The 144,179-nt window shown below is 43.2% G+C and overlaps 4 protein-coding genes across 8 annotated transcripts; 2 read left to right on the forward strand and 2 right to left on the reverse strand.

Annotated features, from left to right (window-relative positions):
• Positions 1-10,037: 10,037 nt before the first annotated feature.
• On the forward strand, positions 10,038-21,665 carry LOC121553457 (polyribonucleotide nucleotidyltransferase 1, mitochondrial). Its single transcript, XM_041866578.2, has 28 exons — positions 10,038-10,263; positions 10,573-10,633; positions 10,727-10,801; positions 10,988-11,093; positions 11,209-11,258; positions 11,371-11,434; positions 11,524-11,571; positions 11,661-11,774; positions 11,899-12,085; positions 12,175-12,226; positions 12,316-12,373; positions 12,768-12,864; positions 12,948-13,050; positions 13,215-13,285; positions 13,399-13,435; positions 13,546-13,612; positions 13,976-14,065; positions 14,209-14,262; positions 14,361-14,470; positions 14,605-14,676; positions 14,769-14,832; positions 14,941-15,024; positions 15,109-15,192; positions 20,380-20,486; positions 20,647-20,702; positions 20,856-20,934; positions 21,158-21,205; positions 21,293-21,665. The coding sequence occupies exons 1-28, from the start codon at positions 10,145-10,147 to the stop codon at positions 21,446-21,448; spliced, it is 2,313 nt and encodes a 770-aa protein (XP_041722512.1). The 5' UTR covers positions 10,038-10,144; the 3' UTR covers positions 21,449-21,665.
• Positions 21,666-21,911: 246 nt separating this feature from the next.
• LOC121553682 (serine/threonine-protein phosphatase 4 regulatory subunit 3-A) lies at positions 21,912-33,115 on the forward strand. 2 transcript variants are annotated; one of them, XM_041866981.2, is made up of 17 exons: positions 21,912-22,001; positions 22,241-22,388; positions 23,329-23,384; positions 23,614-23,712; positions 24,188-24,811; positions 28,444-28,521; positions 28,627-28,743; positions 29,381-29,497; positions 29,752-29,883; positions 30,071-30,173; positions 30,529-30,570; positions 30,660-30,818; positions 31,078-31,247; positions 31,329-31,468; positions 31,739-31,883; positions 32,043-32,192; positions 32,326-33,115. In XM_041866981.2, the coding sequence occupies exons 2-17, from the start codon at positions 22,247-22,249 to the stop codon at positions 32,422-32,424; spliced, it is 2,373 nt and encodes a 790-aa protein (XP_041722915.1). In that variant the 5' UTR covers positions 21,912-22,001; positions 22,241-22,246; the 3' UTR covers positions 32,425-33,115. The 2 variants fall into 2 exon arrangements, with proteins under 2 accessions (XP_041722915.1, XP_041722916.1); XM_041866982.2 differs by having other exon boundaries at positions 21,928-22,388; positions 31,739-31,884; positions 32,045-32,154.
• Positions 33,116-34,464: 1,349 nt separating this feature from the next.
• On the reverse strand, positions 34,465-50,557 carry LOC121553683 (cilia- and flagella-associated protein 36). 3 transcript variants are annotated; one of them, XM_041866984.2, is made up of 12 exons: positions 50,419-50,557; positions 50,226-50,331; positions 46,124-46,188; positions 45,370-45,471; positions 43,146-43,260; positions 42,731-42,818; positions 39,329-39,476; positions 38,602-38,707; positions 35,961-36,118; positions 35,442-35,597; positions 35,045-35,149; positions 34,465-34,748 (listed from the first exon to the last, which is right to left on the reverse strand). In XM_041866984.2, the coding sequence occupies exons 2-12, from the start codon at positions 50,326-50,328 to the stop codon at positions 34,665-34,667; spliced, it is 1,230 nt and encodes a 409-aa protein (XP_041722918.1). In that variant the 5' UTR covers positions 50,329-50,331; positions 50,419-50,557; the 3' UTR covers positions 34,465-34,664. The 3 variants fall into 3 exon arrangements, with proteins under 3 accessions (XP_041722918.1, XP_041722917.1, XP_041722919.1); XM_041866983.2 differs by having other exon boundaries at positions 50,226-50,557; XM_041866985.2 differs by lacking the exon at positions 35,045-35,149 and having other exon boundaries at positions 50,226-50,556.
• Positions 50,558-58,099: 7,542 nt separating this feature from the next.
• LOC121553448 (inactive phospholipase D5-like) lies at positions 58,100-113,056 on the reverse strand. 2 transcript variants are annotated; one of them, XM_041866552.2, is made up of 11 exons: positions 112,665-113,056; positions 95,720-95,856; positions 70,975-71,167; positions 66,828-66,936; positions 66,114-66,238; positions 65,061-65,258; positions 62,003-62,139; positions 61,660-61,825; positions 59,641-59,731; positions 59,342-59,448; positions 58,100-58,869 (listed from the first exon to the last, which is right to left on the reverse strand). In XM_041866552.2, exons 1-11 carry the CDS (start codon positions 112,668-112,670, stop codon positions 58,768-58,770), a joined length of 1,371 nt encoding a protein of 456 aa, XP_041722486.1. In that variant the 5' UTR covers positions 112,671-113,056; the 3' UTR covers positions 58,100-58,767. The 2 variants fall into 2 exon arrangements, with proteins under 2 accessions (XP_041722486.1, XP_041722485.1); XM_041866551.2 differs by having other exon boundaries at positions 58,781-59,448.
• Positions 113,057-144,179: the final 31,123 nt, after the last annotated feature.

Genomic DNA, 144,179 nt, shown 5'->3' on the forward strand with positions numbered 1-144,179 from the left:
GAGGGACATTTTGGACCCAGGGCTGATAACAACATGGAGGCACCGAGGTGAACGGCTGGGGCCGTTTGTCGGGGGGCACTGTTAAAGGAGGGGGTCGCAGTTCCGGAGCAACCCACTAGGTATCATCCTCCGACAACCTTAGGCAGCTCCTCACTCACAGTCTGGACTAATTATTATCCTATTGGTGTCACCTGTGTCTACCTGTTCACCTGTGTATTTATGCCCTCAGTTCCCTGTGTTCCCTTGCTCTGTTTTCTCTGCTAGTTCTCGATGCCAAACAGTACTAATCAGTGTCTGATCGCGAGACGTATGTACAGGTACTTGAGAAGTGTTCTCCCTGTTTCATTGTTGTTTTCAGTCATAGTTAGTATTTCGTATGTTTGCTGTCAGCCTGTTTTTGGAGACCAATTTGCTCCTCCTTTATTTTGTATCCTGGTTTTGGGACCATCTCTGCCTACTGCCTACTGTCTATCCTGCACCGCACCTGGGTCACACCTCACACCAACCCTTACAGTGACTTCCTGTGAACATTATCTCATTCTCCTGGATGTAGGCCTATGTGTATGCTTAAAAAGAGGACGTTGGGTAGACATTCCGTGTGTTCTCTGGTTTGGGCAGGACTTTGGACTAAAATGGATGTTGTCATCCCATTTTTGTAGGAGGGGATTCCGATTCAAATACGCAGCAGGCCAACCCACAGGCCAGGCTGAACACATATATTCTGAAACACTTACAGCTAATTCATACTCATTAAGTCCTCATGACTCATGTAATGCACACCTACCACAATCTGAATACAATTAGGTTTTATGTGGAATTAGTCATGGAGGTTCTTAGTGGAGCTCCATCTTCGTTGTTTTTTTAGAGGGAGAGCAGTGTGTGTTTAGCATTGACCTTTGTTTTGAAAATGGGATCATTCTCATCTCTTTTATTCATCCATTATTCATCATGTTTACGTGGTGTGTCACAGAGCAGACTAATTCATTATTGTGTTGGTGCAGTCATAGAGCGACAGCAGCATTCCTTATGCAGCTTAAACACAGGGAGGGAAAACAACTCAACAAATTCTTTCAACTTAGCTGGCAACTTTCTTAAAAACCCAGAACGCCCCTTTGGCTAAGAAAACTTAAACTCTCCAACGCCAGTGTGCTAAAAAAGAGCTGCAGCAGAGGTGCATGGAAAAAATTTACATTTGAAATCGTGTTAATTTAGCCTAAAGCAAAGATTCCACTGACCAAGCAATGCCGCAATACCAAAGTGCCACGTTTTCTCTGAACACCATGGGCCTTTCAACAGCAGAGAGGGAGAGGCAATTATCCAGGACTCCCTGACCTTGTGTCTCCCTTGGGTCTCTCGCTCTTTTTCTCAGTTTTTCTCTCTTTCTCTCTCACTCTCACTCTCTCTCTCTCTCTTTCTCTCCAGAAGGAATGACTGTTGTTTCCTGTTAGGTTTGTGGTGAAGCATAAATAACTTTTAGAATCTTTAGCCAATATGGGAATGTGTACTGAAATACATCACTATAAACATTACACTATGATAGTCTCTCTAACACAACAAATGATTGACATATGCTTTTGGGATGACTGACCTATTTAGAGCATCCTGTGGGGCTGATATGGGAAATCAAACCAAATGCATCAAATCCCCCTTCCGGTGATATAAAGCCCCTGTGGCAAAAGTCAGCCTGATTACAACAAAAATACCAATACATTCCCTGCTGCTTTCTAACAAGACTACAGTATCAACAGCCCAATGTCAAAATAAATATGTCATGTTAGAGTTTCCTAAGAACTTTCAATGATACCTACAGCTCTGCTACACTGCCATGCACTTCAAGTCTCAGTAATCTAAACGACTGACCGTGCCCAAGAGCTGATGTCCTTTTGACAGGTGAGAAATTAGCAGGACCAAGGATAATCGCCACTACACGTTGCCTGGTAAACTGGGGCAGGGATGAAATGATGTAGAAAATGAAATATAATTCCATTATCGCTCAGCAAAATTGATATTGTACCTTTGCATCTCAAGCTATTGTAGACAGGCTATGGCCAATGTAAAAGCATTTGTTTTTATACGTCATATTGTATTCTATCACCCCATACTCTTTCTAAATATTTGTGTCTCAGACTTCCTGTTGTAAACATATTTACACTGTATTTTCACAGCATGGTCTAATGTGTAATCCCTAAAACACAGTGATGATTTCCTGCCAGACCCCCTTAAACCCACATTTTCAAGCTAATGGTGAAAATCTCATTGGAGTTGCCAAAAATGAATCCCTGTGGTACTTATACAGCCTGTGGTCAGTGTCTAGTTCCACCACAGTATGAGCACCAGCAATGGGTTCTCTCTTTTTAACTAGCGGAGTCCTGGAGTGACCTACCCCCACTCAGAGTTGGGGGAGTAGCCTATGCTACAGCAGAGCATTCTACAACACACAAATGCTTTCCCAATCCTTCAGCATGCATTTCCCAGCACAACTACGATTTGATTTCAGATATGAGGAAAGACACTTCCAGTCCCTATAGACTGGACATGGTGAGTTGTGATCCAAAACGTCACAGTGAAGAAGGTTAAATATCGAATAGATGTTAAATAGATTACCGGTCAATTAATACAATATTGATTTACTTGTATTCCGTTCAAAGCACACACATAATTAGAATTGCATTTCCAAGACTATCTTCTATAAGAAATAAACCATGAAACAATTATTATCTAAGTGCAATCTGACGGTAATGTTCAGTGATTGGTCCATAAGACACTGATGGTCCTTGCCTCTGGATATTGTAAGGACAGGAGCTCTCAACCTGTCCAAATCCATGGCAACTGGATAAACCTAATAGAATCTCTGGGGGAAAAAAACTGCTGACACTAATCTGTTGCCATACCAACCACAGCCTGCCACCCAATCCTCAGCATGGCTGCTCACACTAATCTCCTTTTATTATAGGCAGGATGCCCTCCTGAGGTACAGCAAGGGGATCTTTTTGACACATGAGGCATGGCGTGTAACAGTGAGAAATTTGACCCCCCCCTCAAAAAAATAAAAATAACCTACACCTAAATGTCCAGTAACAAGCAATAATAGCCTAGATAGAATATATCCATATCTACTGAATTAGTCCCCCAAAGAAGTGAATAATTCAATTATACACAGTATATCAATATATATATATATTTTTTGACAATCTGATTTTCTTCGCCAATTATTGATTCTACCGATGTATACAACATACCTATACATTTCTAAAGTGAAAGAAAAATCTGGGGCCCGTAGTTTTCCCTGATCTGGTAACCTAACCAGGTAAAACTCTTGACCTTATATGTTATTAAGCTGTTGTAAAAAGGTTGGCTATGATGGGACCAGAATTTGTCTTATCAGGTCACATGGTTTTTAAAAACTCCTGGATGAAAACCTTGTCAAACTGCAGCAACCTTGTAATTGTTCATATGAATTATATGTTAAAGAAGGACTAGGGGGGTCACCTATACACAGACACAGAGAAAGAAAAAGATTGGACAATAAAACTCACAGGGCGTTCTAAGAACGTTGTGTGCTGGTCCCAAGGGAACGTTCTCTGGGGGATCTTTGTCTAGTTCCCTGTAAGTTCCCTGGAACTCACTGAGGACCATATCAGGACGTTCTCTAGACTTTCATTTTACTAGACCTTAGGACATCGTGTGATGATCGCAAGGGAGCGTTCTCTGGGGGACCTTTTTATAGTTCCTGGTTTGTCCCGGGGACGTTATTAGGATGTTCTTGGGACGTTGTGTCATGGTCCCCTGAATGTTCTTTTTTTTGGTACTTTTACCCCTTTTTCTCCCCAATTTCTTGATATCCAATGGGGAGTAGTTACAGTCTTGTCCCGTCGCTGCAACTCCCGTACTGACTCGGGAGAGGCGAAGGTCGAGAGCCATGCGTCCTCCGAAACACGACCCTGCCAAGCTGCACTGCTTCTTGACACACTGCTCGCTTAACCCGGAAGCCAGCCGCACCGATGTGTCAGAGGAAACATTGTACAACTGGCGACCGAAGTCAGCTTGCAGGTGCCCGGCCCGCCACAAGGAGTCGCTAGAGCGCGATGGGACAAGGAAATCCCGGCCGGCCAAACCCTCCCCTAACCTGGACGGCGCTGGGCCAATTGTGCGCCGCCTCATGGGTCTCCCGGTCACGGTCGGCTGTGACACAGCCTGGGATCGAACCCAGGGCTGTAGTGACGCCTCAAGCATTGCGATGCAGTGCCTTAGACTGCTGCGCCACTCAGGAGGCTCCCTGAATGTTCTTGGGACGTTGTGTCATGGTCCCCTGGAGTTTTTTGTCACGTGATGGTCACAGGTGTCCAAAACCATTATAAGTAAAGTAATGAAATGGTATGGGGGTTTTAAGGTAAGCGGTACACTGTTCAGCTAAAATAGTGTACAAATCTTTAATCAATGACAATATGATTACTTTTGACATGATCACTTAGTACTGACTTTTCAATATGACCCCACCTGGGATTTAAACTTACGACCTCTGAATTTGGGGTATGTTGATCTTTCTGCTGCACCACAAAGTCTGAATTTCAGAAGTCCCCTATACATTCATTACCTATAATACATATTTGCACTTAGCGAAAGAGTGTTGCTATATTTAGTGAGTTTTCAGACCCCTCTAGCGACACATTTTCAAAAAAGCGACTAGTGACAAAGATAGCGACTTTTTCTGGTGCTATTGGAGACTTTTGGAGACTCTGACGTGAAAGCACGTATCGTTCTTACTCTTCTCAACGAGCAGCAGGTGCTGCCGTGGGCCCAACCCCCGTCCCAAAGCACTCACAGGCGGCACAGTCCTCGCGCAGCAGTCCCTCCCAGCTGCAGTCAGAGCAGGAGATGTTCACCCCTCCGCGTTCAGACTGCAAATGAATCGCGCATGCGGGAAGCCTGGCTGATCCCGCCCTGGCTTACATTCAGGGCGGGATGTAAATGTAGGGTGTTTTTTACTCACTTTTTGTCTCTCCCACGACATTATTCCTCTCTCCTACATCGTCCATTACAATTACATGCAAATTATGCAAATTAGGTGATGACGTCATTTAACGACTTCTAGCGACTTTGAGGACAGCCAATAGCTACTTTCCTTACTGAGGAGTTGTCAACACTGATCAGGGACTTGATGCCAAGGGGTGAAGCCTAATGAAACTAGGGGAGGAGAGGGACGTTTCTTTGCGACCATCAGGTGACGTCCCCGGTACAAACCGGGAACTAGACAAAAACCTCCTGGGGACCATGACACAACATCCCCGGAGGGGAACGAGGCAGTAGATGAACAGGCTAAACAAGCACTTAGTAGTGGGGATGTTGATGTTGAAGTGTCAATGAGCAAGGCAGAGGCAAAAAGACTGATACATACAGTGATGGTGCAGAGATGGCAGGAGCAGTGGAATATAAATAATAAGGGAAGGCATTTATTTCATGTACAGAGGAAAGTCGGGGAGGGGAGGACGGCAGGAAGGGACAGAAGAGAGGAGGCTATATTTACAAGATTAAGGGTAGGACACAGCCAGTTGAATAAGACACTAAGCGTGATAGGAAAGCATCCATCAGGAAAATGTGATTATTGTCAGGAAATAGAGACTGTGGAGCATGTATTGCTACAGTGTGGGCAGTATCAGAGGGAAAGAGAGAGGATGAGATTAAGTATGAGGGAGAAGGGGATACAGGAAATTAGTTTAAAGAGTATATTGAGTAGAACGTCATTAGATATAGTATCACATATTTTGTTGTCTTTTTTAAGAGAAACTGGGTTGGCAGGTAGGATTTAGTTTATCCCTGTCTCTGGCCCACACTCCAGTACGGTAGGTGGCGGTAATGCACCGTAACGTTGGATGCCAACCGCTGATAAACCCTGAAGAAGAAGAAGAAGAAGAAGAAGAAGAAGACACAACATCCCAAGAACGTTCAGGGGACCATCATACCGGAGGAAAGTGGAGAGCGTGCCTTCAGCTTTGTGCGTTGTGCCCGGGCCCGCGCCACCTGCTATTTCCGTTAATCGGATTGGTCAAGACATGCACAGAGCCTGCAGCAGCACTCCGATGTGTAGGACAGAGAAATTGTTTGCGAGTTGGCAAATTGTTTTTTTTAAAGATGCACTTTGCCCTTCTTTTTAACGCTCTTTGCATCAATGTATTATATTAAACTAAATCAAAAGTGGTGAGGCGGTGTCACACCAGATTGAAAAGTGCTGGGGCAAATGCACCTCACCACACGTTTTCTGCCGGCCCTTCCATAATTATGGTGGAAACCACAGGAGGTTGGTGGCACCTTAATTGGGGAGGACGGGCTCGTGTTAATGACTGGAGCGGAATTTGTGGAATGGTATCAAATACATCAAACACATGGTTTCTAGGTGTTTGATGCCATTATATTTGCTCTGTTCCGGCCATTATTATGAGCCATTCTCCTCTAAGCAGCCTCCTGTGGTGTAAGCAGCATTGGCAGTCATTACAGGTGTGAATAATTTTGAATAAGATGAGTACTGTGGTGGCAGCATCATGTTATGGGTATGTTTGTTACCGGCAGGGGCTGGGGAGTATGTTAGGATCAAAAGAAATATGAAAGGAGCAAAAACTGGTAAAAAGTTAGAGGGGAAACCTGTCATAGTCTTCTGAAAACCTAACTCTGCTATAGCTTTATTTTTCAGCGGAACAATTACACAAATTCTAATGCTAAAAACACATCAGAATGGCTTTCCAAGAGGTGTTGGGTGTTCCTGGATGGTCTAGTAGTCTCAGTCCTGACCTAAATCTGCTTGAAAATCTGTGACAAGCATTGAATATTGTTGTCCATCAATGATTCCCAACCAAATTTACTGAACTTGAATAATTTTGACCAAAAAAACATGGATATGTTGCCCTAAGAGTTGTGCAAAGTTAGTAGAATTGTATTTAAAATGATTCACAGCTGTAATGACCTCCATGCAGGTAATTATCATATATTTGTTTATATAAAAATGCTATTATTGATAGCAGAAATTCGAATTATTGATGGACCCTCACCACCATTCACCACTGAAAGTAAATCAATAATATTGATCTGTTGAATACTGCAAAACAGTGGTTGTCTAATTTTATTTTAAATCCAGGGAATTAAATAGGTTTTCAAAGTGTAAGAAAACAGAAGGGTCACTCTACATAACCTTAGAACAAGATAGGGTATAGCCTAAATGCCTGGGTAATACCAATAACTGACTATAAAGCAGGTAAATATACAGTGTAAGGGATGACCATTATTTCATGATGAGGAAGCTGATAGTACTGTGTTGACCAAAAAAGCATATTCTTATCTTACAAGTCCTTCAACATATCCTCACATTGTGATGTAGGCTGAAACAGTACAGTTACAGCATGGCTAGCAAGCCTCACATTGTACAACCACAGATTTCTGGTTTATCATACTTCATTATCCCTATGTGCTTCCCAATAATATCTAATTTCTTCTGCAGTGTGCACTCGTTAACTACTTCCCAAAAATGTAAAAGCATTGGATTGGTGGAGGCATGGGCTAGTGGGAGTTTCCACAATATTTCTTATACCAGTCATTTTCGTTCAAACCAGTGAAGGGGAGTGCACACTTTGGGAGGAAGAAGAGATCATTGGGACATGACCCGTGTGTATCATGTTAATTGTGAGGACAGAGCGCCCTCTTGTGTTCACATTTCTAAACAGCACTGTACCAGAGATTGTTTAAAGTAATGTAGGCAATGTACCACTCAACAATCCCAATGAAAAAGGTACTATCTATCTATCAATAGCTAGGTTTCCATCCAATTTGTGACGGATTTTCATGTGAATATGCTACAATCTGCATAAAACAATATGCGCATTTTCCCACCAGGATACTTTTTTTTTTTGCGGATAAAAGCGCTGTGCGTGATGACGCAGTGCACATACAAAATAATTGTACCGTTCAATTCCCATGTACCGAATTACATTTTTTTGTTAAATGGGTTTCTATCCCATTTTCAACTCTACTGATCGGTTTGTCACAAAAACTGTTGCGCAATATAGCCAATGAGCCCACTCTGAGCCCACACGCGCTATAGCCAACAGCTCGCAGATACAGTGCGTGTAGGATTAAGAGCGATATTATTTGTATTGGTCAAATGGCAGTCAATCATCGATCATCATGTCACCAGAATAACACCTTCGATATTTATTGGAAATGAGCATCAAGCTCATCACCTTGCACATTCACCAGCCTGTGAAATTCATTATGTTATTTAATCTGTAGCCTAATAAACTGCATGCTTTCCAGAGTCTTAGTGGGAGGACCACACAACATATCATCTCGTGACTCCAAGTTTCTTCGAAATTTTTGTATTTTATGTTATTTTATTTAACCTTTATTTAACTAGGCAAGTCAGCTAAGAACACATTCTTATTTACAATGACGGCCTGGGATTACAAATACAAATATAGGACAAAACACACATCACGACAAGAGAGACACCACAACACTTAGAGACCTAAGACAAACAACATCGTATTGCAGCAACATATGACAACACAGCATGGTAGCAACACCACATGACAACAACATGGCAGCAGCACAACATGATAGCAGCACAAAACATGGTACAAACATTATTGGGCACAGACAACAGCACAAAGGCAAGAAGGTAGAGACAACAATATATCACGCGAAGCAGCCACAACTGTCAGTAAGAGTGTCCATGATATGTTGGTTATTATATAAATATTTGCGCATAAGGGCGTTTCCACCCACCATTTCTCGCATAATTAATTTTACCGACACAAAAAGATCCCACCATGTCGAAAGAACAAATTATCTGTCGGCATTTATAAAATTGTACCGGCATTTCATGTTTCCATCAGCCCGGTCATGACTTTTTTCATGCGTCAGATAATAATTAATCAACATGAAATGGGTGGATGGAAACGTGGTTTATGCTAGATTAATTTACTTGATGTTGATGGTTATGGTCATTGTTTGGGATAGTCCCCTGTAGCTCAGTTGGTAGAGCATGGCGCTTGGAACGCCAGGGTTGTGGGTTCGTTTCCTACGGGGGGGCAGTATGAAAATGTATGCATTCACTAACTGTAAGTCGCTCTGGATAAGTCACATTAGGAAAGTAAGCAAAACTAAATTCAAACATCACCCTACCATCATAGTTTCTTGAGAAAAAAGACGTTTGGCATTTAGTAAATTTGACATATACTGTATGTAATTTCAACAGGAATTGTTCACACTGGCAATTTGATGTGACGCAAATCCTGTTCTTTTGCATATCCGATTTGAATATATTTTTCCTGCATTCTGAACAACCTTAAATCATGGAATCATATATTTCAAGCCATCTTCGTGGGTGGTTTTAAATCAGATACAAATCTGATTCCAGGCCATGGGACTTGTGTCTGAATGGCCAAATCTGATAATATTGCCCTCAAATGGTTTTTAGACTGTTATTTGGCATATCTTGTTGCTTGCTAGCTACTCTGTTGACAGTTTGACAAGAACATGTGGTAGCTAACTAGGTTGTTAAATGTTTAATTACAAACAAATGAGTGAATGTGCTAGCAAGCTAAAAAGTTACCTAGCTAGCTAGTTGACTGCTGTGGCAAGCCAAAAAGGTATCGAACCTTCAAAGCAACTGGGAGACTTCCATGGCAGGTATTGTGGTCACCTAAGCTTGCTACACAACAACTTCTGAGTGAGAAGCACTAGCACTAAACAGCCTACTGCACACACACATCCGACATTACCATGACAACTAGTGTAGCCATGTCAGCAAATTACTACATCTGAACACACACAAATCCGATTTGGTCACTTGTAACTTGCTGTTTGAACAGTCAGTATTCCTAAACGGATTTGATTATTAAGGCCTGCAGTGTGAACAAGGCTTAAATGGGTTGGAGCTGTAAAGTGCTGCGTTGGAACGCCTTGTTTTGGAGATGCACAAATAATATCCAATCACAGAAGGTGGAACCTTTTTGGTCCAATCACAGGCCACTATTTATTAATGACGTACTTCCGTGCATGTGATGAACTGTCATGGCAGCCCACATGCGCATCAAAATTGTGTAAAGGATACCTGTTCAATTAAAAATATATATCTAATGTTAGCTTGTACTTGAATATGATACATTTACTGAGGCTTGGGCCCTCGCTGGCCAGACTAAATGTGCGGTTGTGCCACCAAAGTGTCTGGAACAGCCATGGAACGACACGAAAAGTGGGTGTGAACTTGGGTGAGAAGTAAGTTGACGTCTGATTTAGCTAGCTAGCTAGCTAGTTAGCTAGTTTCATAGCTAGCTGATAACATAACGTTACACAGTGACAGCCAGTCAAGCCTGTGGGCGAAGGTTTCAAGTTCATTATTCAATGCAGGGGTGTGCTTGTTGATTTCATATTGTCATAGTTTGAGTCAAATATATTTATAAGAAGGAATATTCATAGAATATTTGTCCGAGTCCTCCTAAATCTGCGTTGCAGTGATTAATGGTTGATTGACTCCCATCAATTCACTCTAACCTCAAATGTGTTCTTATTTCCCCTCTTTTGAAGAAAACTTGAGATCTCAACAGGGAAACTTGCCAGATTTGCAGATGGGTCGGCTGTTGTGCAGGTATAAATCGTAATAATTTTTTGAGAGTTTGTAAGTGAATATGCACAAGATGCTCAGACCAGTTACTCGGATGCATTCCACCTCTTTTTCCAGCTTGGGGATACAACAGTGATGGTGACAGCTGTCAGCAAAACGAAACCGTCCCCCTCCCAATTTATGCCACTAGTGGTAAGTTAAAGTGGGGTCATATAATATTTTTCAATGCCCTTCAAACATATTTAAAAGCTGCTTTTAGTCTTCCATGTGGGACGGTTCATTATGTGTGATAATCTCTTTAGGCTGTTACATAGTGGTCTTAGGTCCCTTGGAGTGATTCAGGTCCTTTGGCTAGAACAGTGTGTTTTTGATTGACAGGTGGACTACAGACAGAAAGCAGCTGCTGCTGGTAGAATCCCCACTAACCACCTGCGGCGGGAGTTGGGCACCACTGAAAATGAGATTCTGACTAGTAGGCTAATAGGTGAGAAGATGATTCTAACTCCTATGCCATAACTCTTACTCCAGTCCTATATTAGATTTAGTGCAAATACCATTAGCAGACTTTTAACTATCTCTTTTTTGTTGTCTGACCTCAGACAGGGCAATCAGACCCCTTTTTCCTGCTGGTTATTTCTATGACACTCAGGTGAGTCAGTATTTGTAGTTAATGTTGTACTTATGTATGGTCATTACCGATATGTTTTACACTGTTATTACAACTGTGCTCTTGATTGTAGTCCTGCGGTGTATATTTTCAGGTCCTGTGTAACCTGTTGGCAGTTGATGGTGTTAATGATCCAGATGTACTGGCCATTAATGGAGGTGAGGAGAGATTGATTTCCTTGTAGAAACATTCACATGACCTTTGTTTGACATCGAGTGATAACGTGAACTATTTCTCTTCCCTACAGCCTCTGCTGCTCTTACCCTTTCTGACATTCCCTGGAATGGGCCCATTGGTTAGTATCTCATACAGACCTGTGTCCTTTTCTTTTTATTTGCCTGTATGTGGCTTTAACCATATGGTCTGTGTTTTGTGGATGTTTAGGTGCAGTGCGCATTGGCCTGGTGGATGGAGAGTTCTTGGTGAACCCAACACGAAAGGAAATGGCTTCCAGCACTATCAACCTGATAGTGGCTGGAGCACCTCTCAGCCAAGTGGGTTAGTACTGTAGTCCAGCTATATCACACATCCCTTTTTCTCTACCTCAATATCTATAGTAAAATGTTAGTGTGTGGCTATGCCATATTCAGTCTAGGTATAAACATATTTTGTTTTGTCTTAGTGATGATCGAGGCATCTGCTGAGAATGTGTTGCAGCAGGACTTCTGTCATGCAGTCAAGGTTGGCGTGAAGCACACACAGCAGATCATATTGGCTATTCAGCAGATGGCCAGAGAAGCAAAAGTGACCAAGCGCACCCCTCCCAAAATATTTTCTGCGCCCAAGGAAATGATTGAGCACACACGACAGTAAGACACATTTCTTTCTGACTTGATATTTCTCATATCTCTTAAGTTTTTTTTAATGGTTACATGACAGCACACTGTTTTGCTTTCAGGTTGGCCTCTGAAAAGGTCTATGCTGTTTTCACAGACTTCACTCATGACAAGGTAAGTATTTATGTCTGTGTGTTTTAGCTATTGTGTTTTGGTGGTACTTTTTCATTCAATAAAATCAGTAACTTATTGTGTTCTTTCAGATTTCCAGAGATGACGCCATTAACAAAGTGCGGCTAGAAACAGAGGAACAAATAAAAGGTATGTATCATTGCTATATACAGATGTAGGACCTTAATTTGAGCCTGTTTGCTACAGCAGGAAAATAATCCTGCAGCAACAGGAAATGTGAATTATGTGGAATTATAATTAATGGACATTTTTGTAGGGGTTGATAAATTTTTCGTAAGGGAAAATGAAGTCCGAATTTCAAAGTGGAAATTACAAACTTCAGAAGCATTTTTAAACCTCAAATACACTACATTTTACTTTTCCTGAATTGCAGGAAACTTCTCCTGCAACAGGGTGACATAATTAAGACCCTACATCTGTACCAAATAAATTTTATGCTATAAGATTTTTGCAACATTCAAGGTCTTGTGTGTGGTCATTTTACTGTCTAACCGCCTACATACAGTATGTCTGTATTCTGTAGAGAAATATCCTCAAGCAGAACCTTATGAGGTGATGGAGTCCTTCAACACGGTGTCCAAAGAGGTCTTCCGCAATCTGGTTTTGAATGAATATAGGAGGTAAAAAGAATGCATGTCTCAGTAGTATTTAGCAAATTGTCATTAATGTCATTAATCATTTCCTTGTTTACCTTGTTTTAAAGGTGTGATGGAAGAAACCTGACTTCATTGAGAAATATTTCCTGTGAGGCTGACATCTTTAAGCCCCTTCATGGGTCTGCACTTTTCCAGAGGGGACAGACACAGGTAGGGATCTGGCGTTATAAAGAAGGGCTCAGAGTAGGCGTGCTATTCATTTTGGGGACATTGGAAAGTTGAAGAGAGGAGAAATGTATTTGCGGAGTCTTGATTTGTTTTGGGTTGTTTTTCATTGTATCTTTAGCCTAGTTAATAAAGCCTTTTCTCTCTAGGTTCTGTGCTCTGTAACATTTGACTCCTTGGAGTCCAGTATTAAAACAGACATCATTACTACAGCATTAAGGTAAACTTATACATAATTAATTACAGTGCTCTTGAATGCAAGTTTCAAGCAAGTGTTAAATGTAATGTGTGCATATATAGGTTAGCTGAAACAAGTTGCTCTCCTTTTAACAGTGGAGTCAAAGACAAGAATTTCATGCTTCACTATGAGGTGAGTATGACATTATACAAATAAGCAGGATTCCAGTAGGATTTGCTTATTAGTTTGGTATTGCACAACAAAACATCTGCATGGGCTGAAATGATCTTTTTCTGTTTCAGTTTCCGCCTTACGCAACCAATGAGATTGGAAAGATGAGTGGAATGAACAGAAGAGAGCTTGGTCATGGTTAGTATGTTGGTATGGATTAAAAGAAGAACAGAAGAGAGCTTGGTCATGGTTAGTGTGTTGGTATGGATTAAAAGATGAACAGAAGAGAGCTTGGTCATGGTTAGTATGTTGGTATGGATTAAAAGATGAACAGAAGAGAGCTTGGTCATGGTTAGTATGTTGGTATGGATTAAAAGATGAACAGAAGAGAGCTTGGTCATGGTTAGTATGTTGGTATGGATTAAAAGACAAGAACAAAAGAGAGCTTGGTCATGGTTAGTATGTTGGTATGGATTAAAAGATGCCCATGGGTAGTGTGTGGGTGGCATGCCTAAGTTCATGTGACTATTTAAATAATATTATCTTTCTCTATGTTGACAGGGGCACTGGCAGAGAAGTCTTTGAGACCTGTCATCCCAAAAGACTTTCCCTTCACTATTAGAGTCACCTCAGAGGTTTTGGAGTCTAATGGTGAGTTCTGTGGATGACTTCCATTTTGCTTCTACATTTTAAGACCATTTCTTATTATAAGCTTAGTTGCCAAATCTTAGTCATTTCATTGACTGTATGATGAGCCTCGGCTCTTTCTTTCTCTCACACACTCGTTCTCTCAGGGTCCTCGTCGATGGCGTCAGCATGTGGAGGCAGTCTGGCTTTAATGGACGCTGGTACTTCATGCTTTTGAAGTGGAAAATAAACATGTAATTTTACATTTTTGTTGATGATCCTTCCATTTGCAGTGAAATGTAATACGTTTGTGTTCCAGGTGTGCCTATTACATCAGCTGTGGCAGGTGTTGCTATTGGACTCATATCCAAGGCAAACCCAGAGAAGCCATCAGAAATCCAGGACTACCGAATACTGACTGATATTCTGGTACCCAATATTACTAGTATTTCTCTCACCAATCCTAAAGCTAACTACATTTTCTATGGAATATCACATGTGTACTATAATCATGAGATCCCCTGTCTGTAGAACTGTTTTATTTGTGTTTTCTGTCACAACAGGGAATCGAGGATTACCTAGGAGACATGGACTTCAAACTGGCAGGAACAAATAAGGGTATCAATGCCTTACAGGTACTGTAGCTGAACATCCATTGGTTTCTCTCTGCTGTCGTATTTTGTTGACTGTAGTTATTTTTGCTATAATGTATGCCTCCTCCTTCTAGGCTGATGTGAAGATTCCAGGCTTACCTCTGAAACTTGTAATGGAGGCTATTCAGCAAGCCACAGGTGACATGAAAGACAAGCCCCATAAATAGCTATGTAGCTATCTATTCATTCTCTAGAGAGATAAATATCGAAGTCACCAATCCTCATGTCATTCTCATATCCTTACAGTTGCCAAGAGGGAGATTTTGGGCATCATGAACAATACTATTGCCAAGCCCAGGGCTAACAGAAAGGAGAATGGCCCGGTTGTCGGTAAGACTCTCTTGGTTGCTATTCCTTCTTGATTTCCATTATTTATGTATTTTGCTTTTAAGGAATGTTTCCTGTCTGTTGTAGAAAATGTCAGAGTCCCAGTCTCCAGACGAGCACGCTTTGTTGGGCCAGGGGGCTATAACCTCCGCAGACTACAAGCTCAAACAGGTAACATTTAATATTTAAAAAACATTATTACTTCATTTGTGTCTACCCCAACACATGATCTCTCTTCATCGGTGCATAGTGTATGGCAGGGTTGGGAGGAGGAATCTGTTCAGAAGTATTCCCACACAAGGGGTCTGAATACTTTCCATTTATACAGTTGAAGTCGGAAGTATACAGTGGGGAAAAAAAGTATTTAGTCAGCCACCAATTGTGCAAGTTCTCCCACTTAAAAAGATGAGAGAGGCCTGTCATTTTCATCATAGGTACACGTCAACTATGACAGACAAATTGAGATTTTTTTTTCCAGAAAATCACATTGTAGGATTTGTTATTAATTTATTTGCAAATTATGGTGGAAAATAAGTATTTGGTCACCTACAAACAAGCAAGATTTCTGGCTCTCACAGACCTGTAACTTCTTCTTTAAGAGGCTCCTCTGTCCTCCACTCGTTACCTGTATTAATGGCACCTGTTTGAACTTGTTATCAGTATAAAATACACCTGTCCACAGCTTCAAACAGTCACACTCCAAACTCCACTATGGCCAAGACCAAAGAGCTGTCAAAAGACACCAGAAACAAAATTGTAGACCTGCACCAGGCTGGGAAGACTGAATATGCAATAGGTAAGCAGCTTGGTTTGAAGAAATCAACTGTGGAGCAATTATTAGGGAAATGGAAGACATACAAGACCACTGATAATCTCCCTCGATCTGGGGCTCCACGCAAGATCTCACCCCGTGGGGTCAAAATGATCACAAGAACAGTGAGCAAAAATCCCAGAACCACACGGGGGACCTAGTAAATGACCTGCAGAGAGCTGGGACCAAAGTAACAAAGCCTACCATCAGTAACACACTACGCCGCCAGGGACTCAAATCCTGCAGTGACAGACGTGTCCCCTGCTTAAGCCAGTACATGTCCAGGCCCGTTTGAAGTTTGAGAGTGCATTTGGATGATCCAGAAGAGGATTGGGAGAATGTCATATGGTCAGATGAAACCAAAATATAACTTTTGGTAAAAACTCAACTCGTCGTGTTTGGAGGACAAAGAATGCTGAGTTGCATCCAAAGAACACCATACCTACTGTGAAGCATGGGGGTGGAAACATCATGCTTTGGGGCTGTTTTTCTGCAAAAGGGACCAGGACGACTGATCCGTGTAAAGGAAAGAATGAATGGGGCCATGTATCGTGAGATTTTGAGTGAAAAACCTCCATCCATCAGCAAGGGCATTGAAGATGAAACGTGGCTGGGTCTTTCAGCATGACAATGATCCCAAACACACCGCCCGGGCAACGAAGGAGTGGCTTCGTAAGAAGCATTTCAAGGTCCTGGAGTGGCCTAGCCAGTCTCCAGATCTCAACCCCATAGAAAATCTTTGGAGGGGAGTTGAAAATCCGTGTTGCCCAGCGACAGCCCCAATACATCACTGCTCTAGTGGAGATCTGCATGGAGGAATGGGCCAAAATACCAGCAACAGTGTGTGAAAACCTTGTGAAGACTTACAGAAAATGTTTGACCTGTGTCATTGCCAACAAAGGGTATATAACAAAGTATTGAGAAACTTTTGTTATTGGACAAATACTTATTTTCCACCATAATTTGCAAATAAATTCATTAAAAATCCTACAATGTGATTTTCTGGATTGTTTTTTCTCATTTTGTCGGTCATAGTTGACGTGTACCTATGGTGAAAATTACAGGCCTCTCTCATCTTTTTAAGTGGGAGAACTTGCACAATTGGTGGCTGACTAAATACATTTTTTCCCCACTGTACATACACCTTAGCCAAATACGTTTAAACTCAGTTTTTCACAATTCCTGACATTTCATCCTAGTAAGAATTCTCTGTCTTAGGTCAGTTAGGATCACCACTTTTATTTTAAGGAATGTGAAATGTCAGAATAATAGTAGAGAATGATTTATTTCAGCTTTTATTTTTTTAAATCACATTCCCAGTGGGTCAGAAGTTTACATACACTCAATTAGTATTTGGTAGCATTGCCTTTAAATTGTTTAACTTAGGTCAAACGTTTCGGGTAGCCTTCCACAAGCTTCCCACAATAAGTTGGGTGAATTTTGGCTCATTCCTCCTGACACAGCTGGTATAACTGAGTCAGGTTTGTAGGCCTCCTTGCTCGCACACGCTTTTTCAGTTCTGCCCACACATTTTCTATAGGATTGAGGTCCGGGCTTTGTGATGGCCACTCCAATACCTTGACTTTGTTGTCCTTAAGCCATTTTGCCACAACTTTGGAAGTATGCTTGGGGTCATTGTCCATTTGGAAGACCCATTTGCGACCAAGCTTTAACTTCCTGACTGAGGTCTTGAGATGTTGCTTCAATATATCCACATAAATGTCCTTCCTCAGGATGCCATCTATTTTGTGAAGTGCACCAGTCCCTCCTGCAGCAAAGCACCCCCACAGCATGATGCTGCCACCCCCGTGCTTCACGGTTGGGATGGTGTTCTTCGGCTTGCAAGCCGCCCCCTTTTTCCTCCAAACATAACGATGGTCATTATGGCCAAACAGTTCTATTTTTGTTTCATCAGACCAGAGGACATTTCTCCAAAAAGTATGATCTTTGTCCCCGTGTGCAGTTGCAAACCGTAGTCTGGCTTTTTTATGGCGGTTTTGGAGCAGTGGCTTCTTCCTTGCTGAGCGGCCTTTCAGGTTATGTCGGTATCAGACTCGTTTTACTGTGGATATAGATACTTTTGTACCGGTTTCCTCCAGCATCTTCACAAGGTCCTTTGCTGTTGTTCTGGGATTGATATGCACTTTTCGCACCAAAGTACGTTCATCTCTAGGAGACAGAATGCGTCTCCTTCCTGAGCGGTATGACGGCTGCGTGGTCCCATGGTGTTTATACTTGCATACTATTGTTTGTACAGATGAATGTGGTACCTTCAGTCGTTTGGAAATTGCTCCCAAGGATGAACCAGACTTGTGGAGGTCTACCATTTTTTTTCTGAGGTCTTGGCTGATTTCTTTTTGATTTTCCCATGATGTCAAGCAAAGAGGCACTGAGTTTGAAGGTAGGCCTTCAAATACATCCACATGTACTCCTCCAATTGACTCAAATGATGTCAATTAGCCTATCAGAAGCTTCTAAAGCCATGACATCATTTTCTGGAATGTTCCAAGCTGTTTAAAGGCACAGTCAACTTAATGTATGTAAACTTCTGACCCACTGGAATTGTGATACAGTTAATTATAAGTGAAATAATCTGTCTGTAAACAATTGTTGGAAAAATTACTTCTGTCATGCACAAAGTAGATGTCCTAACCGACTTGCCAAAACTATAGTTTGTTAACAAGAAATGTGTGGAGTGGTTGAAAAACAAGTTTTAATGACTCCAACCTAAGTGTATGTAAACTTCCGACTTCAACTGTATGTATGTGTGTGTGTGTGTGTGTGTATATGTATATGTGTGTGTGTGTGTGTGTGTATATGTATGTATATATATATATATATATATATATATATATACACACACAAAACACACACACACACTACCAGTTGAAAGTTTGGACACCTACTCATTCAAGGGTTTTTCTTTATGTTTTACATTGTAGAATAATAGTGAAGATATCAAAAAAATGAAATGACATATGGAATCATGTAGTAACCAAAAAAGTGTTAAACAAATCTAAATATATTTTATATTTGAGAATCTTCAAATAGTCACCCTTTGATGACAGCTTTGCACATTTGGCATTCTCTCAACCAGTTTCATGAGGTAGTCACTTGGAATGCATTTAAATTAACAGGTGTGCCTTCTTAAAAGTTAATTTGTGGAATTTCTTTCCTTAATGCGTTTGAGCCAATCAGTTGTGTTGTGACAAGGTAGGGTTGGTATACAGAAGATGGCCCTATTTGGTAAAAGACCAAGTCCATATTATGGCAAGAACAGCTCAAATAAGCAAAGCGAAACGACAGTCCATCATTACTTTAAGACATGAAGGTCAGTCAATACGGAAAATGTCAATAACTTTGAAAGTTTCTTCAAGTGCAGTCGCAAAAAACATCAAGCGCTATGATGAAACTGGCTCTCATGAGGACCGCCAGAGTTACCTCTGCTGCAGAGGATGTTCATTAGAGTTACCAGCCTCAGACATTGCAGCCCAAATAAATGCTTCAGACACAGACACATCTGAACATCAACTGTTCAGAGGGGACTGTGTGACTCAGGCCTTCATGGTCGAATTGCTGCAAAGAAACCACTACTAAAGGACACCAATAAGAAGAGACCTGCTTGGGCCAAGAAACACGAGCAATGGACATTAGAACAGTGGAAATGTGTCCTTTGGTCTGGAGTCCAAATTTGAGATTTTTGGTTACAACCGCCGTGTCTTTGTGAGACGCGGTGTGGGTGAATGGATTATCTCCGCATGTGTAGTTCCCACCGTAAAGCATGGAGGAGGAGGTGTTATGGTGTGGGGGTGCTTTGCTGGTGACACTGTCTGTGATTTATTTAGAATTCAAGGCACACTTAACCAGCATGGCTACCACAGCATTCTGCAGCGATACGCCATCCCATCTGTTTTGGGCTTAGTGGGACTATCATTTTGTTTTTCAACAGGACAATGACCCAACACACCTCCAGGCTGTGTAAGATCTATTTGACCAAGAAGGAGCGTGATGGAGTGCTGCATTAGATGACCTGGCCTTTCCAGGTGAAGCTGGTTGAGAGAATGCCAAGAGTGTGCAAAGCTGTCATCAAGGCCAAAGGGTGGCTATTTGAAGAATCTCAAATATAATATATATTTTGATTTGTTTAACACTTTTTTTATATGTGTTATTTCATAGTCTTGATGTCTTCACTATTATTCTACAATGTAGAAAATAGTAAAAATAAAGACAAATCCTTGAATGAGTAGGTGTGTCCAAACTTTTGACTGGTACTGTATATATAGCTCTCTCATTCGGAAAGTGTTTTATTTATGTATATATGCGATCGTATACAAATGTAAGCAAGGTTTGAAATTATTATGTTTTAGTCAAATGTTATGTCTGTTTGGAATTCTTGCGGTCAATTTACTAATTATTTGTAATTATGTTCCGGCCCCCTGACCATCCGCTCAAGAAAGAATCTGCCCGTGGCTGAATCTAGTTGATGATCCCTGGTGTATGGGGAAATTACAGGTTGTTGTGTGTGGTTGTTTTGTGTCATTGGATAGGTGTGACGATAAGCCAGGTGGACGAGGAGACCTTCTCTGTGTTTGCACCTACTCCTGGTGCCATGAATGAAGCACAGGAGTTCATCACAGAAATCTGCAAGGATGACGTGAGTCCAACCTAGTCTAATTCCACTGTATTGCCTAATTTCTTACAATTCCTCATTTTTATTTACTCATTAAACATCATTGTACTATATCCTCCAAAAAGGCAATTCTTACCCACATCAGTAATGATATGAATCTGAGGATGTCTGTTTTGCCTTGCAGCAAGAGCAGCAGCTGGAGTTTGGTGCTGTTTACACTGCCACCATCATGGAGATAAGGTACACACTGCTGCATTATTGGAGGCTGCTGTTTCATCTAATGTGATGCAGCTACAGTCTGGTTTTTAAACATTGTGTTCCATTGATTGAACATTGGATTGCTAAACGGGTAGCTTCATGACTTGCTGCACTTCTGTCTCCCTTCCTCCACAGGGACATTGGTGTCATGGTGAAGCTGTATCCCAACATGAGTGCTGTTCTGCTCCATAACTCTCAGCTGGACCACAAACGGGTAAGAGTCTAGTCCCAGAATACCATGCAGGGATTACAGGAACTTCAACATATATTATGTTTTACAGATGTTACCAGTTTGGAAAAGGCTGCATGTGTTGCCTTGTTTTCTGTTTATTTACATGAGAAGTTGTATGTGGGATAAAAAATAATCCATTAATAAACAATGTTTCAGCTAAAATTGTTGGCAGAGTGAAATAATTGTACACACTGAATTTGTCCAGATAAAACACCCAAGTGCTCTTGGATTAGAGGTTGGACAGCAGATTCAGGTATGTATTGCATTCTTCTGACCTTTAGTTCTTAATTCGCTTGACTTCTTGACTGATAGTCTTTCTCTGATGGAATGCTGCCAACAGGTTAAATACTTTGGGCGAGACCCAACAGATGGAAGAATGAGGCTTTCGAGGAAGGTGTTACAATCTCCAGCAGCAACAGTTGTTAAGACACTGAGTGAGAAACAGAGCATCACCATGGGCACAGGGAATGGCCAAGCAACCAACAACTCCTCTTGACTCCCACTACCAACCATTTGTCATTTACTCACCCAAATCCTTCAAGCACTGGTTACTGTACTCTCATTCTCTGCTGATTTCAGCAATGATATCAGCTTGGTGGCCATACCAGTTTGAGTTGTCAAATAACAAATTTGGCAGGCATTTTATTAGGTGAAGCATTTTTTGCTGTCAGTTTATCTATTTTATACAATGTGTAATAAATATGTAAACTAAACATTTCATTGTTTTACATTGACTTGAACTTGTGACCACTCATGCCATATTCCAATATTCTACATACTCATTGTTAGTGCTACAATATTTAGAGCTGTTTTAATTGAAATCAACAGCATTATTTTCCCTATATTGTAATAAAAGCACAGACTGTAACAGGTCTGTATCCCACCAATGCTGTAAACGTTTCGATATTAACGACATAACACTGGATTCCGTAGCCCCTAAGAGGAGACCCCGCGGTAACGTTTGATTGACGTAGTGGAAGAAAAATAACGGATTACAAGATGGCGGTCTGTGGACGATAGTGAAGGGGCCGTCGTAGTTGTTTTCAACGGTGAATTTTACAGTTCGCTAGATATCCTGCCTTCTGCGGGAAAAAATAATCAGCAGCATAATATGTTCATTAATTAGCGTAACGTTTTAGCACATTATTGTGTATCATACTCCGATGTATGTCTGGGACATGCGGGTAGAAACACGTTTGAAGCTCGGGGATAAGAACATAGCTAGGCAACTATTTTAAAGATAGGGTGAACTAGTGTTTGCTAGCTAACGCGTTAGCTTTTCCTCAAGGTAACCATGTCGGATACTCGGCGGCGTGTGAAAGTATACACGCTGAATGAAGACCGACAGTGGGACGACAGGGGCACAGGACATGTCTCGTCTACCTTTGTCGAACGACTGAAGGGAATATCATTATTAGTTCGGGCGGAATCCGACGGTGAGTTGCTAGCTAGCATATCTTATTAGTAGACGATGGCTCGTCACTTGCCTGTGTTTTGTTCGTAGTTAGGTAGCTAGTACAGGCCTCCAATTCAAAAACTCCACATCGCTAGCTAGCTTGCGAACGGTCACCCAACTAACAAACTAGTTAGCTAGTTGAGTTGGCTAATTATTAGCTCGCTAGCTACTAACACGTAACTGCTGATGTCGACGTGTATGAGTTAATCTAGCCAACTACTGTAGCTAGCTAAATCACTATATTGCTAATGCTAGCTGTCTAGTTAGGCAGCTAGATGGCTAATGTTTAACGTTTACTTGTAACGTTAGTGGTGATAGTGTTTTAAGATAACTGATTTGTTTATTTATCGATGTAACGCTAACATAACGTTAGCTAGCCAGTGCTTGGAAGATCAATGTGGTTGAACTGACTTCCTTTGTGAACCTCTTTTCGTTGAATACTTTTAACGTTATATAACACATTTAACTAGTTAGCTAGTTATCTTTTTAACGAACATTGGTACATTAAAAGTAGTGTATCCAACTAGCTAGATAACGAGCTAGCCAGCCAACTAGCAACCTGGTCAAATAACTGTTGCACAGCTTGCTATCTTAACGTTAACTAGGTACTAGTAAACTCACTTGGCTAAGTCGGTAGTAAATAAAGGGACAGTTGTTTGCCAGCCCATAACAAATTGTCAGCTAATTTATGATAAATTGTCTGTTTACATGAACAGTTTGTCAGTAAAAGTGTAGTGTTCAGGTTTCAGCAGTATTGTTAGTTACAACAGCCATCTTGTTGTTGATATTAAGGCTTTATATTTCACACCCATGTTCCTGAATTATGAAGTTGTTTATTATATAGTTGGGAACATTTAGGCAGCAAATAATTATTTCAGTATGGTAGTCGTTAGCTAACTGAATGCCCTCATGTCTTTTAGGCTCACTTCTTCTGGAGTCTAAAATCAGCCCAAATACTGCATATCAGAAACAGCAAGTGAGTATTCTGCCTCTATCGAGGTCTGCTGTGTATCTTCAGTGTACCTTCAGTGTTTTATTTGCTCTGGGGCAGGTCCATTTATAGAAGTAGCCTATGTATCTAAAGAATTGTGAATGTGTACAGTTGCGGTTTAATTTTACTCTGCAAATAATTGATAATTACAAACCTCGAGTTATGAAAAATAATTGTCTGAACTTGATCATGAGAACTGTCTTTCCCCGCTCAGGACACCCTGATCGTGTGGTCTGAAGCAGAGAACTATGATCTGGCTCTGAGTTTTCAGGAAAAAGCTGGCTGTGATGAAATCTGGGAAAAGATTTGTCAGGTATAGTACTGTGTTTACTCTATATGGTTGTGTAAGTCAGTGTAAGGTTTATGTGTATTACTGCTATTTATAGTCATTTTATGGCACCAGAAAGCACACTTTTTAACTGCAGGAACTACATGTATAGAACATGTCACAACTGTTGGTGACACATGTACACTCAAGTAAAAAAAAAAAAACATGCCCTTGCAGAAGAAAATTGTCTGGAAGCAATTGATTGTACCATATTTGCTTGTTATTTGAATCTCCAGCCCCCAAAACTATGAATAACCATGTATGTGCATTGTAGGTCACTGCTGCTTTTTTTAGGTGCTGGTAAACATACATTTTCTTTGTACGCCCTTATGAGACTAAGCCATTAGTATTTCATAATTTTTAAGTATAGAATATCATGTTATAGAAGTTCGTCCTTTGCAATGGGGGACTAGAGACCTTCTGTTGTTCTTACCAGTGGCCTGTCTAATTTCTGCCCCAGGTGCAGGGGAAAGACCCTGCGCTGGAGATCACCCAGGACCCCATCGATGAGTCCGAGGAGGAGCGCTTCGAGGAGATGCCAGAGACCAGCCACCTGGTGGAGCTGCCTCCCTGCGAGCTGGCCCGGCTGGAGGAGATCGCTGACCTGGTGACTTCTGTCCTGTCCTCGCCCATCCGCCGGGAGAAGTTGGCCCTGGCCCTTATGAGCGAAGGATACATGAAGAAGCTGCTGCAGCTCTTCCAGGTGTGCGAAGACCTGGACAACCGGGAGGGCCTACATCATCTGTATGAGATTGTGCGTGGCGTCCTCTTTCTCAACAAGGCGGCTCTATTCGAGGTCATGTTCTCGGATGACTGCATCATGGACGTGGTGGGCTGCCTGGAGTACGACCCGGCACTAGTGCAGCCCAAAAGGCACCGCGAGTTCCTCACCAAGACGGCCAAGTTTAAGGAGGTGATCCCCATCACGGACTCAGAGCTGCGGCAGAAGATCCACCAGACGTACCGTGTGCAGTACATCCAGGACATCATCCTGCCCACGCCTTCAGTCTTCGAGGAGAACTTCCTTTCCACCCTCACATCCTTCATTTTCTTCAACAAGGTGGAGATAGTCAGCATGCTGCAGGTGAGTCACTGCAAACCAACAGAGCCAAACAGCTTTTTTTTCCTTCTCCTCTTCGAGTTTGCCATTCTTGACTACAAATGGAGTGTAAGTCAATCTGTTTATATATTTATTTGACATTTTGCAGGATGAAATCTCTTGAGATACACATCTAGTTTTTGAGTGTCCAAAAAAAAAAACTTAGTAACAAGAATAATATGGCAACTGTCTAACAATAACAATGAAATAATAATACAAATATTTAAAAAGTACACTAACAGCATAAACATTGTTGTACAACTACTAATAGGCCTACAACTAATAAACTACTGCTACAACTACTAATACAATTAATAAACTACTGCTACAACTACTAATACAATTAATAAACTACTGCTACAACTACTAATACAATTAATAAACTACTGCTACAACTACTAATACAACTGCTACAACTACTGCTACAACCACTAATACAACTGCTACAACTACTGCTACAACCACTAATACAACTGCTACAACTACTAATACAACTGCTACAACTACTGCTACAACTAATAGATTACTGCTACAACTAATAATACTACTGCTACAACTACTAATACAACTAATAAACTACTGCTACAACTACTAATACTACTGCTACAACTACTAATACTACTGCTACAACTACTAATACAATTTAATAAACTGCTACAACTACTAATACAACTAATAAACTACTGCTACAACTACTAATACAACTGCTACAACTACTAATACTACTGCTACAACTAATAATACTACTGCTACAACTAATACAACTAGTAGATTACTGCTACAACTACTAAAAACTAATAAATTAAGTACCTATAATATATATATACAGTGGGGGGGAAAAAAGTATTTAGTCAGCCACCAATTGTGCAAGTTCTCCCACTTAAAAAGACGAGAGACGCCTGTCATTTTCATCATAGGTACACGTCAACTATGACAGACAAAATGAGGAAAGAAAATCCAGAAAATCACATTGTAGGATTTTTAATGAATGTATTTGCAAATTATGGTGGAAAATAAGTATTTGGTCAATAACAAAAGTTTCTCAATACTTTGTTATATACCCTTTGTTGGCAATGACACTGGTCAAACGTTTTTTGTAAGTCTTCACAAGGTTTTCACACACTGTTGCTGGTATTTTGGCCCATTCCTCCATGCAGATCTCCTCTAGAGCAGTGATGTTTTGGGGCTGTCGCTGGGCAACACGGACTTTCAACTCCCTCCAAAGATTTTCTATGGGGTTGAGATCTGGAGACTGGCAAGGCCACTCCAGGACCTTGAAATGCTTATTACGAAGCCATTCCTTCGTTGCCCGGGCGGTGTGTTTGGGATCATTGTCATGCTGAAAGACCCAGCCACGTTTCATCTTCAATGCCCTTGCTGATGGAAGGAGGTTTTCACTCAAAATCTCACGATACATGGCCCCATTCATTCTTTCCTTAACACGGATCAGTCATCCTGGTCCCTTTGCAGAAAAACAGCCCCAAAGCATGATGTTTCCACCCCCATGCTTCACAGTAGGTATGGTGTTCTTTGGATGCAACTCAGCATTCTTTGTCCTCCAAACACGATGAGTTGAGTTTTTACCAAAAAGTTATATTTTGGTTTCATCTGACCATATGACATTCTCCCAATCCTCTTCTGGATCATCCAAATGCACTCTAGCAAACTTCAGACGGGCCTGGACATGTACTGGCTTAAGCAGGGGGACACGTCTGGAACTGCAGGATTTGAGTCCCTGGTGGCGTAGTGTGTTACTGATGGTAGGCTTTGTTACTTTGGTCCCAGCTCTCTGCAGGTCATTCACTAGGTCCCCTCGTGTGGTTCTGGGATTTTTGCTCACCGTTCTTGTGATCATTTTCACCCCACGGGGTGAGATCTTGCGTGGAGCCCCAGATCGAGGGAGATTATCAGTGGTCTTGTATGTCTTCCATTTCCTAATAATTGCTCCCATAGTTGATTTCTTCAAACCAAGCTGCTTACCTATTGCAGATTCAGTCTTCCCAGCCTGGTGCAGGTCTACAATTTTGTTTCTGGTGTCCTTTGACAGCTCTTTGGTCTTGGCCATAGTGGAGTTTGGAGTGTGACTGTTTGAGGTTGTGGACAGGTGTCTTTTATACTGATAACAAGTTCAAACAGGTGCCATTAATACAGGTAACGAGTGGAGGAAGTTAAAGAAGAAGTTACAGGTCTGTGAGAGCCAGAAATCTTGCTTGTTTGTAGGTGACCAAATACTTATTTTCCACCATAATTTGCAAATAAATTCATAAAAAATCCTACAATGTGATTTTCTGGAAAAAAAATTCTCAATTTGTCTGTCATAGCTGACGTGTACATATGATGAAAATTACAGGCCTCTCATCTTTTTAAGTGGGAGAACTTGCACAATTGGTGGCTGACTAAATACTTTTTTCCCCCACTGTATGTAATATATATATATATATATATATATTTACAAATATCACATGGTGATGTTTCTATTAGTTAAAAACAGTTTGTTCTTAACATTTTGAAAAGGGTCTTTCTTAAATTCACTGTGATTAGAATGCCCTGTTTTCTATAGGTAAATTATTCCAATCAGTTGGGTCTTTGTATCTGAAAGATCTTACGCCAACCTCATGATGTACCCTTGTAATTGCTGCTGTCGCTGAAAGGAGTAGTGCGAGTCTTGTAAAGTTAGGTGTTCCTTAATACATACAGGGAAATTTAAGTTGATCCATTTAACAAGAAATTGGTACCTATGCAATGTTATCTTAACTAATGCCTCTCCAGCTCGGGTGTTCAGTTTTAACAGTTGTTGTGACATTTTAGTGTGTGAAGCAAAGGAAATAAAGCACTGAATTTAACTGGCTACATATAACACACACTTTCACACCATTGTCAATGTACATTTATATTTTAGTCATTTAGCAGACGCTCTTATCCAGAGCGACTTACAGTTAGTGAGTGCATACATTTTTCATACATAATGTTGTTGTAACTGAGTTTCTCTATTCATGCTTTTATTTTCCTGTGAAACAGTTTGCCCCATCTGAAGATAAATCGTAATCCGTACATGTATGTGATATTCTGCTGTTGTAAAAAACCTGGAATGGATTAACCTTATGAATGTATTTGAATGTATTTTATTTTACATAAATAGAATGTCATATGAAATGTGATAAAATACTCATGCCACTTTGTTGTCTTCAGTATTGTAAATCGATGCTTGTTACTTCTCTAAGGATTCGTTCTAGATCAAACTGTTTGTCTTTGGCTCTGATGTTAGTGAACAGGTTTGTAGTTGATGGGTCATCTTCAATTTAAGCAGGGAATCTAATGTGAAGCCAACCTACCAGTAGGCCCTGAAGTATGTCTTGGATCTCACGTTGGTAACAACGATAAGGTTGTGGCATGATTTGTTTTTTTAAACTTCCCTTGTTGGCACTTGGCAGTATAATTATACACGTTTAGAAGCTCAAGAGGGACTTGGCCCTGTCTATTGACCCCTGTAATAAATGTGTATTTGGGTTCAGTCCTAGTGCTTTTCAACATGACCTCTCACCTCACAAAACCTCTACAGACCACAGAACTGAGATGCAGTGAGAATGTTAACTTTATATCCCTGCCTTGCACTACAGGAGGATGAGAAGTTCCTAACTGAAGTCTTTGCACAGCTAACAGATGAAGCCACAGAGGACGGTAAAAGGAGGGAACTAGTAAGTTTAATGATGAACTCGTTTTATTAAAAGCATACAAATACTAAGCTTTTATCCCATGAATGTTTCAGTGATGTACTCTCCTGTTTTCCTTCCTCTTCACAGGTGAACTTCTTCAAAGAATTTTGTGCTTTTTCACAAACCTTGCAACCGCAAAATAGAGATGCTTTCTTCAAGACTCTGGCAAATCTAGGCATTCTTCCTGCTCTTGAAATAGTCATGGTATGAATGTGTACTATGTACATTTTAAATGCCTTGTTTTTGCATATTTATCCTAGACATTTTGTCATGTGTTTGGTGTGGCAACATTCTCTCGATCCCTTGAACGTGAAATCCCATCTCACCTTCAAGGGCTGCATCTTGTCAGCACATGTCAAAATAAGTATAATGTATGTCTCTTAAAGAGAACTTTATCTACTTACCATGTGTCAGATTAATTTGTGGATACCATTTGTCTCTTTCCATACAGTTTGACGGAAGTTGCTATATAGCGTTAGCGCAATTGCTAACTAGCGTTGGCAACTGCTAGCATGCTAGTAGATACCATAGACTTCCAGTCATTGCACTACAGCTAGTTAGCATTGGCTCGCAAAACCTAACTTCCTTCATACTGAATGCAAACCAAACAAATTGTATCCATGAGCATCTGATTGGGGATGTAGATGAAGGGCTTCATTGCCTAAATCCTGAAGTATCCCTTTAATCCTAAACTTGAAAAGGTCTAAAAAGTCAGTTAGTCCAGATTGCACTAAGGCTCCTGAGCCCCTAAAGAAACACGTGGATGGAGCTGAATGCACTATTCGTTTGAGCTCACTGTGTGTATCCAGTGTGTGACTAGTGTGTCTCACCGTCTCCACAGGGCATGGACGACCTGCAGGTGAGGGCTGCAGCCACAGACATATTCTCATACCTGGTGGAGTTCAGCCCCTCCATGGTCCGAGAGTTTGTTATGCAGGAGCCACAGCAGACTGATGATGTAAGTATGTTATATAGCTAGGCTTACATGAAATGTGATACTGGTGGGCCAATTTCTCTGCCAAATGGAGCTGTGATTATGTAAATGATTATTTAACCAGTGAAATGTTAATTTATAAAATGCACATTGAACTGTTTCTTATAGTAGGTGTTTACTGTTAGCCCAAGCATACCTTTTCTGAGCATTTAGATGTGTCTGAATTCTCTAGGATGTTCTAGGTTTCCTGTACGTGATGCTACTTACTTGTTCATTAGGACGTGCTGCTGATAAACGTGGTGATAAAGCAGATGATCTGTGACTCAGACCCTGAGTTGGGGGGTGCTGTGCAGCTGATGGGGCTCCTACGAACACTGATTGACCCAGAGAACATGCTGACCCCCACCAATGTAAGACCATGTCCAAACACACACACTCTTCTATCACAACACTGGGTGTAATGACTATTATACAAGAAAACAGAACAGCTAGCTATACCTCATGAGTTGTATGATACTTTCATTACATGAAAGATGAACTCTGCAATATGACAGCATTGCTGTCTACTAATCTATTTTTTACTTTGAATCCCGTTAGAAAACGGAGAAGACAGAGTTTCTCAGCTTCTTCTACAAGTACTGCATGCAGGTCCTCACAGCCCCTCTATTGGCCAACACTGTAGACGAGAAGAAGTCTAAAGGTGAGGAGGGGGAACCTTTTGTATTTAACTCATGTGATTATAGATCTAAATGGATGTATGCATGGTCTGTGCTATCCGGGATCCATGGGACGTCCGCTACCTCCCAGTGAAGTTGACATTTTAAATGGTTATGGCAAGGGTTATGGTTAGGGTTTAGGGAAGGGACGTCCCAAGGATCCCGGATAGCACTGATAATGTATGCATTGTGTGTATGGACTCTGGTCTTGTGTAGAATTTGGTGTGTTTAGGTCCAGCTCTGTGTTGATATGCATAGCTTTTTGGTGGGCAGGCCAAGAAGTCTTGGTTTGGATCTATTTACATGACTGATATTCATTGCTTTTATTATATCTCTCAGATCTGCAAGAGGGGTCCACCAAGATCAACCCAGTGTGCCCTGGTATTTAACCATACATTATCACAATCATAATTCTCATTTGACTAAGTGTGTCTCTCCCTATTGTAAATGCATGCCTCTATGTCTTCCAGATAATTTCCAGACAGCTCAACTCCTGGCTTTGATTCTGGAGCTGCTGACATTCTGTGTTGAGCACCACACATATCACATAAAGACCTACATCATGAACAAGGACCTGCTGCGACGAGTCCTGGTGCTAATGAACTCTAAACACACCTTCCTGGCTCTGTGTGAGTCACCGGGGAAACACTACAGAGGGACATGGGTTCTAGAATATGGGGAGCACCAAGTGTTGAATTTGTTTTTTCATGATTTGATTAATGAAGCACATCAAGCTAGAACCCAGACCTTTGGACCCTTGGCTCCTGGGTATAATCCATTGATAAATCCACAACCTAAATGTACTGCTTGTGGTGTAAGTAGTTGCTGTATGGAGTTTACTCAAAGCCTCTTTTCAAGGTGTTGATTGTACTGGTTGTCTTTTAACAGGTGCTCTGCGCTTCATGAGGAGGATAATCGGGCAGAAGGATGAGTACTACAACCGCTACATTATCAAAGGGAACCTGTTTGAGCCAGTCATCAACACCCTGCTGGACAACGGAACTAGATACAACCTCCTAAACTCAGCCATCATCGAACTCTTTGAGTTCATTAAAGTTGTAAGTTCATATTCACCCTTTTAACATGTCTGGTTACCATTTTACCACATGCACACATCCTAATGACATCTATCTCTACAGGAGGATATCAAGTCCCTCATAGCACACATCATAGACAACTACTTCACAGCTCTTGAATCCATTGAATACGTCCAGACGTTCAAGGGCCTGAAGGGCAGATATGAGCAGGAGAAGGATCGACAGACCCTGAGACTCAACAGGTCAGTGTTCCGTCATCTCCCTCACAGACATGGACAACTGGAATGGCGTTAAAGTGGAACATTTGATTAGTTGATTTGTTTGGTTCAGCCAAAGAGGATAACTTAGCATATCATTTAATAGTAGTTTGTTTGTGTTGAGCAAAGTAACTTAAGCAGTGTTTATTGCATGCAATGCTTTTAAAGCCAATGTTGCATTGTCAAGTGACATACATTTTTTAAATGTTATTTATATAAAGCCTGTTAAAAGTAGTCTTAACTGTATCCAAGCAGATATCGTAGGGATGCTCGAACACTGGACGGGGATGAGGAAATGTGGTTCAATGATGATGATTATGAAGAAGGAGAGGCTGTTGAGAAAAGCAGGCCAGAGGAAGAGTTCCCAGAGAGCTACGGAAAGTATATGGAAGCAAAAAAAGGTAAGTGCCGCCACTCTGCGAAGTGTATGTGTTGAACCCCACTGCTTGTGGATTGGTATGTTCACCCATCTCTTTGCAGTTAAAGAGAGTGACAACAAAGAGAACTTCCCAAAGCAGACCCCAACTGGCAGCTTTAAGTTGACCTTTTCTCATTCTGCAGGGGCTGCCAACGGTGCCAACGGCAAGCCAGCTGCCTCGCCCGCCGCCGCAGCCAGTCCCAACGGCTCTCCAGCCAAGTCGGCCGCGCCACCCGGCGCCCTGGTAGTCAAGGTGAGCTTTCCCTGTCAACTGCCATTCTAATTGCCAAGGTGAGCCATATCCTCTTTCTACCTGTCAATCTGTAGTAAAAAGCCCCATTTGCCTGCCACCCCAGTAGTAAAAATTATCAAACCCAGGGTTGAGTCACTTGAGTTCTAATGTGACCTATGTTCTCGTTGACAGACTGCGATGGTCGGCCTTGTAGACTACCCTGACGATGAAGACGAGGAGGAAGAAGACGAAGAGCAGTCGCCACGGAAACGGCCCCGTCTGGGCTCCTAAGCCAGTGAAGTCGTCTGGTCTTGGTCAGCTGTGCCACAGTCACAGTCCACTGGACAGAGACCACTCCCACCTTGCTACCCTCCCAGCCTGCCCCCCTGCTCCTACGTCCCCATACCTGGCCTGTGGACCAGAGAGGTTGAACAGTGCCAAGGTTTCCCTGTTGCTCCGGCAGGGACGCAGCACTTCACCCAAACCTCAGCCGCTCTACAGAAGGGGGAGCAGGGGCTAATGGGAGAGCCAGTCAGGCTAGCAGGACTAGCCGCTTAGTAATGGAAGCTTGATTGGCTGACCCTACAGAACTGTTCCTTTGGGTTGGGTGGAGGGAACTAGGCAAAAAGAGGGGGTAAGTAAAAATAAAAAAAAACGAACCTACAGAAAACAAAAGTTGCTTAGTTCTGAGGAGCAGGACTCAACCGTTGAAGCTGGGGCTGCATTGCCGAGGCTCACACACAACTAGCCAGGAATCCTGTATTCATGAGTTTAAAAGTACTGTATAGTTATTTTTAATGATTTGCCCCTTAAGTGATTTTAAAAGGGGAGAGCTATACCTGCCAGTGTTTTTTTTTTTGCTGCACAATTGGTGGGACCACTGTTCACCCTTTTAATTCAATTCATTGTAGAAAGCAAGAGTTGCAATGCTGGTTTTAAAATAACATGTATTAAACTGCAGTAAAGTCATTTTTGCAGCCCACTGAGAATGTCTGAAGTTTGTGTATTCAGTGGCTTTGACTCACTGTGGCTCCCTTTCAACGGAGGTACCAGAGGTTGTCTATTTTCCAGCAGGTATGTGTATCTTGTTTTAAGAGAACACAAACCCTTCTCAGTGGTGCATACTACTGGTGATCCAGTTCAGTACTCCTGATGGGTTGAGTTGATTTTGTTGCTAGCACAGTTCCTGTGGGTCAGAGCATATTTCAGTAGTGGTGGCTAGACCAGCTACTGCCATTTATATAGACCAGGGATGGGCAACTGCCCCCTCCCCCCATTTTTGTTGTTGAAGGAACAGTGTGGGTCTCAATTTACTGTGGCGTTAGAATACGCAATTTTGAAATTTGGTTGTGCATCAGCAGTTTCTCTTATGACAGTCATTCAATTAGCCCATGTTGGCAATTTTTTTTGGGGGGGATTGGTAAATTAGTCTAAGCCAGCTCTCTAAACTTGTGATCATGGTTGAATTACTGACCGGGGACCCCCATTGATCATCAGAAACTGCAAACATGTCTCCACCCTTTGGCAAAATGTTTGCAGGAAATTAGCTGTAACACTGCACATTTCTCTCCACCCCATGGCAAAATGAGTACAATTGCATGAAATTAAAGTAGCAGAATGTGTAGAATTGCAGGAAATTAACTTCTAATTTATCTTCGCTGTCAAGAGAGCTGCTAAATTGTTTTGCTCGCTGGGTGGGGGGCTCAGGTCTGCTCTGACAATCTGTGGGTCTGGATGTTTAAGCAGATCTGTGAGCCACTGCGGCCCCTCGTGAGTTTTGGGTGGCCCCTACCCCCCCATCAATTGCCTATCCCTAATAGACATTCCTATTGACAGATGTAGTTTGAGATGGAAAGCATTTGTTGGAGTAGCTGCGAATGCCCAAATGTCTATAGAGCTTAGGTTTGTTTTCTCCCTGAAAAATGTGTACAAAGTGCATTTACTACCACTATCTCCATTCTAAACTTTTGTATACAGTTGATACGTTTTCAGATTAAACGTGACCCTGGCATTAAAGTTGTGGATCTAGCTTTATTTTACTCTGGAGACTAATTGAACCTGCAATACAAATGTGACCAACCTGCTTATCTTTCTGAATTGCTACAACCATTACATTTGTCATATACAGTAAACTCATTTGGTTTGTGTGCTGATCATTTCCAAATGCCTATTCACTCTTATCCAGTACACATTGAGGTTTGCCTCAGAGGTACCCATGCTTATAGATTTAAAACAGGATGTATAAGTTAAATTGTATCTTTCCATGCTAATCATCTGTCGCAGACCAGTAGGTTTATCACACCACACGATCTCTGGCAGAAAGTACCGGTATATAAAATAATAGGATTTATTCAACAGCATACATGATATTACATAGTTAATATTAATGCACCCCTGATTCTATCAAGATCTACTTTAATACTGCATTCTTCCAATTCTAATGCACCTTTCACCCCTCTAAAGCGCAGTCCATCTCAGCTTCCAGGTTAATTTACAGTCCAGTTTGACTACGGGGGGTATTGCAGTTGCGTTTACTTCTTGATTACTTCCTCTTTCAGTTTTTCGGCCAGATGTTTTCTTTTCTGCAACTTCTTTTTATCTTCGACAGAGATCTCCTTTGAAGGGAAAACAGGAAAGTGTTTGTCAAATGTTGAACAGTAGCACCACTAAAGCTAAAGTGACATCTGCCACAGGAGCAGGGCTGTAGCTACAGCAAGGGCTCTATTCAATCCATATCGCCAAAATTCAGCACAATTTAAAATTTTGTCGGCTCAATCGGAAATTACCTCTTATATTGCGCAATATGTAATGGTCCAGCGATACAGATTGAATAGAGCCCTAAGAATAGAAGCACATGGGGGGCAGCAGCACTACAAAGTGGAGACCACGTCGTCACTCCAACCCAGATCACCTTGGGTTTATGTCCCCCAACAGGAAAGCTCGCAGGCTGGGAGGCATTGACCCTCTCTTCATGTACACTACTAGCACCACCCCTGTTCATTTTGGGACCATCGTCCTTTGATTGGCAAGGCAGCGAAGTAAAATGACAGGGGAATAAAGAACAGGAACAAATCAACACTTCAAAAAAAGGGAAGAATGTGAACAGACAAAACATCAGGGGAAACCAAGAGAAAAGATTGACACAGGCAGACCAGAGTTGACCCCAGGTTCTTTGCTAGCGTCATCAGCTGAGTTGTGGCGCATTATTATTATCTACCACTAATGAAAGCTGTAACCTGTGACAGTGTGTCTTATGGAGGAGTATTACCCATATGTTTACAGGAAGAGACATTATAGAAAGATGTTACCGGTGTGCTGGGAGTGGGTGCAGGGGGGGCTGGGGGTTCCTCTGGTGTGGCTGGTTTGAGTCTCTGCTCTCTTTTCATGGCCTGAAGCTTGTCCCTCTGCTGCCTCAGATACAGCGCCCTCTGCTGGAGTTGCTCCTGCTGCTCTGCTGGCAACTCCTGAACAGACAGAAACACAATCCATCAGTCCTCTGTCTCCAGGGAAACTGGTAATGTTGCCTTTTAGGGTTTCCTTTCTATGAGCTGTTGCCTGGTTGTTGTTTATTCAGAGTGCATGACAAGCAAGTCATAGGGCCTTGTGTTATGGTTAATCATGTCACATGACCTGAATCTTAACCTTTATTTAAAGCCTTTTTCTTTTTATGTAAGATGCTTCAGCACCATCCTCAGACAAATGTTTTAATTTTGTCTAATTCTAATTTCTGGAAAAGGCTTAAAAGAAACGTTCAAATCTAGGTCATGTGACATGATTAACCAAAACACAGAGCCCTATGTATGTCGTATGCAGTAGGAGAGACTCACTGTGAACGGCTTGGAGATGCCAGCCTCCTTGCGTGCCTCCTCTATCCAGCCCTCTGCTGCCTGGCTGCTGCCCTTCTCCCTGGAGACAGCCGGAGGCTCTGTACCCTTCACTGGAACCCTCACTGCAGGAAGGACCCTTGGCTCTGCACTGCCCCGCTCTGCATCAACACAACCATCCATTAGTCACACACCCTCTGAAGTACACCACATGACCAAAAGTATGTGGAAGCGCAATTCATCACTCCAGAGAATGCATTTCCACTGCTCCAGAGTCCAATGGCGGTGAGCTTTACACCACTCCAGCCGACACTTGGAATTGCGCATGGTGATCTTAGGCTTGTGTGCGGCTGCTCTGCTATGGAAACACATTTCATGAAGCTCCCGACGAGCAGTTCTTGTGCTGATGTTGCTTCCAGAAACAGTTTGGAACTCGGTAGTGAGTGTTGCAACCGAGGACAGACGATTTTTACGTGCTTCAGCACTCTGTGGGGTCCAGTTCTGTGAGCTTGTGTGGCCTACTAGTACCACTTCGTGGCTGAGCCGTTGTTGCTCCTAGACGTTTCCACTTCACAATAACAGCACTTACAGTTGACCGAGACAGCTCTAGCAGGGCAGAAATTTGACGAACTGACTTGTTGAAAGTCATTGAGCTCTTCAATACGGGCCATTCTACTGCCAATGTTTGTCTATGGAGATTGCATGGCTGTGTGCTCGATTTTATATACCTGTCAGCAACGGGTGTGGCTGAAATAGCCGAATCCACTAATTTGAAGGGTGTCTACATACTTTTGGACATGTAGTGTATATTAACCTTTTAACATTCATGTGTTAGATCTACACTACAGGAAAGGCTTCAAGGGGAACAGACTAGTGTAAACTATAAACTGAGGGCACAGAGTAAATCTAGTGTAGTAGGGAGGGCAGGAAAAGGGAGGGTACCGAGACAGACTAGTAATGGAGCACAGATATGCTGACATCAAAGTAAAGAAGGATGTTTCAAGCACCAAAGTACACTGCTCAAAAAAATAAAGGGAACACTTAAACAACACATTGTAACTCCAAGTCAATCACATTTCTGTGAAATCAAACTGTCCACTTAGGAAGCAACACTGATTGACAATACATTTCACATGCTGTTGTGCAAATGGAATAGACAACAGGTAGAAATTATAGGCAATTAGCAAGACACCCCCAATAAAGGACTGGTTTTGCAGGTGGTGACCACAGACCACTTCTCAGTTCCTATGCTTCCTGGCTGATGTTTTGGTCACTTTTGAATGCTGGCGGTGCTTTCACTCTAGCGGTAGCATGAGACGGAGTCTACAACCCACACAAGTGGCTCAGGTAGTGCAGCTCATCCAGGATGGCACATCAATGCGAGCTGTGGCAAGAAGGTTTGCTGTGTCTGTCAGCGTAGTGTCCAGAGCATGGAGGCGCTACCAGGAGACAGGCCAGTACATCAGGAGACGTGGAGGAGGCCGTAGGAGGGCAACAACCCAGCAGCAGGACTGCTACCTCCGCCTTTGTGCAAGGAGGAGCAGGAGGAGCACTGCCAGAGCCCTGCAAAATGACCTCCAGCAGGCCACAAATGTGCATGTGTCTGCTCAAACGGTCAGAAACAGACTCCATGAGGGTGGTATGAGGGCCCGACGTCCACAGGTGGGGGTTGTGCTTACAGCCCAACACCGTGCAGGACGTTTGGCATTTGCCAGAGAACACCAAGATTGGCAAATTCGCCACTGGCGCCCTGTGCTCTTCACAGATGAAAGCAGGTTCACACTGAGCACGTGACAGAGTCTGGAGACGCCGTGGAGAACGTTCTGCTGCCTGCAACATCCTCCAGCATGACCGGTTTGGCGGTGGGTCAGTCATGGTGTGGGGTGGCATTTCTTTGGGGGGCCGCACAGCCCTCCATGTGCTCGCCAGAGGTAGCCTGACTGCCATTAGGTACCGAGATGAGATCCTCAGACCCCTTGTGAGACCATATGCTGGTGCGGTTGGACCTGGGTTCATCCTAATTCAAGACAATGCTAGACCTCATGTGGCTGGAGTGTGTCAGCAGTTCCTGCAAGAGGAAGGCATTGATGCTTTGGACTGGCCCGCCCGTTCCCCAGACCTGAATCCAATTGAGCACATCTGGGACATCATGTCTTGCTCCATCCACCAACGCCACGTTGCACCACAGACTGTCCAGGAGTTGGCAGATGCTTTAGTCCAGGTCTGGGAGAAGATCCCTCAGGAGACCATCCGCCACCTCATCAGGAGCATGCCCAGGCGTTGTAGGGAGGTCATACAGGCACGTGGAGGCCACACACACTACTGAGCCTCATTTTGACTTGTTTTAAGGACATTACATCAAAGTTGGATCCGCCTGTAGTGTGGTTTTCCACTTTAATTTTGAGGGTGACTCCAAATCCAGACCTCCATGGGTTGATAAATTTGATTTCCATTGATATTTTTTGTGTGATTTTGTTGTCAGCACATTCAACTATGTAAAGAAAAAAGTATTTTATAAGATTATTTCATTCATTCAGATCTAGGATGTGTTATTTTAGTGTTCCCTTAATTTTTTTGAGCAGTGTATATGGAGGGGAAACAGTCAGCCAACAGTGTTGGAGACTAAATGTAACAGTATTATTACCTGATGCCAACTTAGAAGGGGCAGATGTGCTGGTCTTGGCTGGACTCATCTGCCCACCACCTCCAGCAGCCTTCATCTCCCCTCTCTTCGGAGATGTACTGTTCACCTACAGGGAAGGCACAGGGCAGCCATGCTATTGCACTACTAGGAGAGTTACCGTTGCGTTGCCATTGACCAGAGGGACAGAGGTCTGGTGGCTACCACTGTCCCCCACCTTCGCCTCAGCAACATAGTTGTTGTTGTCAGAGTTGTCACATAGCCCACTTTAGGTTAATATACAGGCTAAAAATGTCATATATTGTAACGATAATGCAGCAAAAAGTGTTACAAGTCAAAGCTTTAGTTAATAGGGCCATCAGCTATATTCTGCTTTCTGAGATGACTTTCAATCAAATAATAGAAAATCCAGAAATGGATTTATAGTAATGAGAGTCCATGTTCTAGAATAGGGCTGGATATCTGCCAGACCATGTACTGCTCTGCATTAGTAGATTGATTGAAGACTGTCTAGTAATGTGATATGTGTGCAAGGACTGACTGTAAGGAGCAGGCTGCTGCACTCATCACAACCCCTTCTTTTGTGTTGCTGCTAAACTACATAGCTATGGCTCTAAATACATGAAATGGAAACCATTTATCACAGTCTACAGACAGGCAGACAGAGTCATTGATGTTCAGTATTTTTGTATTACAACACTGATGGGTCAGTATTAGGTTCATAACTCACCTTGTTGGTCTGTTGAATGGAGGCGGGTCTCTGGATGCTGACTGCCTCTAGAACTGGCCTATCAGAGCAGCTTCTGGACGTGGAGCCAATCTCCTCCTCTGACTGCAGTCGCCGAGCCATCTCTAGGTCATAATCCTCCTTTGACCTCCTGTACAAACACCGTGGGGAGATATGTTTACTATCAGTAGATTCAGAAGATAGTCGTTTAACTCAGATAAGAGAGGTTACTTTACATCAAAGAACACCATGGTTTTATAGGGTTGTACTAGTGTTTAAATGTGTTACTTGTAGGTGAATACAAAGCTGTTAAATAACAGCCATTATTGGCACCATTGATAAAGATGAGCAAAAGAGACTGTATGAAATAAATAAATAAATACTGAGCTATATTGTATGCAAAATAAAAAGGCAAGTAATACGTTTCTCTCCAAAAGATGGCTTTAAAAATTATTGCCACCCGTTTTCAATACCTCACCTTGCAAGGATAACAGCACTGAGCCTTTTTCTAAAAGGTTTTATGAGATTGGAGAACACATTGGGAGGGATCTTAGAACATTTTTCCCAGATCCTTAATATCCTTCGTATGCGCTTATGGACTGCCCTCTTCAATTCAAACCACAGGTATTCAATGGGGTTCAAGTCCGGAGACTGCGATGGCCATTGCAAAATGTTAATTTTGTGGTAAATTAACAATTTCTTTGTGGATTTTGATGTGTGCTCGGTATTATTGTCTTGCTGGAAGGTCTACTTGCGGCCAAGTTTCAGCATTCTAGCAGAGGCAACCAGGTTTTTGGCAAAGATTTCCTGGTACTGGGTAAAGTTCATGATGCCGTTGACCTTAACAAGGGGCCCCTGGACCAGTGGAAGCAAAAATAGCCCCATAAAACCAGAGATCCACCACCATATTTTACAGTAGGTATGGGGTTATTTTCTGATTATGCATCCTTATTTCGACACCAAACCTAACACTGGTGGTATTGAAAAAAGGGGTGGCAATCATTTTGACCCCTCTCTTTCTGAGAGAAAGAAATACGACTTGTTAAACAAAATCTATATCTGAGCAATTGTATTAGTATAGAATATAAATGGTCCAATGTTTTTGAGCATACAATATAGCTCAGTATTTTTCTTTATTTTATACAGTCATTTTTGCTCATCTTTATCAAGGGTGTCAATAATTCTGGACCTGACAGTACATTAACCTACAGTGCATTCGGAAAGTTTTCAGACCCCTTGACTTTTTCCACATTTTGTTACGTTTCAGCCTTCTTCTAAAATTGATTCAATCTTTTCCCCCCCCCGCATCAATCAACACACAATACTCTATGATGACAAAGCAAAAACAGGTTTTTAGAAATGTTTGCAATTGTTTAAAAACATTTTTTTGCTGGAAAAAGTAAATGGGTCTGAATACTTTACGAATGCACTGTACATAGTACTGTATTATGAGTGGTATAAAGACACTACAGAGCCCAGAGCTGGCATGAGTCCAAGTAGAAGTCTGCGTGGGACTGATTTATTCATCACGCTCCTGCCCGCAGGCTTTCTGTCCGACTCCCACCCGCTACCGCAAGAACTGGTCCCGAACCCAACCGTAGTCCTGCAATGTTATTTTAGGCGTATGTGACGCAGGTCACTTGCTAGCCATGGTCCCAGCAATTTTACGCCCTATAGGCAATATCAAAATGCACAAAAAGAACCTAAGAAATAGTTTCAATTACCAGAAATTCTCACGTGGCCCATTATAGGGGGGGGTTTGCCCACACTACAGACAGGCAGTTATATTGGTCCTCTAATACAGGACTAGTAAAGGCCCAGTGCACTACTTTTGTGAAGAAATAGCATATCTTTCATTAATATATATTTTATTATTCCGATTTTTCAGGGGGTGATGCAGAACCCCTACTTCCCGCAACTATGCCTAAGTGATCAGCTTGCTGCCTCTCACCATGATGATCTCTTAATTGATTAGCAGCTTAATTAAACTAGGATGAAACTTTCCATAACACAGGATTTGAAGAGCACACAAATGTCGCAACATTTTCAATGATCATTACATTTTAGTCATTTAGCAGACGCTCTTATCCAGAGCGACTTACAGTTAGTGAGTGCATACATTATTTTTCTTCTTCATCATAGCTGAAAACATGACATAACATGAGAGCAACATAGGTTAAGTGGTCTCCATGCACTGTGTGCTATAAAATAGGCCCAGCTCTGCATGAACTAGTGATCTAATGCCCTGATTAGACCACTTACAGCAAACAATGCCTGAAGATGCATCACATAGATCTATAACAAGTCCCTCTGACACATCAAAAAGACTTCAAGTAGACAATCAAGACTAAAGAATGGTGGGTGGGGGCAGCCCTAAGACAAAAGGATCAAATTACATTTTCTCCGTTGCCATGGAGTGTAAACCCCTCAATATTAGTGTAACAGTAAGGAGCTTAGTTCCCATGGACACACAGCCTTTAGTGTTGCACTTGGCTTAGCTTCAAATGCAGAAATCCCATTAGAGCTAGAGTGGCTTCTAGGAAGTTATAATCTTGGATGATTTGTCACTCATTGACTTTACTACACAGCCATCTACCACCAAGCATGCCGACAGAGACATGGGTTTTCCAGAATGACTAAAATAGTGAGTATACACTAACAGCTTCTACCCCCAAGACATAAGACTGCTGAACAATTAATCGAATGGCCACCTGAACTATTTGCATTGACCCCCCCTCCCTTTGTTTTTACACTGCTGCTACTCACTGTTTATTATCTATGCAGTCACTAACCTGTACCCCCGCAAATTGACTCACTACTGGTACCCCCTGTATATAGCCTCATTTATTTAGTAAATATTTTCTTAACTCGATTTTCTTAAAACTGCATTTTTGGTTATGGGCTTGTAAGTAAGCATTTCACAGTAAGGTCTACACCTGTTGTATTCGGCGCATGTGACAACTATTTTATTTTATTTACAGTATGTCACTGATCCTCAGAGGAAATTGGGTTTGCGACCAGAACAAACACAAACACACTGTACAGAGTGGACAGACCGTACAGAGTGGACAGAACAAACATTGAAATGGATAGCCTACCATTGAAGCTAAGTGCATTAGTCTACATCGCATAATGCTTAGGACCAGGAGTTGTTCATGACCAAATTACTTGACCAGGAAAGCCTCCAGCCCCTGGTTATAGACCATCATTGGGAGCTGGAGTTTTTCGAGGTCTAGTAATGTGCTCAGGCAAAACTACAGGCCCTACGTGTGCTCCAATGACTAAAATAAACTACACAACAAAGCCTACATCATTGATGAGATCCTGATGAAAACACTCTTCTTATAAAATGACAGTGCATGTATGAGAGCTGGTGTAATGGCCCCAGTTCTATAAGTCTCTTACTTGAGCACCTCCTGTATAATCTTCATCTCCTGCTGCTCCAGTTCACTCATCACGTCTGCTCCATCTGTGAGACACTCAGGCAGGGCGCCTACAAACACAGGTGGGGTGCATTAGAACAAACGGTTTTGGAACGGTGTAGGCTCATCAGTGCCATTGTGTGTGTGGGCACACCCGCATGATGGAGTAGGGTGTAAGCGGGTATGGTAGGCAAGCATTAGGATTGCTAAAAGTCCAGTAACTTTCCCAACATGTTCTACAGAAATCCTGCTTGGAAGATTCCCAGCATCGGGAGGGAATACGCAAGAAATCCTGAATCCTCCAATCAAGACTTCTGGAAAATCTGAAAATGTTGGGAAAGTTACCAGATTTGTTCAACCCTAATTAGGAGTTGTGTGACAACAGTGAAAAGGTGTACCATTTCTCTCTTTAATGACCTGCAGCGCCTGAAGCTGCAGCTCCATGTTCTTCTGCACCATGAGGGACCTGAACATCTGGAAGTCATCTGTGGCCAGGACAGGCTGGAATACAGTCTGTACAAAGGTACAGTTAATAACAAGCATGAATACTGTTCTACGTTTGCTAACCATCTTGCCTAGTCAAATGAATTATTCATGTTTGTACTTGTTTCTTTGGGTTCAGCTCTGCATTCTCTCCGTCTCTCTCCTGAGGCCTACATTATGTGCCTCCTGGTAACTTAAATCACAACCAAGGTCTTTTTCTGGCCCAGGTATGTCCCAAAGGGCACTGCTGGCTCTGAGACTAGGTAACACTCTCCATCAGGAATAGCTCCATCGAGCTGTTCCTGTATCTCATTAACCCAATTCAGGCCCACTAATCCTGTCATAGATCAGGTCTACCTGAGCTCCTGTACGTTTAACTGTCTCAGGATCACATTTTACATTTTAGTCATTTAGCAGACGCTCTTATCCAGAGCGACTTACAGGAGTAATTAGGGTTAAGTGCCTTGCTCAAGGGCACATCGACAGATTTTTTCAACATCAGCAGATGGAGGAGAAACAGAATGCATCATTGTGTACCTGAACTATTCCTATTATGTATTTTCATGCAGGGCCATGCATTCTTTGGCCATGGAGTTGAACATGATGGGACATGTTCCTCAGTCCATGACGGGGAGGAAGCATTTCAAGAAGATCTAGGCTGCAAGTTATCTTGATTGCACTCCCAATCCTATCACATTTCCCCACTCTGACACTTCATATTCCCTACTATTAGCAGGAAGGTAAGGGTGTGGGAAAGGTGTGGATTAGGCTCAATGGTGATAAGGTCCTCTGAGATTTAACCTCAGGGAAATGCTTCAGCAAGGTGATTAAGTAGTATCACAACCCTGCTGTAATTCCCCGATGGGAAGTGAGCTGTCAAAACAGTTCGCATGGAGACAGGTAACAGCATGAGCAGAACTGAAAGGAGCTTGCCCTCAAGTCATTACCATGTAGCCCACCTTTCTTCACAGGTAGTTCAATCTGTACCTTTCTTGCTCTTGGTTACTTGCCATGCCACTGAAGTAGCCTGGTCAAGCAGACTGACCGCTGCACTCGGCTTGTTCCACCAGGCTACAACCGAAGGCCCATTTAATAAAATCAGTAAACAGGTCTCCAGGATAAGTGATTATTCTTGTACAAAAAGAACACTAAATATTGTTTGTTTGTTTGTTTATCTACACACATCAAATGTGCATAACCTAGGCCTACTTGCAGTACAAGAAGAATCGTTTTGGATTTATTCCAGAAACCTGGTAATTGGGTTCGATTGGATAGGGCCCAAAGTTAAACGGTAACAATATCACTGGGGGTCCGTGTAGAAACCCCATCCCATAGTAGGCTACCTCAGTTGAGTTTTTAAACTCTGGCACTGTCCACTACTCCTTCCTGACCTGCACTGTGCAATAATTATTCCAAATGACTTGGTTAGCTTCCAGTTCAGTTCATCCCTATGAGCAGACCTGAACCTTGTAGCCCTTGGCTTCATAAACAGGCAACTAGGACTTTGGGATGTCAAAGAGCTCATCTCTATTGTCAAAGGTGTTCGGTCTGACGTCAGGTAGCCTACTGTGTGTAACATTACATTACTTGATGAGTCATCACAAATGAACTCCCTCACATACAGGAGTCATGGCATTGATGGTGCATTAAATGAATTGTCCTGAGATGGAAGCTATTGAATTCTGCCCGGATACAGAGTATATCCTTCACTCTGTTCAGTATGGCAAAAGAAAGAGACCAATAACTGGAAAGTTTCCAGCAACTGTTGGATATCATCATCATAATACAAATCCCCTAGATATGTCATCACAGCAGGCATGATGAAGCAAGTGACCGATCAGAGTGGCATTGACATGCTGTTATTCTTAGGGGGAGCCTTAATGCTGTATCCAGAGAGAGCTCTTGCCCTGGCCCAAACATAGACCTAGGTATTTTCAGAGCAATAGTTTACATTTTCCTTCCACTGACTCGTGTAAAGCACTGAAGGCAACTCTGCTACTGTGCAATTGATATGAAATAAAATATCTGTAGAGGTTCTGTTCTCAACCCATTTGCATTGTAAAGCTGCACACTCATCCGTCTACATCTACGTATCTGGCATCATTTGTGGCAGCGTATGGGAAAGATGATCGAGCTTACCTGTAAGGTTTTGGACTTGGCGAAAGGAGAGGAGCATGCCTCCAAAAACTGCTGCTCATTGATGCCAACCTCTTGCATGTAGGTTTCTAACAACTTCTCCACCTGAAAGTAAATGTAGCTACTTGCATCACTGTTTTCCAGAGACAAAACATTTGATGTTAAGCCTAAGACACTGAAACACTTTTCATGACTACCTTTTATTTTATTTTTCACCTTTATTTAACCAGGTACGCCAGTTGAGAACAAGTTCTCATTTACAACTGTGACCTGGCCAAGATAAAGCAAAGCAGTGCGATAAAAACAACAACACAGAGTTACATATGGGGTAAAACAAAACATAAAGTCAAAAAATACAACAGAAAATATATATACAGTGTGTGCAAATGTAGCAAGTTATGGAGGTAAGGCAATAAATAGGCCATAGTGCAAAATAATTACAATTAGTATTAACACTGGAATGCTAGATGTGCAAGAGATTATGTGCAAATAGAGATACTGGGGTGCAAAAGAGCAAAATAAATAACAATATAGGGATGAGGTAGTTGGGTGGGCTAATTTCAGATGGGCTGTGTACAGGTGCAGTGATCGGTAAGGACCTCAGCCATTCCGCATCTTGATTCAGGTCTAATTTATGGAATTGTAGATCCTTCCAAAATATGTCTATCGAAGATGCATGTTTAATGTTAAATCATCATAATAACCCAATGCATAATAATGTTGCAAACCATTCCAAAGACTGTAGCTAGCTACTCACCAAATGCTTGTACTGCTGATGGATTTCTGTATAAGTCAATTTATTTTCATCTTCGTCATCAAAAACTGAAAGAAAATGCAAATTGGTGAACTATGCAAACTTCCATGCATAATATCTGAATTAAACAACTAGGGTGACACTGCTTATTGACATGCATTCCTAATTTACATTTGACATTTTAGTCACTTAGCAGACAAACTTCCCCAGATCGACTTACAAGACTAATTAGGGTTAAGTGCCTTGCTCAAGGGCACAGAGATTTTTATCCTAGTCGGCTTGGTGATTCGAACCAGCGACCTTTCAGTTACTGGCCCAACGCTCTTAACCCACACAAAAAGTATGGACACCCCTTCAAATTAGTGGATTCAGCCACACGTTGCTGCCAGGTGTATAAAATCGAGCACAAAGCCATGCAATCTCCATAGACAAACATTGGAAGTAGAATGGCCTTACTGAAGAGCTCAGTGACTTTCAACGTGGCACTGTCATAGGATGCCAACTTTCCAACAAGTCAGTTCGTCAAATTTCTGCCATGCTAGAGCTGCCCCGGTCAACTGTAAGTGCTGTTATTATGAAGTGGAAACGTCTAGGAGCAACAACAGCTCAGCTGTGAAGTGGTAGGCCACACAAGGTCACAGAACGGGACCGGATAGTGCTGAAGCATGTAGCGCATACAAATCGTCTGTCCTCGGAAGCAACACTCACTACCGAGTTCCAAACTGCCTCTGGAAGCTACTTCAGCACAATAACTGTTCGTCAAGAGCTTCACGAAATGGGTTTACATAGCCGAACAGCCGCATACAAGTCTAAGATCACCATGTGCAATGCCAAGTGTTGGCTGGAGCGGTGTAAAGCTCGCCGCCATTGGACTCTGGAGCAGTGGAAACGCGGTCTCTGGAGTGATGAATCACACTTCACCATCTGGCAGTCCGATGGATGAATCTGGGTTTGGCGGATGCCAGGAGAACGCCATCTGCCCCAATGCATAGTGCCAAGTGTAAAGTTTGGTGGAGGAGGAATAATGGTCTGGGGCTGTTTTTCATGGGTCGGGCTAGGCCCCTTAGTTCCAGTGAAGGGAAATCTTAACGCTACAGCATACAATGACATTCTAGACGATTCTGTGCTTCCAACTTTGTGGCAACAGTTTGGGGAACGCCCTTTCCTGTTTCAGCATGACAATGCCCCCGTGCACAAAGCGAGCTCGATACAGAATTGGTTTTTTCGAGATCGGTGTGGAAGAACTTGACTGCACAAAGCCCTGACCTCAACCCCATCGAACACCTTTAGGATGAATTGGAACGCCGACCGCGAGTCAGGCCTAATTGCCCAACATCAGTGCCCGACAATGCTCTTGTGGCTGAATGGAAGCAAGTCGCCGCAGCAATGTTCCAACATGTAGTGGAAAGCCTTCCCAGAAAAGTGGAGTCTTATAGCAGCAACGGGTGGGACCAACTCCATATTAATGCCAATGATTTTGGAATGAGATGTTCGACGAGCAGGTGTCCACATACTTTTGACCATGTAGTGTAGCTAACGCAGAGTAGATTCTCCATAGGAGTTGAGAAATAGTGCATTGTGGGTAGTTTTGAAGATATCTGGAAATAAGTTAATAAATATGCAAAAACGCTAAAACATAACTATGTTTGCAGTTATAGGTAACCAGATCGTGACTACAACTAAGTTACTAAGTCTTTGACCACACTGTGTTGTTACTTTGGTGAGTCAAAAGTCATGCTTCCTACATTTACATTTTAGTCATTTAGCAGACGCTCTTATCCAGAGCGACTTACAGTTAGTGAATACATATATATATATATAATTTTTTTTATACTGGCCCCCCGTGGGAAACGAACCCACAACCCTGGCGTTGCAAACGCCATGCTCTATCAACTGAGCTACATCCCTGCCGGCCATTCCCTCCCCTTTTGCCAATTGTGCGCCGCCCATGAGTCTCCCGGTCGCGGCCGAGACAGAGCCTGGATTCGAACCAGGATCTCTAGTGGCACAGTTAGCACTGCGATGCAGTGCCTTAGACCACTGCGCCACTCAGGAGTACTCTTTAACGTACCAATTAAACCACTTTGACATGTTAATGTGGTGTATCATGTCAACACATTTAGACATTGATCAGTTTCCATACTCATTTGCGTAGACTACCTAAATAACATTGAATAGTTGAAAGTAACTCCTCTAACTTGTCTTACACAAGTTGTATGCGAAAGTAAATTCGGAGTGAGGTTGGGTTGATGTAGCCTACATTTAGATCTGATTTGCCAAACAAAAGGACACCATCATTTCAACGTGTAGCTAGGTGTACTATCATTTATCCATGGTTGATTGGCTCTTCGGAAGTTTAGAAGTAGTCATACATTAGCTTTAAAAAAAAAAAAAAAAACTATAGGCAGCATTCTGCCTTCTCCCTACAGTTTTCAGCCATTAGCTTCTCCCACGACTACCTCATGTGAACTACAATCCCTACGCTGTGTTTTAATGTTTAGAAACGTCAATAATCATCGCTTGCAATACGGCTTTCGAAACATATGGCCCTTATCTTTCATCAGCGAGAAACAAACCTTTAAATTAAAAATACACTTACTGTAGCAGTTTTGCACAGACCAATACTGCTATGGGTGCCTCCATCCAACGAAACTACACTCCGCTACACTTCCCAAGTTACGCTTACACACAGGTGTTCAGAGCATGCTAGACAGCTAATTAGCACAGGTGGTCACCTCGTTTTCAGTAAACAAGCGCTGTAACATGGAGATACGGCCATGTGGGAACATTAACCCTAATAAGGTGTGTATCAATTTAACCTTTTGTTTTTAGAAAATGATTTATCGCTGATATGAAAGATATTGTCCTTATGTTTCCAAAACTGTTCCGCAAGTGATGCGTCTTAACTTTCAGACCGAGCGTCAGGGCTCTTAACAAAAAGCCCCCATAAAGAAGATACTATCATCAATAGGGCTAAAGCAGTTAGCGTCTATGAACGGGGTACCATTACATTAGCCCTGTAAATAAGATGCCACATTCATGATATTAACAATACGTTTACCTGTAAGTCAATGTATTTAATTTAACTATAATTTTAATGTTTACAACGCTTGTTGAAATTAGATGAAAACAGTACTGGTTAATGACTTTTTTCAGATCCAATGAATTTTCCACGTTGATTCCATGTCACATCAGGTTGACCAATTAAGTTGAAACAACGTTGATTCAACCAGTGTGCCCAATGGGTGAACCAGTATTTGTGCGTTAGAGACCTCTCTAACGTCCAGAAAGCTCAGATTCAAAATCATATTCACCAGTTCTGTAAGCGTTATAATGTCGATTCGTTGATCACCAAAAATTGAGTTTCGCTGAGCAACTATCTTCACCGCCGGTATGTACTTCCAAAAAAGGTCAGAATAAAAAATTTACAAACCGAAAAAATGCCCATTCGCACCTACAAAAATCACAAATTACTGCCACTAACAGGTCGGAAGAATACAACAGCTCAATCCTAGCACTTTAGATGTTTTTCGGTTGCTTGCACATATGTATTTAGGCCTTTTTTGGAAGTACATACCGGCAGTAAATGAAGATAGTGGATCAGCGCAACTCAATATTTGGTGATCAACAAACGTATTTTGACATTCTAATGAAGAGCTGGTGAATGTGCGTTTGAATCGGAACATTCTGGCCGTTCGAGTGGTCTCTAACGTACAGATAGATATGTACCGTTTCACCCAGTGGGTAACTTAACTAGCTAGTTTCTTTGCTTCAAGTATTAAGTATGAATGTCGCTCAAACATGTGAACCAATGACGCATGCCAAACAACGTAAACAACTGAACTGGAAAATCACTGCTCCCCTCCGTCAACAAAAACATTACGCGCATGAAGCTAGCTAGCTACTACTACAGCAGAACGTAAAAGCTTTAGCTAGCTAACGCCACCTAGAATTTAATAGCTAGCTAGCTGTTACTCAGCTTGCTAGCTAGCGCACTCAAGCAAGGGTGTCAAGGATGATTCCACCATGTGTAATCCTGGTCCTGAAAACCGTTTATAATAATTTTCTTTATCGTAAAACGTAGAAATCAAGTGGCCTTTCTTACTTGTACATTTGTTTTCCAAGAAGTCAGTGTATGGAATGACCCATTCAGGACTTCCCAAATATCCAGCGATGCTCTCCACAACCCACTCGCTGTCCTCAGCCATGTTCTAAAAACATCCAATAGTGTTCTTCAGGCGAGGAAGGTTAGCCTTGAAATTGTACAAAATGCACAACTGAAGTGTAAGTATACATACATTTGTTGAGATCTAGCTAACAAGCTAGTCCATTGATTGTTATTATCCCTCTCCGTAGCATGCGTTGGTAGCTGCAGAAAATCTGAAAATGCGCACTCATGAATTTCGAAGTGGTCGAATGGGTTTGCACCTAATCGGTCCCTATGGTAACCGATTACTTCTTCTTCGATGGGTTTAACCGCGGTTGGGATCCAATGTTAATAGGGCATTACCGCCACCAGCTGGACGGGGTATTGAATAAGAAAGTAACAAACAAAAAAACATTTCGGCAGTGGTGTAAAGTACTTAAATATTTTAAAGTACTACTTAAGTAGTTTTTTGGGGTATCTGTACTTTACTTTACTAGTTATATTTTTGGCAACTTTTACTTCACTACATTCCTAAAGGAAATCATGATCTTTTTACTCCATTCATTTTACCTGACACACAAAAGTACTCGATATATTTTGAATGCTTAGCAGGACAGGAAAATGGTCCAATTCACTGCCGCTGATCTGGCGGACTCACTAAACACAAATGCATGTTTTGTAAATTATGTCTGAGTGTTGGAGTGTGCCCCTGGCTATCCATACATTTTTAAAACAAGAAAATGGTGCCGTCTGGTTTGCTTAATATAAGGAATTTGAAATAATTTATACTTTTACTTTTGATACTTAACTATATTTTAGCAATTACATTTACTTTTGATACTTAAGTATATTTAGAACCAAATACTTTTAGACTTTTACCCAAGTAGTATTTTACTGGGTGACTTTTACTTGAGTAACTTTCTATTAAGGTATCTATACTTCTACTCAAGTATGACAATTGGGTACTTTTTCCACCACTGCATTTCGGGAAAGGGGGAAAACGACAATAAAACACGTCAACTAAGAAAACCCATCACACTTCTTCAATCACAGTCCACTCCAAAATACATCCCTACACAGGCTCAGGGGCCTGTGATGGGGGTACATTCACCGCCAGGATTTCTTGCATGGCCTCGGCTGTGAAATCAAAGACCCCACAAACGGTCAGCTTCATTCACAATGATTCCAATTTTCTTAGACTTCTTCTCCACTTGTGCTGTACAGTTTATGACCATTGCAATAAATAATACAAAGTCCACCTTTTTAACATGTAGCATTTCACTATGCCTCGGCTGATGAGAAACCTTCACTGGTCGTGGTGGCTCTACTACCATTGCTTCTTCCCCGCCACTCGTTCCTTCCAATGTTCTCACCGCCTCCAGACAGGATACACGCTGGACACTATTTACCCTTGCCACCTCGTTCACCTTTACCTTAACAGGGCACTCCAAGAATTCAGGCGCATGTTCACATCCACAGTTGCAGCATTTCCCTTCATCTGGCATACGATATTCTTCCCCTCTGCACACACTTGACACCTGAACACATTTATGACACTGAAGGGACTTGTACACAAAAGCTCTTACATGGTATCTCATGAATCCTAACTAGCATGGATGAAGTTAATTTATTTTCTCCGTCCACCATACAGGTCAGTCGACGTGCACCAACCACTCCATCAATGTCTTCAGTTATATCCTCTGCCTGAATATATCCACCCCAGAATTAACCCCCTTGATAGGCGCCCTGCTACGAAAATCCATGCAGGAAACATTCCACTCCGATATATTTTTAAGTCTTCAAACACACTTATTCTGCTCCGCAGACACACAACAAAATCTAAATAAGACAATTTCTTGTGACTCTCACCGACTCCACACTTATCTCCAACACATTCCAGATTTTCCTAGAGACGTTAAAAGGATTTCCGAAGTAGCATTGATCCAAAACCCTGACTCCAACCAAAAACGAGTCTAGTGGTTTCCTATTTCCCAACATAGCTTTACTTCTTTGTTTCCCTTTTTCTTCGCCACTGTAACCAACTCATTCTCACTTCCTGTACTATTAGCTTCACTCGGCTCACTAGCAGTTTCAAACTAAACCTCAGTTTCCGCCATTTTCTGAACCTAACCAGCTCTCCTCCTCTCAACCGATTACGTCGGTGTTTAGCATTCTACATGTAGAACAGCCGGTCAGGTGAGTGGCGGTGTGGATCGATTTGGCGAGGATGAAAGTTTTTTTTCACAAGAATAGTTTGTCTTTTGTTCTATTGTTGACATTTGACATGACACTGATTATTTTGGACCAAAATGTGAAGTTCTGTTTATAGAATTTCTGCAAAATTGTCTTTACATCTGCAAAAGACGTTTGGGAAAATATAGCCTGCCAGGTAATAATCAATATAAGGTAAATTGTAGGCGATCATGTTTTGAAAAAAATGCTATTTGTAGTGTGATAACCGAGAGCCTGTAGAAGTGTTTTATTATTTTTGATCCTTTGTATGCACAATACTCAGAATCCCTGATACTTCGCTACCCACATACCTGAATAGTGATGTAGCCTTGATTTAAACTACAATGCCCGTAAATTGGCGCTGTGTAGGGCGACGTTTCCGTGTGCTAGCTGGAAAACCCCCACTCTTGAGATAGGATTAATTAGTTCACAGGTTAAACCACAAGTAATCTGAAATTGATAGTCACTGAAGCGCGGAGACCTACCTGAGGTTGGACTGGACAGTGACGTGTACAGTAGGCTCTGAATAAAACCACAATACATACATCAGATTTTTTTTTATTAAGAGTAAACATTAAATGTATCAATTCGATATCGGCATCAAGGTTATACAATAAATATACACTCCTTTTGTATTTTGAAATATATTGTTAAAAGAAGACTGTCTATTGTACTTTAGGCCTACAGTTCATAAAGGCAGGGCATGCAACAGTGAGCATGCCAAAATTGAGCAAAAAAAAGTGTATTGTATTATGCATAAGAACACATTTGTATTGCATAACTTACTCTGCTTATTTGTACATTTGGAAACAGAGATGGTGTAATGTACACTGAACAAAAATATAAACGCAACATTTAAAGTGTTGGTCCCATGTTTCATGCGCTTAAATAAAAGATCCCCAACATTTTCCATACACACACAAATATTATTCATCTCAAATTTTGGGAACAAATTTGTTTGCATCCCTATTAGTAAGTAATTCTCATTTGCCAAGATAATCCATCAGGTGTGGCATATCAAGAAGCTGATTAAACAGCATGATCATTACATAGGTGCACCTTGTGCTGGAGACAATAAAAGACCACTCTAAAATACAGTTTTGTCACACAACACTATGCCACAGATGCTGACTTCAGGAATGTCCACCAGAGCTGTTGCCAGAGAATTTAATGTTAATTTCTCTACCAAAAGCCGCCCGCCAATGTCGTTTTAGAGAATTTGGCAGTACGTCCAACCGGCCTCGCAACCGCAGACCACGTGTATGGCATCGTGTGGGTGAGTGGTTTGCTGATGTCAACGTTGTGAACAGAGTGCTCCATGGTGGCGGTGGGGTTATACTATGAGCAGGCATAAGCTATGGACAAAATTACATTTTATCGATGGCAATTTGAATGCACAGAGATACCTTGATGAGATCCTGAGGCCCATTGTTGTGCCATTCATCCACCGCCATCACCTCATGTTTCAGCATGATAATGCACAGCCCCATGTCACAAGGATCTGTACACAATTCCTGGAAGCTGAAAATGTCCCAGTTCTTCCATGGCCTGAATACTCACCAGACATGTCACCCATTGAGCATGTTTGGGATGCTCTGGATCGATGTGTACGACAGCGTGTTCCAGTTCCTGCCAATATCCAGCAACTTTGCACAGCCATTAATGAGGAGCGGAACAACATTCCACAGGCCACAATCAACAGCCTGATCAACTCTATGCGAAGGAGATGTGTCGCGCAGCATAAGGCAAATACATGGTGGTCACACCAGATACTGACTGGTTTTCTAATCCATGCCCCTACATTTAAAAAAAAGGTATCTGTGACCAACAGATGCATATCTGTATTCCCAGTCATGTGAAATCCATAGATTAGGGCCATTTATTTCAATTGACTGATTTCCTTATATGAACTGTAACTCAGTAAAATTACATGTTGCGTTTTATATTTTTGTTCAGTACATATTGTCCTCCAGAGGGCAGTCATTGTACTGTAATAGACAGTGGTGAAATGAATGGTCATGTTCGAGAGCGTCAAAACCGTGATGTATTATGGGTAATTTGTGATTTTTCTGACTGATCTACAAATAATGAGCCGTTATTTACGACGCAATGTGATTTGTAGATCAGTCAGTCGGCAGTCACCTACACTGTCTGCTGCAATGTTGAACCAGCCCAATCAATGTCTTCAGCACAGGAGGTTGGTGGCACCTTAATTGGGGAGGACAGGCTTGTGCTAATGGCTGGAGCGGAATGGGTGGAATGGTATCAAACACATGGTTTAATGCCATTCCATTTGCTCGGTTCTAGCCATTATTATGAGCCTTTGTCCCCTCAGCAGCCTCCACTGGTCTTCAATGTGTTGTGATGCAATGTCCTTGTTTAATTAACTGTAAATCACCTTGACCACAGTGGTATTCTTCAAGCTATTATTAGAATATTACAGCCTCCAGAGTGGCGCAGCGGTCTAAGGCGAGGCATCACTACAAACCCGGGTTCGATCCCGGGTTAGGGGAGGGTTTGGCCTGCCGGGATGTCCTTGTCCCATCGCGCTCTAGCGACTCCTGTGGCGGGCCAGGGCACATGCACGCTGACACGGTCGGCAGTTGTACGGTGTTTCCTCCGACACATTGGTGCGGCTGGCTTCCGGGTTAAGCGAGCAGTGTGTCAAGAAGCAGTGCGGCTTGGCAGGGTTGTGTTTCGGAGGACGCATGGCTCTCGACCTTCGCCTCTCCCGAGTCCGTACGGGAGTTGCAGCGATGGGACAAGACTAACTACCAATTGGATATCACGAAAACGGGGTAAAAAATGAATATTACAATCCTACCTTTTTAAATGAACTCATTTACCAGTCAGTAGTAGAGTATGACCTACTGTGGATGTAGAAATCTAATGTAACATTTTGAAAAACTACACAGGAGACTATTCTAATCAAATGTAGGCTGTCTAATGCACAAGTGATGATGAGGACCGAGGCTATTCCTTCATCTTTACTTTAATACTTTGTATTTCAGACGTCTTTTGTGCCTGTTTGCAGGTGAGAGATGTAGCCTTTCCTCAAACTAACTCTAGGTGGCAACAGTTAGTCAGGGACAGTTTATACTGTAGGTTGTATTTGGGACACCCAAAATTTGGTGTGCTCTGATCTGTAATGAATGGGTTCGATGTATAGGTTAGGAAATGTTCATCCCAGAATTGCTACATCAAGAGTAATACAGTGACTGAAGGTTTGCCAGCAATTGAAGAAGAAAACATGTTTCGTGTACAGTGACAAAGTGCATTCCTAACCAGATAATTGACAGTCAAAATTGATGCACTCCTAAAACAATATTAAAAATAGCCTACTCTGGACTGTTGCACCAAAAGCAGTCCGATGCCTTCGACTACCTCTTTTTGACATGAGGACATACAGGTAACTGCCAAAATCAAGGAAACACTTGAGTAAATGTGGGATGCAAAGTATTACATTTACATTTTACATTTTAGTCATTTAGCAGACGCTCTTATCCAGAGCGACTTACAGTTAGTGCATACATTATTATTTTTCATACCCCCTGTGGGAATCGAACCCACAACCCTGGCGTTGCAAACACCATGCTCTACCAACTGAGCTACATCCCTGCCGGCCATTCCCTCCCCTACCCTGGACGACGCTGGGCCAATTGCGCGCCGCCCCATGGGTCTCCCGGTCGCGGCTGGCTATGACAGAGCCTGGATTCGAACCAGGATCTCTAGTGGCACAGCTAGCACTGCGATGCAGTGCCTTAGACCACTGCGCCACTCGGGAGAGTATATATATTGAAAGCAGCTGCTTCCACACAGGTGTGGTTCCTGGGTTAATTAAGAAATTAAAACATCCCATCATGCTTAAGGTCATGTTTACAAATGCCCAGTTGCCCATTATTTTGGCTACCATGGCTAAAAGAGATCTCAGTTACTTTGAAAGAGGTGTCTCAAAGGAGCATAGGGGTTTTAAAGGGTGTGTCTCTCAGTCATCGGATCTCAACCCAATTGAACACTTATGGGAGATTCTGGAGTGGCGCCTGAGACAGCGTTTTCCACCACCATCAACAAAACACCAAATTATGGAATTTCTCTTGGAAGAATGGTGTTGCATCCCTCCAATAGAGTTCCAGACGAATGTCGAATCTATGCCAAGGCTCATTGGCGCTGTTCTGGCAGCCCTATTAAGACACTTTGTTGATGTTTCCTTTATTTTGGCAGTTACCTGTAGTTAAAAGGGTAAATTGTTGTACAGATATTTACTGTCAGATTAAACTATTTTAAGAACATTGTCTGGCACAAGTGCAGTGTACATCATAGATGTGTTAATGCTACATTTATGTACTGGTTAACGCTGACAAAATATTATTAATATTTTCAGGAAGTAAGTGCATTGTTATTTTTTCAATATACTATGAATATTTTTCCTGTATCAAAATATGATAGAACAGAACCCCAGTTATAAAATGTGTGAAGAGAACCACCTGTAAACATGGAGAAAGTATTCTCTCATTATATTACTGTAAAAAGACGATGAAAAGACAGATGAAACAGAATTAATAGAAGTGTAATGCCCATCAGATGCCACAGATAGGCCTATTACAGTATTTAGTCATTGGTGTGACATGTTCATAAAAAGATGTTGACAACTCCTGTAGTTGATCATCTTTGATGATCATGTGCAAAGTTTGTATCATGCGGGTGGTGTAAAGTGTTGCTGTGGTTACTTTCTGGAACTGGAAATGGTGTTTAGCAGTCTTTAAAAATGCATGCTATTGATCTTACTGACTGACATCCCCTCCAACTGCTTTTTTCAGTATCTGTTCAATAAGTCAACATCTGTTTTTAAAGAGAGCTACAGTTGTCCCACTGGTTAAACACCTTTTTCCAGCTGAGTTATACCAAATAAACCCAATTATTCATGAAGACCTTGGGAATCTTTGAACAATATTCCATTAGGTAAAATCGTTGTCCTGTCTTGTAACTTTACCAAACAAATACCTTAGACCATGGATGGGCAACGTTGATAGGGGTGGGGGCCACAAAAACATCTGAACTCCTTATGGGGGGCCACAGAGGCTGAAATTATATGTTTTAGAGTTAATTTCCTGCAATTCTATACACATTTGCCATGCGGCGTAGAGAAAATGTTACAGTTTTAAAGCAAGTTTGCTGCAAATCTACACATTTTGCCATGGGGCGGAGAGAAAGTTTTTCAATTTTATAACTCATTTCATGCAATTCTACTCATTTTGTCATGGGGCGGTGAGAAAAATGTGCAGTTTTAGAGCTAATTTCCTGCAAATCTACACATTTTGCCATAGGGTGGAGAGAAATGTTTGCAGTTTTTAATATGAAACCTGACTGAGAGTGACTAGCAAAATCAATGGAGGCCCCCCAGTCGGTAATTCAACCATGATTACTAAAAGTTTAGGTAGCTGGCCGCAAGACTAACTTACAAGAAAACACATTTTAGCTGACATGGGCTAATTGAGTGACTGTCAGTGACTGACATAACAATAGAAAAACTGCTGATGCACAACCAAATTTCACCTTGTGTATTCTACTATTCTAACTCAACAGTAAGTTGAGATCCTGACAGAGTTTTAAAAAAATTATTTAAAAATTGATCCGTGGGCCTACAAAAGGGGGCCCGCCAGTTGCCCATCTCTGCCTTAGACCTTAAAGGGCAGTTCAGCTACTTCCAATGTTAGTATGCTATTGACCTCGGCAGTTGGTATAGTATAGTCCAGGGACATTTTGTTTTTCTAGTGGTGGTTTTCAATACTATCCAGGAAGCAAGGCACTCACCTTTTGAGTACAGAAATGTACATTTGACAAATAATTAATAATAGATACATTATTTGATCATGTTAGAAACATAACAGCCCTAAATCTCTATTAAAAGTTAAATATCTAGTTCTACCCTTTTGAATGTTTCCAACGAAGAAAATATACAGAATAGAAGACAATGCAACTTTTACTTAAAATTGGATGCTGGAAATTGAGTAAAGATTCTGAGATCAACCCTGGTCATGATGATATTAAACATAATCAAGTATACATTCTGGTTTAGACCAAAACAGGATTTTAGACGTGATACCAAAATAGATGGATGCCAATGGGGCATAATTGTCTGTACTCTGCAACAATAAACATCCAATAGATGTCATTAGCTTAGGAGTCAGATGAGGTCATGTTTCTGGCATTCTTCTTTCCCATTCACTTCATTTGATCAGATGTGGTCCAACAGACAGATGGCCCCCGTTCATTTGGTCGAGGCTGGAGGCATGCTGCACACCAGGTAAACACCTTTTGGAGGATAGATTTGTATAGGATATCTCCACACTACTGTCCATGCAGCTCCAACCTGTTTTGGCCAAAGAGGGTTTTAAAGGGTTGTGATGAATGACGTCATTATTGGCAAAATTGATTAAATGATTAACTATATTTACTGAGGTTCGGCATTCAATAGAAAATCAATTTATTTGATCTGATCCCACGAATGCCTTTTGTAAGAAACAGTCAGGATGTAATAAGCAGAAGGTTGAATAGAAGAACAAATGACCTCCAAGTCCTATATTAGGTCCACAGTGTCCGATTTCAGCATTAAACGGTTATTTTTCTCTTAAAGCCTGCATAAATCAGTCTTGTAATGCACCACGTCTTTGGATTTACAGGGAGCCATTGGGACTCTCCTTACTCCCACTGCTCTCTGTTGGTTGAGCGATTTTGAGATGTGCCAGTTGGTTGAGCTGGTGCTTGTTGCAGACTGGGATCTTGTTAGCCTGCAGGCTCTTGGTGTGGCGCGAATACCAGTCCCGCTCGAACGCAGCCCTCACCTGTTCCACCAACGTTGAGTTCTTCTCCTTCACCCCCTCCGCCTGATTGATCACGATGCCTGCTCCAGCGTTGAACGTAAACTCATTCCCCACCCAGTCAAAGTTGCCTGTGGGACAACAGACACCCGTCAAAATATATAATCAGAAATATAGATTCAAAGGTACTAGCCCAAGAGTCAACCCACCTCAGAAGCAAACAAATCAATCCACCAACCAGTAGCTAGACCAATAATTGAATCAACAAATCAACCATTCGCAAAATAGTTATTTTCATCTGAAATTAATGCAAGTGAACTCACCTATGTACACAGCACTGTCTGTCACCATGAATCTGTTATGGTTGATTCCCTGTAGCGTGCCATCTCTCTGCTCTCTGGGGCTGAAGAACTTCTGCACAAAACACACAAGGACTGGCTTAGCAGTAGTGATTAATGACAAGGACTGGCTTAGCAGTAGTGATTAATGACAAGGACTGGCTTAGCAGTAGTGATGAATGACAAGGACTGGCTTAGCAGTAGTGATGAATGCATACATTTTACATGACGTACAGTAGGTTTGCAGGTACAGTAGAGATGAATACGTTTTACATTACTTACAGTAGAGATGATTATATACAGTGAGCTACAAAAGTATTGGGGCTGTGACACATTTGTTGTTTTAGCTCTGTACTCCAGCACTTTGGATTTGATTATTTTGTGGCCAATAGAAAGGAATGGTAAATAATATATTGTCATTTTAGAGTCACTTTTATTGTAAATAAACAATTCTACATTAATGTGGATGCTACCATGATTACGGATAGTCCAGAATGAATCGTGAAAAATTATGAGTGAGAAAGTTACAGATGCACAAATATATACCCCCCCCACCCCCAAACAAAATGTTATTGTAATGGTGAGAGGTTAGCATGTCTTGGTGGTATGATATTTGTGTGTCTAACTTTCTCACTCATCATTATTCACGATCCATTCAGGACTATCTGTAATCATGGTAGCATCCATATTCATGAAGAAATGTTTAGAAACATAAAAAGATTTGGCATGGGTCCTCAGATCCTCAAAAAATTCTACAGCTGCACCATCGAGAGCATCCTGACTGGTTGCATCACCGCCTGGTATGGCAACTGCTTGGCCTCTGACCGCAAGGCACTACAGAGGGTAGTGCGTACGGCCCAGTACATCACTGGGGCAAAGCTCCCTGCCATCCAGGACCTCTATACCAGGCGGTGTCAGAGGAAGGCCCTCAAAATTGTCAAAGACTCCAGCCACCCTAGTCATAGACTGTTCTCTCTGCTACCGCACGGCAAGCGGTACCGGAGTGCCAAGTCTAGGTCCAAAAGACTTCTCAACAGCTTCTACCCCCAAGCCATAAGACTCCTGAACAGCTAATCATGGCTACCCGGAATATTTGCACTGCCCCCCCACCCCATCCTTTTTACGCTGCTGCTACTCTGTTAAGTATTTATGCATAGTCACTTTAACTCTACCCACATGTACATATTACCTCAACTACCTCAACTAGCCGGTGCCCCCGCACATTGACTATGCAACGGTACCCCCCTGTATATATAGCCTCCCTACTGTCACTTTATTTTACTGTATATATAGCCTCCCTACTGTCACTTTATTTTACTTCTGCTCTTTTTTTCTCAACACTTTTTTGTTGTTGTTTTATTCTTACTTTTTTTGTTTAAAATAAATGCACTGTTGGTTAAGGGCTGTAAGTAAGCATTTCACTGTAATGTCTGCACCTGTTGTATTCGGCGCATGTGACCAATAAAATTTGATTTGATTTGATTTGATATTCTTATTTACAAAAAAAAAGTGACTCCAAAATGACACAATACATTACTTACCATTCGTTTCTATTGGGCACAAAATAATCTGAAACACAACGAAAACAAACAGCAAATGCATCCAACAAGTTTGTAGAGTCACAAGCTTGATGTAATCATTGTGTGCTAGAAATATGGTACCAAATACTAAACCTTTGACTACTTTAATACACATACGTGAATTTGTCTCAATACTTTTGGTCCCCTAGAATGGGGACTATGTACAAGAAGTGCTGTAATTTCTAAACGGGTCACCGTATATGGATGGAAATACCCTCAAATTAAAGCTGACAGTCTGCACTTTAATCTCATAGTCATTGTATCATTTCAAAACAACAACAAAATGTGTCTCAATACTTTTGTAGCTCACTGTAGGTATAATGAGCCTGGTAATGTAGGTATGATGATTCTGTATAACGTCAGTTTTTATCCAGGTAATGAGGATGTATGCGTGTGGTGTCCGATAATGTAGGTGCACACTCACAGCCTCCATTGAACAGTTGGCCAGCTCCATACACAGGGTCTTCAGGGACCACACAAAGTTAAAGGTCAGGGGATGCGTTTGCTCCCAGCAGCTTACTAACAGACGCACTTCGATGTTCCTCAGGATCAAGGCCTCCCGAAGCATCCCGTCTATACGTGACCAGTATCTGCCAAGGTAACAAAGAGTTACACACTAATCTGTTTGGTAATTACAGGTAATTATACACAGTTACACAGTTTTATCCTATCGGTTTCATTCTAGCAGTTGTCATTGTATAAATCGGCAAACAATACAACACTAACAATAAGGTGATAGGTGCTGTCAGTGTTAACAAATTGCTCACCTGTGAGCATTCCTGATAGTGAGAGGCAGGTAGTCTGTAATGGATATGTAGATGAACTTCTTGGCCTTTTGGATCACGTAGGATATGGCGTCAAGGTCTCTGGTCCTGTCTTTAGGGCAGAAGACATCTGGAGAGCTCTGTCACAAGATAAGACTGTTAAATCAGTAGAGGGTAGAGAACGGAGGCCCTCATGTCAATGCCAGGGCTATACAGATGCAATCAATCATTGTCATCATCGTCATCAAATCATCATCATCATCGTCGTCATCATCACCACCACCTCTTGGAGCATATCTTTGACCATTAGTATTCCAACAGCATTGCTACCTTCTTTCTACTTGTCTCTAACTGATCCTGTCTCTGTTCTCTATTTCTTGATATATAATAACAATAATAATAATATAATACATTTAATTTGTAAAGGTCTTTTTCTCACACCCAAGGTGCTAAAATGTTTTAACTATCCCAAAAAACAGACCATAGAACACAGACAACAATCAAAGCTACAGTTGAAGTTGGAAGTTTACATACACCTTAGCCAAATACATTTAAACTCAGTTTTTCACAATTCCTGACATTTAATCCTAGTAAAGATTCCCTGTTTTAGGTCAGTTAGGATCACCACTTTATTTTAAGAATGTGAAATGTCAGAATAATAGTAGAGAGAATGATTTATTTCAGATTTTATTTATTTCATCACATTCCCAGTGGGTCAGAAGTTTACATATACTCAGTTAGTATTTGGTAGCATTGCCTTTAAATTGTTTAACTTGTGTCAAACGTTTCGGGTAGCCTTCCACAAGCTTCCCAAAATAAGTTGGGTGAATTTTGGGCCATTCCTCCTGACAGAGCTGGTGTAACTGAGTCAGGTTTGTAGGCCTCCATGCTCGCAGTTCTGCCCACAAAGTTTCTATAGGATTGAGGTCAGGGCTTTGTGATCGCCACTCCAATACCTTGACTTTGTTGTCCTTAAGCCATTTTGCCACAACTTTGGAAGTATGCTTGGGGTCATTGTCCATTTGGAAGACCCATTTGCGACCAAGCTTTAACTTCCTGACTGATGTCTTGAGATGTTGCTTCAATATATCCACATAATTTTCCTTCCTCATGATGCCATCTAGTTTGTGAAGTGCACCAGTCCCTCCTGCAGCAAAGCACCCCCACAGCATGATGCTGCCACTCCGTGCTTCACGGTTGGGATGGTGTTCTTCGGCTTGCAAGCATCCCCTTTATCCTCCAAACATAACGATGGTAATTATGGCCAAACAGTTCTATTTTTGTTTCATCAGACCAGAGGACATTTCTCCAAAAAGTACGATCTTTGTCCCCATGTGCAGTTGCAAACCGTAGTCTGGCTTTTTTATGGCGGTTTTGGAGCAGTGGCTTCTTCCTTGCTGAGCGGCCTTTCAGGTTATGTTGATATAGGACTCGTTTTACTGTGGATATAGATACTTTTGTACCGGTTTCCTTCAGCATCTTCACAAGGTCCTTTGCTGTTGTTCTGGGATTGATTTGCACTTTTTGCACCAAAGTACTTTAATCTCTAGGAGACAGAACGCGTCTCCTTCCTGAGCGGTATGACAGCTGCTTGGTCCCATGGTGTTTATACTTGAGTACTATTGTTTGTACAGATGAACTTGGTACATTCAGGCGTTTGGAAATTGCTCCCAAGGATGAACCAGACTTGTGGAGGTCTACAAATTTTTTTCTGAGGTCTTGGCTGATTTCTTTTGATTTTCCCATGATGTCAAGCAAAGAGGCACTGAAGGTGAAGGTAGGCCTTGAAATACATCCACAGGTACACCTCCAGTTGACTCAAATGTCAATTAGCCTATCAGAAGCTTCAAAAGTCATTTTCTGGAATTTTCCAAGCTGTTTAAAGGCACAGTCAACTTAGAACTTAAACTTAAACTTCTGACCCACTGGAATTGTGATACAGTTAATTAAAAGTGAAATAATCTGTCTGTAAACAATTGTTGGAAAAATGTATTGTGTCATGCACAGAGTAGATGTCCTAACTGACTTGCCAAAACTATAGTTTGTTAACAAGAAATGTGTGGAGTGGTTGAAAAACAAGTTTTAATGACTCCAACCTAAGTGTATGTAAACTTCCGACTTCAACTGTATATACAGGTCTGGAGGACATGAGAACAGAATTAAGAGCTTTTCTGAACAGCACGGTCTTGAGCTGTGCATTGAAGGACGACAGAGACTCTGCAGCCCTAATACTGTCTGGAAGTGTGTTCCACAGCCGCAGAGCCGCGCAACTGAAAGCCCTGTCACCCATAGTTTTTAGTCTGCTGCGGGGCGGCTGAAGGAAGACTGACCCCCCAGAATTACTTCGCTTCGAGTGTACTTTTGTGTCCTTGGAGTATGTTATTTTGTCTTGAAAAGGTGTGCTGTGTGTGTGTTTGTATGCTACAGTAGGCCCACTTTCAGAGAAATCTACAGTATATTATCAGCAGAGAGAGAATGTGTGTGATGAGAACAATGACGGATCACAGTTCCATGTTATCAATACTTCCAATTGATGAACGTTTCCTCTGCTTTTCAGAAATGTTCATCGACTGGCCTAATTTACAACGGGGAAGCAATGCCACTTTTCATCCAGTCAGCATACTTAAAACACCAGCTGATGAGTCATATCAAGCTGTTTAAGAAATTGCTTTATTCACCCAACTGTCACCTCTCGTCAAAGTTATTACTGTGGGAGGACTTTGCAAATGTTTACATCATTTATATCAGGACTAATGAAAAGGCTTTAACCAAGAAAAGTCTTCAAATAGTATCCATAAATATTGGCAATTTCTTATTGCTAGCAAGAAAACCCCCACAGAATTCATCATCTATGAAAAGTATTCATTAATCCAGTATAAAGATGAGCCTGTCTCAGAATGATTAAAAAAATACTTTGAGATAATAGTAAAGCTATGAGTTTTTCCCTGACTGTGACCAGATCTGGAAAAACTCAAGGCTCTTGTTATAAGGTCACATCGTCCGGACAAACTCCTGTCCTTATGCATGAAGCCATGTGGGAGAATGATTAGTTGTCACTCACAGAGACAAAGACCTCAGCCTTGGTGTTGTTGAAGAGAAGCGGAAGGTTCTCATCTTTGTTCCACAAGGCGCTCAGCCTCTTGGACCAGAAGGACGGTATAAAGTCCTTATACTGCAGCTGCCAGTAGAGGTTGAATACCCTGTGCAGGTCCAGTGCCAGGCAACTACAGTTGTAGACGATGATGCCCAGTTCTTTCATCTGAGAGACAACAAAGCAACCGCACAGATGTTGTACGATGTTAGCATGTGCCCCCAGGGACTTCACCCATCCTCCCCCCCTTCTCCTCTCCTTCCATTCCCCCTTTCCCACCCCCTCTCCTCCCATCTCCTACTCCCCACACTTCAATTTCCCCTTCTCCCTCCCTCCCTCGTTCTTGTTTCCTCTCCACAGCCCATTACTCCTCTCCCCTCCAGCCCATCATCTTCTGCCCTCCTCTGGCCCTGAACAAGGCAGGGACTCCACCAGGCCTCTCCCATCACCACTCACAGCGGGGTTTCAAGTGATGCACTTCTCAAGCAAAGGTTTATTTCAGTGAAGTGATAAAGATAGACTGGCTAGGTATGGTGAATGGGGTCACACTTTAATTAACCTTTGTACTTTTTCAGCTTTGAGCAGCACATGAAAGAAAGTCCACATTCCCTTTTTGTCCCCACTCAATTAATTCAGTATTGTCCTTAAAAGTATGCACGTTAAAAGGTGACGTTTTCTGCCAACTATAAAGTTGCATCTCTTTCATATTCAGGATGTTTGTGCAACCTGAGCCAATTAATGGATGCTGTTCTCCTAGTGTAAATAGCAGTGTTTGGATAAATATTGATTGCCGAGTCATTGGACAATCCCCAGAGAAGATGCCTGCAAAATATCAGACCTCAAAATCAAAAACTGGTTTTGTGTACACAGTAGGTTGGTAAAAGTGTTTATGCAATCAAGGTATGGAACATATTAGTCAGTATGAGGTGTACTCATAGGTGGACTGGTCTCATTGAATGGAGAATAAACGTTACAGAAATATACACAGGTAGGTAATATAATGGAGTGAATATACTAAGATACCGTGGACAGTGATCGCCAGTCCATGGTGGCGCTGCCGATGTAGATGTGCTGCCTGTCCACCACCCAGAAAGAAGAGTGCAGAAAGCCTTTGGTCAGGGCTGTCATGTTAATGTAGTGTACCTCACCTACACATGTAGGAAAAGACAGAAAACGACAGAGATAGAAATCTCAACATTTGATTGTACAGTGCTGTGAAAAAGTATTTGCACCCTTTCTGATTTTCTCTATTTTTGCATATTTTTGATACTGAATGTTATTGCAACGCCAGGGTTGTGGGTTCGATAGGGTCAACCCACCTGGTGGCAATTGTAACGTGGCTCATATAGCGAGGATCGCTACACTGCCCCCTCTGAACGGGAAGGCAAGTTCCTGTGATTTGACTACTCAGCCCCCTCACACGTCCGGGCCGTGCATTCCGATAGCCTCACAGCCGTCATCCCACTTCTGACACAATTGTAGCGAACGGTGAGGGAGGGAAGTGAACCCTGGTCACTGGCTTGAAACGTCACGTCAACAGGCATCACGGCAATAGGGTTAACCCTATTGGTGCGATGCGTAGGGTGTTTGCCTTTCACGCCAGCGACCTGGGTTCGCTTCCTTGCACCACCGTTCACTATAATACTCTGCAATATCCAGTATTTTCTATATAGTGGCAATATACTGTATATGGAATGTAAATGTAGCTCTGATGTTGTGGTTGACAACATAACTCACTGTGACGAGACAGGCTCTTGAGCTCTACAGAGTTGATCATTCCACTGGCGATCTTCAAATTGATTCCCTTCTTCTTCAGACCCTGCAGTCTTTGCAGCAAAGCCTGACCCTGTAACCAAGAACACAAATCAATAGGATCATCATAGGTCAGGGGTAGGCAACTAGATTCAGCCACAGGCCGTTTTGTCATAGCGGATGGTCGGGGGCCGGAACATAATTATAATAATTTCTACACTGCAAAATGACCACAAGTAAGTCCAAAAATATATTGTATTTGAAACTAACAATTTCATACCTAGATTACATTGAGACACAATCATACACTACATGACCAAAAGTATATGGACACCTACTCGTCGAACATCTCATTCCAAAATCATGGGCATTAATATGGAGTTGGTCCCCCCTTTGCTGCTATAACAGCCTCCACTCTTCTGGGAAGGCTTTCCACTAGATGTTGGAACATTGCTGCCGGGACTTGCTTCCATTCAGCCACAAGAGCATTAGTGAGGTCGGGCACTGATGTTGGGTGATTAGGCCTGTCTCGCAGTCTACGTTCCAATTCATCCCAAAGGTGTTCGATGGGGTTGAGGTCCGGGCTCTGTGCAGGATAGTCAAGTTCTTCCACACCGATCTCGACAAACCATTTCTGTATGGACCTTGCTTTGTGCACGGGGCATTGTCATGCTGAAACAGGAAAGAGCCTTCCCCAAACTGTTCCCCACAAAGTTGTAAGCACAGAATCATCTAGAATGTCATTGTATGCTGTAGCGTTAAGATTTCCCTTCACTGGAGCTAAGGGGCCTATCCCGAACCATGAAAAACAGCCCCAGACGAATTATTCCTCCTCCACCAAGCTTTACAGTTGGCACTATGCATTGGGGAAGCTAGCGTTCTCCTGGCATCCACCAAACCCAGATTCGTCCATCGGACTGCCAGATTGTGAAGCGTGATTCATCACTCCAGAGAACGCGTTTCCACTACTCCAGAGTCCGATGGCGGCGAGCTTTACACCACTCCAGCCAACACTTGGCATTGCGCATGGTGATCTTAGGCTTGTGTGTGGCTGCTCGGCCATGGAAACCCATTTCATGATGCTCCCGACGAACGCTTATTGTACTGACGTTGTTTCCAGAGGCAGTTTGGAACTCGGTAGTGAGTTTTGCAACCGAGGACAGACAATTTTATGCGCTACGCGCTTCAGCATTCGACGGTCTTGTTCTGTGAGCTTGTGTGGCCTACCACTTTGCGGCTGAGCCGTTGTTGCTCCTAGACGTTTCCACTTCACAATACCAGCACTTACAGTTGACCGGGCAGCTCTAGCAGGGCAGAAATTTAACTAACTGACTTGTTGGAAGGTGGCATCCTATGACGGTGCCACGTTGAAAGTCACTGAGCTCTTCAGTAAGGCCATTCTACTGCCAATGTTTGTCTATGGAGATTGCATGACTGAGTAATCTATTTTATACACCTGTCAGCAATGGGTGTGGCTGAAATAGCCGAACCCACTAATTTGAAGAGGTGTCCACATACTTTTGTATATATAGTGTATGTATCTCTTTTTATTCGTGGGAATACTTTGGAACAGATTTCCTAAATTAAAATTCCTTTTTAGCTGAATTCCTGGTGGTCCTTGTGGTCCTCTGTAGCTCAATTGGTAGAGCATGGTGCTTGTCACGCCAGGGTAGTGGGTTCGATCCTCGGGACCACCCATACGTAAAAATGTATGCACACATGACTAAGTCGCTCGCTTTGGATAAAAGCGTCTGCTAAATGGCATATTATATTATATTATTTTAGTGTTTTTATTTACCAAAAACAAAAAAATGCATTTTATTTTAATTCCATTTTTAACATTGGGCCAGGCTCCAGCGATTAGGTTTGTGTAGCCTGGAGGCCTCCCAAGTGCAATTTCTCTCCAGTTAAACTGCCAAGGGGTGCCATTAGGCCCAATGAAGTAAACGCCAGTGGGTAGATACAGGGGCTGTCCAAACCTCAACGCCGCCATTTTAGCCAAACCCCAGTGTAACTTTAGCCTCTTAAGCAGGGGTGTTTGAGTGCTAATGGCCGTCCACAATGGATGGGCTCGGCTTTGCCTGCAACCTACTAATGGCACATTCTGGCAGAAAAAAGGCCATACCCATTCTGCATAAGTCTATAAAGCCAATGTGTGAGAGATCGATAAGACTGGACTTAAGGCTGATCTTTGAAGCAACAAGAAATCAAAGCAGGTGGAATAAGGTGAACAAGACAGCATATATACTCCCTGGATATCGCTTTCTCTTATTACTTGTTTTCTTTATTATATACACAACCGGTCAAAAGTTTTAGAACACCTACTCATTCAAGTTTTTTTTTTTTTTTTTTTTTTTAACTATTTTCTACATTGTAGAATAATAGTGAAGACATCAAAACTATGAAATAACACATATGGAATCATGTAGTAACCAAAAAAGTGTTAAACAAATCAAAACACATTTTATATTTGAGATTCTTCAAATAGCCACCCTTTGCCTTGATGACAGCTTTGCACACTCTTGGCATTCTCTGAACCAGCTTCACCTAGAATGCTTTTCCAAGAGTCTTGAAGGAGTTCCCACATATATGCTGAGCACTTGTTGGCTGCTTTTCCTTCACTCTGCGGTCCGACTCATCCCAAACCATCTCAATTGGGTTGAGGTCGAGGGATTGTGGAGTCCAGGTCACCTGATGCAGCACTCCATCACCCTCCTTCTTGGTAAAATAGCACTTACACAGCCTGGAGGTGTGTTGGGTCATTGTCCTGTTGAAAAACAAATGATAGTCCCACTAAGCCCAAACCAGATGGGATGGCGTATCGCTGCAAAATGCTGTGGTAGCCATGCTGGTTAAGTGTGCCTTGAATTCTAAATAAATCACAGACAGTCTCACCAGCAAAGCACCCCCACACCATAACACCACCTCCTCCATGCTTTACGGTGGGAAATACACATGCAGAGATCATCCGTTCACCCACACCGCGTCTCACAAAGACACAGCGGTTGGAACCAAAAATCTCAAATTTGGACACATTTCCACTAGTCTAATGTCCATTGCTCGTGTTTCTTGGCCCAAGTAAGTCTCTTCTTCCTATTGGTGTCCTTTAGTAGTGGTTTCTTTGCAGCAATTCGACCATGAAGGCCTGATTCACACAGTCTCCTCTGAACAGTTGATGTTGAGATGTGTCTGTTACTTGAACTCTGTGAAGCATTTATTTATTAAACTCTTATCCTCTGCAGCAGAGGTAACTCTGGGTCTTCCATGCCTGTGGCGGTCCTCATGAGAGCCAGTTTCATCATAGCGATTGATGGTTTTTGCAACTGCACTTGAAGAAAATTCCAAAGTTCTAGAAATGTTCCGTATTGACTGACCTTCATGTTTTAAAGTAATGATGGACTGACGTTTCTCTTTGCTTATTTGAGCTGTTCTTGCCATAATATGGATTTGGTATTTTACCAAATAGGGCTATCTTCTGTATACCCCCCCCTCGTCACAACTCAACTGATTGGCTCAAATGGATTAAGAAGGAAAGCAATTCCACAAATTAACTTTTAAGGCGGCACACCTGTTAATTGAAATGCATTCCAGGTGACTACCTCATGAAGCTGGTTGAGAGAATGACACGAGTGTGCAAAGCTGTCATCAAAGCAAAGGGTGGCTATTTGAAGAATCTCAAATATAAAATATATTTTGATTTATTTAACACTTTTTTGGCTACTACATGATTCCATATGTGTTATTTCATAGTTTTGATGTCTTCACTATTATTCTACAATGTAGAAAATAGTAAAAATAAAGAAAAACCCTTGAAATGAGTAGGTGTTCTAAAACTTTTGACCGGTAGGGTACTTAAAAAAAATTAGTTATTCTATTTTATTGATAAGTGCACTGTTGGGGAGAGCTTGCAAGTTAAGCATTTTACTGTACTTGTGCATGTGACAATAAAACGTACATTATTTGTATTCTTGGTGGAAGAACAGTAATGAGCATCTTCCAATAAAACAGGTTTTGTTGACAAGAAAAATACCATAAGTAAAACTGCAACGTAAAGTAAGCGTTATGGCTAGGTGTGATAAACAGTAATGCTTTACTTGGCCTGGGGGGCTACCTGATTGGTTGCTTTGCTTACCTGCCTAGAAGATTGTAGGAAGCTGGATTCATAGTCGGAGGAGTTCAGGTTCCATTGAGGTGACACAATCTCCACAGAGTGACCAGCCACGGCCATGTCCAACAGGCTGTGCAGCCCAGCAGAGAGGGGGAGGTGGGCCGTACCATTCTCAGAGAAGGTAACATCTTCTGGAATATTCTCCACAAGCACTACCCTGAAATTAAAAAAAAGTGAAAAACATCCTCATTTAATGATGGCAAATGGCTGTTTTTTAGGCTTGTAATTGAAAAGACCTGAAAGCCAGAGAAGTTTAATTAAAGAAGCCCCCAAAGTATTCTTCTAATAGAGTCATTTACAGCACAGAGACAATTATGCCTGTCTGCATTAGCCACAGAATCACCCGTCACTTGTGCAGCTGCCTTGGGATGTTGTAAAATTAGGTCATATGCATTGACGTTCACCTATGATTACCTCCTACACTATATTTGAGAACATTTTCCGTCTAGGCATTATCACTGAGATGGCTTGTAGTGGTGAATAGAAGAGTGGCTGGACTGCTTTCTCACAGGAACACCGTGGCAGAACTCTAATTGAACTGTAATACATTTTCCAGGGCATCATCTTGCATAATTATCTCTGCATCCGGCTGCTTTCAAGTAAAGTGAATTATAGTATCATACATGTAAGGGAAATGAGAGATTCAAAGGTAAAAAGACTTCTAAACCCAGCCAGTGAAGTCCCAAGACCAATAGTCAGTCATCAAGCCTGGGTTCAAATAGTACTTGTTTTCTTTGAAATACTTAGAGCAACAGATTGAGTCTGCTTGGATGGTCAGGGTTTGCAGTTTTGGGATTATTCCATTGGTTCCATTGCATCAGGCAGGCTCAATTACGCACAGTTAATGTATTTAAAATAATTTGAACCCAGGTTGTAGTTTTTTCTTTACCCCACCAGTTGGCACTCCAGTAGGAAATCTCTAATTTCCCTCTCGCTCTCCGAGGCCAACATGAGTAAAGTCTTTAATCAGGTTTAATACTCGCAAGGCCGCGGGGCTGGACAGTATTCCAGGGCGCATTCTCAGAGCATGCGCAGATCATCTGGCACGTATATTCAAGGTCATTTTCAACCTCTCCTTGTCCCAGTCTGTAATCCCCACATGTCTTAAGATGGCTTCATGCCACAATGACTACCACCCTGTAGCACTCACATCTGTAATCATTAAGTGCTTTGAAAGGCTGGTTACGGCACACATCAACTCCATCATCCCAGACACCCTAGACCCACTTTAATTTGCATACAAGCACACCCCCATCCACATTGACGGGGCTGCAGTGGAGCAGGTCAAGAGCTTCAAGTTCCTCGGTGTCCAAATCACTAATAATTAAAATGGTCCACTCACACGCGCACAGTCGTGAAGAAGGCGCGACAGCGCCTCTTCCCCCTCAGGAGCTTGAAAAAGTTTGGCATGGTCCCTCAAATCCTCCAAAAGTTGTACAGGCTGCACCATTGAGAGCGTCTTGACTGGCTGCATCACTGCTTGGTATGGCAACAGCACCACCCTCGATCGCATGGCGCTACAGTGGGTGGTGCGGACAGCCCAGTACATCACTGGGGCCGAGCTCCCTGCCATCCAGTATCTCTACATCAGGCAGTGTGAAAGGAACGCCCGTAAAATCTTTAGACTCCAACCACCCAAGCAATAGACTGTTCTCTCTGCTGCCGCATGGCAAGCGGTACCGGTGCATCAAGTCTGACACCAACAGGCTCCTGAACAGCTTCTATCCCCAAGCCATAAGACTGCTAAATATCTAACAGAATGGCTACACAGACTGAGTTGACCCTTGTGTTTTATTTCTGCACCGTCTGTATGCACACACACACACACGCACGTACACACACACACACACACACACACACACACACACACAATCATTTACGCTGCTGCTACTCTGTTTATCATATATCCTGAAGCCTAGTCACCCTACCCCTATACATATCTACCTCTATCGATCCAGTATCCCTCCACATTGTTAATATGGTATTGGAACTGACCCTGTATATAGCTTCTTACTTTCACATGTTCTTACTTCTTATTTTTATTTGTTGTGTATTTTTGTTCTACCTTGTTATTTTTAGTGCTCCATTGATATTGATTATGGCATTTTGGGGTTTGGAGCTTTAAGAAAGGCATTTCACTGTGACATTAAAACTTGAGATACATTTTAGAAACACATGATGTACAGTTGAAGTCGGAAGTTTACATACACCTTAGCCAAATACATTTAAACTCAGTTTTTCACAATTCCTGACATTTAATCCTTGTAACAATTCCCTGTTTTAGGTCAGTTAGGAGCACCACTTTATGTTAAGGATGTGAAATGTCAGAATAATAGTAGAGAGAATGATTTATTTCAGCTTTTATTTCTTTCATCACATTCCCAGTGGGTCAGAAGTTTACATACACTCAATTATTATTTGGTTGCATTGCCTTTAAATTGTTTAACTTGGGTCTAACGTTTCGGGTAGCCTTCCACAAGCTTCCCACAATAAGTTGGGTGAAATTTGGCCCATTCCTCCTGACAGAACTGGTGTAACAGTCAGGTTTGTAGGCCTCCTTGCTCGCACACGCTTTTTCAGTTCTGCCCACATATTTTCTATAGGATTGAGGTCAGAGCTTTGTGATGGCCACTCCAATACCTTGACTTTGTTGTCCTTAAGCCATTTTGCCACAACTTTGGAAGTATGCTTGGGGTCATTGTCCATTTGGAAGACCCATTTGTGACCAAGCTTTAACTTCCTGACTGATGTCTTGAGATGTTGCTTCAATATATCCACATAATTTTCCTTCCTCATGATGCAATCTATTTTGTGAAGTGCACCAGTCCCTCCTGCAGCAAAGCACCCCAACAGCATGATGCTGCCACCCCCATGCTTCACGGTTGGGATGGTGTTCTTCGGCTTGCAAGCTGTCTGTCACGGTTTCGGCCGAGGCTGCCTCTCTCCCTTGTTCGGGCAGGCTTCGGCGTTCGTTGTCTCCGGAATAGTAGCTGCCACCGTTGTATGTTTCATGTTCGTTTGCTTTTGTCTGAGTGTTGTCACACCTGTTTTCATTTAGTGTCATTAGTGTCCTATTTAGTTCCCGTTGTGTTTGTCAGGTGTTGTGTATTATTGATTGTTGTCAGACGTGTTTTCGCTCGGTTGAGCTTCTCTCCACTGCGCTGGAGTTTCCGCACCTGTTTGTGCGCTGTTTGTTTCTTTTTCGCCTTCGTGCGTATTTCGCCTTCGGGCAAGTGTTGTCCGTTTGCCGTGTTTCGGCTTAATACAAGTCTGTTGGATTATCCGTCTGCGTCCTGCGTTTGATTCCGCCACTGCACCTACAGCACGCCTTGACAGAATAATACACCACAATGGAATCAGCAGGAGCCGCAGCAGCCCAGGCGACTCTGGAGGACAGGGTCCGGGAGCAAGGGGACCAGATCCTGCAGATGGGGACCGCACTGCAGGAGGTGATCACCACCATCCGAGGCTGGGGGACGCCTCCACCGCCACCCTCCGTGCCAGCACCATCGGCCAGTCAGCCTATTCCCGCACCAGAACCCCGAGGAGTCCGACTCTCGCTCCCGAGGGCTTACGATGGGACCGCGGCCGGGTGCCAGGGTTTCCTTCTCCAGGTGGAGCTGTACCTGGCCACCGTGCATCCGGCGCCCTCGGGACATGAGAGCGTGTCCGCCTGATCTCCCTGCCTGTCCGGGAAGGCGTTGGAATGGGCCAACGCGAGGTGGAGGAGGATCGACGCGGACACCATAACGTACAACGAAGTTCTCCCGCCGCTTCAAGGCGGTGTTTGACCATCCCCGGAGGGGAAAGCGGCGGGGGAGCGTCTGGTCTTCCTCCGGCAGGGAGGAGGAGTGCTCAGGAGTTCACCCTCGAATTCCGTACTCTAGCGGCAGATGCAGGGTGGAATGATCGGGCCCCTCGCCGATCACTACAGGTGTAGTCTACGAGAGGACGTCCGTCGGGAGCTGGCCTGTAGGGACACCAGCCTCACGTTTGACCAGTTGGTCGACATGTCCATCAGGCTGGATAACCTGCTAGCTACCCGCGGGGCGTTCCGAGGGGGTCCGTCCATTTCACCCTCCAGCGCTTCCGAGCCGTGCCCCATGGAGCTCGGGGCGCTGGCGCTAGAGAGAGGAGGGGTCGGCTTACTAGGGGGTCCATCCCTTGCACCAACTGTGGTCGGGGAGGACACACCGCGGCTAGGTGCTGGGGATGGCCTCCTAGGGGAGAGGACGACAGGTCCCGCACTGGGGATTCCCTCCAGGTGAGTAGGCGCCCCACTCACCCAGAGCTCTCTGTTGCACATTTTTGTATGCCTGTGCGTTTTCCACAGGTAGCACCTCATTCCCAGCATAAGGCGCTGGTAGATTCAGGCGCGGCTGGGAATTTTATTGATAAAAAGTTTTGTTTAGCGTTAGGGATTCCCCCTTCTTCCTGTTGATGTTCCTTTCCCCGTTCATGCCCTAGATAGCCGTCCGTTGGGTACGGGCTTGATCAGGGAGGTCACGGCGCCACTTAGGATGTGTGCGCAGGGGGGTCATCAGGAGATGATTCAGCTATTTCTGATTGACTCTCCTGCGTATCCGGTGGTGCTGGGCATGCCCTGGTTGAGTACCCATAACCCATCCATTTCGTGGCAGGAGAGGGCTCTGATGGAGTGGTCTGCTCAGTGTGTGGGTAGATGTTTGGGCGTTTCCGTAGGGGCTACCTCGGTGGAGAGTCCAAACCAGGTGCCCGCATTGCACGTTCCCCCTGAGTATGGGGATTTGGCTATTGCGTTTAGTAAGGCGAGGGCGACGCAGTTGCCGCCCCATAGGCAGGGAGATTGTGCGATAGACCTCCAGGCAGGAGCTGCGCTCCCACGGAGCCATGTGTATCCTCTGTCTCAAGAGGAGAAGAAAGCTATGGAGACTTACATAGAAGAATCTCTGAGACAAGGATACATACGGCCTTCCACTTCCCCTGCGTCCTCGAGTTTCTTTTTGTGAAGAAAAAGGATGGTGGTTTGCGCCCGTGCATCGATTACCGTGGTCTCAATCAGATTACAATGAAGTACAGTTATCCACTCCCGCTGATTGCGACCATGACTGAGTCGTTGCATGGGGCGCGTTTCTTCACTAAATTAGATCTCAGGAGCGCGTACAACTTGGTGCGCATCAGGTAGGGGCGATGAATGGAAGACAGCCTTTAGTACCACCTCGGGCCATTACAGTATCTGGTCATGCCATACGGGTTGATGAACGCTCCGTCAGTTTTCCAATCATTCGTGGATGAGATCTTCAGGGACATGCAGGGGCAGGGGGTGGTTGTGTACATTGATGACATTTCGTGTACTCGCCTACCCGTGTCGAGCATGTGGCCCTGGTGCGTAGAGTGTTGCGGAGGCTGGTGGAGCACGACCTGTATGTGAAGGCAGAGAAGTGTCTGTTTTTCCAGGAGTCGGTCTCCTTTTTTGGGGGTATCAGTTGTCTGCGTCAGGGGTGAAGATGGAGGTAGACCGGGTGTCGGCCGTGCGTAATTGGCAAACACCAACCACTGTGAAGGAGGTGCAGCAGTTTTTGGGGTTTGCGAATTACTACCGGAGGTTTATCCGGGGGTTTTGGACAGGTGGCAGCTCCCATCACGTCTCTTTTGAAGGGGTCCGGTGCGTCTGCAGTGGTCGGCCGAGGCGGACAGGGGCGTTTGGGAGGCTGAAGGACCTGTTTACCTCGGCCCCGGTGCTGGCGCATCCGGATCCCTCTTTGCCGTTCCAGGTAGAGGTGGACGCGTCAGAGGCCGGTCTAGGAGCCGTGCTTTCACAACGGTCTGGCGCGCCACCCTAAACTCCGCCCCTGTGCCTTTTATTCTAAGAAGCTCAGTCCGGCGGAGCGGAACTATGACGTAGGGGACAGGGAGCTGTTAGCCGTGGTACAGGCCCTAAAGGTGTGGAGGCACTGGCTTGAGGGGGCTCAACACCCTTTCCTCATTTTGACAGACCACCGTAACCTGGAGTACATCCGGGCAGCGAGGAGGTTGAACCCTCGCCAGGCAAGATGGAATATGTTCTTGACCAGGTTTACTTTTAAGATCACGTACATCCCTGGGTCACAGAATGGTAAGGCAGATGCGCTGTCTCGGCGGTATGACACGGAGGAGAGGTCCGTGGAGCCCACTCCCATACTGCCGGAGTCGTGTCTGGTGGCACCGGTAGTGTGGGAGGTCGATGCTGAGCTCGAGCGGGCGGTACGCACCGACCCTAGTCCACCACAGTGCCCGGAGGGTCGGGAAGTACGTTCCGCTCGAGGTTCGGGATCGATTGATCTATTGGGCTCACACGTCACCCTCCTCTGGACATCCGGGTATCGGCCGGACAGTGCACTGTCTTAGTGCCAAGTACTGGTGGCCCACGTTGGCAAGGGATGTGAGGGTTTATGTTTCCTCCTGCTCGGTGTGCGCCCAGTGTAAGGCGCCTAGACATCTGCCTAGGGGTAAGTTACTACCCTGCCCGTGCCACAACGACCATGGTCCCACCTCTCGGTGGATTTCCCTTACTGACCTTCCTCCTTCACAGGGGAATACCACTATACTGGTCGTTGTGGACCGGTTTTCTAAGGCCTGTCGTTTGCTCCCCATGCCGGGCCTTCCTACCGCCCTGCAAACTGCCGAAGCCCTATTCACCCATGTGTTCCGGCACTACGGGTACCCGAGGATATTGTGTCTGATCGGGGTCCCCAATTTACCTCCAGAGTCTGGAGGGCCTTTATGGAGCGGTTGGGGGGTCTCGGTGAGCCTCACCTCGGGTTACCACCCGGAGAGTAATGGGCAGGTGGAACGTGTAAACCAGGATGTGGGCAGGTTTCTTAGAACATACTGCCAGGACCGGCCGGAGGAGTGGGCAAGGTACGTTCCCTGGGCCGAAATGGCCCAGAATTCCCTACGCCATTCCTCCACTAACCTAACCCCTTTCCAATATGTGTTAGGTTACCAGCCGGTTCTGGCACCCTGGCAGCAGAGCCAGATCGAGGCTCCTGCGGTGGATGAGTGGGCGAGGCGCTCGGAGGAGACATGGAACGCTGCACACGTCCACCTGCAGCGGGCCCTCCGACGTCATAAGGCGAGCGCTGATCTCCACCGCAGTGAGGGACCGGTGTACGCACCTGGTGATCGAGTCTGGCTCTCTACCAGGAACCTGCCCCTCCGCCTGCCCTGTCGGAAACTGGGTCGGCGGTTTGTAGGGCCATTTAAAGTCCTGGGAAGGTTGAACGAGGTGTGTTATAAATTACAGCTACCTGTTGAATATAAAAGTATTAACCCCTCGTTCCATGTGTCCCTTCTCAGGCCGGTGGTAGCTGGCCCACTCCAAGACAGTGAGATCAGGGAGACTCCTCCCTCCCCATTGGACATCTAGGGGGCACCGGCGTACTCCGTGAGGTCCATCTTGGATTCGAGACGTCGGATGGGGGGTCTCCAGTATCTAGTGGAGTGGGAGGGGTACGGTCCGGAGGAGCGGTGCTGGGTGCCGAGGAGTGACATTTTGGACCCGTCTCTCCTGACGGAATTCCATCGTGGGCGCCCGACGCGCCCGGCTCCGCGTCCTCCGGGTCGTCCCCGAGGCCGGAGTCAGCGCACGTCTGGAGCCGCGCGTCAAGGGGGGGGGTACTGTCACGGTTTCGGCCGAGGCTGCCTCTCTCCCTTGTTCGGGCAGGCTTCGGCGTTCGTTGTCTCCGGAATACTAGCTGCCACCGTTGTATGTTTCATGTTCGTTTGCTTTTGTCTGAGTGTTGTCACACCTGTTTTCATTTAGTGTCATTAGTGTCCTATTTAGTTCCCGTTGTGTTTGTCAGGTGTTGTGTATTATTGATTGTTGTCAGACGTGTTTTTGCTCGGTTGAGCTTCTCTCCACTGCGCTGGAGTTTCCGCACCTGTTTGTGCGCTGTTTGTTTATTTTTCGCCTTCGTGCGTATTTCGCCTTCGGGCAAGTGTTGTCCGTTTGCCGTGTTTCGGCTTAATACAAGTCTGTTGGATTATCCGTCTGCATCCTGCGTTTGATTCCGCCACTGCACCTACAGCACGCCTTGACACTGTCCCCCTTTTTCCTCCAAACATAACGATGGTCATTATGGCCAAACAGTTCTATTTTTGTTTCATCAGACCAGAGGACATTTCTCCAAAAAGTACGATCTTTGTCCCCATGTGCAGCTGCAAACCGTAGTCTGGCTTTTTTATGGCGGTTTTGGAGCAGTGGCTTCTTCCTTGCTGAGCGGCCTTTCAGGGTATGTCGATATAGGACTCGTTTTACTGTGAATATAGATACTTTTGTACCCGTTTCTTCCAGCATCTTCACAAGGTCCTTTGCTGTTGTTCTGGGATTTATTTGCACTTTTCGCACCAAAATACGTTCATCTCTAGGAGACAGAACGCGTCTCCTTCCTGAGCGGTATGACGGCCGCGTGGTCCCATGGTGTTTATACTTGCATACTATTGTTTGTACAGATGAACGTGGTACCTTCAGGCGTTTGGAAATTGCTCCCAAGGATGAACCAGACTTATGGAGGCCTACAATAATTTTTCTGAGGTCTTGGCTGATTTCTTTTGATTTTCCCATGATGTCAAGCAAAGAGGTACTGAGTTTGAAGGTAGGCCTTGAAATACATCCACGGGTACACCTCCAATGATGGAGTGACTGAAATGATGTCAATTAGCCTATCAGAAGCTTCTAAAGCCATGACATCATTTTCTGGAATTTTCCAAGCTGTTTAAAGGCACAGTCAACTTAGTGTATGTAAACTTCTGACCCACTGGAATTGTGATACAGTGAATTATAAGTGAAATAATCTGTCTGTAAACAATTGTTGGAAAAATTACTTGTGTCATGCACAAAGTAGATGTCCTAACCGACTTGCCAAAACTATAGTTTGTTAAAATAAATTTGTGGAGTGGTTGAAAAACGAGTTTTAATGACTCCAACCTTAGTGTATGTAAACTTCCGACTTCAACTGTATACTGAGATCATGTGACAGATCATGTGACACTTAGATTGCACACAGGTGGACTTTATTTAACTAATTATGTGACTTCTGAAGGTAATTGGTTGCACCAGATCTTATTTAGGGGCTTCATAGCATAGCGGAATACATATGCACGCACCACAAACAAGTTATTTTTTTCATTTGACTTCACCAATTTGGACTATTTAGTGTATGTCCATTATATGGAATCCAAATAAAAATCCATTTAAATTACAGGTTGTAATGCAACAAAATAGGAAAAACGCCAAGGGGGATGAATACTTTTGCAAGGCACTGTATATCAGTGGCTTAGGCTGTCATAGCAACCTGACAACAAACACAGATCATAGCCCTAATGAACACGGATGTACGTCAAACTGTGTGCTGGGCCACAAGGAAATCATCAAAGCTAATTGATCATAGCTAATTGAATTAAATCTTCCAAGAATGTGCCACATCTGCCAAGAATGTGTTCTATTTCAGTTTCATAGAAACACCATGCAGTACATTTCGGTACATTGCAAAATCAGTCCAGGTATCATGTAATTTGGGTGACAGAGAATAGTTCCTTGCTCTTCTTAATGTTTCAAACCCCATTCTAGCCCAGCAGAAGTGCTGAAAATAAGGTAAACATATTGGATTTAGTGTGTCAGCCTGAGTGCTTTAGAGACACTGCATGCTATTATCAAACCTGAATGGCTGTGAAGGATCGGTTTCCTCCTACTTTTAGCCATTGGATAAAGGAAGTCATGCAACATCTCAAGCTAGAGAAAATGTGCTCCTCCCATTAGTGGATCTGCAATTATATTCTACAGTGAGGGAAAAAAGTATTTGATCCCCTGCTGATTTTGTACGTTTGCCCACTGACAAAGACATGATCAGTCTATAATTTTAATGGTAGGTTTATTTGAACAGTGAGAGACAGAATAACAACAAAAATATCCAGAAAAACGCATGTCAAAAATGTTATAAATTAATTTGCATTTTAATGAGGGAAATAAGTATTTGACCCATCTGCAAAACATGACTTAGTACTTGGTGGCAAAACCCTTGTTGGCAATCACAGAGGTCAGACGTTTCTTGTAGTTGGCCACCAGGTTTGCACACATCTCAGGAGGGATTTTGTTCCACTCCTCTTTGCAGATCTTCTCCAAGTCATTAAGGTTTCGAGGCTGACGTTTGGCAACTCGAACCTTCAGCTCCCTCCACAGATTTTCTATGGGATTAAGGTCTGGAGACTGGCTAGGCCACTCCAGGACCTTAATGTGCCTCTTCTTGAGCCACTCCTTTGTTGCCTTGGCCGTGTGTTTTGGGTCATTGTCATGCTGGAATACCCATCAGCCACGACCCATTTCAATGCCCTGGCTGAGGGAAGGAGGTTCGCACCCAAGATTTGACGGTACATGGCCCCGTCCATCATCCCTTTGATGCGGTGAAGTTGTCCTGTCCCCTTAGCAGAAAAACACCCCCAAAGCATAATGTTTCCACCTCCATGTTTGACGGTGGGGATGGTGTTCTTGGGGTCATAGGCAGCATTCCTCCTCCTCCAAACACGACGAGTTGAGTTGATGCCTCCCGAGTGGCGCAGTGGTCTAAGGCACTGCATCGCAGTGCTAGCTGTGCCACTAGAGATCCTGGTTCGAATTGTTATTGTTATTTATTGTTATTGTTATTTATTTTGCTCATTTGCACCCCAGTATCTCTATTTGCACATAATCTCTTGCACATCTAGCATTCCAGTGTTAATACTATTGTAATTATTCTGCACTATAGCCTATTTATTGCCTTACCTCCATAACTTGCTACATTTGCACACACTGTATATATATTTTCTGTTGTATTTCTGACTTTATGTTTTTTACCCCATATGTAACTCTGTGTTGTTGTTTTATTGCACTACTATGCTTTATCTTGGCCAGGTCGCAGTTGTAAATGAGAACCTGTTCTCAACTGGCTTACCTGGTTAAATAAAGGTGAAATAAAAATAAATAAATAAATAAAAAAAGAATCCAGGCTCTGTCGTAGCCGGCCGCGACCGGGAGACTCATAGGGCGGCGCACAATTGGCTCAGCGTCGTCCAGGGTAGGGGAGGGAATGACCGGCAGGGATGTAGCTCAATTGGTAGAGCATGGCGTTTGCAATGCCAGGGTTGTGGGTTCGATTCCCATGGGGGGCCAGTATAGTATAAAAAAAATAAAAAATGATGTATGTACTCACTAACTGTAAGTCGCTCTGGATAAGAGCGTCTGCTAAATGACTAAAAATGTAAATGTAAAATGCCCAAGAGCTCGATTTTGGTCTCATCTGACCACAACACTTTTACCCAGTTCTCCTCTGAATCATTCAGATGTTCATTGGCAAACTTCAGATGGCCCTGTATATGTGCTTTCTTGAGCAGGGGGACCTTGCGGGCGCTGCAGGATTTCAGTCCTTCACGGCGTAGTGTGTTACCAATTGTTTTCTTGGTGACTATGGTCCCAGCTGCCTTGAGATCACTGACAAGATCCTCCCGTGTAGTTTTGGGCTGATTCCTCACCGTTCTCATGATCATTGCAACTCCACAAGGTGAGATCTTGCATGGAGCCCCAGGCCGAGGGAGATTGACAGTTATTTTGTGTTTCTTCCATTTGCGAATAATCACACCAACTGTTGTCACCTTCTCACCAAGCTGCTTGGCATGGTCTTGTAGCCCATTCCAGCCTTGTGTAGGTCTACAATTTTGTCCCTGACATCCTTGGAGAGCTCTTTGGTCTTGGCCATGGTGGAGAGTTTGGAATCTGATTGATTGATTGCTTCTGTGGACAGGTGTCTTTTATACAGGTAACAAGCTGACATTAGGAGCACTCCCTTTAAGAGTGTGCTCCTAATCTCAGCTCGTTACCTGTATAAAAGACACCTGGGAGCAAGAAATCTTTCTGATTGAGAGGGGGTCAAATACTTATTTCCCTCATTAAAATGCAAATCAATTTATAACATTTTTTACATGCGTTTTTCTGGATTTTTTGTTGTTATTCTGTCTCTCACTATTCAAATAAACCTACCATTAAAATTATAGACTGATCATGTCTTTGTCAGTGGGCAAACGTACATAATCAGCAGGGAAATACTTTTTTCCCCTCACTGTATAATATCTGGCCTCATTTCCTATCCTTTGTAGAAGACATGGACCCAGCTAATTTCACAACTTCATAAACCAACCCAAATTAGAATTCATATCACTATTTTTACTCCTGCTTACTTTATGTTTGATTATATCTGATTATTTGTTAAATTTTTTATTATATTACTCAAATTCTATATCATACCTGCTTTAAGTCTGGTTTTGGGGTGGGACTCTGTTGCAGCATGGGGGGGTTGGGGTGGGTTTGATCTGGTAGGGGATCAGTGTGTTCTGTTAGAGCATGGGGTGTTGGGATGGGTTTGATCTGGTAGGGGATCAGTGTGTGTTTTTCCCTCTACCTGTTCTGTCTGTATTATCTGTATAATCATTAAAAATGCAGGAGCCATTCATTGTATTTATTTTTTATCTTGCCAGATCATTGATTCATACCGATCCAATGCAGAGCACACATTCTTCATGCTGGGAAATGGTTCAATATTGGAGGAAAACACAGTTAATCACAAAAAACGGTAAAAGGGTGAGTCAAGTGAAATGGTGAACAGACATTGATGTTGAGTCAGCAAGCAGATTAAATATTGTCAGTTTGGTTTTACAGCACTGACTGGTGGCGAACCAGAAACATTGACTGAGTGACTAACCACTTGAATCAGATCATGACGTTGGAGAAAAATGAATATGGTAAGGACACTAAGGTGTTCATATGTTCCATAAGGAAAGTACTATATATCCCAAAGAGAATGGTAGTCAAATAAATGTTTGTGAAATGAACTTGGATTGATTTAGGTAAGGATCAAGAAAGTATTGTAGATTATGGTGGTCCTCTGTAGCTCAGCTGGTAGAGCACAGCGCTTGTAACGCCAAGGTAGTGGGTTCGATCCCCGGGACCACCCATACACAAAAAAATGTATGCACGCATGACTGTAGGTCGCTTTGGATAAAAGCGTCTGCTAAATGGCATATTATTATATATTATTATTATTCTGTAAACTTTAAATCTCTAAAACATGACTAGCCAAAATGCAATAACACGCAATAAACAAGCAAACCTTGGAAATAGCATGCAAGGTGCAGAGACAGATTTAAAATGAACAGTCACTCCATGCATTATTTACCATTAGAATAAGAAATGCAAAAGTGGCACCACACTAAATACGACAGATTGATACTAACCATCTCATAATGAAAAAAGCAGGGAAATGGAAAACCAGGGAAGAGGAGCATGTAATCTTAATAAATAAATAAAAACACAACCCATTTCACTCAATAAATAATGCATGAGGATTATGTATGTCTTTAACAGCAAGCAGGTCTGTGTAAAGTAAGAAGAGAGCATGTGTTTCAGCACTAAGGAAGTCCATTGATTTATTCAGTCTGTGTGCATTACACCACACTCATTTGAAATCCCAACGTGTGTGTTACTTGATACCCAAGTGGAGGAATCCAAGCGATTTAAGGCGACAGCTAAAGTTTAAGTCTCCGGAATGACAATGAAATACCACCCACCTATCTGAAAGGCTGATTTTGGTGTTGTTGATGTCCTTCAGTGGCGCATCCATGACATGCATAGAGCTGCTAACGATGAAGTCCAGTTAAACCCAATGGCTCTGCGAACAGGCAGGAAGCCTGTCCAGGCAGACACACTGGAGCAGACTGGCATGTTAAATGGTGGAAACTATTTTGATAGCAGCAGCCAAGGCTCTGTGAATGTGAATGTGACTCATGATGGTTGACTAGCTAGATATTCCTGGAATTGATCAGTGTTTTCATGTATTCTTTATGACATCCCAATAGGAATAGGCAAATTCATATATAGTAGGATGACGTAAGTCATGAAAATGTATTATTATGCATTATTGTAATGCCATTACAAATGTCTCTGATATATTGCTGTGTTGTCCGTCTTGTCTTACACTTTAAATCCCCCCCTTTCCCCACAGGAGGCCTTATGCCGCTTGCCAGGCAGAATTTGTTCCTAATTGACCTGCCTGGTAAAATAAATAAATAAATAAATAAATAAATAAATACATACAATTGTTGGGAATACTCAAATACAGAGATATGGGGATAAATTCCAGAAATAAAATGTAATTATCTCACGGCCTGGACCTGAGACTGGATTTAAAATGTTTCAGCCCTGGAGTTTCATTGAGTTATAATACTGCTGTTGTCTTAGACAATCCATTAATTCAGACTCCAGATTCTGGCAGAACTTTGAGCCTGTCTGGTTACTGTATAGAATATGACCCAGGTAGAGTGTCTCGGATGCTACTGACTGAAGGTCTGCCAGAAATAGTAAACAGTCATCATTCCTTTATAGGGCACTGGGTGAATACTGACTGCCTATGAGACTCTGATTGCACTGGTACTTAGTAGCCAAAAATACATTTGACAAACTGTTCTTATGCCCCTTGATTCATTATACAGTATATGTGACATGAAAACAAACATTAAAGTCATGTACGAAGTAAATAAACAGTCTAGTTCTGCTACTGCATTATCAGGAGCGGTGGATTCCATAGATATATTCTCATCAAAGGTCTTCCAGTAAAAGAAGACCAGTAACCCTTTTCTAGGTCCTTCACCATCCGGAAACTACATTATTTAGTTTCAAGTCTGCCACTACACAGCCTTGGATCAATATGTACCTCGTCAACAGACATTCAATACCAGCATTTAGACATGTACAGCAATGCACAATATGATTGTATCTAAGTGGCAACAGGAATCTTTGGATGAACCTAAAGTGGTGAGGCAGAATATCATTGTGATAATGCATTAGTTGATGTTAAACACTAATGGTTTGATACACCTTGTATTGCAGTGGCGCAGTTTGACAATCGGGTATAGGTTGGCAATTTGACATTACTCATGCGAGACATACCTTCTGGTATCAGGAAATAAGAGCTCAAACAGTATACCAGTGTCCAATGGTGACCCTGGCTGTGACCCCACTCCCTGCGGGTGTCTCCGGGGGAGTTGGGATATGCAAGAAATACATTTCCATTACACACTTGTGTGTAAAAGAACAAATATAAGCACCCCTCAAAATATTATTATTAGTCTGAAAAGTATAAAAAGTACTTAAGCACATGCAAAAGGGACTCTTGAAGTTTAAGAGCTGTAGAGAGAGATGCTATCAGCCCCCATACTGCTCACAGTACATTACGTTCACTAAGCTCTACCATGGCATGTCAACATTTCAGGTTTTGCAATCATTTTAAAACAGCATACCATTCACAATCCCAGACAATTAATGCTAAGACAGCAGGAGCCAATGGGATCAGACATGGCAAGTTACAGTATGTCCTGAAATAGACCAAATTAACAGCATTGAAATGTAGCACCGATCAACAGTGGCTCCAAATGCTGACAGCTTACAAAGAGTCATAAGGAAGGAAGCAGCACCATGGCGATCATTATGAATTCCTCTCTGGCACACTGCAGCCCTGATCTGGGAAAACGTCTGACGCAGCACATAAGTTTATCCTGCACACAGGACATTCATTTGATGAAAGGCCTATGTGCCTTAATCCAGGTTTAAATGAATGTCATTTTCCCCCTGAAGCAGACTTCCTGAATACAAGCAATACAATATCCCTGCCTTATAAAGGTCTTGGCCTATGACACATACAAAATTGTATATACAGTGGGGAGAACAAGTATTTGATACACTGCCGATTTTGCAGGTTTTCCTACTTACAAAGCATGAAGAGGTCTGTCATTTTTATCATAGGTACACTTCAACTGTGAGAGACGGAATCTAAAACAAAAATCCAGAAAATCACATTGTATGATTTTTAAGTAATTCATTTGCATTTTATTGCATGACATAAGTATTTGATACATTGGAAAAGCAGAACTTAATATTTGGTACAGAAACTTTGTCGCTGGGCAATACGGACTTTCAGCTCCCTCCAAAGATGTTCTATTGGGTTCAGGTCTGGAGACTGGCTAGGCCACTCCAGGACCTTGAGATGCTTCTTACGGAGCCACTCCTTAGTTGCCCTGGCTGTGTGTTTCGGGTCGTTGTCATGCTGGAAGAACCAGCCACGACCCATCTTCAATGCTCTTACTGAGGGAAGGAGGTTGTTGGCCAAGATCTCGCGATACATGGCCCCATCCATCCTCCCCTCAATACGGTGCAGTCGTCCTGTCCCCTTTGCAGAAAAGCATCCCCAAAGAATGATGTTTCCACCTCCATGCTTCACGGTTGGGATGGTGTTCTTGGGGTTGTACTCATCCTTCTTCTTCCTCCAAACACGGCGAGTGGAGTTTAGACCAAAAAGCTCTATTTTTGTCTCATCAGACCACATGACCTTCTCCCATTCCTCCTCTGGATCATCCAGATGGTCATTGGCAAACTTCAGACGGGCCTGGACATGCACTGGCTTGAGCAGGGGGACCTTGCGTGCGCTGCAGGATTTTAATCCATGACGGCGTAGTGTGTTACTAATGGTTTTCTTTGAGACTGTGGTCCCAGCTCTCTTCAGGTCATTGACCAGGTCCTGCCGTGTAGTTCTGGGCTGATCCCTCACCTTCCTCATGATCATTGATGCCCCACGAGGTGAGATCTTGCATGGAGCCCCAGACCGAGGGTGATTGACCGTCATCTTGAACTTCTTCCATTTTCTAATAATTGCGCCAACAGTGGTTGCCTTCTCACCAAGCTGCTTGCTTATTGTCCTGTAGCCCATCCCAGCCTTGTGCAGGTCTACAATTTTATCCCTGATGTCCTTACACAGCTCTCTGGTCTTGGCCATTGTGGAGAGGTTGGAGTCTGTTTGATTGAGTGTGTGGACAGGTGTCTTTTATACAGGTAACGAGTTCAAACAGGTGCAGTTAATACAGGTAATGAGTGGAGAACAGGAGGGCTTCTTAAAGAAAAACTAACAGGTCTGTGAGAGCCGGAATTCTTACTGGTTGGTAGGTGATCAAATACTTATGTCATGCAATAAAATGCAAATTAATTACTTAAAAATCATACAATGTGATTCTCAGGATTTTTGTTTTAGATTCCGTCTCTCACAGTTGAAGTGTACCTATGATAAAAATTACAGACCTCTACATGCTTTGTAAGTAGCAAAACCTGCAAAATCGGCAGTGTATCAAATACTTGTTCTCCCCACTGTATATGCCAGATTTGGAGAAATATGAATCCCATAATTAATGTCTTGATCAAAGTCATACATTTTCTCTACTCCACACTGACTTAGCTGACTAGGCAAGGGGGATAGGTTCCACTCTGAATGAGCACAGTGGATTTTCCTCTTCCTCAAACAAACCCATCGCTCAAGATAGATTATTCCTCACACAATGCTTTCAGATGTGCCCTGTCATCGATGCAACCCAACAGAATGCCATCTCAGTTTCAGAAGTGCATTTGCTTACTAAGCATGATTCTTGTCACTCTAGAGAGCATCCTGTTTAAAAGGAAATCTGCATAACAGAAACAGCCCGTGGTTTAGTGATTTAGGCACACCGTGCTAAGACGCATCAGTGCAGGAGGATCCTTTCTATCTGAAGTAGTGTAGTGAAATGACTACGACTCTACCAGGAGAGCCTATCAGAGAAGCATCAGGAGTCCATCCAGCATTTTTTGTATTTATTTTTATTTCACCTTTATTTAACCAGGTAAGCCAGTTGAGAACAAGTTCTCATTTACAACTGCGACCTGGCCAAGATAAAGCATAGCAGTGCGATAAAAACAACAACACAGAGTTACATATGGGGTAAAAAAACATAAAGAAAATATATATACAGTGTGTGCAAATGTAGCAAGTTATGGAGGTAAGGCAATAAATAGGCTATAGTGCAAAATAATTACAATTAGTATTAACACTGGAATGCTAGATGTGCAAGAGATTATGTGCAAATAGAGATACTGGGGTGCAAAAGAGCAAAATAAATAACAATATAGGGATGAGGTAGTTGGGTGGGCTAATTTCAGATGGGCTGTGTACAGGTGCAGTGATCGGTAAGGTGCTCTGACAACTGATGCTTAAAGTTAGTGAGGGAGATAAGAGTCTCCAGCTTCAGAGATTTTTGCAATTCGTCCCATGACCAGTCATTGGCAGCAGAGAACTGGAAGGAATGGCGGCCAAAGGAGGTGTTGGCTTTGGGAATGACCAGTGAGATATACCTGCTGGAGCGCAGACTACGGGTGGGTGCTGCTATGGTGACCAATGAGCTAAGATAAGGCGGGGATTTGCCTAGCAGTGATTTATAGATGGCCTGGAGCCAGTGGGTTTGACGACGAACATGTAGTGAGGACCAGCCAACAAGAGCGTACAGGTCACAGTGGTGGGTAGTGTATGGGGCTTTGGAGACAAAACGGATGGCACTGTGATAGACTACATCCAATTTGCTGAGTAGAGTGTTGGAGGCTATTTTGTAAATGACATCGCCGAAGTCAAGGATCGGTAGGATAGTCAGTTTTACGAGGGCATGTTTGGCAGCATGAGTGAAGGAGGCTTTGTTGCGAAATAGGAAGCCGATTCTAGATTTAACTTTGGATTGGAGATTCTTAATGTGAGTCTGGAAGGAGAGTTTACAGTCTAACCAGACACCTAGGTATTTGTAGTTGTCCACATACTCTAGGTCAGACCCGTCGAGAGTGGTGATTCTAGTCGGGTGGGCGGGTGCCAGCAGCGTTCGATTGAAGAGCATGCATTTAGTTTTACTAGTGTTTAAGAGCAGTTGGAGGCTACTGAAGGAGTGTTGTATGGCATTGAAGCTCGTTTGGAGGTTTGTTAACACAGTGTCCAATGAAGGGCCAGATGTATACAAAATGGTGTCGTCTGTGTAGAGGTGGATCTGAGAGTCACCAGCAGCAAGAGCGACATCATTGATATACACGGAGAAAAGAGTCGGCCCAAGAATTGAACCCTGTGGCACCCCCATAGAGACTGCTATAGGTCCAGACAACAGGCCCTCCGATTTGACACACTGAACTCTATCTGAGAAGTAGTTGGTGAACCAGGCGAGGCAGTCATTTGAGAAACCAAGGCTATTTAGTCTGCCAATAAGAATGCGGTGGTTGACAGAGTCGAAAGCCTTGGCCAGGTCGATGAAGACGGCTGCACAGTACTGTCTATTATCGATCGCGGTTATAATATCGTTTAGGACCTTGAGCGTGGCTGAAGTGCACCCATGACCAGCTCGGAAACCGGATTGCATAGCGGAGAAGGTACGGTGGGATTCGAAATGGTCGGTGATCTGTTTGTTAACTTGGCTTTCAAATACTTTCGAAAGGCAGGGCAGGATGGATATAGGTCTGTAACAGTTTGGATCTAGAGTGTCACCCCCTTTGAAGAGGGGGGATGACCGTGGCAGCTTTCAATCTCTGGGGATCTCAGACGTTACGAAAGAGAGGTTGAACAGACTAGTAATAGGGGTTGCGACAATTTGGCGGCTAGTTTTAGAAAGAAAGGGTCCAGATTGTCTAGCCCAGCTGATTTGTAGGGGTCCAGATTTTGCAGCTCTTTCAGAACATCAGCTGTCTGAATTTGTGTGAAGGAGAAGCGGGGGGGCATGGGCAAGTTGCAGCGGAGGGTGCAGAGTTGGTGGCCGGGGTAGTGGTAGCCAGGTGGAAAGCATGGCCAGCCGTAGCAAAATGCTTGTTGAAATTCTCGATTATTGTAGATTTATCGGTGGTGATAGTGTTTCCTAGCCTCAGTGCAGTGGGCAGCTGGGAGGAAGTGCTCTTATTCTCCATGGACTTAACAGTGTCCCAAAACTTTTTGGAGTTAGTGCTACAGGATGCAAATTTCTGTTTGAAAAAGTTAGCCTTTGCTTTCCTGACTGCTTGTGTATATTGGTTCCTAACTAAAAAAGTTGCATATCGCGGGGGCTATTTGATGCTAATGCAGTACGCCACAGGATGTTTTTGTGCTGGTCAAGGGCAGTCAAGTCTGAGGAGAACCAGGGGCTATATCTGTTCTTAGTTCTGTATTTTTTTAATGGGGCATGTTTATTTAAGATTGAGAGGAAATTACTTTTAAAGAACAACCAGGCATCCTCTACTGACGGAATGAGATCTATATCCATCCAGGATACCTGGGCCAGGTCAATTAGGAAGGCCTGCTCGCTAAAGTGTTTTAGGGAGCGTTTGACAGTGATGAGGGGTGGTCGTTTGACCGCGGACCCGTTACGGACGCAGGCAATAAGGCAGTGATCGCTGAGATCCTGGTTGAAGACAGCGGAGGTGTATTTAGAGGGTAAGTTAGTCAGGATGATATCTATGAGGGTACCTATGGTTACGGATTTAGGGTTGTACCTGGTAGGTCCGTTGATAATTTGCGTGAGATTGAGGGCATCTAGTTTGGATTGTAGGATGGCCGGGGTATTAAGCATATCCCAATTTAGGTCACCAAGCAGTACGAACTCTGCGGATAAATGGGGGGCAATCAATTCACATATGGTGTCCAGGGCACAGCTGGGGGCTGAGGGGGGTCTATAGCAAGCAGCAACAGTGAGAGACTTATTTCTGGAAAGGTGGATTTTTAGAAGTAGAAGCTCAAACTGTTTGGGCACAGACCTGGATAGTATGATAGAGCTCTGCAGGCTATCTCTACAGTAGATTGCAACTCCACCCCCTTTGGCAGTTCTATCTAGATGGAAAATGTTATAGTTGGGGATGGAAATTTCAGAATTTTTGGTGGCCTTCCTAAGCCAGGATTCAGACACTGCTAGAAAATCAGGGTTGGCGGAGTGTGCTAACGCAGTGAATAACTCAAACTTAGGAAGTAGACTTCTGATATTTACATGCAGGAAACCAAGGCTTTTGCGATTACAGAAGTCAGCAAATGATAGCGCCTGGGGAGTAGGAGTGATACTGAGGGCTGCAGGGCCTGGGTTAGCCTCTACATCACCGGAGGAACAGAGGAGGACTAGAATAAGGATACGGCTAAAGGCTTTAAGAACTGGTCTTCTAGTGCGTTGGGTACATAGAATAAAGGGGACTACGACTCTGACCCATTGATATTATGCCAGGACAGTTAATGGATATTTTTGGTGATGTGAGAACCAATGCCTCCCTCTTGTCAACTTTAGAAGTAGAGGAGGGAGAAGCCGAACAGTTTGCCCGAGGGCATAGTTAAATGCCTGGATAGGGTGAGAGATTCTGGGAACAAGAAACCTGAGCCAGTACACAAACGGCGGTGGATGGAACAGAGTCCAATAGAGTAATAACCAACCATGTGTCTGCCTGCCTTAAACAAATCTACAGAGGAAGACTTGGCATCATAAACCATGAACGTGGAGGATTCATTCCCTTATCTGGCTGAAATACATATAAGCCTGAATGCCAGTATCATATTGATGGGCTAGCAATGGAATGCATTTCGAGGGAACAGTGTATTTACGCATTTAGATTAAATAAAACATACACGACATGACAAAAAGTATGTGGACACCTGCTCGTCGAACATCTCATTCCAAACTCATGGGCATTAATATGGAGTTGGTCCCCCCTTTGCTGCTATAACAGCCTCCACTCTTCTGGGAAGGCTTTCCTCTAGATGTTGGAACATTGCTGCGGGGACTTGCTTCCATTCAGCCACAAGAGCATTAGTGAGGTCGGGCACTGATGTTGGCGATTAGGCCTGGCTCGCAGTCAGTGTTCCATTTCATCCCAAAGGTGTTCGATGGGGTTGAGGTCAGGGCTCTGTGCAGGCCAGTCAAGTTCTTCCACACCGATCTCGACAAACCATTTCTGTATGGCCCTCGCTTTGTGCACGGGGGCAATGTCATGCTAAAACAGGAAAGGGCCTTCCCCAAACTGTTGCCACAAAGTTGGAAGCACAGAATCATCTAGAATGTAATTGTATGCTGTAGCGTTAAGATTTCCCTTCACTGGAACTAAGGGGCATAGCCCGAACCATGAAAAAACAGCCCCAGACCATTATTACTCCTCCACCAAACTTTACAGTTGGCACTATGTATTCGGGCAGGTAGCGTTCTCCTGGCATCCACCAAACCCAGATTCGTCTGCCAGATGGTGAAGCGTGATTCATCACTCCAGAGAATGCGTTTCCACTGCTCCAGAGTCCAACGGTGGCAAGCTTTACACCACTCCAACCGACACTTGGCATTGCGCATGGTGATCTTCGGCTTGTGTGCGGCTGCTTGGCCATGGAAACCTATTTCATGAAGCTCCTGACTAACAGTTATTGTTCTTACGTTGCTTCCAGAGGCAGTTTGGAACTCGGTAGTCAGTGTTGCAACCGAGGACAGGCAATATTTATGTGCTACGTGCTTCAGCACTCAGTGGTCCAGTTCTGTGAGCTTGTGTGGCCTACCACTTCGCGGCTGAGCCATTGTTGCTCCAAGACGTTTCCACTTCACAATAACAGCACTTACAGTTGACCGGGGCACCTTTAGCAGGGCAGAAATTTGACGAACTGACTTGTTGGAAAGTTGGCATCCTATGATGTTGCCACGTTGAAAGTCACTGAGCTCTGCCAGTGTTTGTCTATGGAGATTGCATGGCTGTGTGCTTGATTTTATACACCTGTCAGCAACGGGTGTGGCTGGAATAGCCTAATCGACTAATTTGAAGGGGTGTCCACATACTTTTGTATATACAGTGCATTCGGAAAGTATTCAGACCCCTTGACTTTTTCCACATTTTGGTAGGTTACAGCCTTGTTCTAAAATTGATTAAATTGTTTTTTCCCCTCATCAATCTACACACAATACCCCATAATGACAAAGCAAAAACTGTTAGACATTTTTGCTAATTTATAAAAAATAAAAAACGGAAATATCACATTTACATAAGTATTCAAACCCTTTACTCTGTACTTTGTTGAAGCACCTTTGCCAGCGATTACAGCCTCGAGTCTTCTTGGGTATGACGCTACAAGCTTGGCACACCTGTATTTGAGGAGTTTCTCCCATTCTCTGCAGATCCTCTCAAGCTCTGTCAGGTTGGATGTGGAGCGTCGCTGCACAGCTATTTTAAGGTCTCTCCAGAGATGTTCGAGCGGGTTCAAGTCCGGGCTCTGGCTGGGCCACTCAAGGACATTCAGAGACTTGTCCCGAAGCCACTCCTGCGTTGTGTTGGCTGTGTGCTTAGGTTCGTTGTCCTGTTGGAAGGTGAACCATCACCCCAGTCTGAGGTCCTGAGCGCTCTGGAGCAGGTTTTCATCAAGGATCTCTCTGTACTTTGCTCCGTTCATCTTTCCCTCGATCCTGACTAGTCTCCCAGTCCCTGCCGCTGAAAAACATCCCCACAGCATGATGCTGCCACCACCATGCTTCACCGTAGGGATGGTGCCAGGTTTCCTCCAGACATGATGCTTGGCACTCAGGCCAAAGAATTCAATCTTGTTTTCATCAGACCAGAGAATCTTGTGGTGTCTTTAGGTGCCTTTTGGCAAACTCCAAGCGGGCTGTCATGTGCCTTTTACTGAGGAGTGGCTTCCGTCTGGTCACTCTACCATAAAGGCCTGATTGGTGGAGTGCTGCAGAGATGGTTGTCCTTCTGGAAGGTTCTCACATCTCCACAGAGGAACTCTAGAGCTCTGTCAGAGTGATCATCGGGTTCTTGGTCACCTCCCTAACCAAGACCCTTCTCCCCGATTGCTCAGTTTGGCTCGGCGGCCAGCTCTAGGAAGAGTCTTGGTGGTTCCAAACTTCTTCCATTTAAGAATGATGGAGGCCACTGTGTTCTTGGGGACCTTCAATGCTGCAGACATTTTCTGGTACCCTTCCCCAGATCTGTGCCTCTACACAATCCTGTCTCGGAGCTCCACAGACAATTCCTTCAACATTTTACATTTACATTTTAGTCATTTAGCAGACGCTCTTATCCAGAGCGACTTACAGTTAGTGAGTGCATACATTATAATTTTTTATTTTGCATACTGGCCCCCCGTGGGAATCGAACCCACAACCCTGGCGTTGCAAACGCCATGCTCTACCAACTGAGCTACATCCCTGCCGGCCATTCCCTCCCCTACCCTGGACCAATTGTGCGCCGCCCTATGGGTCTCCCGGTCACGGCCGGCTACGACAGAGCCTGGATTCGAACCAGGATCTAGTGGCACAGCTAGCACTGCAATGCAGTGCCTTAGACCACATTAGACCACATTTCCTCATGGCTTGGTTTTTGCTCTGACATGCACTGTCAACTGTGGGACCTTATATAGACAGGCCTTTCCAAATCATGTCCAATCAATTGTATTTACCACAGGTGGACTCCAATCAAGTTGTAGAAACATCTCAAGGATGATCAATGGAAACAGGATGCACCTGAGCTCAATTTCGAGTCTCATAGGAAAGGGTCTGAATACTTATGTAAATAAGGTATTTCTGTTTTTTATTTTTTGATAAATGTGCAAAACTTTCTACAAACCTGTTTTCGCTTTGTCATTATGGGGTATTTTGTGTAGATTGCTGAGGATTATTATTTTTTAAATCAATTTTAGAATAAGGCTGTAACTTAACAAAATGTGGAAAAGGTCAAGCAGTCTGAATAATTTCCGAAGGCACTGTACAGCTAGCTAGCTTGCAGAAATGATGAGAGAACAAAGCTATTTTGATCATGTCCGTGTGCATGTCCAAATATTAAGATTGTGATGGCTGGAGGATATCTCACCTGCAGTTCTTGTTACAGTTCTCCTCCGTTATACCGTCTTCATCCTCTCCCCAGACATCCACCGCTGAGAATATCAAGGCCACCAGGATGGCGAAACAGCACACCAACGCAAAGATTACGATACATTTCTGCTGAGACTGCAAGAGAAAGATCGGAAAAGGGAGAACAAAGTAGTTACAGGGGAGGCCAGGGCTGGTGGTACATTGATCTCCTGAAAACAGTTTATAATAATTTATAAGAAAGTACTTCTGGAGGGCTTGTCCAAATCAAAGAGGCACTTGGACCTTGGCCAAGGCTGAAAAAGTGAGATTGTAATGGTAATATATACAGTATGTCACCCCAACCCAGTTTTTTTTGGTGGTACTTTTCAACCCTTTTTCGTGATATCCAATTGGTAGTTACAGTCTTGTCCCATTGCTGCAACTCCCGTACAGACTCGGGAGAGGCAAAGGTCGAGACCATGCGTCCTCATAAACACGACCCTGCCAAGCCGCACTGCTTCTTGACACACTGCCCGCTTAACCCAGAAGCCAACCGCACCAATGAGTCGGAGGAAACACCGTACAACTGGTGACCGAAGTCAGCGTGCATGCGCCCAGCCCGCCACAAGGAGTCGCTAGAGCGCGATGGGACAAGGACATCCCGGCCGGCCAAACCCTCCCCTAACCCGGACGACACTGGGCCAATTGTGCGCCGCCTCATTAGTCTCCCGTTCGCGGCCAGGGATCGAACCCGGGTCTGTAGTGACGCCTGCAGTGCCTTAGACTGCTACGCCACTCGCGAGGCCCCAACACTGTTTACTAGTCTCTCGGACATGTACAATATGCTGCTGCTTTGGCAAAAGCTAAAAATGGGGTTCCGAAAATGGGGATCCGAATAAACCAATAAACCAAAGTAGCCTAATGCAGTCGACTTACACAGAAAAGCCATGCTAGAGTTTCCCCAGTGAGCTGGTCACTTAATTTAATATTTTATTGCTAGGATTCGGTTTGTCCTGTTCTTAAAATACTTGGGTGCCCAGAGGGTAAAAACTAAGTTCTCATCATAACATCACATAATATCTATTGAAATATTCCCTCATTTACAGTATTCTCATTTGATCTATATCCATTAAAATGCAATGCACTTTGTGTCGTGGTAAATCACAACTCCAACCGGAACATTGTATAATGTGCTATTGATATACAACCATGACCTAATTACTCTGTAAGTAAAACAATAACAAAATGTGTCCGAATCTCTTTAACTGCTGCAGGAGCCAAACATAATAACCCTTGAACACAAAGGGCCATTATATGGTCAGCTTCACAGAGTTCATTACTGAAAAGAAAACTTGAAAAACAATTATAGGTAAATAGACCTCTCTCTCACATTAGGACATTTGTGTGAATTATGTTTGTGTTGTTGGGAGGGGTCATAGTGCTAGCCCCAGTAAATCACTGGGGCTAAGCTTCCTGCCATCCAGGACCTCTATACCAGGCGGTGTCAGAGGAATGCCCTACAAATGGTCAAAGACTCCAGCCACCCTAGTCATAGACTGTTCTCTCTGCTACCGCACGGCAAGCGGTACCGGAGCGCCAAGTCTAGGTCCAAGAGGCTTCTAAACAGCTTCTACCCCCAAGCCATAAGACTCCTGAACATCTAATCAAATGGCTACCCAGACTATTCCCCCCCCCCCCCTTATTTTACGCTGCTGCTACTCTCTTAATTATCTATGCATCGTCACTTTAATAACCTCTACCTACATGTACATATTACCCCAATTACCTCGACTAACCGGTGCCCCCACACATTGACTCGGTACCGGTACCCCCTGTATATAGCCTCGCTATTGTTATTTTTACTGCTGCTCGTTAATTATTTGTTACATTTATTTCGTATTATTTTATGTTGTATTTTTTTGTGCTTTCTTTTGGTATTCTTTCTTAAAACTGCATTGTTGGTTAAGGGCTTGTAAGTAAGCATTTCACTGTAAGGTCTACACCTGTTGTATTCGGCGCATGTGACAAATACATTTTGATTTGATTTGATTTGCACTTGAAACGTTGCCAGTTATCAGACTCCTGAATGGGGTCCCAGAGTCAGTAGTCCTTCAGTTACTGGAGTCATTCTCCCTAGCTGAAAAACAGCCATGCCCTCCTCTGTGAACCCTGTTAAATAATAAACGCCCTCTTCGGTAAGACTGTGAAAGAAACAGTAATCACCGCCACCAAGAACACACGAGTACAACCAGCAATGCCACCTTATGACTACCAAGTATCACACAGCAATGTCCAATAATATGAATATAAGTATAGAGGAATAGTGACTCCAATCTCTGAACACAATAGGCTACTCCTAAGAAAACAGGTACACAATAGGTTTCTTCCTTGGAGTTTTTTTCTAGCCACTGTGCTTCCGTCTCTGCATTGCTTGCTCTTTGGGGTTTTAGGATGGGTATCTGTAAAGCACTTTGACACAACTGCTGGTGTAAAAAGGGCTTTATAAAATATATTTGATTGATTGAGGGAACAGACAACATCTTTGACTACTACATTAGACACCTCATTGTGCCCCACTTCCACTACCTAGAGCCTGGACTGACCTTGCGGGAAGCCCCAAGCCTGCTCAAAATGGCTGCCGCTTTAAAAGCTCCATAGTTCTAGTCCCTGTGAAAAAGGCTGACAACTGGTACATGGCAGCTGGCAGGGTGCCCGTCAGTCACACACACACTTGAAGGGAAAGTCAGTCTGGATGGGCATTCACATTCAGGGATATGAGGCAGAGATGTGTGCTGAACAGAGGGCGTTTCTCCATAAAGGATTAAAACATTAGGCCACAATGATAGATGTTAAGTATGCAGTGGAAAGTTGGCCTGTAATAGTCATTTGCCCAAAGTGCGTGTATTCACTGCCATTACAGTCAACTCTCTCAGAACGTAATGGAAGGTGAATTACAACTATTTTAGCATGGTAGTCGTGGTACTTTGGTATCAGTTATCTAGAGTGTTTTAACTAATTAGATGCCTGTAATATTGAAAAGGGTAATGCAAATGTATAGACACGTCACATAATATTTTCAGAGACCCATAGTTCAATTAGTTTATTACTATATACAAGCAAAAGGCAGGCAAATGTCAGGGGCCTAATTAAGTGGATGATGATGACTCCTCCTATTCTCGAGCTGCGGATTACCATGCCCTCAAAGGAAATGGTTATGCCACAGCACAGGGAGAGGGGAAAAACACTCAGAGCGCATGCAGTGCTACACTCTTAGGAAAAAGGGTTATTCAACTGTCCACATAGGATAAGCCTTTTTGGTTCCATGTAGAACCCTCTGTAGAAAAGGGAACCCAAAAGGGTTGTACCTGGAACCAAAATAGCTTTCTACCTGCAACCAAAAAGGATTCATCAAAGGGTTCTCCTATTGGGGACAGCCAAGAACCCTCTAAGGTTCTAGATAGCACCTTTTTTTCTAAGAGTGTATTTTTACTACATACCATGGAATAATTTTGAATAACGTTGTCTCTAACCATTGGAGAACCTATGCAGAGAAGGAAACCTCATGTTTCATGAACAGACAGTCTTGTTTCGGGGCAAGTCAAGTATCTGTAAGCCGCTGCTGTGGCCAGAGATGGCTGTGCTGATGATCAAATCATGCAACGAGATTTTTCTATTCCCTTTGTAGTCGCTGAAAATTCAATTCCAGTATAGAGGAACAGCTGGAGTGTTTGGCTGTTGACTTCAGCCATGGACTTAGCCTACATACAGCACAGGCGTTGGAAAAGCCTGTCCCCTGTACACTTTAGCATGTATAAATGTGCCATCTTAATTTGACCAGTTTCTCACAGCAGGAAAATAACCCTGCGGCAACAAGAAATGGGAAGTTTATGTGGATTATAACTAACGGGCATTTATGTAGGGGTTGATACATTTTTCATTAGGGCAAATCACATCAGAAATGTTAAAGTTGAAATTACAAACATTAGAAGTCTTTTTAAACCTTGAATACACTATACAGTAATCAAATTAAGATAATTAATCTGTATACAGCTATCCAAGAAAGAAAGGTGCCTACAGTGTATGCCCGCAACAAACCAGATTTTTCTTTCTTTCAGCATAAAGCTTCAAGTGGTGATCCAAACCGACAGGGATTCAGGGATTTTTTGTTGTTTCATGGAAGTTGTATAATCTAAATTAGTTTCTTGGGTCGGTCACATTTGTAACAAGCTAATTTCAATAACTAAAAACCAAAGCAGAAAGGCATGCTTTAATCAATTTTTGGCTCCCAGAAGTGATTAACAGACAGCTTGCATACCTGTTCTGTACTAGAGGGTTCATTAACGTACAATATTCCTTCATCAAGCCCCAGAGAGCTCTAAGCACAGAGGTCTCTACCTACCACCCACAAGGCTGGTCTACAACAGTTCCTTTACCATAACTTTACATCATGGTCATAACGCATGCCCGCACACACATTGATACCTATGAAATTATGCAGAGATCCACAACAGAAGCTGCTCATCCTTGTGGAAATAGTGGAGAGCGAGAGAGTGTGTGTCAATATTCAGTGTGTCTCAAGAGACTCATTGTCCGTTATGAGCACAGCTGTTCTATGAAGAACTCACCAGCTTGTAATGGAAAATGAAAGGGCAGGGGAAATTAAATTGTATCAATATTAAACGGTGTAAGAAAAAAGTTGAGTTATACACTTGTGTTATACATAAGTGCTCAAAAAGGTGCCAGCACTGAGTTAGATTATAAATATTATCCTGTTTCAATCGAAGCTTTGAGAACACACCTTACTTTCCCATTCTTTCAGACACTAGTACAGTAGTAATGTATAATGATTGGCCTTTTTTTTTTTTTAGGAACATCTTATCGAAGAGGAGGATTTCTTATCAAACTTGGCATATTGTACAGACAACCAAGAACCAGAGTATAACTATATACTATATAATTTCTCATCTGTACTCTTGTAGGAGGATCTTTCCTTGTAGTTTAGTAGGGAAAGTTGAGGCGTACAGGCCTTCCTGACATCTAACGGCTTGGTACTTGTTAAAGATCAGGTAATGTCTCTGATAGACTGATGTCGGTGCAGAGGCTCATGCTGAACACTGACGAAGGCACCAGGGTGAAAGGATTGGATGGATCTCCCTAAACAACAGACTATTGATGCATAGTGGTGTTAGAACTGTGTTTATCTTCTACATATAGACACTTTACACACAGGGGACTTACTGTAGTGTGGAGAATGTGTACAACACTGATAAGACACCAAAACTGTGTAATCAGTTAGATTGATTTGAAAAGAAAACTTCAAGTTCGTCTGAGGACCAAAAAATAAATAAATACAATTAAAATAAAGATATGATTGATGGCACTGTATGTGCAATCCAAGAGAAGCTTGGTCTTGAATTATAAATAGCCTGGAAATAAAATACCTTTGAGTTTCATTAAATATCTGAAGGTTGGTGCTAAACCCGCTTCCTGAATAATGTTTTGAGGACATCACATTTTTCAAGCATATCCCTTTAACAAGTATAAAAGGCCCCTCTACCCAAGAGTAACAGGGAAAGCTTCAGATCTTGCACCTCTCCGACAGAGGTGCAACTATAAAAGAGCGAAGTGGAATAAGTGAAACGGATGGTATGAATGACACAACAACTAAGGAAAAGGAATTACAGTAGCTGTAGATCACCTAAGGTAGAGGGACAGTTACAGTAAGCAATGGATAATGTTATATATGGCTTTATTTTGTTACTACTGAAAAGTTATTACGTTAAGAAGAGTTATATTACATTATCCAGTGGATATTAAGTTACCAAGGACCAAGGGAGGGGCCTCTGGTGGGTGCACCCACAGGAAAATCATCATACATGTTATTGTATGCATGTTATGTATCAACATATATTCATGCTGTTTCAAAGCAACACAAAGAGAGATCATACCCTTGGGGTATCATTTTAAAGGTCAAAAACAACTTTCCAATATAAATAAAAATTTTATATGCAGGTCTGTAACAGTTTTGCTAAGGTTGACTGTACCTAAATAATATAGCTCACCAAGGTAGTAATCGACCCAACTTAAATTTGCTTAAGCGTGGGAGGAAAAAAATATGTATCTCACACACACACACACACACACAGGCCTTGGTGATTCAATTGAGTTCCATACAGCTGCTGCAGCCATTGGAACAAACAATAGCATACCTCAAGACTATTCATTTCAATAATAAATTATTATATCAACATACCTTTTTACTAGCAGGTGGATTCACAACGTTAGGGTAATTGAACTGTTCCCTAGACTACTAACATAAAAAACAAGGTATTCTTTCATCCCCTGATATTGTCTTCTGTGTGCATATCTCTGACACCTGCAATAAAGTACTGGCAAATGCACTACCTAGTCCAAACAGTGTCTGGTTCCTCAGTCTCCTGGCTTCTGTCTTCTTATTCCCTGGCTTTCTACAGCCATTCCCATCACAGTGTTGTTTCACTACAGTACTTTACCAACTCCGTAAATGACTGCGTGTAGGTCCCCAGAGCCAGTGAGTGAGGCCAGGACAGTGTGTCCTGTCAGCTGGATGTGTCTCTGCACATACTCAGCACATCAACGCTAAGCACTCTGGGATGTGTGGTCTTTCACTCCATTTCCATCTCCAGAGTGAAGGACAGACTGTATTCATGTTGGCTGATGGCCCAGAAAATATACTTTCAGTGCAAAAGGTATACATTTTCCAAGCCCCTGAATATTTCCATTTAGAAGTGCAGACATGCTCAAGTTGTGTTGGTTAAGAATGAATAATTTTGTCCAGAAGCTGGTTAAAAGCCTCTCAGAGGACCGTGTGAAACGTCAACATAACAGTGCGACTTCAGAAATGTTGCAGAGGACGAGGACCAAGTCCCATTTCAAAGGACCACGATTGACATGGCAATTCAACTCAGGAACAGCAAGCTTGGCGAGACAGCTTTATGATAGCTGTATTGATGTGACGGCTGTCTGGCTATATGCCAGGTATGTCAGGTTCAATCTGAGGGCCAGTCACATAGCTGAACCAATCAATGGAACCTCGAGCTCATCTGTCATCAAGACAAGCAGAGGGGAGGGAATGGGATGGAATATCAAGGGGAAGTTTGGATTAAACGATAAGTAGCCTAATCAGAAGAACTGCTCTGATACAGAAATGGTAGTTACACCTTAGTTGAACAGGGCTGATTTTGTTTTTATCCCTATACTTGTAAGTGCCGTATAAGCCTACACATCTTCTAATAATATCTAAAATCACTGGTAGATCATAAACTGTTATCGTGATATTGGCTATGATCAGGCTTGTCTGCTACACAACAGGTAGCATTGGCCACATGGCATGTTGTTTGACACTCAACTTACTGTTTATCTTAAGCCTTGTTCACACTGCGGGCCTTAATGCTCAAATCAGTTATGTTTTTCAAATCCGTTTGTACTTTTTGGCTGTTCAGACCGCAGGAAAAACAAACAGATTTGAATTGGATATGCAAAAAAATGGGATTCGAGTCACTTCAAACTGCCAATGTGAACAAGGCTTTAGAGACCTGACTCACTGTTCCTCTCCTAATGCATTATCCCCAATAAAACAAACAAGAGGCACGCCGAGTTTTAATCTGTTTGCAATTTGTGCAGAGGCATTACATTATCAAATCAAATCAAATTGTATTGGTCACATGCGCCGAATACAACAGGTGCAGACATCACAGTGAAATGCTTACTTACAGCCCTTAACCAACAGTGCATTTATTTTTAACAAAAAAGTAAAAATAAAACAACAACAAAAAAAGGGTTGAGAAAAAAAGAGCAGAAGTAAAATAAAATAACAGTAGGGAGGCTATATATACAGGGGGGTACCGGTGCAGAGTCAATGTGCGGGGGCACCGGCTAGTTGAGATAGTTGAAGTAATATGTACATGTGGGTAGAGTTAAAGTGACTATGCATAAATAATTAACAGAGTAGCAGCAGCGTAAAAAGGATGGGGTGGGGGGGGCAGTGCAAATAGTCCGGGTAGCCATGATTAGCTGTTCAGGAGTCTTATGGCTTGGGGGTAGAAGCTGTTGAGAAGTCTTTTGGACCTAGACTTGGCACTCTGGTACCGCTTGCCGTGCGGTAGCAGGGAGAACAGTCAATGACTAGGGTGGCTGGAGTCTTTGACAATTTTGAGGGCCTTCCTCTGACACCGCCTGGTATAGAGGTCCTGGATGGCAGGAAGCTTGGCCCCAGTGATGTACTGGGCCGTACGCACTACCCTCTGTAGTGCCTTGCGGTTGGAGGCCAAGCAGTTGCCATACCAGGCGGTGATGCAACCAGTCAGGATGCTCTCGATGGTGCAGCTGTAGAATTTTTTGAGGATCTGAGGACCCATGCCAAATCTTTTCAGTCTCCTGAGGGGGAATAGGCTTTGTCGTGCCCTCTTCACGACTGTCTTGGTGTGTTTGGACCATGATAGTTCGTTGGTGATGTGGACACCAAGGAACTTGAAGCTCTCAACCTGTTCCACTACAGCCCCGTCGATGAGAATGGGGGCGTGCTCAGTCCTCTTTTTTTTCCTGTAGTCCACAATCATCTCCTTTGTCTTGGTCACGTTGAGGGAGAGGTTGTTGTCCTGGCACCACATGGCCAGGTCTCTGACCTCCTCCCTATAGGCTGTCTCATCGTTGTCGGTGATCAGGCCTACCACTGTTGTGTCGTTGGCAAACTTAATGATGGTGTTGGAGTCGTGCCTGGCCATGCAGTCATGGGTGAACAGAGAGTACAGGAGGGGACTGAGCACGCACCCCTGAGGGGCCCCCGTGTTGAGGATCAGTGTGGCAGATGTGTTGATACCTACCCTTACCACCTGGGGGCGGCCCGTCAGGAAGTCCAGGATCCAGTTGCAGAGGGAGGTGTTTAGTCCCAGGATCCTTAGCTTAGTGATGAGCTTAGAGGGCACTATGGTGTTGAATGCTGAGCTGTAGTCAATGAATAGCATTCTCACGTAGGTGTTCCTCTTGTCCAGGTGGGAAAGGGCAGTGTGGAGTGCAATAGAGATTGCATCATCTGTGGATCTGTTGGGGCGGTATGCAAATTGGAGTGGGTCTAGGGTTTCTGGGATAATGCTGTTGATGTGAGCCATGACCAGCCTTTCAAAGCACTTCATGGCTACAGACGTCAGTGCTACGGGTCGGTAGTCATTTAGGCAGGTTATCTTAAGAGTCCTTGGGCACGGGGACTATGGTGGTCTGCTTGAAACATGTTGGTATTACAGACTCAGTCAGGGACATGTTGAAAATGTCAGTGAAGACACTTGCCAGTTGGTCAGCACATGCTCGGAGTACACGTCCTGGTAATCCGTCTGGCCCTGCGGCCTTGTGAATGTTGACCTGCTTAAAAGTCTTACTCACATCGGCTCACGGAGAGCGTGATCACATAGTCATCCGGAACAGCTGGTGCTCTCATGCATGCTTCAGTGTTGCTTGCCTCGAAGCGAGCATAGAAGTGGTTTAGCTCGTCTGGTAGGCTTGTGTCACTGGGCAGCTCGCGGCTGTGCTTCCCTTTGTAGTCTGTAATAGTTTTCAAGCCCTGCCACATCCGACGAGCGTCAGAGCCAGTGTAGTACGATTCAATCTTAGCCCTGTATTGACTCTTTGCCTGTTTGATGGTTCGTCGGAGGGCATAGCGGGATTTCTTATAAGCGTCCGGGTTAGAGTCCCGTTCCTTGAAAGCGGCAGCTCTACCCTTTAGCTCAGTGCGGATGTTTCCTGTAATCCATGGCTTCTGGTTGGGGTATGTACGTACGGTCACTGTGGGGACGACATCATCGATGCACTTATTGATGAAGCCAGTGACTGATGTGGTGTACTCCTCAATGCTGTCTGAAGAATCCCGGAACATGTTCCAGTCTGTGCTAGCAAAACAGTCCTGTAGCTTAGCATCTGCGTCATCTGACCACTTTTTTATTAACCGAGTCACTGGTGCTTCCTGCTTTAGTTTTTGCTTATAAGCGGGAATCAGGAGGATAGAGTTATGGTCAGATTTGCCAAATGGAGGACGAGGGAGAGCTTTGTATGAGTCTCTGTGTGTGGAGTAAAGGTGGTCTAGAGTTTTTTTTCCTCTGGTTGCACATTTAACATGCTGGTAGAAATTAGGTAGAACGGATTTAAGTTTCCCTGCATTAAAGTCCCCGGCCACTAGGAGCGCTGCATCTGGATGAGCGTTTTCCTGTTGATTTATGGCCTTGTACAACTCATTCAGTGCAATCTTAATGCCAGCATTGGTTTGTGGTGGTAAATAGACAGCTATGAAAAATATAGATGAAAACTCTCTTGGTAAATAGTGTGGTCTACAGCTTATCATAAGATACTCTACCTCAGGCGAGCAAAACCTCGAGACTTCCTTAGTATTTGATTTTGTGCACCAGCTGTTGTTTACAAATATACACAGACCGCCACCCCTTGTCTTACCGGAGTCAGCCGTTCTATCCTGCCGATGTAGCGTATAGCCCGCTAGCTGTATGTTATCATTGTCGTCGTTCAGCCACGACTCAGTGAAACATAGGATATTACAGTTTTTAATGTCCCGTTGGTAGGATAACCGTAATCTTAGGTCATCCAATTTGTTATCCAATGATTGAAGATTGGCTAATAGGATTGATGGAAGAGGCAGTTTACTTGCTCGCCGTCGGATCCTTACAAGGCACCCCGATCTACGTCCACGATATCTCCGTCTCTTCCTCACGCGAATGACAGGGATTTGGGCCTTGTCGGGTGTCTGTATGATATCCTTCGCGGCCGCCTCGTTGAAGAAAAAATATTTGTCCAATACGAGGTGAGTAATCGCTGTCCTGATATCCAGAAGCTCTTTTTGGTTATAAGAGACAATGGCAGAAACATTATGTACAAAATAAATTACAAATAACGCGGAAAAACAAATAATAGTACAAATGGTTAGAGGGCTGTAAAACGGCAGCCATCTTCTCCGGCGCTGTTAATACTCTCGGCTGCAGCATTTATCAATCCCCAATCAGCGGGGTATTGTGTTGCGATCTATTCACTCCATCGGGACTGGGCCTGAAGGTTAGCTCTGATTGTTGTGAGTCCTGCCAGAATTATCCATCATCCTCCTTAATCCAGTGCGTCATGTTTTGACAGGGTACCAAACTCCAGTCTGCATTCTGAGAAGTAATTTACGATTTCAATACTAACATGCAGTACCGCGGTCAGCCTTGCACTTTGTGGCTTCAATAAGAGTCCTTCTTCCCTGGCGTGAGCTACCCATCTGCCAGTGACTGACAAATGTGCTGCATGGGTTCCTACAGGAGGAGCTTTGCTGTCTGTGATTGGTTATTGGAACACATGTGACCCAGTGATTAATGCTACCAAATCACACAATGGAGTGATGGGTGTTTAAAATGCATATTGTTTAGCTCTAATGGTTCTTTGACTATAGCATGTTCAATTGCACCAACCACAGTTATCACCAGAGTGGATCTTTATGTGGAATCTCTTAAAGGAACATTAACATTGGAAACGTGAGTTGAGGACACTAACAATTGTTATCAACAATCAATGGTAACTATTCAATATCCATGAGCCAGCCATATCTGTGATGCATCTCCTTGTCAATGCCAGTCAAGCAGTCAAGTCAATCATTGCGGAGGTTCTCTGGCTGAAGTTTGAGTGAGACCTTTTCCCTGACCTTTCCAATAACGCCTTCACACAGAAAGGTCAGAAGACAAACGCTGGCATTCGCCTTGGAACTCAGCACATCTCCCCACAATGATTTACACAGGATGGGATGGGGAAAAGAAGGATGGAGGGAATATTTAAATCAGTACATGGACAGATGAGAAGGGGAAAAAATGGCAGATATGTTTCTTTTTTAGCATTTTTTCTATTATTTTCTTCCATCATCAATTGGAATTTATGCATCATTATATCTCCATATCAATACAGACCTCTGGGTAACCACAGAAACCTGAGATGAAATTAGAAAACATTACTGGAAAGAGGGAAAACTGAGACAGAGACGGTAAAATGGAAAAAGAAAACTGCCCAGAAGGTGCAGGTTATTTATGCAGTTATAGAATGGGTCCAGTGGTAAAAATGCAATCAACGAGATAGAAAATATGGTATCAATACCCATGTTCTCTCTCTCCACCTCTATCTCTTGGAGTGGTACTGGTAAGGATTGCGTCTACTTTAGTCTGAAGGGCTGGGACCCGCTCCCTGCCTTGCAGGCAGCTCAGCCCATTGATTGCAGCCAGGCCCCTCCTGATCAATAAGTCAATTAAGCCTCCATTAGAGCGACATGAGATCTGAGGCTCCAGACACCTCTAATGCCAGCTGGGAGCAGACTAGGCTCCCAGACCCTGGGTCCCTTCCCCTTCATCCCTGGGAAGCCTCAGCCTGGGGCTTTCATGACCAGAGGAGAGCAGAACGAACACCATGATGATGGGAACAACGCAATGGGAATTTCAGAACTGCTGCACTGACAGAAAGACGGCCATTTTCCACAAGACAAGGGACCAATTAACCACCATCTTTGTCAGAGGACTCTGCTGGCTGTCAGAATATAAAAGCCTCGAACACTTCAAAACTTAAGTAGGCAAAACAAATGACTGTATGATGGTGCAGAAACACCAGCTTTGTCAGCTGCAGTAAGCTATCACTGTTCTCCATTTACAGTAGAAGTAGTATATCCTACGGTTCTTCTAATGCTTCTTCCTGCTTCTTCCCTCTCTGCATATCTGTTGAGTATCATATTCAAATTATCAAGCTTTATTTATACAGCACATTTCAGACATGGAATGCAACACAATGTGTTTCACAGGGGAAAAAACAACAACAAAAAACAATAAAATATTTATTACACAACAAACATAAGAGGATATAAAACTAAAGAAAAACCGTAAAAACTGAACGACTAAAAAGCACCCTAAGGAAAAGAAAAGCTAAAAATACCTCTTTTAAATATGTCCACATTTTTGGACCCCCTCAGGTTCTCTGGCAGGCTATTCCAGAGTCTGGGGGCATAATAACTAAAGGCTGCCTCTCCATGCCTCTTGGTCCTAGGCTTTGGGATAGTTAAAAGGCCAGTGCCAGAGGACCTGAGGGACCTACTGGGTCCATACCTTAAAAGCATGTCTGGCATGTATTGGGGTGCACAATCGTTGATTGATATAAAAATCAATAGAAGAATCTTTAAATTAATTCTAAAACTCACAGGCAGCCAGTGCAGAGACCTTAAAACCGGTGTAATGTGTGCTCTCCGTCTGGTCTTGGTCAGTACCTTTCCTGCAGCATTCTGTATGTTTTGCAGTTGACCAATGGCTTTCTTGGGTAGACCAGACAGGAGAGCATTACAGTAGTCAAGCCTGCTTGTAATAAAAGCATGGATGAGTCTCTCTGTATCAGCCTGAGAGAGAAACGGCCGCACCTTGGCAATGTTCCTCAGGTGGTGAAAAGCTATTTTGGTCACATTCCTAATGTGTGATTCGCAAATTGAGTTCAGAATCTAAAATAACACCTAGGTTTTTTACCTGGTGTTTAATCTTTATTGCCTGTGAATGTGCAGACAGATTCTGTCTTAGTGCTTTGGCTCCAATGAGTACCTCAGTCTTGTCTTGATTTAGCTGGAGGAAGTTGTGAGCCATCCAAGTATTTAAATCACTAATACAGTCTAATAATTTATCCATGGAGCTCAAAACCTCTGGTGACACAGAAATGTAAAGTTGTGTATTGTCTACGTAGCTGTGAAAATCAATGCTGTGCTTTCTGATAATGTTTGCATGGGCATGTCACTCTCAACCACCATCCGTAGTTGCCATCTTTACTGTCGAATCGGCACGATTTACAATTGCCAGGACTGATCTGTGAATTGGTGTCTGGTTTAGAGGGGATGTAAACTCCCATCACTACTGTTCTAAGCCACATACTAAAGAGACTTGGACACACTCAGCAAGCTTAATAACTTACACATATTCTGCATTAGGGAAATGTATTACGTTAGTGTCCATTTGTGTGTCTATATGGCTGTGTTTAGACAGGCAGCCCAACTCTGAGCTCTGAAAAAGATCTGATGTGAAAAAATCTGATGTGATTGGTCAAAAGACCAATTAGTGGGGGAAAAAGTGTGTGTGTGCGTGCGTATGTCTTTGTGTTTGCGCACGTGTGTTTGCATGAGCGACATGAAATTGTGAATAACTGCAAAATGTATCAATTCTTTTCAGTAATTGAAAAACAGATGGGTAAAATGCCCTGCCAGATGGTCAGAAATTCAGTTTTGGTAGAAGAATGGAGAGAGAAGGTAGAATATCTGATAAAATAATTACTTTCAAGCATCAACCAAGCTATCTCAAACACAATTCAAAACCATTTCCCTTTACCTTTGTATCTAATCTAATAAAGGGACATACAGTAATTCATGTTTTTATAAATCAGACAGTGCACACTCATTAGATCTCATTATTTTTGGAGGGCACCATTAGTTTTGTCCAGTTAAGGGCCATTTTGGAGGGGGATGATCAATGATGTGTCTCTCCATGCTGCAGTATCATTGGCCTAGCCAGGGATGGTAGCACTGTCGCTGTCCCAGTCCCTCCCTTGTGAAGCCCCTATAGGCTGCAGGCTGCAGCACTGGCTGGGCCATTACAGGCTCACAGAGCCCTCCGAGCTCCTGAGACCTGACAATGACTGATCTGTGGTCAGCCCATCCGCTCATTAAATCCTTGTGATATATGATCTCCAGAGCACTGTGTGACCTAATGCACTTGGGAAGAGGAGGGGTAGGGTCCATCCCCCTGTGATAGAAGCGACGTAAGCAATAAAGAAAGAACAATTTTAAGAGGCTCTTATGTTGCTGTCGTGATTTTGCCCAAACTATGAAAAGGTTATTTTGTGCAATCAAAGTTCCTTAAATAGTTTACATATTTTTGAGTGGCATTCTAGCCTACATGTTTCTCAAATAAAACTCATATGAAGCTTTACATACAAGTGCTTCCATATTGCACCAGTCGGCAGAATGAGTCTGAAATAACAGTCAGCCAATTGGACAGAATTCTACCCAGGGAACCGTCTCACAGCATGAGGGTTTCCCAAACTCGGTCCTGAGGCCCTCCCTGGGTGCACGTTTTGGTTTTTGCCCTAGCACTACACCGCTGATTCAAATAACCAACTCATCATCAAGCTTTAATTATTTGAATCAGCTGTGTAGTGCTAGGGTAAAAACCAAAACGTGCACCAAGGGGGGTTTGGGAAACCCTGCCATAAACTAACAGTCTGCCAGTGTGTGGGACTAAGATATAATGCTACTCATATCCTCATTAGAGACTGTAAGCCCTAAGTAACAATGTTATCCTCAACTGATCCCACCAACTGATCCTACCAACTGACCCCACCAACTCATCTCACCAACTGATCGCACAAACTGACCCCACCAACTGCATTGTTGTACTAGATGGAACTACCTGAGGAGACAGAGATGAGCCAGGGGTGATGTTTCCATGGGTACCACGTAATTCTGGCTCCCCTCTCCTATGGGCTTTCTGCTGGATGAGTTCTGTTAGCTCAGTGTGTGTGTGTGTGTGTGTGTGTGTGTGTTGGCACGCTCTGTGCATAGAGATCCTGTCTGTGAGTGGAATTTAGAGAGAAACCCCTCCCCCTCCACTCATTTCCCAACAGGCAGAATAGCAGGTCAGTTCGTGTCATATTGGCTGCCTGCTTCAGTTGTCAGCATTGTTTTGTGCAGTGATGCTGAAAGAGTGACGGCTGATGCCAGGGAGAGTTCCTGCACTAACTGCTAAGTGAGCTGTGACACCCCCCAAAGAGGTTGTAAAAAATATCTACACAAACCCTTCAACCCTGTATCCCCAGTCAAACAACCTCAGCATCTCAGAGGTGTCGTCCGCAACGTGACAACAATATGACAGATGATAAAATGACTGGAACCACACCAAATTCCAAAAACATTTGCCAAATATGTAAATTAACAGCATCCCCAAATCCTCATTTAAGTTTTCACCCACCAACCTTATTGACATTTGAAATCTGGGAATGTTGTTTAGAATGAAACAATGAGCCATTTCATGTCATGACTGCATTATGTCAGTAATTTAGTGATATACGCCTTCACAATACAATCTTTCTTTAGTGTAACTTCATCCTCAAGCAAACAACCCAGCACCACAGCAAACCAGCAGCACTGCTTTCCCCTCAACGTTATACTGTACATCCCAGCCCCCACTCTACTGAAGAGGCCAAATCCCTCACCTATTTTCAATGTCTTCATCAAAAACTACAACCCAGTGTAAAGGACGTCACACAGCTTGCTTAGTGAGTACCGTTTCCTCCTCACTCGGCTCATACCAAGGCTCGAACCCAGGACCTCTGCCTCGCAAACACACGTGACCACCCTCCTGAAGAGTCTTACCCAGTCGCGCTAGCAATTTGGCAGCGCAGGTACGGACACTATTGAAAATGTAAATGTCTCAAAGAAAGTAGGCACACTTCAGATTGAGGAGTGTGTTTCACAGATCACCATCTGCTACACCAGCACATTCATCCAAAACAATACAAACCATCATTTTCACTCTGTTTCACATCATTACTAGATACATTGTGCACTGACTGGATGTGAAGTGATTAAAAGACAAACAAAACAAATGTACAGTTTGCACTGAGATGTGAAACAATCAATCAACTCTCAGCTAAGCATATTGTACGTATATACTGTAGCATCAAAAGCTCAGAGAACAAGACTGTTCACAGCCAAAAACACATTCACCTGTTTTGAATTTCAAAGTCTCATTGAGAACTACAACACAGGCACACACTGTCCCACGTAAACTGACACATGAATGTGAGCTAATAGGTGACATGCCAGCTGGCAACGTTCCCAGTAAAACAATAGCTGCTCTCTGAAATTATTTGGCATTCTTTGAGTGAGTAAAACTCACCTTCATGGTGCATCCCTGCGTCGACAGACCTCTCCGCAGCGCACGTGTGTGTGTTTTCTGGGCAGGAGCCGCACTCTCTCTGTTTCCTATAGGGCAGGGGAAGCTGTCCCCTCACACGCTGCTATTCCTGTTGGCTGGACAGCGTCCAAATGAAAAGTATAATGTAGAGTGTAGAAACAGGAAGCTACTGAGTCCTGACATGATTATATCAATCTCTCCCCGCTCGCTCTATTTCCCACCTCTCCTTCTCTCTCCCTCTCGCCCTCTCTCCACTTCTGTATTTCTTCCTCACACTTCTCCACCCTTTAGTTGGAAACACAGATGGAGAGATTGTGATAGATAGATGGTCCATTCTCCTCACCCCTCCTACCCTTCATGATCCACCCCCTCTTCTGTTCCATCCAATACAAATCCTCTCCAGCCCTCTTCCCCTCTCTGTTCAAGCCATACGGAGTGAAAACCTCAGACAGAGGCAGACCAGTACATCTGGGCAGGCAGAGAAAATCACATCTCCTGTAGCTCCTCAGTTATCACACACAATCAGACACAGACACACTGTATAAACTGATACACGCATATTTATGAATAATATTAGGGAGCTCACATGAATCCAAAGGAAATTGTAGTTGACAGGTCTGTACTAGATACATTATAAATCCTCAACGGGTATTATGAATTATACACACAATGCAAATGTGTAGATTACTAACAAGTTATCCACAGCAAAGGAAAGACAATGAACACGGAGTGGCGAACTGACAGCTATGTTCTCAAATTTCACATGATTACATCACATGAATGCAATACTACCAATAGGATAAGTACCTACACAGAAATGTATTGTATAGATGAATATTTGAAGCCATAACCTGTTTTAATCAAGGAGCATTTGAATATTACAGGATTATGGAAATTGAAATTACAAATTGAAATGACAGGATTATTTAAATCAATCGATTATAATTATGTCACAATTATACCATTGTGATAGTGACGCTGCAGTGTGTTAGCAGTAAGAAAATACTCAATTCAACGACTATTCCACGTTGGTTCAACGTGGAAACAACATTGATTCAACCAGTGTGTGCCCAGTGGAACAGCATATTTTCCCCTTGTGATCTGAGCTAGAGAGAGAGAGAGAGCAGCTGAATCAAATCAATTTTAATTTGCCACATGAGCCGAATATTACAGTGAAATGCTTAATTACAAGCCCTTAACCAACAATGTAGTTTTTAGAAAAATAAGTGTTACGTAAAAAATAGATCAGTAAAAAGCATAGAAGTGATTTAGCTCGTCTGGTAGGCTCTCAACACAATCCTCCCATACTGTGCACTGAATGAATATTAAGCAAAGCACATACACACTTCTTTAGTATGACCCATGGTATTTCCACAGTCTGATTTTATTCTCACCTTAATCAAAATGCAATGTTTTATGGAGTCATGAACTATGATGGAGAGTCAACCTAACCTGCAGCAGTGTTATAACACACAGCCGCCAATAGAGGGCAGTCACCACACACTGTTTTCCAATAACACAGGCTGTACAGTGTACATGTATCCCATAAATGTAAACACGTGAAACCTGCCATCGACTTCAATCACCAAACAGAAGTGCATAATCTGCGAGGGAGTCATCTTGAGCGTCTGGTCAAATCCATAGGTGTCTAATCCATTTTCTGTCTAGCCACTTGGGATGGCTACAGTGTCTAGTCTATTGCTCTGTCTGTCTGTCTGTCTGTCTGTAATAGCCCATCTTCTCTGTCTCTGCTCTTTTGTCTCCAATCTAGCCAGCTGCTGATCTGCCTTAGTGTGCTATACAGTATGTATTACTGACTGCAGTTCTATCTCATACATTTCTATTCTATCGGTCAGCGCTATCTGATCTACAGGGTGCATCGGTGTTGTGTTGTGTTGGATAGTGTGCTGTGCAGTTCTGGATAATGAAGCACCCAGCTGACTGCAGCAGAGGAGAGGAACAATAGACATTCTACAGGCCCAAGGCCAGGAAAGCCATAGCTCAGATCATTGTCTATGAGCAGGGCAGATAAAGACATAATGTATACTTCTACCTGAGAGGGGTACAGGGAGGGGTCTGGCAAGCATATCCCCCCACAGATGACAGCCAGCAGAAATAAAAGCAGATTACTGCACCATCGTGCCTTTGAACTACAATATTATATACAATGTCATATAGCTGTTTAGGAGTATGTGAAGAAGCAGTGTCTCCTTATGCTCCTACAAATGATCTCATATGAATCTCTGAAATACAGACGTAAAAAGGACATAAAAAATGTAGCGATGGTCCTGCAGTGAAGCGATGATAACTGTCACTGGTCAGGATTTAAGGTGGTGTTATCCAGCAGCAGCTCTTTACAGATACACTCTTAGGAAAAAAAGGGTTCCAAACGGGTTCTTCGGCTGTCCGCATAGGAGAACCCTTTTTGGTTTCAGGTAGAACTCTTGGGTTTTATGTAGAACCCTCTGTGGAAAGTGTTCTACCTGGAACCAAAAAGGGTTCTACCTGGAACCAAAAAGGGTTCTTCAAAGGGTTCTCCTATGGGGACAGCCAAATGACCCTTTTAGGTTATAGATACAACCTTTTTTTCTAAGAGTGTATATCCAGTCGTTAAATTGCTTTATGAATGAGTAAGAGGGAGAATCAGTGATCAAATAATGTCCTTCCAAGTGCACTTTCTACTGTCAATACAGCATACAAACAAAACGATCCAACATGATTTACATCTGATAAATAAAACAATAAAATCAACTTTTGTATCTATCCATTTAGACATTGTCAAGTTCGAGCGTGGATGTGGTGTGGAATCAAGCGCAGGACAACAGAGGCTTCGTACAACAGTCTTTAGTGAAGACACGAAAAACAAGACACACGGCTAAATCCAAGCCGGAAGGCAGGCGAACTTTACGCACACTGAGTACAGTTCAAAATACAAAACAAAATGCGCACACTGTGCGAACACTCTCTCCAAACAAAATCACGAGAGATAAGTACTAGCAGCCCTTGCTGACATAAGAAACAATTACACACAACACATGACAAAACCCAAGAGAACTTATAGGACACATAATTAACACTAACAATGAACAGGTGTACAAAACAGACCAAACCAAACAAACATCGAAACATAGAACGGTGGCAGCTAGTACTCCGGAGACGACGACCGCCGAAGCCTGCCCGAACAAGGAGGAGGAGCAGCCTCGGCCGAAACCGTGACAGACATTGACAAACAGGAGATGACCGGGAGGCTGTTGTGAACAATATTCTGGTCACTTCAACAATGCTGATAATAGTAACGGTCACTTCAACAAAACTGAAGACTAGCTGGCAGTACAAATGCAGATTTCAGAAAGCTATGATTAATAATGATATTACAAAAAAATGGGAAATGTGTGATGCATCTCTGAAATCGATTCATCTCTACTGATCTCACATATGGTCAATTAAAAGGATTTCAACCAGTATCTACAGTTATGCATAATACAGCATGGAAGTTCAATGCAAAACACTTTACCTAAAGTGCAGAGGGGTATTTGAGTTAACTGGGTATATTAGGCTAATATGTCTGACATGGACGTTAGAGAACTGTACAGGGTCAAGTACTTGTGTGTTTCTGTGATTTGGGAATGTCTGGTACTTGATCAGGTCTTGAGGGCAGGGGCTGAACTGTTACTGAAGCGTGGTACCCTATAACGGTTTACCGGGTCAGACCTGACGGTTGAGATGAGATGAATAAAAGGTCATAGGAGTCAGAAGCATGTGGAGAATATACAACAAACTGCCGTATTAACCTGACATACCATAGCAGTTGGCTATCAGGATAGCTTACGATTCCTATTGATTTAATCCAAAATAGCTGTTCAATAGATTTTGAAATCTACTTGAGTTTTACTTGAGTTGTTTTCATGATAATAGTGGTGCATCTTACAATTCCAAAAATACATACTGTACTGTATGTGCATGAAATGGAGAGAAAAAATCCCCCTTCTTATCACAATGACTCACCCCACTTTACAGTAGACTAAGTATATTCAGTAGACTAAGTAGACTTACAGTAGACTAAGTAGACTTTACAGTAGACTAAGCAGTAGACTAAGTATACTTTACAGTAGACTAAATAGTAGCCTAAGTAGACTTTACAGTAGACTAAGGAGATGTACATTAGGCTAAGCAGTAGACTTTACAGTATACTTTACAGTAGATTAAGTAGTAGTCTAAGTATACTTTATAATAGACTAAGAATACTTTACTACTTAATCTACTGTAAAGTATACTGTAATCTAAGTAGACTTTACAGTAGACTAAGTAGATTTACAGTATTCGAAGTATATTGTACAGTACTCTAAGTAGACTTTACACTAGACTAAGTATACTTTACAGTAGACTACGCAGTAGACTAAGCCGGAGCCTACACTTTGAGGGCTGAAAAAGTGTGGTCTGAAGGTTTGCTTCATTGGTCCCACTGTAGCCGTATAACAGAGAATCAACCAGCAGTGTGTCGCCCTGTTCTGAGTTAGCAGGATTAGACTGCATTGACATGGCCCAGCTGCCCTGTCTAATGAACACACACTTCTCAAATATAATAAAAAAAATTCAACAACTGGAAAGTATAAGTGTTGCTAAAGGAAAGTCCTAATAGGGTCGCCTCTGGCATTCGAACCAACGACCTTCCAGTTACTGGCCGAACGTTGTTAACCGCTAAGCTACCTGCCGCCCCTGTCGTGTCATTACAGAAAGTGTTGGTGTGTGTGTGTGTGTCAAATCAAATTGTATTTGTCACATGCTTTGTTACACAACAGGTGTAGACTAACAGTGAAATGCTTACTTATGGGTCCTTTTTCAACAATGCAGAGTTAAAGATACAAAATTATATTTAAAAAATGTAATACACAAGGATAAATACACAGTGAATAACGAATAACAATAGCGAGTAAAAATAACATGGCTATATACACGGAGTACCAGTACAGAGTCAATGTGCAGGGGTATGAGGTAATTGAGGTAGCTATGTACACTACCAGTCAAAAGTTTTATAACACCTACTCATTCAAGGGTTTTTCTTTATTTGTACTATTTTCTACATTGTAGAATAATAGTGAAGACATCAAAACGATGAAATAACACATATGGAATCATGTAGTAACCAAAAAAAGTGTTAAACAAATAAAAAAATATGTTATATTTGAGATTCTTCAAATAGCCACCCTTTGCCTTGATGACAGCTTTGCACACTCTTGGCATTCTCTCAACCAGCTTCATGAGATAGTCACCTGGAATGCATTTCAAATAACAGGTGTGCCTTCTTAAAAGTTAATTTGTGGAATCTATTTTCCTTCTTAATGCGTTTGAGCCAATCAGTTGTGTTGTGACAAGGTAGGGGTGGTATACAGAAGATAGCCCTATTTGGTAAAAGACCAAGTCCATATTATGGCAAGAACAGCTGAAATAAGCAAAGAGAAACGACAGTCCATCATTACTTTATGTTATGAAGGTCAGTCAATCCGGAAAATTTCAAGAACTTTGAAAGTTTCTTCAAGTGCAGTCGCAAAAACCATCAAGCACTATGATGAAACTGGCTCTCATGAGGACCACCACAGGAAAGGAAGACCCAGAGTTACCTCTGCTGCAGAGGATAAGTTCATTAGAGTTACCAGCCTCAGAAATTGCAGCCCAAATAAATGCTTCATAGAGTTCAAGTAACAGACACATCTCAACATCAACTGTTCAGAGGAGACTGCTTGAATCAGGCCTTCATGGTCGAATTGCTGCAAATAAACCACTACTAAAGGACACCAATAATAAGAAGAGACTTGCTTGGGCCAAGAAACACGAGTAATGGACATTAGACCAGTGGAAATCTGTCCTTTGGTCTGATGAGTCCAAATTTGAGATTTTTGGTTCCAACCGCCGTGTCTTTGTGAGACACTGAGTAGGTGAATGGATGATCTCCGCATGTGTGGTTCCACTGTGACGCATGGAGGGGGAGGTGTGATGGTGTGGTGGTGCTTTGCTGGTGACACTGTCAGTGATTTATTTAGAATTCAAGGCACACTTAACCACAGCATTCTGCAGCGATACGCCATCCCATTTTGTTTGCGCTTAGTGGGACTATCTTTTGTTTTTCAACAGGACAATGACCCAACACACCTCCAGGCTATTTGACCAAGAAGGAGAGTGATGGAGTGCTGCATCAGATGACCTGGCCTCCACAATCACCTGACTTCAACCCAATTGAGATGGTTTGGAATGAGTTGGACTGCAGAGTGAAGGAAAAGCAGCCAACAAGTGCTCAGCATATGTGGGAACTCCTTCAAAACTGTTGGAAAAGCATTCCAGGTAAAGCTGGTTGAGAGAATGCCAAGAGTGTACAAAGCTGTCATCAAGGCAAAGGGTGGCTACTTTGAAGAATCTAATATCTAAAATATATTTGGATTTGTTTAACGCTTTTTTGGTTACTACGTGATTCCATATGTGTTATTTCATAGTTTTGATGTCTTCACTAGTAAAAATAAAGAAAAATCCTTAAATTAGTAGGTGTGTCCAAACCTTTGACTGGTACTGTATATATACACACACACACACACACATCAGAAAGCTGAGCCATCATAATAGACAATCAATATATATAGAACAATTCAATCTGACAATAAGAGTATAAACAACAAATAAACTCATTTGAAGTCATTTAAAGATGTCTAATCCGCAGATGAATTCATTTTTAATGTGTACTCATTTCCATATACTGTATCTCTCAGAAAGTGTTAGACTGCAGCTGTGCTCAGTAATGCTATTCAAAGCTTGACTGTGGTGTTGATGCAGTCACAGTGCCGTCTTTCACTGACAGAGAGTAAGCTTTGAACTTCCCACGGAAAGCTAAATATGAAACAGAAATCATCTATGTAGATTCTCACAAATTGTTATGGTGCCATGTAAAGTAAAGCTCAAAGCCACCCGCATCACTTCCGTTAGACCATAACGTTGAGATCCTTAGATCTTCTTTTAGGCTTGACGATAGCACCCTCTGCTGTATCTATGGCTATAGTGGCCAATGTGCCACATAGACAAATACTGTACAATAAGGCTCTGTAGTGTTGTCATGGTCTTTTGTTGTTCTGTAATAGCAAAACCAATGCTGGCCAAGCTAAAACTTTGTTATTCTAATTTGTATTTAATCTCCCTGTTCTATCTCCTGGCATGTTCCCCAGGCTGATGGTTTAATGTGCCTGTACAGTATGTTGGGATTTTGTCTTGCTACTGTCAGTAAGGAAAACTCAATCATAATGCATAAAACATCAAATAAACCCTACATTTATTGATGACATTTTTCATGTTTTAATTCAACTATGATGATGACGAAACAACAGTTTCACTCATACCCTTGGAAGAGGAGGAAGGTTGGAAGTAAAAGCTTAATTGGCAAGTCTACAAGTTGATGTAATGGTTCTTGTCATTTCAGGTCATAACTAACACTCAGATGGTCGGGGGATTGAACGTGTGGTGAGTGTGGTACCAGCATAGACAAGGTTGTGCCTGAACGGTCCCTTTTCTTTAACTCTAACAGACACTGCGGAAACGGGCGAGAAGGCAGCCTGACAGACCTGGCAGTTGATTCCATTAGTTTTACTGTCACAGCTAGGGGTTTTTCAATCTCTCCCTGAGAAGAAAACCGTTCCGGACACTCTGCACCCTGTTGGGAGGCTGACTGACATTTGCCGTGGTAGAAAGGTTATTTTGCGTCAATACACTCAACCTGCAAAGTTCAAAGGCGCTCACATACTGCTTCTTATTGAACTAGAGTCTGCCTCTCCCGTGAGACGATTCGCCTAGCTGCCAGTCTGTTTTGGCAGAAAAAAAAAAAAAACTGGCTATTGATTTATTTGTTTAGATCCCCAATTAGCCGTTACTATCGCAAAAGCTAGGCTACTCTTCCTGTAATTCGACACATCAAAACACATGAGTTATGATAATTATTATTCCTGCCTCCAGTCAAAGCTGTATAAACAAAGCAGCTCACAGCTACACACTTTGAAATACAATTTTCTCTGTTCAATTGAACTTTGAAGTAGACTTATCTGATGCGATTTTGGAGACCCAAAAAAATAAAAATGAACCGGTTTCTTCTGGGAGTCCTAACTCGCACAGATAACTCCTCGTCTCCATAGATAACTGGAGTATACATCACTCATCTCACATGGGAGTGAGACAATTTGCCCAGCTGTGTTCTACTAGTGGAAAATTCCTGAAAGAAGGAGGGGACAGATGGTACTGATGTTGAATGATGTTTTATTTGAGACTTGGCATTCTCAAATTCCTTCATATGAAAATTGGCCAGAGGAGTTTAGCTAGATGTTATACCCAATGTAATTCGACATATCAAACACTAGATGAGTTATAAGAATGATTATTTCTGCCTTTAGTCAAAGCTATATAGACGAAGAAGCACACTGCTATGACACATTAGCATCTTTTAAAGTTCAACTTCGAAGGAGACTTATCAGTCAAATGTATTTGATAAAGCCCTTTTAACATCAGCAGTTGTCACAAAGTGCTTATACAGACACCCAGCCAAAAAAAAAAACAGAGCAAGCAATGCAGATGTGGAAGCACACTGGCTAGGAAAAACTCCCTGGAAAATGTAGGAACCTAGGAAGAGAGGAACCAGGCTCCGAGGGGTGACCAGTCCTCTTCTGACTGTCCCGGTTGGAGATTATAAGAGTACATGGCCATTAAGGCCCGATTGTACTTCAAGACATTCAATCGTTCATAGATGACCAGCAGGGTCAAATAACCACAGTGGTTATAGAGGGTGTAGCAGTTCAACACCTCAGGAGTAAATGTCAGTTGGCTTTTCATAGCCGAGCATTCAGAAGTCGAGACAGCAGGTGCGAGAGAGAGCGAGAGTTGAGAAATGTGATATTGTGATATTGTGATATTGGAGACAGCAGGGAACTATCCAGTAAATGAAAAACAGAACCTGCTTCTCCTGGGAGTCCTAACCAATGATTTATATATACACTAGATGACTGATAGGGGGCGCTGTGTTGAAGCCACCGTGCCTCCCTCTTGGCACTCCCCCACCGTTGTAAAACATATTTTGGAAGCTTTAGAAATGCATTTATTAATGTCTACGTTCATTTTTTCCACATTTATTCTAATTACAGACACTTTAATGTATACTTTTAAAATTATATTATGTGAACTAAACATAAAAATACAAAAAATATTCCTTAAAGTATAATTTTGGTTTTATTAATGTTACTGTCCCCACAACAACAAAAAATACTTAAATACATGTAATTTTGTCCTTGAAACATTTAATTGAAATACTGAGGGTGGCAGGTAGCCTAGCGGTTAGAGTGTTGGGCCAGTAACTGAAAGTTTTAATCCCTGAGCTGACTAGATGAAAAATCTGTGTATCTACCCTTGAGCAAGGCACTTAACCCCAATTGCTTCAGGGTCACCGTCAATAATGGCTAATCCCATGCTGTGAACCCACTCTCAGAGGGTGTCTCAGGGTGTGTGGGATCTGCAAAAAACATTTCCATTTCACACCACACACACTTGAACAGGTTTCACACTTGTACATGTGTGAAACAGGACAAATACAAGCACCCCCTATTTGACCTTTGAATTCCTTCATTCCTATGGAGGAGTGCCAACCTGTGGCTTCAAACCCAGCATCATCAATCCAGGGTTTATATACATCATTGGTCCTAACTCATACAGATAACTCCTTATCTCCATCTATGGAGATGAAGTGCAAAATAAACTCTCCCTATGTGGTGCGATATAATAGGTTCAGCAGGGGTTCACCCACACAGTCCACTGAGTCCAGGGGATACTGATAGAGAAGAACATCACCATGCCATTTACAATCTTTACTGCTTTATGTAAACAGCAAGCACAGCACCTCTACTGCTTTATGCCACAGCACAACTCTCCCAAGCAATTTCCCCAAGCCTCTCGGTGCTCGCTGTTTATGAGTTTCCAAGTTCTCCTAACAAAACAAAGATTACACCCTATTCCTACCTTTCACAGTTGATTTAAGGTGAGTGACAGTTCATGATTACAGATCTGTTTACTTTTTCCCTCCAATACTCAAGTTTCACCAAAGCAAGGTGTTACAGAATACATCATCTCAAGTGTTGTTTTGTTGTCATACGGTGATTAGCTCTTCTATTGCCCTGTTCCGGATTCAGTGAAGTTGCATACTTTATTGCTCAAGACTTAATAAATTGTTGCAACAACTTTCTCTGTAGAAACAGAGCGAAACTCAGAAAGGACACAGCTTCATCAAACCATTACATTTGTTTTGGAGGGGGGGCTGGCTAACCACCAGGAGGGGTGCTGCAGGTTTTGAAGAGGCTGAAGGTGCAGACTCTCTCCTCTCCTCCTCTTTGGGTATGCAGTGAGAGCAGACAGCTGGGCTTGGAAAGCATCACATAAACACTGCCTAATCCCTTTGAACCATCAAATATTAAATGCACCATTTCCAGTTCAAACTGATGGCCGCTGGCTAGACACTAGAGTAAAAATTAACCGGACCATATCTACAGGTACATTTGCATTTTTATAGATGCCTTGATATAATATAAATAGAAGCAAGCCAAGAAAACTACGCTTTTCTTTGTCGGATTCATATTGACCTCCTTCAATAAGAAGAGCACATTGAAGCATTACTTACAGCAGCCTATAGATAAATCAGTTGCGATTCATAGTACAGCTACGAGGTGCAAATCTTTCATCTTCATCCTCAATAAACAATGAACTCATCGACATCAGGCTCAGTCCACTAAGAACATCAACTGAGCATAGGGAGAATGTACATACAGTCTGACTTTAGCGTGCCTTCCCTTGTCTGAAAACATTCAGTGGTTGCAGCAGCTTATCCAATAGATTTCTGGACCATAACTTCTACACTGTATAGAAGAGCAATTAATAATAAAATACTAGTCTACAGCAATAAAGTTAAACTGTATAATTTATGTCAGACAATGCAGTCGCTACGAGAGCAGATAAGATCATTCAGCAGGCAATATATATATATATATATATATATAAAACAAATAACCACTGGAACTGCTAACCCAAACACTCAAGTATAGAAACAACCAGATAAAAATACCTAATAGACAACAACTTGCAAACAGAGATAGATTCACATGGCTGTTCTATAGATTTCACAGGTACAGCAATTTATCAGAGAACGATCTGAAGGCTTACATGTTCAAGTTTTTTCTCTTTTCTGCGGAGCCAGACGCCTGCAGAGTAGTCCTGCTGCTGGACGGTTCTGTAGATGGTATTAGCGTGGACCACTGGGGGACCACCCCCCTTCAGCTGGAGCTCCATAAAGCCCCCTGACAGCAGCTCGGCTCATGGCAGGTTGGGCTGGAGAAGCCCTCTGCTCAGCCCCCTGGCGTAGGGCTCCACCCTGGCTGTATGACTCAGGGATCCCATGTGTTGTGTTGCTGATGCAGCTTGACAGAAGAAGAGACCCCTGTCAGGATCAGACCCCAGTAGAGTCAGCAACACTGCCTGTCAGTGCTGGCCAACCTAGTCTCAGAGCATTTATTATTATTCTGTACGTAAATCTGACAAACCATTTAGTATGTTATGTTACGTTTCGTATGGTATGTATTAATGTGTGGATGTCCATCACCCATTTTGTATGATATGTTACGAATTACAATTAGTATTATATGTTACGATTCTGCAAAATGTACAATATGTTACAAATTTGCAAAAGTACAATATGTTACGAATTTGCAAAACGTATGATATGTTACGGATTCTAGCTAGGTGCCTACTGTTAGCTAGCTGGCTAACGTTAGCTAGGCTAGGGGTTAGGGTTATGGTTAGGTTTAAATTTAGGAGTTAGGTTAAAGGGTTACGGTTAGGGGAAGGGTTAGCTAACATGCTGAGTAGTTGCAAAGTAGCTAAAAAGTAGTAAGTATAGTCCTGTGTAGCTCAGTTGGTAGAGCATGGCGTTTGCAACGCCAGGGTTGTGGGTTCGTTTCCCACGGGGGACCAGTATGAAAAAAGAAAATGTATGCACTCACTAACTGTAAGTCGCTCTTGATAAGAGCGTCTGCTAAATGACGAAAATGTAAATGTAAAAAAAGTATAGTTGCTATTTAGCTAAAATGCTAAAGTTGTCTGTGATAAGATTCGAACTTGCAACCTTTGGGTTGCTAGACGTTCGCATTATATGCCCACCCATCCACCCTGACTTTCGTTTTTGCCTTAAGTAACCATCTGCCTACCTCTCTTTCTCCCTTCCTCCCCCCCTCTCTCCCTTCCACTCCCTCCCTCCCTCCCTCCCTCCCTCCCTCCCTCCCTCCCTCACTCACTCTCTCCCTTCCTCCCCCCCTCTCTCCCTTCCACCCCCCCTCTCTCCCTTCCACCCCACCTCTCTCCCTTCCACCCCACCTCTCTCCCTCGTGTCTGTTTCTCGGTCTTTCTATCTCCTCTGTCTTTACCTCCATCACACCCAGGAATATCCCTGGTCATCGGAGGGAGCCTTTACAGACTTTACAGACACACATCAAAGATATACACATGCATACATACATGCCTGAATGCACGTGCACACACCATTATGTATGATCTGCAGTTACCTCTGCTCACCTCAGCCCATCACACGTCACTCAGGCAACAGAGCTTGAAGTCTTTAATTAACTCAACCTCCTTTTCTAGAGGAACAGTCAGAGCTCCTTAATTAGGACTCATTGTAGCATGAAAGTCTGCCTTCAAATAAAATAAAATAAAAGTTTGTTGGTCACATACACAGATTTGCAGGTGTTATAGCAGGTGCAGAGAAATGCTTATGTTACTAGCAGTGCAGTAGAATGTCTCGCAAATACAATACAAATACACAAATAATCAAAAATCTAAACAAGAAATCAAGAACGAATCCAATTAACGATCCAGAGTAGATCTAGTGTGAGCATGTGTCAGAATCCAGAATATAAATACGTGGTGTGTATAGACTGTATATCATTAGGACGAATAATTTTAACTTCCTGGAATAAATTCCTGATGAATAGAGATAACACTGGACTATTTTCACCTACAGTACCCTTTTGTTTGTTGGGACCCACAGTAGGTGAATAATTCCGCTGGACTTTCACCATTGTTGTAGCTACTGTAGGTGTTACGTAGTTCGGAGATATTACTTAGTACAAAAGGCAGGTTATAGGAGATCACTCAACCAGCCCATCAATGATAGCTGTGTCTAGCTGCTTTACTTTGGTAGCAATAATTATTTCCACATGTGTGTGCTAAAATAGAGCAATGAGTTTGGAGATATAGATTCAGCTCTCCCAAACGCACACAACTTTAATGATACATGTATGTCACAAAGGATCGATAGAAATGTTTAATTCTATTTAGGATCGATAGCAATGTCTGATTCTTAATTTCCAGAGTATCTTAACATAACCTTTCAGACAACCATTTACATTATGAATATGAAGTTTCCCACATTACTCTATCAATATCTGGACTTCATTAAGCAGCGCATCAAATTAAGCTGAGTCATGTTTGTATCTTTGCAAGGAGAGGCAGGTGTTCTGCCCTCCTGGTTTTTGGTAAAGGTTGCTGTCCATCCAATCAAATGATCTACCAGGAGAGCCTATCAGAGAAGCATCAGGAGTCCATCCAGCATTTTTTTAAAATTTTTTTTATTTAACCTTTATTTAACCAGGTAAGCCAGTTGAGAACAAGTTCTCATTTACAACTGCGACCTGGCCAAGATAAAGCAAAGCAGTGTGATTAAAACAACAACACAGAGTTACATATGGGGTAAAACAAAACATAAAGTCAAAAATACAACAGAAAATATATATACAGTGTGTGCAAATGTAGCAAGTTATGGAGGTAAGGCTATAGTGCAAAATAATTACAATTAGTATTAACACTGGAATAATAGATGTGCAAGAGATGATGTGCAAATAGAGATTCTGGGGTGCAAATTAGCAAAATAAATAACAATATGGGGATGAGGTAGTTGGGTGGGCTAATTTCAGATGGGCTGTGTACAGGTGCAGTGATCGGTAAGGTGCTCTGACAACTGATGCTTAAAGTTAGTGAGGTAGATAAGTCTCCAGCTTCAGAGATTTTTGCAATTCGTTCCAGTCATTGGCAGCAGAGAACTGGAAGGAATGGCGGCCAAAGGAGGTGTTGGCTTTGGGGATGACCAGTGAGATATACCTGCTGGAGCGCATACTACGGGTGGGTGTTACTATGGTGACCAATGAGCTAAGATAAGGCGGGGATTTGCCTAGCAGTGATTTATAGATGGCCTGGAGCCAGTGGGTTTGGCGACGAATATGTAGTGAGGACCAGTCAACAAGAGCGTACAGGTCACAGTGGTGGGTAGTACAGTGGGGAAAAAAAGTATTTAGTCAGCCACCAATTGTGCAAGTTCTCCCACTTAAAAAGATGAGAGAGGCCTGTAATTTTCATCATAGGTACACGTCAACTATGACAGACAAATTGAGATTTTTTTTCTCCAGAAAATCACATTGTAGGATTTTTAATGAATTTATTTGCAAATTATGGTGGAAAATAAGTATTTGGTCACCTACAAACAAGCAAGATTTCTGGCTCTCACAGACCTGTAATTTCTTCTTTAAGAGGCTCCTCTGTCCTCCACTCATTACCTGTATTAATGGCACCTGTTTGAACTTGTTATCAGTATAAAAGACACCTGTCCACAACCTCAAACAGTCACACTCCAAACTCCACTATGGCCAAGACCAAAGAGCTGTCAAAGGACACCAGAAACAAAATTGTAGACCTGCACCAGGCTGGGAAGACTGAATCTGCAATAGGTAAGCAGCTTGGTTTGAAGAAATCAACTGTGGGAGCAATTATTAGGAAATGGAAGACATACAAGACCACTGATAATCTCCCTCGATCTGAGGCTCCACGCAAGATCTCACCCCGTGGGGTCAAAATGATCACAAGAACGGTGAGCAAAAATCCCAGAACCACACGGGGGGACCTAGTGAATGACCTGCAGAGAGCTGGGACCAAAGTAACAAAGCCTACCATCAGTAACACACTACGCCGCCAGGGACTCAAATCCTGCAGTGCCAGACGTGTCCCCCTGCTTAAGCCAGTACATGTCCAGGCCCGTCTGAAGTTTGCTAGAGTGCATTTGGATGATCCAGAAGAGGATTGGGAGAATGTCATATGGTCAGATGAAACCAAAATAGAACTTTTTGGTAAAAACTCAACTCGTCGTGTTTGGAGGACAAAGAATGCTGAGTTGCATCCAAAGAACACCATACCTACTGTGAAGCATGGGGGTGGAAACATCATGCTTTGGGGCTGTTTTTCTGCAAAGGGACCAGGACGACTGATCCGTGTAAAGGAAAGAATGAATGGGGCCATGTATCGTGAGATTTTGAGTGAAAACCTCCTTCCATCAGCAAGGGCATTGAAGATGAAACGTGGCTGGGTCTTTCAGCATGACAATGATCCCAAACACACCGCCCGGGCAACGAAGGAGTGGCTTCGTAAGAAGCATTTCAAGGTCCTGGAGTGGCCTAGCCAGTCTCCAGATCTCAACCCCATAGAAAATCTTTGGAGGGGAGTTGAAAGTCCGTGTTGCCCAGCGACAGTCCCAAAACATCACTGCTCTAGAGGAGATCTGCATGGAGGAATGGGCCAAAATACCAGCAACAGTGTGTGAAAACCTTGTGAAGACTTACAGAAAACGTTTGACCTGTGTCATTGCCAACAAAGGGTATATAACAAAGTATTGAGAAACTTTTGTTATTGACCAAATACTTATTTTCCACCATAATTTGCAAATAAATTCATAAAAAATCCTACAATGTGATTTTCTGGATTTTTTTTCTCATTTTGTCTGTCATAGTTGACGTGTACCGAAAATTACAGGCCTCTCTCATCTTTTTAAGTGGGAGAACTTGCACAATTGGTGGCTGACTAAATACTTTTTTCCCCCACTGTATATGGGGCTTTGGTGACAAAACGGATGGCACTGTGATAGACTACATCCAATTTGCTGAGTAGAGTGTTGGAGGCTATTTTGTAAATGACATCGCCGAAGTCAAGGATCGGTAGGATAGTCAGTTTTACGAGGGCATGTTTGGCAGCATGAGTGAAGGAGGCTCTGTTGCGAAATATGAAGCCGATTCTAGATTTAACTTTGGATTGGAGATGCTTAATGTGAGTCTGGAAGGAGAGTTTACAGTCTATCCAGACACCTAGGTATTTGTAGTTGTCCACATACTCTAGGTCAGACCCGTCGAGAGTAGTGATTCTAGTCGGGTGGGCGGGTGCCAGCAGCGTTCGATTGAAGAGCATGCATTTAGTTTTACTAGTGTTTAAGAGCAGTTGGAGGCTACTGAAGGAGTGTTGTATGGCATTGAAGCTCGTTTGGAGGTTTGTTAACACAGTGTCCAATGAAGGGTCAGATGTATACAAAATGGTGTCGTCTGCGTAGAGGTGGATCTGAGAGTCACCAGCAGCAAGAGCGACATCATTGATATACACAGAGAAAAGAGTTGGCCCAAGAATTTAACCCTGTGGCACCCCCATAGAGACTGCCATAGGTCCAGACAACAGGCCCTCCGATTTGACACATTGAACTCTATCTGAGAAGTAGTTGGTGAACCAGGCGAGGCAGTCATTTGAGAAACCAAGGCTATTTAGTCTGCCAATAAGAATGCGGTGGTTGACAGAGTCGAAAGCCTTGGCCAGGTCGATGAAGACGGCTGCACAGTACTGTCTATTATCGATCGCGGTTATAATATAGTTTAGGACCTTGAGCGTGGCTGAGGTGCACCAATGACCAGCTCGGAAACAGGATTGCATAGCGGAGAAGGTACGGTGGGATTCGAAATGGTCTGTGATTTGTTTGTTAACTTGGCTTTCAAATACTTTCGAAAGGCAGGGCAGGATGGATATAGGTCTGTAACAGTTTGGATCTAGAGTGTCACCCCCTTTGAAGAGGGGGATGACCGCGGCAGCTTTCCAATCTCTGGGGATCTCAGACGTTACGAAAGAGAGGTTGAACAGGCTAGTAATAGGGGTTGCGACAATTTCGGCGACTAGTTTTAGAAAGAAAGGGTCCAGAATGTCTAGCCCAGATGATTAGTAGGGGTCCAGATTTTGCAGCTCTTTCAGAACATCAGCTGTCTGAATTTGTGTGAAGGAGAAGCGGGGGGAGGGCATGGACAAGTTGCAGCGGAGGGTGCAGAGCTGGTGGCCGGGGTAGTGGTAGCCAGGTGGAAAGCATGGCCAGCCATAGCAAAATGCTTGTTGAAATTCTCGATTATTGTAGATTTATCGGTGGTGATAGTGTTTCCTAGCCTCAGTGCAGTGGGCAGCTGGGAGGAGGTGCTCTTATTCTCCATGGACTTTACAGTGTCCCAAAACTTTTTGGAGTTAGTGCTACAGGATGCAAATTTCTGTTTGAAAAAGCTAGCCTTTGCTTTCCTAACTGCTTGTGTATATTGGTTCCTAACTTCCCTGAAAAGTTGCATATCGCAGGGGCTATTTGATGCTAATGCAGTACGCCACAGGATGTTTTTGTGCTGGTCAAGGGCAGTCAAGTTTGAGGAGAACCAGGGGCTATATCTGTTCTTAGTTCTGTATTTTTTGAATGGGGCATGTTTATTTAAGATTGAGAGGAAATTACTTTTAAAGAACAACCAGGCATCCTCTACTGACGGAATGAGATCGATATCCATCCAGGATACCTGGGCCAAGTCAATTAGGAAGGCCTGCTCGCTAAAGTGTTTTAGGGAGCGTTTGACAGTGATGAGGGGTGGTCGTTTGACTGCGGACCCGTTACGGACGCAGGCAATAAGGCAGTGATCGCTGAGATCCTGGTTGAAGACAGCGGAGGTGTATTTAGAGGGTAAGTTAGTCAGGATGATATCTATGAGGGTACCCATGTTTACGGATTTAGGGTTGTACCTGGTAGGTTCGTTGATAATTTGTGTGAGATTGAGGGCATCTAGTTTGGATTGTAGGATGGCCGGGGTGTTAAGCATACTGAACTCTGGCCAACATTATAACTACCACTAGGCCCACCTTCTGGCTCTGGTTCAGAGACTAAAATAGAATTGATCTTGATCTGACATTAGCCTAGATTAAAAAGATAAATTAGCTACACTGTAAAACTAATCCTATTGTTTTTACTGTAACTTACTGGCAGCCAGTTACCTGTAAGTTATTATTTTAAAAAGGTACAGTATGTTACCATAAATACTGAAACAGTAATTTACGATAACATACTGTACCTTTTTTACAGTAATTTACAGATAACTGTCTGCCAGTAAGTTGCCGTAAAAACAGCAGGATTGTTTTAGTGTATGCTACACATACTTGAAAACTAGAATTTAAAAAAACATGGGATCACTGCAATTTTACTATGTGGCAATGAATTATCAAACTAATGTTGGCATATGACTGAAATGTTTTACTTGCTTCCAACGCTGTTTTCCCCCTGCACATACAGTTGAAGTCGGAAGTTTACATACACTTAGGTTAGAGTCATTAAAACTCGTTTTTCAACCACTCCACACATTTCTTGTTAACAAACTATAGTTTTGGTAAGTCGGTTAGGACATCTACTTTGTGCATGACACAAGTAATCTTTCCAACAATTGTTTACAGACAGATTATTTCACTTATAATTCACTGTATCACAATTCCAGTGGGTCAGAAGTTTACATACACTAAGTTGACTGTGCCTTTAAAGAGCTTGGAAAATTCCAGAAAATGATGTCATGGCTTTAGAAGCTTCTGATAGGCTAATTGACATAATTTGAGTCAATTTGAGGTGTACCTGTGGATGTATTTCAAGGCCTACCTTCAAACTCAGTGCCTCTTTGATTGACATCATGGGAAAATCAAAAGAAATCAGCCAAGACCTCAGAAAAAAAGTCTGGTTCATCCTTGGGAGCAATTTCCAAACACCTGAAGGTACCAAATTCATCTGTACAAACAATAGTATGCAAGTATAAACACCATGGGACCACGCAGCCGTCATACCGCTCAGGAAGGAGACGCATTCTGTCTCCTAGAGATGAACGTACTTTGGTGCGAAAAGTGCAAATCAATCCCAGAACAACAGCAAAGGACCTTGTGAAGATGCTGGAGGAAACAGGTACAAAAGTATCTATATCCACAGTAAAACGAGTCCTATATCGACATAACCTGAAAGGCCGCTCAGCAAGGAAGAAGCCACTGCTCCAAAACCACCATAAAAAAGCCAGTCTACGGTTTTCAACTGCACATGGTGTCAGAAAACGGCGACAGTGAAATGCGGTAGGCGAAGTCATACGCAGGACACGGAGCTACTGGAAACCGTACTTTTAATAAAAGTCGCCAGTGAAATACACCGTCTCCAAACAACGGAGAAAATGAACGACCTGTACACTGTCGATGACACAAACAATAACACACAACACACAATGCACGACAGAGGGTTAAATAGGGAATACAATCCAACATAATGGGGAACAGGTGTACACAATCAGATACAACAAGTCAAACACCGAAACATAGATCGGTGGCAGCTAGTACTCCGGGGACGACGAACGCCAAAGCCTGCCCGAGCAGGGAGGAGGAGCAGCCTCGGCTGAATCCGTGACAGTACCCCCCTTGACGCGCGGCTCCAGCCGTGCGCCGACCCCTGCCTCGGGGACGGCCAGGAGGACGCGGAGCAGGGCGAGTCGGATGACTCCGGTGGAAGTCCCTCAACAAGGAGGGATCTAGAATGTCCCTCCTGGGGACCCAGCACCGTTCCTCCGGACCGTACCCCTCCCACTCCACGAGATACTGCAGGCCCCCCGTCCGACGCCTCGAATCCAAGATGGACCGGACTGAGTACGCCGGAGCCCCCTCGATGTCCAGCGGGGGCGGAGGAGCCTCTCGTACCTCATTCTCCTGGAGTGGACCAGCTACCACCGGCCTGAGGAGAGACACATGGAACGAGGGGTTAATGCGATAATACCTGGGCAGTTGTAACCTATAACATACCTCGTTCAATCTCCTCAGGACTTTAAAGGGCCCCACAAACCGCCGACCCAGCTTCCGGCAGGGCAGGCGAAGGGGCAGGTTTCGGGTCGAGAGCCAGACCCGGTCTCCTGGTGCATACACCGGAGCCTCACTGCGGTGGCGATCGGCGCTCGCCTTTTGCCGCCTGATGGCACGCTGCAAATGGATGTGCGCAGCATTCCATGTCTCCTCCGAGCGCCGAAACCACTCGTCCACCGCAGGGGCCTCGATCTGGCTCTGATGCCAAGGTGCCAGAACCGGCTGATAACCTAACACACACTGGAAAGGTGTCAGGTTAGTAGATGAATGACGGAGGGAGTTATGGGCTATCTCTGCCCAGGGAATATATCCTGACCACTCCCCCTGCCGGTCCTGGCAATATGACCTCAGAAACCTACCCACATCCTGGTTAACTCTCTCCACCTGCCCATTACTTTCGGGGTGAAAACCTGAGGTAAGGCTAATCGAGACCCCCAGACGTTCCATAAATGCCCTCCAGACCCTAGAGGTGAACTGGGGACCCCGATCAGACACTATATCCTCAGGCACCCCATAGTGCCGGAAGACGTGTGTAAACAGGGCCTCAGCAGTTTGTAGGGCAGTAGGGAGACCTGGCAGGGGAATGAGGCGGCAGGCTTTGGAAAACCGATCCACAACGACCAATATAGTAGTGTTTCCCTGAGAGGGGGGAAGGTCCATCACACGGCCGTTGTGGAACGGGTAATGGTTGTAACTTCCCCCTGGGCAGGTGTCTAGGCGCCTTACACTGGGCGCACACCGAGCAGGAGGAAACATAAACCCTCACGTCCTTGGCTAAGGTTGGCCACCAGTATTTCTCACTAAGGCAGTGCACTGTCCGACCAATACCTGGATGACCAGAGTAGGGTGACGTGTGAGCCCAGTATATCAACCGGTCGCGAACCTCGAGCGGCACGTACCTCCGACCCTCTGGACACTGTGGAGGAGTAGGGTCGGAACGAACGCCCGCTCGATTTCCGCATCCACCTCCCACACCACCGGTGCCACTAAACACGACTCCGGGAGTATGGGAGTGGGCTCAATGGACCTCTCCTCGGTGTCATATAGTCGGGACAGGGCATCTGCCTTAGCGTTCTGGGACCCTGGTATATATGTGAGCTTAAATACAAAGCGGGAAAGGAACATCGACCACCTTGCCTGGCGAGGATTCAACCTCCTCGCTGCCCGGATGTACTCCAGGTTACGATGGTCAGTCAGAATGAGAAAAGGGTGTTTAGCCCCCTCAAGCCAATGTCTCCACACCTTCAGGGCCTGAACCACAGCCAGCAGCTCCCTATCCCCCACGTCATAATTGCGCTCCGCCGGACTGAGCTTCTTAGAATAGAAAGCACAGGGGCGGAGTTTAGGTGGCGTACCCGAGCACTGAGACAGCACAGCGCCGATCCCAGCCTCGGAAGCGTCCACCTCCACCTGGAATGCCAGAGAGGGCTCCGGATGCGCCAGCACCGGAGCCGAGGTAAACAGGTCCTTCAAGCGTTTAAACGCCATATCAGCCTCAGCTGACCACTGCAGGCGCACCGGACCACCCTTTAGCAGAGAGGTAATGGGAGCCACTACCTGTCCAAAGCCCCGGATAAACCTCCGGTAATAATTGGCAAAACCCAAAAAGCGCTGCACTTCCTTTACCGTGGTCGGGGTCTGCCAATTACGCACGGCAGAAACGCGGTCAACCTCCATCTCAACTCCTGACGCGGACAACCGATGTCCCAGGAAGGAGATGGACTCCTGGAAGAACAGACATTTCTCCGCCTTCGCATACAGGTCATGTTCCAACAGTCTACCAAGCACTCGACGCACCATGGACACATGCTCGGCTCGTGTAGCGGAATATATTAGGATGTCATCAATATATACCACAACACCCTGTCCATGCAAGTCCCGAAAAATCTCGTCCACAAATGATTGGAAGACTGAAGGAGCATTCATTAACCCATATGGCATGACGAGATACTCATAGTGACCCGAGGTGGTACTAAATGCTGTCTTCCACTCATCTCCCTCCCTAATGCGCACCAGATTGTACGCGCTCCTGAGATCTAATTTTGTGAAGAATCGCGCCCCATGTAATGACTCCGTCATGCTAGCAATCAGAGGAAGAGGATAGCTGTATTTGATGGTGATCTGATTGTAAACCACGGTAATCAATACACGGGCGTAAACCCCCATCCTTCTTCTTCACAAAAAAGAAACTTGAGGAAGCAGGGGAAGTAGACGGCCGTATGTAACCCTGTCTCAAAGATTCGGTGACGTAGGTTTCCATAGCGGCCGTCTCCTCCTGAGATAGAGGATACACGTGACTACGTGGAAGCGCAGCGCCTACCTGGAGGTCTATCGCACAATCCCCCTGACGATGAAGTGGTAATTGAGTTGCCTTCCTCTTACTGAAGGCGAGAGCCAAATCGGCGTACTCAGGTGGAATATGCAAGGCGGGAACTTGGTTCGGGCTTTCCACCGTCGTTGCCCCTACGGAAACGCCTAAACACCGCCCAGTACACTGATCAGACCATCCCTGGAGAGCTCTCTGCTGCCATGAAATGTTGGGGTCATGAGCGGTTAACCAGGGAAGCCCCTAACACCACGGGAAACGCAGGAGAATCAATCAAATATAACCGTACTATCTCCTCATGACCCTCCTGCGTTCTCATCCGGACAGGCGCCGTGACCTCCCTGATCAACCCAGACCCCAACGGGCGGCTATCTAGGGCATGAATGGGGAAGGGCACATCAACAGGCACGGGTAGGAATCCCTAACTTATAGGTGAACTGATGATCAATGAAATTCCCAGCTGTGCCTGAATCGACTAGCGCCTTATGCTGGGAGTGAGGGGAAACCTCGGGAAACACCACTTTAATACACATATGATCAGCAGAGAGCTCTGGGTGAGTTGGGTGCCTACTCACCGGGAAAGACTCATCAGTGCGTCGCCCACTGCCTCGATTCCTAGGAGACCTTCCCCAGCACCGACCAGCAGTGTGTCCTCTGCGGCCACAGTTGGTGCAGGGGACAGCCTCCCTCCTGGTCTCCCTACTAGTCTCCCTAGCACCAGCACCCCCGAGCTCGATAGGGGTCGGCTCGGAAGTGCTGGGGGATGGAATGGACGGCCCCGAATCCGGACGTCCGCGGGTAGCCAACAGGGTATCCAGGCGATTCGAAATGTCCACCAGTTGGGCAAAGCTGAGGTTGGTGTCCCTGCAGGCTAATTCCCGACGCACGTCCTCCCTCAGGCTGCATCTGAAGTGGTCGATGAGGGCCCTCTCATTCCATCCCGAGTTGGCGGCTAGCGTCCGGAAGTCCAGCGCGAACTCCTGCGCGCTCCTCCTCCCCTGTCTAAGGTGGAATAGACGCTCACCCGCCGCTTTACCCTCTGGGGGATGATCGAATACAGCCCGGAAGCGGCGGGTGAACTCCGCATAGCTGACCGTAGCTGCGTCTATCCCACCCCATTCGGCGTTGGCCCACTCCAGCGCCTTGCCGGACAGACAGGAGATGAGGGCGGACACGCTCTCGTATCCCGAGGGTGCCGGGTGAATGGTGGCGAGGTAGAGTTCCACCTGGAGTAGGAACCCCTGACACCCGGCCGCGGTGCCATCATAAGCCCTCGGGAGCGAGAGCCGAATCCCACTGGACTCCGGAGATGGACCGATGGGTATGGCTGATGGTGGTTGCATCGTAGGAGGAGGTGTGGGCAAACCTCCCCTCTCCCATCGCCTCAAAGTGTCCATCACTTCATGCATGGTGGTACCGAGGTGCTGGATCCTGGCCTCTTGGAGGATAATGCGCTCCTCCAGTGATCCCCTAGGCACAACCGATCCTGCTGACTCCATGGTGGTGTGTTATTCTGTCAGAAAACGGCGACAGTGAAATGCGGTAGGCGAAGTCATACGCAGGACACGGAGCTACTGGAAACCGTACTTTTAATAAAAGTCGCCAGTGAAATACACAGTCTCCAAACAACGGAGAAAATGAACGACCTGTACACTGTCGATGACACAAACAATAACACACAACACACAATGCACAACAGAGGGTTAAATAGGGAATACAATACAACATAATGGGGAACAGGTGTACACAATCAGACACAACAAGTCAAACACCGAAACATAGATCGGTGGAGCTAGTACTCCGGGCACGACGAACGCCGAAGCCTGCCCGAGCAGGGAGGAGGAGCAGCCTCGGCTGAATCTGTGACACATGGGGACAAAGATCGTACTTTTTGGAGAAATGTCCTCTGGTATGATGAAACAAAAATAGAACTGTTTGGCCATAATGACCATCGTTATGTTTGGAGGAAAAAGGGGATGCTTGCAAGCCGAAGAACACCATCCCAACCGTGAAGCATGGGGGTGGCAGCATCATGCTGTTGGGGTGCTTTGCTGCAGGAGGGACTGGTGCACTTCACAAAATAGATGGCATCATGAGGAAGGAAAATTATGTGGATATATTGAAGCAACTTCTCAAGACATCAGTCAGGAAGTTAAAGCTTGGTCGCAAATGGGTCTTCCAAATGGACAATGACCCCAAGCATACTTCCAAAGTTGTGGCAAAATGGCTTAAGGACAACAAAGTCAAGGTATTGGAGTGGCCATCACAAAGCCCTGACCTCAATCCTATAGAAAAAGTGTTGGCAGAACTGAAAAAGCGTGTGCGAGCAAAGAGGCCTACAAACCTGACTCAGTTACACCAGCTCTGTCAGGAGGAATGGGCCAAAATTCACCCAACTTATAAAAAAAAAAAAAATGTATTCACCTTTATTTAACCAGGTAAGCCAGTTGAGAACAAGTTCTCATTTACAACTGCGACCTGGCCAAGATAAAGCAAAGCAGTGCGATAAAAACAACAACACAGAGTTACATATGGGGTAAACAAAACATAAAGTCAAAAATACAACAGAGAATATATATACAGTGTGTGCGAATGTAGTAAATTATGGAGGTAAGGCAGTAAATAGGCCATAGTGCAAAATAGTTACAATTTCGTATTAACACTGGAATGATAGATGTGCAAAAGATGATATGCAAATAGAGATACTGGGGTGCAAATGAGGAAAATAAATAACAATATGGGGATGAGGTAGTTGGGTGGGCTAATTTCAGATGGGCTGTGTACAGGTGCAGTGATCGGTAAGCTGCTCTGACAACTGATGCTTAAAGTTAGTGAGGGAGATAAGAGTCTCCAGCGTCAGTTCGTTCCAGTCATTGGCAGCAGAGAACTGGCAGGAATGGCAGCCAAAGGAGGTGTTGGCTTTGGGGATGACCAGTGAGATATACCTGCTGGAGCGCAGACTACGGGTGGGTGTTGCTATGGTGACCAGTGAGCTAAGATAAGTCGGGGATCTGCCTTATTGTGGGAAGCTTGTGGAAGGCTACCCAAAACGTTTGACCAAAGTTAAACAATTTAAAGGCAATGCTACCAAATACTAATTGAGTGTATGTAAACTTCTGACCCACTGGGAATGTGATTAAATAATTAAAAGCTGAAATAAATAATTCTCTCTACTATTATTCTGACATTTCACATTCTTAAAATAAAGTGGTGATCCTAACTGACCTAAGACAGGGAATCTTTACTAGGATTAAATGTCAGGAATTGTGAAAAACAGAGTTTAAATGTATTTGGCTAAGGTGTATGTAAACTTCCGACTTCAACTGTATAAAGGAGAATGTGTGGGATAAGCCATTAAAAACAGTTAGCAAAATAGGACATTATGTGGATCCCATTACCAGCGTCGGCAGATTAGGTTGCAACTTGTCCAATCTTACCCAGCAATATTTAAATGAGCCATGAAATGACTTAGTAAACTCATTAGTGGGAGCTACGATAAACAAATATAGCCGCGTATGGTTTACAAAATTACGTCTTTAAAACCCACCAATGAATAATGCCACGAGATTTAAATATATATATATACACACAGTACCAGTCAAAACTCTGGACACACCTACTCATTCCAGGGTTTTTCTTAATTTTTTACTATTTTCGACATTGTAGAATAATAGTGAAGACATCAAAGCTATGAAATAACACATATGGAATCATGTACTAACCAAAAAAGTGTTAAACAAATCAAAGCATATTTTATATTTGATGACAGCTTTCCACATAAATAAAGAAAAACCCTGGAATGAGTAGGTGTGTCCAAACTTTTGACTGGTACTATATATTATTTTATTATTGAACAGAAATACATACTTTACCACTTTAAATGAAGTTACAACTTCAAAGTCTTTAAATAAAGATAAATATGCTGCGCTCCAATTGAATACTTTCTCAGCCTTGCAGCAGCATCAAAGGATTAGGCACAACAAAGTCTTACGAAATGTCTTATCAACTGACACCATGAAAAAAAGGCTAAAAGGCCCTTTGAGCCATGTACTTGCAGGATACAGCCAAATAGACAATAAATTAATTAAGCCAGCCTCAACTAATGCAGTCCATCCTGATAGATACTTGCTGTCGCTGATTTTCTTGATTCTATCTCAAGCTGCTATCGCTGACAAGAGGTAAAACAGTGATTCTTAGGTTGAACACAGTTCTGCTAAATCCAGAGGGTAGACTGCTATTGTGTTGTATTGTCTTTTGTACTGCGTGCACCATTTATTAATCCCCTACCATCATATTCTGCGAACATACAGTACCTATTGTTTTTCATTCCCATTTAATATAAAGCCTCTTTGCATTTTGTCCTCTGTCCCTGGAATTGGGACTTAATGTCAATTGCCTTTGTGACAATCTCTGAACAAACCGGATTCATAATTATTCACTGTGCATGAAATTGAGGATAAACTTTGGTCATTCGTTGAGTCTGTCGACTGCTTCAAATTGAATGTCTAGAACATACCGTTAATATTGTTCGAGCTAAGAAAACACATGACCTGCAGTGATTTAATTAAGCAATGTCCTATGCATGGCATCCAATGATTACTCAGCACATGCCTCAGCCAAAGTCGATTCCCCAAAAACCATTACCTCCATCTCTCCTCTGCTTCATCTCTCTGCAGCCAAGGCATTGCAGCTTTTTATCAACTGCCAGTCTTTTTGTTTTTAGATTAATTTGTTGTTTAACATTGTGTCCCATATATGGCCAACCCTATGTTAACCCTGAATTAAACAAAGTTCATCGTCATTGTGCTTTGCAGGCTGGCGGAAATGCTTAACTGCCTCTTGTCCTCTGAGGACAAAAGGGAAAGTTACGTTTTATAATGAATTGGATTGATGTTAAGGGTAGTCTTTTCCATGTCATTGGAAGTGAATATAGCTTTTAGTTTGCTACCATTTTGGGGGTTTGCTTTTGAGGGATGGTCAGACATTTACTCATGCCCCTTTGAGGCTTCACATACTTTATTTAGCCATTCCATGCACTTAAGTGTCCTCCATGGATTTGGCGCGAGTGTTGGAAGATGACAGTTTGGGTTTAGCACAATGAATAATTAATGTGATTCAGTGCTGGAGTGAGTTTTCTGTGCTTTTCCCTCCTATAGTCCACTGGGCCCTGGGATGTATTCTACTGCATGTCTTTAATGTCCACTGGGGATAGACTGCTCAGCTTTGACTATCTAGGAAATAAAGCTAAAGCCTCTGATACTTAATTAACTGGGTTCCTCTGAGACACCCTGTGCCAAAGGAGTGAAATTATTAGTGTACTTACCCTGTCTAGAAGTATGTCATGGTCCTACATTTTGGACATGGTCACCTTGGCAACACCAGCCACACACCACATTTTCCTTTGAAGAGAAATACAATAGAAAATGGCTGTCAGTGTCAAAAGATTCTCATAGGGTGTACTCTTGTGTTTCTTAGATCTATGCAACATTCCAACTTCTATCCTACAGTAGCCTATATGGCTACATGGCAGTACTGTATTGGTGATTAAGATGGCCAATTACTGTATGTTATGTCTCAGGTGCCAAATAAAGTTCTCACAGAACCTCTAATGAGAGCTGCTGAGACCCAGGGGATAGCTCGAATCAAGCCACAATACAGACTCTGCATAGCTGTCATGGAGCACACCATGAAGTGTGTGTAGGAAGGCTCTCCCTTTCATGCTAGCGGCTCGGTTTAATCACTGCAAAAATCGTCACTGTGCTGAGTCAATTAGTTGATTGGGCTTTTTCTCCGCTTGGTGAGATAATACGCAAAAATGTGTATAAGTAGGAAAAGCAGGTTTGGTACACAATAGGCCTCACACTGCATTGTTCTTAGCCCCGGGCTATCCTCCTTACCCCCAGGCTAACACTGGCCCTGGGCTAGCTTAGCCTGTGTTCACACAAGCAGGGCTAACTGAAACCAACTGTCACTTTTCTGGAGTAGAATATTCAAATGAGGTAACATCTAAATGGCTAGCCCCGAAAAGTCGGTGCTAACCCTGCTCCAGAGCAGGCCAGCTAGCCCTGGACTAAGGTTGGTGATATCCCACTTTAGAATGTGCAAGTGTGAACACCCTCTTAGCCCCGGCCTAAAAGCTCCCTTAGCCGAGTGCTAAAGAGGCTCTTAGCTCTGGGCTAAGTGCAGTGTGAACCCGGCTTATGTTATACCTTTGCAATCAGGGTTGTGTGTTTTTCATGTTCAGGTCACATGGTCAGCAGTAACTCCTGGCTTCCCTAATAATCACTGTATGTTGTGCATGGCTACCTATTCAATGTCTAGGAGCTTTTGTGGCCACCTAGTGGATGTTTGTGTGACTCAAAAGCTCAGCACTGTAGAGGCTGGTTTTGAATTCTGTCAGTTGATCTTGAAATATATTTACAGTACAATATTTTAGAAAAAAGTTTAATTGCTGAATAACTTGCAGTGGATTATAAATCCTAGCCTGGTCATGCAAACATCCATGCTATATCAAAGGGCCACACCTAATATACATACAGTTTCATATATTATCTGGACTGATTCTATTCATCCAAATTAATTTGTCATGTAATGAGAAGGTCATCTCATCATTTATTACATAATGGCTTTACAAATACTAACTGTAATCATCAATAGACAATCCTTTTCTATGAAAAATAGTAAATGTACAAGATGGTAATCAAACAGTTTATATTATTAAACAAACATGTTCAATAATATTACTCATTTGAAATAAAAGGCTTACCATAAAGGACACATTCTAACATTCATGAAACGTTTCATTGAGCCCCAACCAGACATTGCCACATGGTGTAGGCCCCATAGTAGTCTCCTCACAATGCCTGATTGCAGTTTCCTTTTAAAGGGACAGCAGGTCATTGATATAATCCTTTCAGTTACTTCTCCATAGTGATGGACATCTAAAAGGTCCCGCCTGTTACATTCTAATGCTGTGTACATAACCAAGTGGGAAGTGGGAATTACCAGTGAAGTAGTAAATATCGTTGAGAAAAACCTTTTGGCTAATGGCCAACAAGCTGCATCAACTATAAACTAAAAGTATCATGCTTGTAAACAAGTTATACTTTTCAAAAACTATATTCATACTTATAAATTATATAAATTATAATTATTAATCAATTATAAATAATGTTTTGTTGCATTTAACTGCCGAAAATGCTGTTATCGAGGTCATTTCCTTAGTAGGTGATGTTAGAGGTCAGCATGTGGGAGAAGCATTGGTAGAGCATGGCGCTAGTAACGCCAGGGCAGTGGGTTTGATCCCCGGGACCACCCATACGTAAAAATGTATGCGCACATGACTGTAAGTCGCTTTGGATAAAAGTGTCTGCTAAATGGCATATTATTATATATTATTATTACTGTGTAGTCATCCATACATGCAAGAGTCAACCAGTGAAGAACAAACACCATTGTAAATACAACCCATATTTATGTTTATTTATTTTCCCTTTTGTACTTTAACTATTTGCACATCGTTACAACACTGTATATAGCCATAATATGACATTTGAAATGTCTCTATTGCTTTGGAAAGTTTGTGGGGTTTTTATTATCTATTTTACTTTATTTGGAAATGTAAACATATGTTTCCCATGCTAATAAAGCCCATTGAATTGAATTGAATTGAATTGAGAGAGAGAGAGAGAGAGAGAGAGAGAGAGAGAGAGAGAGAGAGAGAGAGAGAGAGAGAGAGAGAGAGAGAGAGAGAGAGAGAGAGAGAGAGAGAGAGAGAGAGAGAGAGAGAGAGAGAGAGAGAGAGAGAGAGACCTGATTTAAACCCAGACTGCAGGGAACGTATCCGACCCTGGTGGTCATACAGTACGTGATTGAAGAGGGGGTCGTCTACGCGAGTTCTCTTTCTGACATAACAAGATGGATGATCCTGTCATTGCTTTAGCCCGGCCCAGCCCAGCCTAAAACCTCCCTGTTTAGACGCACTGCAGGACAGATGGCGGTGTTTCATAAACCCTGTCTGGCACGAGCCACTCAGAGGATATCAAATGACATTTTCATCCTCACTGATGATGACACTCATGGCCGGCTCACTGATACTGTATAACAGGATTTGTCTGAAATGTGCTTGGCAACGTGCAGTATCTTGTCAGAGTGTGACCTATAGATTTGGTTTTGCCCTTAATCACTAGGGCTGAATCATTCTCTTTGGATTTACAGTACAACGTGTTCGGTAGGATGGAAGACTTGCAGTGACAGTTTGTGGATGCATGAGGGAGCCAATGAGCATGCAAACAGACTGTCATAACACTGCTGATCTGGCTATAGTATGGTCAGATAGCAGAGCTGATGAACTTACTATAGTTGTTTTGTTCATCTAGGTCCAATCTTGGTGGGGTAAACTCAACTTTTTGTTTTTTGATGCATGCCAGCAAAGCCACTACACAACACTAAACAATACATTAATTGCACTATAACGGTGACAAATGGTGCCCACAAACTGTTAGGGCCTACATAATGCTGTCCCAACAGCAGAGCTTTCTTTTCAGCACCATAGAGTGAATCTTTACCACTGCTACACCTGGCTATCAGCGGAGCCTTGTCTGGCAGCTAAACAGTTCATTCAGCCTCATTTACTGCCTTTTTGAAAAACATAGCTGATATGGCTGACTTGCTTAAACAAATGTGGTTTCTACTGACAATTGAGATGTACAAACTATGGCATAAGGGAACGCTGAGCGTATAAGAGGCAATCCGTAATTTCGATTAAGACATTAATGAGCGAGCTAAGACGGACGTAGTCAATATAACTATTTGTTCAGCACTTTTGAAATGTACAGCAACAGAATTCAGAACATGGGCCGTTCTTACAGTATTCTCCCTGTACACCAAGTCAGAACCGTAGGATAGATAAAGGGGGCATATAAGCAGACAATGAAAGCTCTTACAAGATCTTACAATTCAGAACAGTAGACTAAGTTATGAGGGGGAAAGGGACCAAATTATTAGGTTGAGGCACATGGGCTACTAACAGCTTACTACTTAAGTAGTTTTTTGGGGTATCTGTACTTTACTTTACTATTTATATTTTT

This window comes from Coregonus clupeaformis, unplaced genomic scaffold (genome assembly GCF_020615455.1).
Source record: "Coregonus clupeaformis isolate EN_2021a unplaced genomic scaffold, ASM2061545v1 scaf0072, whole genome shotgun sequence".
In the NCBI taxonomy this organism is placed as follows: domain Eukaryota; kingdom Metazoa; phylum Chordata; class Actinopteri; order Salmoniformes; family Salmonidae; genus Coregonus; species Coregonus clupeaformis.

What these genes read in the sequence shown, in the direction of transcription:
- LOC121553457 (XM_041866578.2), top strand. Translation starts at nt 10,145, where the DNA reads ATGATACATTTACTGAGGCTTGGGCCCTCGCTGGCCAGACTAAATGTG. An exon ending in AGAGGTTTTGGAGTCTAATG is followed by an intron (nt 14,066 to 14,208) that starts GTGAGTTCTGTG and finishes TCGTTCTCTCAG; the next exon opens with GGTCCTCGTCGATGGCGTCA. An exon ending in TCTGGCTTTAATGGACGCTG is followed by an intron (nt 14,263 to 14,360) that starts GTACTTCATGCT and finishes TTTGTGTTCCAG; the next exon opens with GTGTGCCTATTACATCAGCT.
- LOC121553682 (XM_041866981.2), top strand. Translation starts at nt 22,247, where the DNA reads ATGTCGGATACTCGGCGGCGTGTGAAAGTATACACGCTGAATGAAGAC. An exon ending in AGTTCGGGCGGAATCCGACG is followed by an intron (nt 22,389 to 23,328) that starts GTGAGTTGCTAG and finishes CATGTCTTTTAG; the next exon opens with GCTCACTTCTTCTGGAGTCT. An exon ending in AGACGAGAAGAAGTCTAAAG is followed by an intron (nt 30,174 to 30,528) that starts GTGAGGAGGGGG and finishes TATATCTCTCAG; the next exon opens with ATCTGCAAGAGGGGTCCACC.
- LOC121553448 (XM_041866551.2), bottom strand. An exon ending in TCCTACAATCTTCTAGGCAG is followed by an intron (nt 66,937 to 70,974) that starts GTAAGCAAAGCA and finishes TCTTGGTTACAG; the next exon opens with GGTCAGGCTTTGCTGCAAAG. An exon ending in ACTGGCGATCACTGTCCACG is followed by an intron (nt 65,259 to 66,113) that starts GTATCTTAGTAT and finishes GTTGTCTCTCAG; the next exon opens with ATGAAAGAACTGGGCATCAT.
- LOC121553683 (XM_041866984.2), bottom strand. Translation starts at nt 50,328, where the DNA reads ATGGCTGAGGACAGCGAGTGGGTTGTGGAGAGCATCGCTGGATATTTG. An exon ending in CCATTCAACAGACCAACAAG is followed by an intron (nt 38,708 to 39,328) that starts GTGAGTTATGAA and finishes CCTTCCCTGTAG; the next exon opens with GTGAACAGTACATCTCCGAA. An exon ending in CACCCACTCCCAGCACACCG is followed by an intron (nt 35,150 to 35,441) that starts GTAACATCTTTC and finishes TGCCAATCAAAG; the next exon opens with GACGATGGTCCCAAAATGAA.